The 121,896-nt window shown below is 37.6% G+C and overlaps 6 protein-coding genes across 14 annotated transcripts; 2 read left to right on the top strand and 4 right to left on the bottom strand.

Annotated features, from left to right (window-relative positions):
• Positions 1–1,716: 1,716 nt before the first annotated feature.
• Positions 1,717–43,383, bottom strand: LOC114159087 (low density lipoprotein receptor adapter protein 1). Of its 3 annotated transcripts, XM_028041170.1 has the most exons (10): positions 43,037–43,382; positions 22,309–22,451; positions 19,474–19,586; positions 11,285–11,399; positions 10,454–10,526; positions 10,185–10,271; positions 9,231–9,388; positions 8,370–8,404; positions 7,249–7,277; positions 1,717–5,834 (listed from the first exon to the last, which is right to left on the bottom strand). In XM_028041170.1, exons 1-10 carry the CDS (start codon positions 43,119–43,121, stop codon positions 5,788–5,790), a joined length of 885 nt encoding a protein of 294 aa, XP_027896971.1. In that variant the 5' UTR covers positions 43,122–43,382; the 3' UTR covers positions 1,717–5,787. The 3 variants fall into 3 exon arrangements, with proteins under 3 accessions (XP_027896971.1, XP_027896970.1, XP_027896972.1); XM_028041169.1 differs by lacking the exon at positions 7,249–7,277 and having other exon boundaries at positions 43,037–43,383; XM_028041171.1 differs by lacking the exons at positions 1,717–5,834; positions 7,249–7,277 and adding an exon at positions 7,285–8,297 and having other exon boundaries at positions 43,037–43,383.
• Positions 43,384–44,787: 1,404 nt separating this feature from the next.
• LOC114158571 (E3 ubiquitin-protein ligase RNF19A) lies at positions 44,788–62,989 on the bottom strand. Of its 3 annotated transcripts, XM_028040198.1 has the most exons (11): positions 62,727–62,987; positions 60,645–60,672; positions 56,696–57,249; positions 55,604–56,094; positions 52,885–53,090; positions 51,772–51,919; positions 49,070–49,232; positions 48,711–48,825; positions 46,821–46,952; positions 46,379–46,649; positions 44,788–46,298 (listed from the first exon to the last, which is right to left on the bottom strand). In XM_028040198.1, the coding sequence occupies exons 3-11, from the start codon at positions 56,846–56,848 to the stop codon at positions 46,028–46,030; spliced, it is 1,950 nt and encodes a 649-aa protein (XP_027895999.1). In that variant the 5' UTR covers positions 56,849–57,249; positions 60,645–60,672; positions 62,727–62,987; the 3' UTR covers positions 44,788–46,027. The 3 variants fall into 3 exon arrangements, with proteins under 3 accessions (XP_027895999.1, XP_027896000.1, XP_027895998.1); XM_028040199.1 differs by lacking the exon at positions 60,645–60,672 and having other exon boundaries at positions 46,379–46,628; positions 62,727–62,989; XM_028040197.1 differs by lacking the exon at positions 60,645–60,672.
• Positions 62,990–65,491: 2,502 nt separating this feature from the next.
• znf513a (zinc finger protein 513a) lies at positions 65,492–79,117 on the top strand. 3 transcript variants are annotated; one of them, XM_028040195.1, is made up of 5 exons: positions 65,572–65,709; positions 68,640–68,749; positions 70,312–70,443; positions 73,902–74,699; positions 75,441–76,820. In XM_028040195.1, the coding sequence occupies exons 2-5, from the start codon at positions 68,710–68,712 to the stop codon at positions 76,388–76,390; spliced, it is 1,920 nt and encodes a 639-aa protein (XP_027895996.1). In that variant the 5' UTR covers positions 65,572–65,709; positions 68,640–68,709; the 3' UTR covers positions 76,391–76,820. The 3 variants fall into 3 exon arrangements, with proteins under 3 accessions (XP_027895995.1, XP_027895997.1, XP_027895996.1); XM_028040194.1 differs by lacking the exon at positions 68,640–68,749 and having other exon boundaries at positions 65,492–65,709; positions 75,441–79,117; XM_028040196.1 differs by lacking the exons at positions 68,640–68,749; positions 70,312–70,443 and having other exon boundaries at positions 65,492–65,709; positions 75,441–79,117.
• Positions 79,118–80,958: 1,841 nt separating this feature from the next.
• Positions 80,959–102,425, bottom strand: snx17 (sorting nexin 17). The gene is made up of 16 exons (XM_028039783.1): positions 102,095–102,425; positions 101,632–101,883; positions 96,937–97,011; positions 95,361–95,478; positions 93,208–93,272; positions 91,261–91,371; positions 90,329–90,419; positions 89,687–89,774; positions 86,879–86,948; positions 85,629–85,721; positions 85,222–85,425; positions 82,677–82,805; positions 82,230–82,307; positions 81,885–81,959; positions 81,752–81,793; positions 80,959–81,627 (listed from the first exon to the last, which is right to left on the bottom strand). Exons 2-16 carry the CDS (start codon positions 101,689–101,691, stop codon positions 81,508–81,510), a joined length of 1,419 nt encoding a protein of 472 aa, XP_027895584.1. The 5' UTR covers positions 101,692–101,883; positions 102,095–102,425; the 3' UTR covers positions 80,959–81,507.
• A 1,277-nt stretch (positions 102,426–103,702) lies between these two features.
• atraid (all-trans retinoic acid-induced differentiation factor) lies at positions 103,703–107,318 on the top strand. Its single transcript, XM_028039784.1, has 7 exons — positions 103,703–103,824; positions 103,976–104,109; positions 104,370–104,438; positions 104,818–104,889; positions 104,982–105,103; positions 105,211–105,311; positions 105,415–107,318. The coding sequence occupies exons 1-7, from the start codon at positions 103,732–103,734 to the stop codon at positions 105,517–105,519; spliced, it is 696 nt and encodes a 231-aa protein (XP_027895585.1). The 5' UTR covers positions 103,703–103,731; the 3' UTR covers positions 105,520–107,318.
• A 949-nt stretch (positions 107,319–108,267) lies between these two features.
• On the bottom strand, positions 108,268–116,452 carry eif2b4 (eukaryotic translation initiation factor 2B, subunit 4 delta). 3 transcript variants are annotated; one of them, XM_028039779.1, is made up of 15 exons: positions 116,115–116,452; positions 112,779–112,861; positions 112,305–112,342; positions 112,036–112,216; positions 111,729–111,938; positions 111,514–111,596; positions 111,124–111,150; positions 110,714–110,805; positions 110,482–110,596; positions 110,015–110,091; positions 109,791–109,893; positions 109,287–109,414; positions 108,912–109,089; positions 108,635–108,815; positions 108,268–108,554 (listed from the first exon to the last, which is right to left on the bottom strand). In XM_028039779.1, the coding sequence occupies exons 2-15, from the start codon at positions 112,798–112,800 to the stop codon at positions 108,355–108,357; spliced, it is 1,635 nt and encodes a 544-aa protein (XP_027895580.1). In that variant the 5' UTR covers positions 112,801–112,861; positions 116,115–116,452; the 3' UTR covers positions 108,268–108,354. The 3 variants fall into 3 exon arrangements, with proteins under 3 accessions (XP_027895580.1, XP_027895582.1, XP_027895583.1); XM_028039781.1 differs by having other exon boundaries at positions 112,779–112,858; XM_028039782.1 differs by lacking the exon at positions 111,124–111,150 and having other exon boundaries at positions 116,115–116,451.
• Positions 116,453–121,896: the final 5,444 nt, after the last annotated feature.

Here is a 121,896-nt window from a genome sequence, read left to right as displayed (position 1 = left end):
CTACAGAAACATTCAGAATGAGCAAAAACAGAGAAAAAAAACATTTAACTGCTGTAAGTATGAGCTAGAATCCGAGGGGAAAGAGTTTCCGAAAAGTTTTTGGAACCCAAATTACTTGAGTTGTACTAAACAAATCAGAAACATGATGTTCATCTGGTTCTGAGTATTCCTCTCATCCTAATGTGATTAGAGTGAGACTCTAAAGAAAACATGTGCTCCAAACTGAAGGCATGTATTGCTCATTCCTGCATTTCTCTGTCTTCACAGCTGTTATTCAGTTCACTCCACCTTAAAGCTCCTGGCAGACTAGAGCCAATATTTAAAGCTCAAAATGTTCTAATGAGTATGTTTTGGCTTTTTTTTTTTTTTTTTGGCATTTCTTTCCTCAGGCAATTATGCTCATGTAGTCTGAACCCTAATTTAAATGTGATGATCAGTATGCAGCTGTTTTTCATCATCATCATCATCAGCTCTTCTGTTCATATTCTAACAGGTTTTCTTTGTTTACTGAGGGACCTTTGTGTTTGCCTCTTCTCCAGTTTCCTTGCCTCTCTGCTACTATCTGAACAGGAGAAATGTTTGTTTCCTGGTATCAGGATCTTACCTCACTCTTACCTCTTGATGATCAGTGCTGTTTGAATAGTCACAATGAATGCTGGTAAGAAATTACTGCCCAATGAAAGATAGTCTTATCTTTCATAGAACAAAGCTTGCAGTGCTGACCACATTAATTGGCACCTCTCGTAAGAAAAAAAGGTAAATTTTTGTTTAACTGCAATAATGTATTCTCACACTGACAAATTACAAAAATACAACTTGACCTGAGAGTAAATTTACCGAGAGAAGAATATCCTGTTTGCTCCAGCCTTGCTAAATGTTATCTGAAGTGATAACAAAAGAGGGCTAAAAAAATACAGTATTGGGTAAATGAGTGTCAATAATTGTGCTTTTGCTAAAAACAAATTATTCTTAATGTGCTTGAAGTGGAGTATCCACCACTGAATAAATCATCTCAAATAAAAAGGGATTTTGCTAAATATTTAAGAGGGGGATTTTATCTCAGCAATATAGTTTTGCAAGGCTGAAGTGCCACTTTATGCTGCTGGCACTATAAATAGCCATCACTGAATGGAATCTATGGCAGCAAAGATAAACTCGTATTACAGTAATAAAAAAGTACAAATATAAAGATATTCTCTTTATATGAGACCATAGCCAGTGGGAGTATTTTTTTTATTTTTTTGCTGACCAAAATAGATTCTCTGTAAACCAATGCATGCACCTGCTATGTGTTATCTAATATTTGATTAGATAACACCTAGCTCTCTGCTGCTTTTCATTCAGCAGAGAGCTGAATGAAATGTCTTATCGATTTGACTTTCAGTCGGAAAGCCAATCAGCAGCACCTGCTTGCTTTTGATTGCCCACACAGAGCTGTAAAAAATATTTGAGAGCAAAACAGCATGGGCTGAAGTGCAGGTCTGAATTGACATTTTTGCCCAGGCTATTAGGAGGAAAAAAAATAAACATTTACTGTTAAACATTTGATATTGACTTGTTTGTCTGCACATTCAGCAGCTCAGGGCTAAAAATTAGTCTATTTCTTTTTTATGACTACCAGACATACAGTACTGAAGGATAAAGCATAAACATGTCTTTGGCCTTTTTGTAATATATCTATTTTTTCTTGTTTTAATAAAGTACGAAACAAAAGAATATTTGTACAAAGTTCTTTACTGTGAATAAATATGTAGCAAAGCATAGGTTTCCAAATTCTGTACACGTTTTACACAGATTACACAATATTTTTGCAATCTATACACAAACTGCTTTTATTGTAACATCACAACATTTAAAACAACTCTAGTTGCATAGATTGAAAATGGGTAAGCACCTTTTTTTGATTTGTTTTTATTTTAAATAAAACAATCCTGTAAACTTATTCGGGGAAATAAAATCTTAGCTCAAACGAAAGAAAACGGGTTTCATTATTACAACCTTCAAATGTCTCCTAGACTCAAATCCTCATGGGCTGATTTGTATTCAGGGCACTCCTGATTCAGTTTGGAGTATTATATACCTCAAAGTCCCCCAGACTCCCCACCTCCTCCTACACATGAAACAGAGCTGTGCCAAAGGACCGTTTGCATTCACGCTATGCTGCAAGAGTGCCTATATTGATGTGTTGTATGAACTTCACTGGCAATGTGAAATTCACTTTATTAGATTAGTACAGATCCATAATCCATTCAATAGCTTCTTTGTTTCTAAATGTCCCTGCAAAATTATCTAATGTTGGTTGTGTTACAAAATTTGGTTATATCAGAATGTTATTTTCCTCTCAAACCCAGTTAAAAAGGGACTGAGTGGTTGAAAATGAGTCCGTTATGGACTCATTTTCAACCACTCAATTTCAACACAGAACAAGAACATTCTGTGTTCTTATATGTTGCATAAGAACACAGAATGCGTTGCGTTACTTTGCTGGATCTTAGTTCTGACTCACTGACAAAACTTGTCATATTTTGCTCTCAAAAGTTATCACACCACTGTTAAAATACCAGAGTTTTGTATTGTAGAAAAAAAATGTGCCCATGAAATGTTTTACTTTGTTATGACACATATCATGTGCAATTTAGCTCCAAAACATCCAAATTAAAGGTGGAAATACATAAATAACTTGCATATGTTTGCATATCCTTAAAAGTAAAACTAACCCTAAACTTTGCCTAGACATACCATAATATACCAAAGGATCCCATAGCATGATGCTGCTACCACCATGTTTCACCGAAGTGTGTTGTGTTTATTTGTATTGCGTTTATTTGAAAGATTTTGGAATTGTGGAATTGTGGCTTCATTTTATCAGGCACATTCACCCAACGTATTTATGAAATGTTTACCTCTCAATGGACGTTCCATGATGAAGAAGCTTCCTTTATCTTCCTTTATCATACATGCAACAATTACAGCTGACCATTGTCACTTATAGATACCCAACCTGTACTAACCCAGAAGTCCTGAAGGTGCTTCAGTGTTGCTTTTGTCTTTTTTTTGCGTTTTGACTTTTCATAAACTTTGAAGAAATGATCAATTTCTGTAATGTCATGGTTGCCCAATCCATCCATTGTCCATCCAACTTGCCCTTCTCAATTTTTGTTAAGTTTAATAAGATTCAATACAATCAAGGTAGGATGATGTCCTATGAAGACTAAATGTTGAAACTGTATATAAATTCGATCAAATTAAAATTGTGTTCTTATGCAATCAAGTGGTTACATCTATATTGCTACTATTTTTTCATCAGACATATTTTCTTTCAGTTGTGTATTTGGTGTTTAAATTGTCCATCTTAATTTCATATTTTGCATCACAAAACTATGGATTTTAAACTGGGTGTGTACACTTTTGAGATCAACTGGTCTTTTGATATCAATAAATTCTTGCACACTAAGACATCAGTCCAGTGACTAACCAATAGTGACCAAATGCAGTAAACACTGGCAGGTGTCTGAGCAAGAAATAAATACATAAAATTGTACATTTTGACATTGCGTGTCCTTGAACTTCACAGTTGAAAAATCATCTACCGACACTCAGGATGCCATCCTCGATATCTGAAATACACAGTTTTCTTTCGAGAGGCAGTCAAGCTTGTATTTCTGTCAGTCAGGAATATAACAATGCAATTAAGCTCCATGGCGTAACCTGATAAGCCATCCAATTATTCTGCAGCGGGTGTCATGACAACAACACAAGAAAACCCCCCTTGCGTCACAATTATTCTCAGCCAGGGTGCCATGAATACAGAGAGAAGAGACCTCTTCAGTCACACTCGAGGACAAAATAATGCCCTTCTTACAATGAGCGTCATCTAAGAAATGAATAAAAATAAAGTGCTCAGTCTAAATCTGTAATGAGATTTCGGGCAAATCGTTTCCACTCACGAGGACAGATCCTTGGGACAAACTGTGTTTTCTAGAGTTACAGAAGAAGGTTTGAAAAGGCATACATCAGTTTAACCTGTGACTACTGACGTGCATGTGACCGAGTAAAAGTTGTTTCCTGCAGCTGTAAAAGTATCACACATTAAAATCTGTACAAACTACACATTTACATCTCAGGAATAATAAATAGCTTAAAAAAAATTTGCATAAAGGCCTGATTCTACATCATTTACAGTAATACAATATGCTCACCACAATGAAAAATACAACATTAGGAAATAGGAAATACTCAGACATAGGAGGTGGAATTACAGTTATCATACTCCAGCATGATCACTTTTCTTTAACACCGACACCATCTTTATGTACAGTAACGGCTGAATAAATGAGATTATGATAAATGTGAGGGATTGAAAACACACCAGTGAAACAGCTGAAAGTAATGCTTCTGTAATGCCAACCTGTTCCTGCCAGTGAGGAGCTACTGCTGGGTTTAATAATGAATCCAGCAGTCAGTCTCTCTTAATATAATATATTAAGGTCTCTCTTAACATAAAAAGAAACAAGTTGGACACCATAAGACATCATAAAAAAAGTAAAAATAAATAAATAAATGTCAGTAGATTGCTTTAATGTTTTAATAAGCCTGATTTTGTGATTACTTTTAAGACACAATTTCACACACCAATTTTGGTAAATTATATTTGTATGTTTTTTTTTTTATTCAATGCGTTTGTGGTTTTGCTCAAATGCTATCAAGGCAAGATGGAACCACGCTTCATAATGTTACACCAAATTCTAACCCTACCATCTGAACATCACATCTCAAATCAAGACTCTCATCTCATTTCGGTGAGCCTTTACTAAAGCTACAACTCACAGCAGGAGTGAACTCCTGGTTTTCCATCTTGTGTCCCACCTGCTCTGGGACACATCTGAATCCATGTTGTGGATTCAGAGATTGTATTCCACACACTTTGGTTATAACAATTAAGCTACTTTTCCCCTTTCTATTACCTCACACCAGTCCGCCAATTCTCCTCTGACCTCAGACATCAGGAATATCTTTTTTTGTCCACTCAGCCAAATATTTTCTCTTTCTGGACTGTTGTTGGCTCTGCAAGAAAGTCCCAAGTTGTCTTCAAGACATAGTTGCCTAAATATTTGACTTGCTCCCAGCTTTCTGGTTGCTTTGCCATTTACTTAAATTTCCATTTAAGACTTAATGCAATTTGTTGATATAGTCAGAACAGTAACAATGGATGGTTTGAATCTGGCATGGTGAGAAACAAACATGATCTAGGTGGCACTTGTACAGTGTAATTTATTCAGTATTAGGCCCGTATCTAATGATTCAAGCATTGGATTCCTTTCAGAGAAGTTGGCAGCCAAAAAAAAATTAAAGGGCTTTCCCATTTCCACAAGCCAATTAAACACATTTCTGGACTGTGATAAATAGACTTTTTAGGCAGCTTTTACTGTGATAAGAATTTCATGGTGTAGATATTTTGTTCTTTCTTAACTTACATTTCTTTACTGTTCACTGAGTGAGTCATATTTCACTAGGTAGTTTGTAAGAATCTCAATGTATGCTTATAGCAAGCAGACTGCAAGATGGAGATCCTTTATAATGTCAGCTTATTTTGGCTTCGCTGCACAAAAATATCACTGCGTCCCTGACTGGGACTATGTAGAATATGTTGTTTGTTTTCTGTCTGTCCTGGGCACCAGTGTGTGCTTTCTGTTAAGTTTCTATGACAGGCAGCCATTGCCAGCTGGTGCTATTGAAAATAATTGTTGCCGAACAGCAACAAATTCTCTGCGGAGACCTCCCAGGGACTCAGAGCTGCATTGTCAGAGACGGGTTCGGAGTGGGGCTCGGCCAGTCTGTCAGAGAGAAGACGGGAAAGAAAGAAGACAAAACGTTGCTGTAGAGGTCAGAAACATAAAACTTTAATTCAGAAAAGAAGATCAGAGGATTCTCAAAGGATAACAATCTGAGAGCAGTAGGAAGATAAAATGTAGAAAGGCCGTACAGAAGATGTCCATTTGAATGATTGAAATGACAGTAAATGGGCAGAGTTCAATGTGAGAGGCTTCTCTGACAGACAGGCAGAAAATATTAAATTTCTCTCACATTGTCCATTGTCATAATGGGAAAGTTTTCAACTGATTAAACCTATATACTTCTTTCCCATCCATAGTGACCACTCACAATGCTTTTCACTGCAGACACATTCACCCCTTGCCACTCAAACTCACACATTTAAACACCAATATGCAGATCGGTAGGCCACTTGCGGTTAAGTGCCTTGCCCAGGGGCACATCAACATGTGATAGGAGGAAGCTGTAATCAAAACTACAACTCCCGGTTGTAAAACGTTTCCTCTTTTCTTTCAACTTTAAAGTTTACTCTCATAGTATTCTCTTTTTTTTAGAAGGCCAACAAATAAAGGCGATGAGGACATTTCTCTTGCTGAAAACTAGCATTAATTACGAAACAATTTTGGGGTTTTTGATGATGCACGCCATTAAATGCATCATTTGATATAGTAATGATTTGAGATTTTATGAATCTCTCTTTTAAAAGTCCAATTTATCTAACATCCGTTTTATCTGTTTTCTAAAACTGTAATTTATTAAGCTATTTTAAATACATTCATATCTAAAAACCAAACTCTTACATTTTACTTTAGACCAGGTGTCTTCAACTCCAGTCCCTGAGGACTGACATCCTGCAACTTTTAGATGTCTCTCTGCATAAACACAACTGAGTCAAATAATCAGGGCATTAGCAGAACTCGACTGATTCGATGTGTAGATATTTATAACGTTGGGTATATTTGGAATCTACATTGTAGACTGCAATACACAATTCATATGCCTGATGAGTCAATTGGGAGTAGGATTTAATAAGCAATGACGCCTTCCAACTCCCTTTTCAACTGAATATAAATATGTTTTATTTTTTTGTTTAATTAATATTCCTATTTTTTATTATTTATTTTTTCTCCATGACATTTGTTTCTTTATAAATGGAATAAAGATTCCATTTCACATTATATCTTTATGCCCATAATTTACATACTATGTGCATATACTGTATGTTTTAGCTGTCTTTTTCCAGTTTTTTTTTCTTTCTATTCTTAGCCAAACCTTGAAAATACTTCCATAATGTAGGAATCATTTTTGTTAGCTATTGTGCTCACTGATGCACAGAGAGAATAATTACAAAGACATAGTCAATATACACACAAAGTATCCAGTACAGGATAACACCAGTAATACATCATTCCTTACCAGTGTCTGCTTCTTCTACCTCCATGTTGCTGCATGCCAAAATAGAGACAAAACAAACCATAGCAATCTGAGCCAAAGGTAACTGATCACTAAGGTGATCAAAAGTGATTTTATAAAAAAGAGGAAAAGATAATACTCAGTAAACATGCACATGTGTTGCTTTTATTCCACCGTGGAATGCATTCAAGACTCAGAAGAAGCATAAATTACTGTATCTAAAAGATAACTCATAACATTTCAATAAGTTTTAATTATAGGAGTAAATCTCTGCTGAGCCAGCAGCTATATGAGGTCAACATTCATTTAAAAACTCCCAAACCCAAACTGAATTGTTTAATTAAACCTACAAGCACAGAATCCAAAGTCATTAATTGTGGGATCCATTTGCCTCAGCTATAAGCACAGAGGCTCCACCTGAATGACTTTCAGAATATTATGCCAAGAAGTATTTTACACAGGACTGACTCTCGATCTGTGTGGATACTGTTAATTAAAATAACTTTTGAGCATAATCAGATGCAGCAGAAGCTAGAAACTACAAAACGTTAGGAAACTCTAAGTGTTTGTGCTGCTGCTTTCATGCAATTAATATTTTACCACTGTCAAAGTAAAATGATATGTTCAGACTCTTTAACCTGTGGTGAGCACTAGCAAGTCTAACAGGTGATAAGATCCAAATTTTACCAACCTAAACTAGATTAATCAAGAATTACTTCATATAAAAACATTTGCCCAGTGTAGTTTGTCCCATATTAATAATATCATTCTTGGCTTTAAAATACATTTTCATATTACTTAATTATGTTTATTAAACCTTTCTATGTGTCTTATAGGCAAACTCGTTAATCTTATCAAATGTGGAACATGCAACATTAAACAGATATAAATTGACATCTCAATGTGATTCAAGTTTTTAGTCTTTCAGAAGAGATGTTTGATCCATGTTGAGGATTTTTGCTTTAACTCTTCAGTGTTCTTTGATGCTTTCCCATAAATGACAGATTTAGGTGTTGGACGTTTTGTTGGAATGTCTAAATATCTTGTTCATCCTAAAAATTCAAATCCTTTGTTCAGGTTGGTGAATATTCTCACAAAATCTGCAGTCCTAAAGGAAATGTTACCTTGAGAAAACATCATCGAATCCATCCTCCACATCCTGTTGAGGCACAACAATGTAGATCAATACAAACATAAAGTCCTGCAAGTCATAATCCAGCAAAAAGCTGAAATGCTTTTTTATCAGACTATTTGTTGTTCAAAAGACACATCTATTTATTTGTAAGCAAAGGTTGCAGAAATCAAACTCCAGAATTGGTTATTCCTTTAGTTTCATATATTTAGGCACCATTTCTGTACCCAAATCAATATTCACACACATCAATTTAAAAATACAATAAGGGGCGGATGTGGAAGAAGGGTAAACATACAAAAGTAACATAAATAATAAACTAACATTTATCCACACTAGGTAAAAATGTTCCAAGAGGAAGCGTAGATATTTTAAGAATCACAGTGACATCTAGTGTTAAACATCTGCAACTGAATGAAGAAATTAAATCCCCTTTACGTCCTAAGGCCAAGATTGCTGTTTTCTCTACTTTAATCTCCACTTTTACTGATTTCCTGCATACGTTCCCTACAGTAAAATATACAGCCGTGCTTAGGATAATTGAAATTTTGGCTCAGTTAAACCAATCAGCAGTTCTCTCAAGTCAGAAACTTGAATACAAAAAAGATGACATCTAAATGCCAATGCCAAGCCCAAACCTATATTTGCTTCAGAGGGTATGATTTTGCTATGCAGACTCAAAAATCCTATTCAAATTGTTAGACATGTAAACAAAAGTTTTGGATAAGTAACTACTTTTGTCTTTGGGATTTAATCATGACAGTAAAACATGTTCCCTTATGTTCTGACAGTGAAAAAAAGTTTCAGGCATCGCTTGTTGCTCCCCTTTAGGGGAGTTAAGGTGGTTACCTACCCATGAGTCATGTTTAATCGGACGTCTCCGGGTGGGGTTGCTGCGAGGCGATGGCGAGCTAAGAGAAGCAGAGAAGAAGGGCCTCCGGGGCTTTTCCTCCATCACAGTGGGCTTATGCACTGACGAATGTGATGGGGACTGCAGGTGTGAATGGGAGGCTGACGGAGATACAGAGAGGACAGTTAGAATCAGACGAGGGAATAAATGGACAGAAAACAGGGGCTCACACGGCCCTGTGTGGTAGCAGTCCATATGTTCACCAAGCCTGTACATATACTTACTTTAAGGCTTTAAACCCCTACGTTTTTAAGAGGAAAATATTTAATTTAACATTTGTCTATTTCAGGCTTGAGCTAAAAAATTAACAATTAAGTGGTAAGGATGTTTTGACCCTCTGAGGAGCCAAGAACATTTTGACCTATAAATGTCAAGGCCAGTACAAACTCAGAGATTGCTGCTAGCCTTTAAGACTAACATTATTCATAATTAGGGTGATTTGTTTTTCTGAATGTGAGGAGTGACAGTTAAATTTGTGTAGGTCGACAACTACATATTAACAGGCCTCATTAGAATAGCCGCATTATAACCTGTAAAGGTCAGTGAAGGAAGTATAACTCATTGCAAAGAAGCAAGAAATCTTCCAATATGTGAAAATGCATGGATCTGTTTTTACTACAACATCCTTCGGCTCAAATGGAAAGAGAGTAGGAAGATGCCTGTGCAAACTAGTTACTTGTTATCCAAATGTGCAGTGGGATAAAGAATTGCTTACCCAAGTTAAAGTTCCAATAAAAGTTTATTAAATGATAAGAAGTAATGTGTCCTTGCAACAGTAATCTCCTAAGCCTTCTGCCGTGTCTTGCTGATAGTATCTTGTCTCTGACTGTTACTGCAGAGCCCAATTTGTTGTGCAGGAATACATGGAAGGGGACATATAGAAAAAAATTATCTCACCTGCCGGAACACACTGCATCTCTGTCGTTACCATCTGTCCATCATTGGCTGCACAAGAGCAGCAGCTCCTTGCCTTCTTGTTTTTGTCTACACAAAGAAAGGTTATTCTCAGAATCCTAAAACGGAAAGCTACAATTTTATCAGAATTTTATTTGAAATGCCCCAAAGACCAACCAGGGTAGTTGGTTTTTTTTGGTTGTTATTTAAATAATGTTTAACCATAAAAATTAGGATGCATTTATTGTATTTCCAGATTGACACTGACTTACCTTCCTGAGCAATTTCCCAAAGATCTAATGCCACTTTAAATGCCTGAGCTACTGTTAAGGTCACAGCCTGAGCCTGGAGGAGAGAAAGAAAGGCAGTAAAGCAATGAAAAACGGTGGGTGTTCCTTTTCTTTGACATTAGTAGAAAACAATATTTGGCTATTGAAAAGAAACAGATGCATTTGTTGTGGTTTTAAAGAATATAACAGCAGCCATAGGACAAGAATCCTAGTATGTTAAGTTATGACATATTTCTGTAACAGATGCTACTACAAATACATTTGACAACCAGATGGAACTGTCCAATTGGAAGATAATTTGGCAGCAGAGGCAAATGATTTGGAAGAAGCTGGCATCAAAGTCTGGAGTTATCAGGCATATGAAAGTCAGTTTAAGTGGTGAGGAGGCACAGAAGATGTCCCATAGATGTATTAGGCAGCATATTTTTAACTTGATAAAGTTTGAAAGAGGTCATAATTTGGGTTTGTATAAGGCTGGGTAGTAGAGCATAAAAATGCAAAAAAATAAAATAAATAAATAAAACGATCTATAACACAATAGTGACATTTTTATTGCAAAGGAAAAAAAAGTAACATAACAGATGCTTTGAATGAGTCAATATTGACTATAAAAGCTCATCAAAATTCAAAATGGCATTAATGGGACTGCCACAAGATGGCACCACACAACAACCAGGGTCTTGTTTCTTAGTTCTTGAGGGTCTTCATCATCATCAGAACTAAATCTCAAGATTAATATCCAGTAGCCTGCTGGTGAAAACCATCTACATTACTGTTGGTATATACAGGTGGTTGGGGGATTTGCACACTTACAATTTTTCTTTTTTGGCAGAGGAATGCATGACACTCAAGAGTCTCATTGAACTGGCTTTGGGAAACATAAGCGAAGACCTTGTCCTGAGTTTTATCTGCGGTGCAGTATGAGATTCTGGAAGACAGGACAGGAAAATGAAAGAGGAAAAATATGTTACTGCAATCTAGAAATACTATATGTACAGTATTATAACAGAAATGATTTGCTAGTCCAGAGAGGAATCTTTCCATCTAATAACAGAGTATTCAGGGTTTTACATGTAAACATTGCAAACAAACTTTCATAAATCAGTTTAAGTGACACTCTTAAAATTAAACTTAAACTTTGTCATGGTGCTCAAGCTTTTTGCAGATCCATCCCAGAATGAGACTAATGTTTACAACTATTTTGTTGATAAGGACCAACAGTTGGTAGTGGTGCAGGAGAACACAAAGAAAGCAGTGAAGGGATTCTTTATATTTCAGATTACAGGAAAAATTGATTATTAAAGCAAGTTCTCTGTTGCACCTAATTTTTCTTATAATACCATACCAACTTTATTTATAAAGCACTTTAAAACAACCACAGCTGATACAAAGTGCTGTACATCAAAATACAACATAACAATAAAAAAGCATAAAATAAAAACTTACAGTTTAAAAACAAAAACATACAATTTAAAACTAGATCCCGCTAGAGTTGAAAGCCAAATAAAATAGATGGGTTTTAAGACGAGCTTTAAAATATTGAAAGTACGTTTTTAATCAGTTGGGTGAGAGCTTAAATATTATCTTTACAAGGTGTGAGAAATTGAAATGACATCCATCTCATCATGTCTTTCCTCTAAAGTTTAAAATGTCTTACATTTCTGACCAGACTGAGTATTATCCTATTACATTTAGCTTGTTTACAAATCTGCTGTGCATCTACTATAGAGGCAGAGAAGAGACCAAGTCTTACGTTAGTATCAATATTTTGCACATAAAGTCTTGAGTCAAGTCCAAAGTCAAGAATCCAGAGACGATTCAAGAATCCATGGCCTAACCTTTACATTTTCTGTCTTTCACAAATAATTAGCCCAAATATATACATCAATCACAGATTAAGACAAGAATGAGCAAACTGATCCGTAATAAAAAGGGGTTTCTATACAAAAGGAACTCTTCAGTCAATGTTAACCAACAACAGCAATACACATGTGCTTTTAAAATTATTTTATGAGTAATGTCAGGACATTTAAATAGCCAACTGAATAATTAACTGTGCAAAAGTGGAGTTACTGAAAATCATATTATTATTTGTCTTTAATATTTGAAATTTGTTCCCACCAAGAAATTGCAGTTTAAATTAGTTTGAATTATATAAATACTTTTTATGCAAGTTACATTTCTATCCCAGCTACTGAATACCCATTTCTACTGGGTTGGATAAAAACGGCAGTTTCTCTGTCAGATGTCATATAAAAATGCTTATGACATGCTTTTTGAACACAGATTATTGAATAAAATAAAATAAAAATAGTAAAGATAGAATGAGGTTGTAGTGTGAGAAAATTAATGCATTAAAACTTAGCATGACAAACAATATAGTCCAACCTATATTATTAATCTTATTAACCACAAAATAAGTTTCTCAAATGAAGAATATAAACTTTGGTTTAACTGTCCCTAAATTTCAGTGCCAAACAAAAATGGTCTCTGGTGTCACTGACTCCACACTGGAAAAAACAAATATGTTAACCTGTTTTACTTTATTTGGAATCTAACATAGTCTTTACATTTAAGTTGATTGTCACAAATTATTGGAAAGGAATCAAAATAAATTTCATTCAACTGCTTTAACCTCATACTGAAGCATCTGTGGTTTCACTTAGACAAATGACCGCCAAATTTGCTGTGTCAGATTTTAATTAGAAGCAGCATTGATCTTGAGTCACCAAATGTTTCTATGCAAGAGTAATTTCAGGACATGCAGCATGCTTCAAGCTTTCTCCTTTAAACAGCTGTGAAAATGAGCCACAGCTAGTGATGCTCCTTATATGCCATCATTATAGTAACTTGTAAACTATGTGCAAGATGAATATCTGGATGGCTGACACTTATTTGCAGTCAAACTTCAAATAGGAGAGGGAGGGCAGAAAAAAACGAAGTAATTTTAAGATCAAATAATGAGCATGAAATCAGCAGTGCTCGCATCACTCCCTCTTATTTTGTTTGCCGGCTTGCAACACTGCTGCATGACCCACATTGCAATGCCCAGGACACACGGCTCTCCCCACGCTCTAACTTATATTTGGGCTGTAATTGCGTAAAAAATGCATAGAGAAAATACTGAGAGGTTTGACCTATTTAAGGCTGAAAAATAAGCATGATAGTAGTAACTGCTCAACAGAAATGTAACTATTATAATAGTTAAACATTAACCTGTGTTCAGTTAAATTGCTCTTAGGTTAGGAGTTTGTATTATTTTGGTTCGCCCAATCGGGGAATGCAGCCAAGGGGCAAACAAGGCAACATGTGCAACATTTTATTATAAGTTTATTGTTCTATGAACAGTTAAAACAGAATGATGTAATAATCCAGCCTTAATACTAAGAGAAGCCAAAAATGTACATGTTGGTTAAAATTTAGTTTTTGTTTGGAAGAAATTACTTGCTAAAAATGATTAACAATCAAATTATTAAGAATACTGTATCCAATATGAGTACTTGTGAACTGTCAGTAGTATTGTTTATGGTAGGATGTTGTTTTAGCTTTCAAGCCGTCATAAAATAAATACACTGAGTCTATTTTTTAGCTCATTTGATCTTGGCTTTCATTCCCTGCCCGGGGTCTTTCTGCAGTTTGCATGTTCTCCCTGTGCATGCGTGGGTTCTCTCTGGGTACTCCGGCTTCCTCCCACAGTCCAAAAACATGACTGTCAGGTTAATTGGTCTCTCTAAATTCTCCCTAGGTTTGAGCATGCATGGTTGTTTGTCCTGTCTGTCTCTGTGTTTCCCTGCGACAGACTGGCGACCTGTCCAGGGTGAACCCCACCTCTCGCCCGAAACATTCGCTGGGACACCCTTAGAGACAAGGATGTACAGAAAATAGATGGATGATGGATGGAAGTTATTTTAAGAATATTTTTTTGACCTATTTTAGCATATAATTACCCCAACCATGTCATACTCATTTATAAATATATATAAATGTATGTAATTTTACATCTTGCCACTGCCTGTTTGAAACTATTAAAATTAGCTTCTATCTGTTTATACATTTTCAGATTTATAAGTAAGATGACAGGTGGTGTGTCAAGCCAGGCAAATTGTATCAGACCGGAATAAATCATGTTGATAAATTTTATTGCTAATTCAATAATACACTAACAAAAAACAAGTATGTTCAACTAATTGGCATGCAATAAGGGAATGCTTTACACCTTAAAGATGTGTCTACAATAAAATTAAACTTTTTTTATTGAAATCTTTAGTTTTTTATAGGGACATATAAACTATATAACATAAGGAAAATAACGTGTCGTAGTAGAAGGTGGTAGAAATAGGAAGAAGGTTACATGTTTTCTTAATATGCTGCTTTACCAGAATGATGTTCAAACACAAAAATATGTTCTAATTTAGTCATGGTTTAGAAAAATAACTTACAATGATACAGAAAGCACTTTTTCATACTTCTATTATAATGTGAGCACAAACCTTGTGCCTATTTTGGTAGAGTTGGCAGGCATTTTCTATTCCTCTGTGGATATTATCAACAGGCTTGAACAGGTTGATACTGTAAACAGCGCACATACATGCCTGTCAGGCTAACTGCTCTGAGCTCAGATCAAAAAGTATTTGAGTGGTTGCTGCAGATTTTTCCTTTTAAAAACACAACAATTTAGAAGGGAAGCACTTGTACTGGAGTGCAGGCGACAAAACATATTTACTGTTCCTGTGCCTTGATTTCTTAAGCTGCTGTCGCATGGCTTCTTATCCTACCATGCATGTTGGTGCATCTAAAATAGTATTTTACCTGGATCTAAGCATGAAGAAAAAATGGTGATTTTGTCAAACATTATGCTATTCCATTTCCAGCAGTGGGATGCATGGCAAAACAAATGCAGCCTGTTCAAATGCACTTTTCCAAAACAGTTTTTAACAGTCAGCTGTCTATTCTGATCATCCAAATGTATTCTTGAGATGGAGGTGGAGCTTGACTCTAAATATTTTGTCAAACAATTCAAAATCAGTATATTTCATAGTGTTGTCCGAGCTTAGTCACTCAACCTTCTCTTAAGTATCTGACTATCATGGTCAATTTAGAATGTAAATAATATTTGCTTAAACTTGCATATTTGTATGCCCCTGAAAAGCAAGACAGAGACATAATTTTGTCTTTCCATAAAAACTTAAGCATCTTGGATACAAGTTCAAAGCTGTAAGCACAGTCACTCAAAGATCACAAGTTGTCAAACAATAGTTATCTGCTATATTCACAGAACAGGCAAGACTGCCCATCAGACAGCTACATCAAGCAGTCGGTATGCTGACATGAGTCTCATAATTTTCTGCATTATGTAAGTTGGATGTAAATAACATTATTATTAGGCCAGTGGTATGAAAGCTTAGAAGGTGTAACACAGATTTCATTGTGTGTGGCAAGCATCATAAGTTTAATAACTTGTGAATATGCAAAATATTCATCCTTAACGGAACATCTAGTCCTATCTAGCAGACAAATCAATCATCAAAAACAGCTTAAATAAATATAAATTTAGGATCTTTTCATAAGGTTGAAAAAAATCATAAATAACTGACAACATAAAAGGCATCAGTGTCCTTCAGGTTGAAATAGCAATCTAAAAACATTATTGACAGCATCACACTGGGTCTGAACAACAGAAGCTGAGCTGTCAGTCTGCATCATATCTCCGACAGGCTCCTCTGGACTGCAAGCCTTTGATCTTTTCTCAGGGTAGAGCACCGGTGTGTGTGAGGCAGAAAGTGAATAACATTGAAAATATTAAAATATTTACAGAACAAAGCCTCAATAGAAAATCAGACATCAAAGCCAAAAACATCCACCCAAAACACCTGCTGTGAATGCAGAAATTAACTACTTCTCTTTTAGTTTCAAGTCAGTGTGGAAACCTTTTTAGAAAATTGTAAAAGACAACAGTCTACGAAACAAAAGCAAAGAAGAAAATTCTTTCTGAGAATGTTCCTAAGCGCTGTCATATTCTGTAGCTCCAGTGCAAATATCTGACAGACAGTGAGTCAGAGCAATGTGCATCATTAAAAGGTGGGCTGTCAGTCAGCATTTCAGCTGGGTTGCGTTTTAGTTTTTTTTTTCCTGAGACCCGCCTGTTTCACTGATTGATATGCTGGTTGGTCACTGAGAGCTCTCATGGGAATATGAATGATTAACACACAACCAGATGGAGGCTGCAAACACCCTCACAATGTTCCTCTCACTGGGAGGATCAGTGTCAGCTTTTAGATGAAGGATGTTTTTATTTGAAGAAGGACTACTGAGAACTGTATTAGCTTTCAATATCTGGATATAGATCAGGCTTCTCACAATAAATAAAAGCCTCACAAAGTGGTCAATAGTCAGAATCAAACCAGGCAGTCTTTAGCTGATCCAGCAAGCTGCTGCATTGATCAAACTCCCACATCTCCACTTGGAAAAGGAGATCAAATTTTTGCAAGCTCTAGTAATATTTATCACTGCTTCCATTCCACAGAGCAAAATGTGTCTTTTCTTTTACACCCATTTAACTTCAAACATTAAAAAAACAGGTATTTTCATCCCAGTATGACACTTGTCACAACAATAATGATGCAGATTATTTCTTGTAATTCATATTTATCCATTTTTAAAACGTATATATCAGAACTTTACACAGCAGGTTAGCGCCAATATTTATAAAAACAACACTTGTTCACAATATAATTGTTGCTATTTTAACCAAGGTTTAATGATGCAGTTGTGCACTTGTCCTTATCCTTGCTGACGATAAGCACAATTTTATGGTTTCGTGCCCATTTCATCATATGCTTGACTGAGTAGCCGGTTACCTCTGTTACAGTCCACAGGGGTTCCCGAGGTTCCCCTGCGATCGTCAGAGCGCAGATCAGATTTTTCTGACTGAGCGGATTGTATGTGCAACACTGCATGTGCAACGATAAAACTCATTTAAAAGATAGCACCAAACAGACTAAAGATAAAGATCCACTGTGACATGAAAATATCTTTGTCCTCTACAAAGTTCTTGTGTTTCAAATCAACAAATAAAGGTTAATATCAGAGAAAGATTAGTTTTGATATAAGGCTCAACCAGGATAAAGTGTACTATTAGTATATGCTGTCAAGAGCAAATACAAAGGCTGCAACATTTAACAAATGTATTTAAGGGATACTAAGTGGGGATGTGTGCAGTGGATGGAGGTGTATTGGGTGTAGGTCTTGTTTCCAGTGCAGTGCACAACATATTGATGTCTGTTTTCTACTCTACTGCTAAGCTGCTCCCCACGGGAAACAACTCAAATTACAGGATGAGAAAATATAAAATTAACACAACAAATACAAATATACCAAATGTTTAAGTTGTATACTCACAGGTACAAATAGAACAGTACTATCTAGAAACTAAACTTGGATACACACAGCTTGTGTATCCAAGTCTTTCCTTTCGAATTGCTATGCACTATAAACAGTCTTGATTTGATCCTCTCTTATCTCTACACTCGCCCCTTTCACCCTCCACTGGCTGTCTTCCCACAAGCGGTTTATGTGCAAAAAATAACGATACAAGGCGGAGGAGTAAGGGGGGTTTCAGGGCGATGGGGGTGGGGTCTCATAAATGAGGATAAATCCATCCTCTGTAGGCCAAGGCGTTGTGTGTGGCCTGTTTCCTTGTTTCAGAGTGTGCGCAAAGACTATGTGTCATGTTCAAATTAAGCAATATGTTATCACTTTACTTGCGTTCAGAACCATTATGATATATACGAAAATCGGAAAGAGGGAGAAAAGGAGCCAAGCCATAACACCTGGACAAGGTTCTGGCACACCTGATAAGGTCAATCTGAAAAGGATTTAGAGCGGTACGCATACACACTGACTGTATCCATTTACATGCACACACATCATCTGTCTTCATCTCAAACTGGCTTTAAGATTTTAGCTGAGAATGACTTGAGGCCAAGCTAAACAGGCAGAACGCCAATCAGTGAGAATTCAGCTAAACAGAGTCCAAATATATTTTGCGTCAATCTTGTTTTAAAATGTTGCTTTGTCCAGGTCTTGGGTCAACTTAATGTTATTCTAAATACCTTTTGAAAATACTGAACTTGAATTTGAAATGATTCAAACCTTGCGAACCATTTCTGTAATGAGTCAAAAAAGCTGTTGCAGTGCCTTGCAGAAGAATCTTCAACCCATGAACCACTTTTCATTTACACACATATTACAAACGCAAAGTCAGTGGGGTTTTTTTTACATTTCAACAGAAAATAGTAGTAACTCTGAAGTAGAAGAAAATATATGTAGTTTTACAATTTTATAAAAGAAAGTCTAAAAACTGTGGCATGCGCTTGTATCTTCCACGTCTTTCTAAGTATGTTTGCCAGGTTTTGTCATCTAGAGATCAGCATTTTTCTCCATTGTTCTTTGCAAAAATAGTTCAAACTCAGTCAGCTTGGATGGAAAATGTCAGAGATCTTTAATAAGATATAGGTCAATGTTTTAACTAAATATGAATACGCTTTCACATAAATCAATCCAGCATAGCTCTGGAAGGCAAATCTCTGCGCCAGTCTCAAGTATTTCGCAACTTCTGATAGTTTTTTCTTTCTTTTAGATTTACTTTGTATTTAGTTTACCTCATTTCAACATCAATTTCCAAAGGTTTCCCTGCCCCACTTAATAAATGTATCCCCACAGAATGGTGGTGCTACCACATTGGTCCATTAAGGGTATAATACACAATGTATAGAGATTCCCATCTCAGTCAAAAAGTCACATTTCAAAAATTACATTTAATTATCTTTCCACTTCACAAAAATATGTACTTATTTTTATTGCCAAGATCCTATAAAACTTGGAGGTCTGCAGTTGAAAAATGACAGATGATGAAAACACTTAAAGTGAGAACACATTTCTAAGGTCCTTTAAATATTTGTTAGCATCTGCTTTGTCATGTTTATTTTGTGACTGAAATGTACCTGTATATAGAGACATTCTCTATTAGATCTGCAGTCTCTGTGTCTGTGATGATAATGCCCTTTGGGGACACTGTCAGGGTTACTTTCCGAAACTTCTTGGCACTGGCTCTGGCCTGTGGGTGTGACAGAGAACACAACACACACAAAGATCAGAATGGGAAACCCTGACTTCGGTTACACAAAGAACTACTCTGTCAGACTGACTGAAATCAAAAGTGATCAAAACTTGAGAATAAACACTGAAAAAACACCAAATTGCCTTTACTTCTGAGCAAAGGCGAGCGACTTGCTGTGCCCCAGAAACATGCAGTGGAATTTATAAAAGACGACAGAATGGGGGGAGGAATGGTGCAATGTGTAGCCCAGAGTGAGCTCTCCAGGTCGGGCTGGCAGCCACTGACTCCCCCTGCTGCTCTGCACCATCTGGGCTTTCAGCAAAATCAGTGGTAGTGCTGAGCTTGTAGACTCCGAGAGCGCCTGTTGACACCGACAGTGACCGACCTCTTTACCGCACAATTAAAACACAAACAAGAGCAGTTTAGAGCCTCACTTAAACAGTGACAGCTGCACAGTCACTGGAGGGACTGAGGAGGAATACAGCTATGAGAAAGCAACAAAAAAAAAGAAACAAGAAATAAAGAGGAAAATAACATCTTTAATCAACTGGTTTTACATCTATCAACCATGTGAGGGATTTGTGTAGTGGTATCTTTACTCAAGCAGAAACTAGGTCTCCTCAAGGACAATTAATAGTGTCATGGCAAGCTGAAAGGGACCAAAAATCTCTTGAGATGATACAATGAACAGCAGCTTCTGTTTAAGCCTTTATAACGTTCATTATATATATATAAAGAATTAAAATGAGGGAAGGGCTGCATTAGCTGACTGTGCTGCTGGAGCTCGCTCATGTAGAAACATGGACAATTTCTGCTGCCACGTTACAAGTGTCATGCCACCAGGCAAAAACCAATCTGTCAGCCTGAGATATGCCAAGTTCAGACTCTTTCTCTACGTTTGGTCCCACTGTCTTGTCTCATCACGTCTGAATGAAGCGTGGAGCAAATGGAAAAGTCCCAAATGTTTTCTGCTCTCCAGCTCAGGTGGACTGGTTTCCAAGGGAACGGACAAAGACAAAACTGACTTTTCCTTTTTTTTTTTGTCTTGGTGCAAAATTATCTGAATTTTAATCCTGCTATTAGGCTTGATGCAGGCTCTACTTGAGAAGCAGAGGAGGTGTGATTAGACTGCCTGAGCAGAGCTGTTCGTTCTGAAGAAAAAAAAAAAAAAACCTTTGACAAAATAGGAATTTATTCTAAGTGATATGAAATGAATATTGTGGTCGGGGTTGTGTGCATGGTCATGAAGGAATTAGCAGGTGAAAATATGAATAAAATTTAAATGCCTGTTTGCATAAAACGTGCAGGTAGCTTTAGATGTTTTGATGGGCTTAAATTCAGTAGAGTGCTAGTGATTTTGAAAGCAGTTCTTTGAAAACTGATAGCATTTTGAACTGGTAAAGGAAAGCATGGTTGGGAATCTAAAGCCATTTTCTGTTGGTAGAATCAGAAGTGCTGAATCTGATGTTCCTTCCATTCTTTATTTCAGAGGTCTGTTCATTTCTGAAGCATTCAAAAGAATTATTATTTTTTATTCACATTTGAGGCCAACTAGTACAAACGCAGGGTACCACAATATTAGGCATTGTTTGCATGTTATTTCTGGGCATACTCTACAGTAGACACGGACATCATATGGCTTGAAGGCCAGAAGCAATGCATGGACCATCTGTATCCAACCCTCTGGACCTCAAATAAAAGAATTTAAATTAATCCTGAGAAAAACTGAATTCTATTCATGAATCTCGTGATGGCAAATAAAATATTGTGAATGTTAAAACTTCCAGCAAAATAACTCTTCTGCAATACACCAACACCGGGTAGCACATAATTATGCATGGTTCCCTATTGATAGGATCCATATATTTTATTTGGCTTGTTTAAACAAATAGAATTCATCAACTAAGATAATACTTATGATTTATTTTATACCCATGACAAATGAATACCTAAGTAGCCTTAAAACAGGGACAAAATACCACTGGCGCAGCATTTGTTACGGATTGCGCTGTAATTATATCTTGAACTCAACTGAATAGTTGGAATTTCTCAATTTTCATATGAAGCCTATATCAATAGTGGTTCAAGTTAAATCTCACTGATGTGCTACAGCACTCAAAAGAAGATTGGAGAGTGCTGTGGGCATAGCCACCATGGCTGTGAGCTAATCTTTCATGGTAGTGTGATTATGTTCATGCACTGAGATTTTGCATTTTATTTAACTTTTACATCTGCTTTTTATCATGTGTTGTTGCCCCACAGATGCTAGAATTAAGCCCGTAGCATAAAATTATACAGTGATATTATTCCCTTTTCACTCTTTATCAAACTACAGTGATAAGAAATTGCCTTTGAGCATCCCAATGAACAGCACACATTTTAAATTTAAACATTACCTTTATTTTCTTTTAAGTCCATTATAATCCTCATGTACTGCCCTACCTTTATTATTAAAGTACTGCATTTGTGTGACTTTTAATATTCAAATTAGGTTACACAGAAGTCCCTTTGGTTCTTGTAAATTCCTGCGATACCAAACTGCTAAAGCCACCATCTGCTTTGCCTGATTTGACTAGTGTCCCAGTTCTATGGCTTAATCCAGAGTCCCAGGTCCAAAACCTTCCTACTTTAAAATTCATTGAAATTTGAGTTACACACAAAAAAAAAGCAATGCAGTCATTAGTTTTAATCTTTGAAATTCAAACAGCCGGAAACTCACCGTTGCAACAATTCTTCGAATAGCAGCTGAAGCCATTTCCTCTCCTTTAGGTTGTCCCACCAGAGTCATACCAAGGTACTTCACATTGAACACCATCCCTTCCAGCAGGGTCTCCTTTGTGTCCGTCCAGTTTTCTGGCAACTCTGATTGGACAAAATGACAGATTGCCCGGAAATTAATTAGTCTTCTTACAGAGCTTCATAAGGGTTTTGGTTGTAACTAAATAATGAAAGATGATTAACAAAATGTTGTCATCCATCTACAGTCAAAGACATGTATTTATATCTTACAATACACTGCATTTTTAAAACACAGAAAAGTCCAGCAAAAATTAAACAAAGGAGATAATTCAGCAGAAAGTAGTTATTTATCAAGTGCACAAGATAATCAAACTACTCTTAATAATTTATAAATTATTAATAATTATGCTATTAATTGCGAGGTTAAATTTTATGAATCATTAATAATAAGCAATTAGACAGACATTTGTCAGATGTACTTGTCTAATATACTAGACCATTTTTTAACAATTCCTTTCAATTTAAGGGACTCTTTCAATCCCTTGAATTGAAACAATTTATCTCTTACCTCATAAAGCACTCCAATTTCTATTATTGGTTTAGTAAGTGTGTCCGGCTGCATTTTAAACTAGTTTAGGAACTATTTATTACTTGCTTACAAAGTTAGTCTTTTTAATCAAAGTCCTGGACAAAGGAATAGTATTATGACAACATGGTCAATCAACAGACCACTTCCAGACAGGAGACAGACCAAGCTATGTAGCATGTAACTGTTTAAAATACAAGTCGAGGCTTTCAATTAAGAACTTTTTTTTGTCTTTCAATATCTATGAATTCCTTTTCATAGCACCTCAACCAATGACTAGGAAAAAAAAGAGGAAAAAGTGGCCTCACCACTATAATGCTGGACACAGTGTCCAACGTTATAGAGGAGGATGCTGACACCGAATTCTCCATGCGGTTTGAGCCATCTGTCACTGGCAGACCCCATGCAGCTGTGAAGGCGACTAAAGTCCTCGCTGTGCTCCTTCCAAATTCACTGAATTATTAACCATTCTTCAATCACACTGTGGAGGCTGGTTCAGAAGCAGGGGGCACATTTGGTGGTAATAAATGCAAATGCTTTGGGTACATAGTGGACGGCATAAGCACCACAGATCATTTGGCTGTAGTGGGTGATAGGATAACAATAGCTTCCAGTGTAGTACATGTTCCATTGTAGCTCTTGGGGTGAATTTTTTTGATACCTAATTAACCCACAGGGGAGAAACTGTCTCATCTCAGTAGGTAATAGGTCACACACAGCAGCTAGAAAAACAAAAAAGTGGAAGCAATTTCCAGTGAAGATGTCAGCTGATGAAGGCAAACAGTAATCCATGTTCTACAAACACACAGGGTTGCCATTGCTTGGATTGCTTTTATTTCTGAATTGTTCGTCTTGAATTTACAGGGTTTGTGCATTTTATATGAACAATATGAGAACATAATTTAATCTAAAGTTTGCTGTGAGAATTAATACATTTATTAAAATTTTAGCAACATTAAATAAGATCACATTTGTTTCTAAAAAAAAAAAAAAACAAGAGTTTGTTTTTACTTTAACCAATTGCACTTCTCTCTAGAGCTTTGGTCAACCTGGAAAATTACAATGTGAAAACCATCAAACAACTACCAAGGTCCAGATTACCAGTTTCAAAATAGATTTTTTTTTACTCAGTATCCATTAACTATATATATATATATATATATATATATATATATATATATATATATAAAAACCCGTCAATTTCAAACAGTCAAACTTTAATTTTCCATTAAAACTTTCAGACCTTTGGATACATCCAAGCATCCACACCAGGTCAAAACATTTACGGCAATGCAAGTTTTATCAAAACATCACAGCCCTACAGGCATAAGTGCTACAGTTCATGTTGTCTCTTCACTAGAAAATACCCATGAATTATTTAAGAGCTTTATGTTGATGCTGCAGGGTTTCCAATATATCACAAACACCCCCTCATCACTCACACCCAAAAGAGAGCGCTTAAATTTTTAATACATTCAGTGCAAGTGGGACTGGGAGTGATAAGAGTGACAGAAAAAAGGGTGGCTAATTGGATTTTTACATGTTGAAGAGAATCCTAAAGGAGAAATATATTTGTGCTATGTGAACTGTTAGAGGGAAAGTCATGCGTTGACTTGACCTGAGTGCAAGCCTGTGTAAGCTTGTGCCCATCAAGATGATTCAATTTAGAGATTATTGAAGAGTCGATGCCTTAGTGGAGCACTCATGACATTTCTGAGTTTAATAAAGTGGAGCCTGGAAATAATTTAATAGTCAGCATATGGCAGCTAAGGCACTGACTCCTTTATGTGTATGTACACACACACAAAAAAAACAACACTTTATTGTTATGACACACTGCATAAATCAATGCGCAGCAACAGAGCAGGGCAAACTGATGACATTTTACCGCATGGAAACCTCAAGCGCAATCACGCAAAACTTACAAATCCACTTGTCTGTGAAAAGACGTTGTGCTGAATGAACCGAGGCGTGCAGTGCAGCATTGGGGAACTGTTGCTCCATAATAAGGGGCCATGTGCTCTGCACGCCTTCAGCTACATGCAGCTGTTTCATTGAGTGCCACGCTCGTAATTTAATTTGCTCTGAGAAGTCAAAATTGTACCCGGGTGAATTCTCCTTTGGCTCGACACCTACGCTGCTGGTTAATTAATAACGCAAACAGAAGCACACAGACAAATGCGCACAGGAATAACAACGCCAGAGAAAAAGCATCTGTGCAGGCAAGCAAAGTCCTCAAGTGACGAGCTTAAAATTTGTTAGAGTGCTCTAGGGTCAAAATAATAACACCGTCCCTCTTTTTCTATTTCCCCACAGGTCATTAAGGAGGACAGTATTTAATAGGAGAAATGAACATGACTCTACAGTATTAGTGAAGAAGAAGTCGGCTGACTTTGAGAACCCCAGTGACATCCGCATTCTCTTCATCCTCCTCCTTGATGCAATCTCTGCCTCACTGTTTTACTCATCTGCTGGAAGTTTGAATCTGGGACGCCACCTTGACAGGGAAAATAGGCCGCACATTCAGGGAAGGTGGTGGGCTGGGATGGCACGGGTGTCTGGGAGGGGCGCGTTGGGGGTTTGTGGATGAAACTGGTTTCCTGAGTTTGCCTTGAGGGAACAGCCATGTAAAGTGATTCTGTTCAAGCTCTTACTCTTTTCACTGCTTGCTTGAATCCGTCCCCTATATTACCTTTTACCTTTTGGATCCTTGCTTCCTCTGACTTTCACAGCAAACAAAGTATGAAAGAAAATCCCATGCTTTCATGTAGTTTCTGAGAGAATAGCTAACTAGAACCACTCCAGGGTGCTGGTTGCCTCTCAGCCAATCCAGAATCACTCAAGAGCGAGTGAATTTTCATGTATATGTACACACACAAGTATTCGGTTTTATCATCATTTGTTACTCTCGTTCAATAGAACACCAAAATCCCTGTCATTTATTCAAAGCCTCTTAAGATTTCAGCATCCTGATCATTTCTGGGATGCCTTTTTTTTTTTTTTTTTTTTAGAATATTTGATAAACAAGATCTCCTAAATTATTACCAGAAATAAGCTTAGTAAATCAAAATTTCCTTTTCCTTCCTTTTCCTTTCCTTTCCTTGAACATTTTGAAGACCCTCTAAGTCTCGAAAAGGTAAGATGTCAACATAACTTGTTTTCATTTACAGGATAGTCGCCACGAGCTTTGTCAGAATGAGATGTTGCTCTAATTGACACAGTCATCCAAAAGCCACCTTTTTATTAATTTAATTTAAAAAACCACTAATATAAGGATTCCATCAGATTTTATGGGTTAATTTTGACTGTTCACATGAGCAGGTTGTATATTTTTTATCTATGAATTCCTTGACATAACCCGGATCAATTGGTTTTCAAACTGCACAGGTATTCAATTTGTTTTGAATTGGTGCTAATTTAATAAACTGAATAAATATTACACAGAAAATGCCTAGGATGATGCAACCTGTGTAAATAAAGTCAGAGAAACAGATTATGTTGCCAGGCAACCCAGGCTCTATTGCTGAGAGGCCAGCAGTAACTAGGAGGTGGAACCTGCAAACTGCCTGACTGAACAACTTGGCTCGGCTTCAAGAGAAGAGTACAAACCACAGAAAGCTGGAGCAGTGTCCTACAATCCAAAACATTTACTGAAACAACAGCAAACCTTTTTTGTTGTGGTAATTAATCACCATCACTCTAATTTTTGGGGGCAGCACAAGAAGTTTATACACCAATAATACCAGACAAGCAGTTTATGCTGGTTTTTGTAGAGGACATTTAGCTTGAAATATTTCATTCTTTTTTTTATTTTCATGATAACAGCCCAATTTGAAATCATCCTAGCTTTATTTGCGCCATGGACTCGTCGATCTTCTGTAGATTATATTGTTGATTGTATAGAAATGTGTTCAATAGCACAAAATAACCTTTGGTATTGTCACTGTTGTAGTATCTGGATGATAAATTTACAATCTTTGAGACCTACTTTGTAAAACCAGGACACTTTCTTCAAGCCATTGACATAAAATGATTTTTGTACCTATAAAATCAGTTTTTGACTGAAAAGTCAATATTGATAAAGGTCCAGTTTTAATTGATGTCATAAAATTTTAAAATGGCCCCAGAACACAATTTAATTTACTAATATTGTGACATCTTGCAAGTAGTTCAAGATGGTAAATATCTGACTACAAATTCTGAGGGAAAAGAAAAATGAATACATGAGAAATGGGTGAAATACTTTTCACTTCCGAGACACTACAATGTAAAAACACACAAATAAGCAATACGATTAAAACTACAAAGCAAAGAAGAAATACTGTTTTTTTCTTCTCAACATCCATTTTTAATTCAACATCATTCATTAAATTTCTATACAGAAAGCAATTTTATTTTCAGTGACAGCGATCAAAAGGCTTAAGGAGCAACATAATTCGATCAGAAATTCCCTCGAGCTCCTCGAATAAATGAGAACACATATGTCTCATACAACATAATTTCATTTTCAGCATAACTCTCATTGAAGGCTTTCACTTCCATGTCCATATCCATTGCTCATCTTAAGGATCCTGGGAATTCTTTTGAATGAGCAAATTGGGCCAATGCAAATTAGGATCTTTTAAAGACTGGCATTAAATATAAAAGAGGCAGAGGAAAGTGATATGCTTGGGTTTTGTATTAAGTCAGACAAGTTAGGGAAAAGCAGCAGATAACAGTAAATTCAGCTTTTAATGTTTCACTATTTCAACTGTTTTAGCCTCAAAATCTAGCGTGCCATCCGTTCTTAGACTAGCACTTACAATATTTCCTTTAATTCAAATGTGCACTTTCATGAAGACATTTTTTTAAGACAGAAGAGACTGTTTTTTTAAACCAAAAGGTATTCTTGTACTTTTCCCAAACTATATCTTGAATATAAATTACATTCCTCTGCATCTATTATGCAAAACAGAACCCTCAACTCTCAAACCGTCCTCTGAAGCCTCTGTGAATCATTAATTGGAAACTGATGTTTACACATCCAGCAGTAAAGGAGCTTTATTTTCCCCACTTCAGGTTGGAGAAGAGTCCAGAGTGGAATTGGATTAGAACGGCAGGTTATTTTACTGCCTGGCGTTATTATGGGCATCAAATTAAAAGCCAACACAGACATGCAGGGTCTGGTCCTGGATAATTTCCTGCATTCTATATATAGCTGGTATCCCAGTGTGAAAATTGGGCTAATATTTACTCTGCTGACGCTAACAGTTGGTGTGTGGCTAGCATTGGAAGGTGGAGGATACTGAGACAGATAAGCAGACAGTGATTTTATCTTATGTTTGCTTTTAATCCAATCCACAGAGCTCTGATTCCCAGATACAGGATTGTTCATGACAATTACAGTATCCCCACTCTCCACTGTTACCCCCAGGGTGTTCATATCTGTCAGTTCAATTTTCTGTTTTAAGCAATGGAGCTTGTGCATTGCAAACAGAACTGAGTGAAAAAAAAAATATCTAAGCATTAACCAGAAATTACAAAGCTATTAAAACGTACGTACTTAACAACAAAGAAATTTTACTGTAAAGCTGGGGATGATAGAAACAAATGAGTAAGGGTCCACATGTTCTCAACTACAGGGCCTAAGGTGGAGCAACAGCCCCATTATTACTTCAAGCAAATGTAGGGGAGCAAATGTAAATTTTTAGTTCCCCACTTTTTGGCCCAAAGAAGTTTGATCATTCGCTGCAGTGAGACAAATTTGTTAGCAAAGTTAGCAATTACTTTTTATTATGATAAACTAATAGAAATAATTGCTAAAGTTTAATCTTACTCTCCCTCCGGTCTGAGTTAGTTTGATTCAGCATGTACTGAGTGCCACAATCGGATTTGGAAATGAATGAGTTATAATCTTTGGGAATCTAGCTTTGTATTTGACCTTATTTGTGGCATTTATCTGATGCTCTCTTGTTGCTTCTGTGTTTTCTGTCAACCATTCCTCCCATTTCCAGTTCATCAACTTTACTCGTCTTCCCTCACAGCTGCTCCCAGTTTCGAATCAACCACCTGATACTTGTTCAGTAATCAACACTTAAATGTCTCAGTTTGTCAGATCTACTGTTGTCTTCTAACGTGAAAGACTTGGAGCGCATCACACAGCATAAATTCTTATAATAGTAGTAGAAACATAAAGGCTGGTCAACAATTATAAGAACGACTTGATTACTGAAGTAACAAAAATTTGTTTTCCAGTGATTTTTAAGAATGGTTTACAAGCCAATGTTTTAATAAGGTATATAAACAGACTTTTTTCCTCTTATTGATATTGATATTCATTTTTTATTGTTTTACCTTTTGCAGCATATATCTCTCATTTTCTACCAGAATCAAATTTCTTGTTTAAATAAAAATAAACCAAAATCTACCAGGGTTATGACTATTTTGGCAGTAAGCCAAAAATAAATAAGAATTTACTAGTAATTTTCCAAGTGTTTATTGTGCAATTCATATATTTTTGATGTTACAATCCTTATGGAGTAAAACTGATAATGTCTGATTAATTAGTTGGGGTGTCTAAATCGGGTAGTCAGGCAACACCTTACCTTATGGTCCCTTTAAGAATAATGTATTAGACTGCCTGCATTAATCTCTGGGTGATTGCTTTAATTTCAGACATCAGAACTGCCAAACTGAAGAGTAAAAATAAATCCAATGTTGTAATGTGGCACAACCCTGAAAAGTAATTTATAAACTGGAAAGACATCATTAATAAAAACATAATGTGATACGGTGCTCAGCTCCAAGGACTAATGTTGTTTGTTAAATGCAGGTGTTATTTAAAAAGACAGAGTAACCCCATTAAGATGGTGGCTATTATCTGCTTTTATATGAACAAATAAATCAAAAACATCACGGTAAAGAGGAGAGAGCAAGAAAAGTGTTTGTCACACGGGATGTTTACAGCCTTCACACAGCAGAGGTCAATAAATACAGCAGCGATTTGCCCTGTAACTGTCCTTTAAAAGTATCTTAAATCAATTTTATAGATCTACGCTCTAATGGTAGGTGGCAAAACTTCGACTTGAATGAACACAGCAACATAAGATCATACGGTAAAGCATTTTTAAGTTGTTTCAGTCTTTATTAAAAGTCAGCACTGACATGGTATTACAAAGCTAAAGTATGATGGGATGACATCTATGTTATTTGGGGCCTGACAGTTCACTAGGGAAAGAATCTCCAGACTTAAAGTAAACAATTAGGCCATTGTTCAAAGTTGGTCATTCATAAACCAAGTATTCAAACAGGGCGGTAGTCTTTCTGCTGACAAATGTTTTTCTCAGCAGTCTCCAACAACATTTTCATCAACTATGAACAGCTCTCTAAAGAGACATCTGTTCATGCAACAATAATTGACATTTATGATTTTGTTTTTTCCCCATTCAAATAAAAGCTTATAAAACAATTTCTGGAAAATAAGGAATTACTTTGGGAATTAGGAACTTCCCCATCCATTATTAAAGAAAAAGAAAAAGTCACCTTTGAGAGCTGCAAATTGCAGTTGAGACCAAATATCTCTGCAACACTTTAATATGTGAGGCTATCCCAGAGGAACCCTTCCTAATGTGATAAAGCACTTCTGACCCATCCAGCTGTGTGATGGATGGTTGTGGTACACAGCCAGATAACTCAACTTCTCGGGTGTCCTGTCTCTGGAGTACGAAGGTAACGGGATAATCAATGTAAGTGCTTCAGCTATCGATTAGGAAATTTAAAAAATGACTTTAAAAAAAGAAAGCAGGTCATATACTGGATCAGCCAAATTCAAACGTAAAAATAAAAGCTGATATTAACACAAAAATAAGAAACAGCTGACCTCATCCAAGCTTCCTGGGTTAGACACACTAACATGTTACTCAGAAGAAAAAAGACTTGGTCTGGTTAGTTGTAGCACTTGAAGTGACCAAAAGAAAATCTGACATCTTTTTATTTTTTATTGTCTTTTGGACCATAGAAACAGCTCCCTGTAAATTTATCAGCTTACCTGCTAAAGATGTGCAAAGCTCTTCAATAAAATTTCACACCAATTATTTTTTTGAGTACAGCATCTAGTTTGGAAACATTTATTTAACATGGAGGGAATAGATTCCCACTTTATAAGAAACTGATGTTTTTATTAAAGCAATTACTTTGCTGGCACCCCTATGACTCCTATTTCAGCCTTCTATTAAAACTCATACATTAGTTGATAAGAGTTTTTGTTATACATATGATGTGGCATGATGGCCGTTTTATTTAAGTGTTGTCCTTCAAAGTGGGAAAGACAAAAGTACATTCCATTCAAATACGGGCATCTTCATGCCTCCCAGCCTGTTCTGTCTCTTATAGCACAGAAGAACTTTTTTCTAAGGGAAAACAGGTATGGATCAAGAACTGGTGATAAGGTAATGCTGTTAAAGTAACAAAACATTTAGTGAGGAGATATCCTGGACAAGAGAGGCTTTGGCTCATCTTCAATAAAACTGCTCAGTTTTCAATGATACCTAAAGTTTGGCTGGTAATTTCCGAAAAGCTGGAAGAAATTTTATAAGCTCAGGAGGATGAATCACAGCAGAAAGATCATTTGAGACTTCAAGCAGTCATACCAAGCATGTCACCGCAGTGCAACTGGCAAAGGTTTACAAAGATCTTATATACGGAGTAAAAGTTGAATGGTGAACTTTATTACTACTGCCTTCCTCAAGAAGTAATTAATTTGCTCAGCCATGTAAAACAGGTTTTATTCAGATGCTTTACTGTTTTTAAGCCAATTTTAAAGTTTATGTAGTATTATTATGCAATGCATCTTACCCATTACGGTTTATTTAATGGGTAAGATTCCCCTTAAATTGAACACAATTTCTATTTATCCTGAAAAGCCGAATACTCACTGAACAGAATTTGGCAGATCATAATTTTATATTCTGGTCACAATTTAGCATCTGTAAAGTCTGTGTATTGGTAAGATGGATTTTGTGTTTTCCTAATATCATTAGTCATATCATACATTTGCCAGTCTGTTATCAAAATAAGCTGCCAAATTGCAGCTAAACTCTTGTTTTGGTACTGAACTGGTAAAATATCTCTTCTACTATTGGTTCATGTGAAAAGACTGCTACAGATTGAGGTGCTTTGGTTCTGTTGTTGGAAAGAGTGTCTAAGTCTGAGTCACTGTTCACTTGCTGAACTTTCTCCTCTCTACCCTCATTGATGTGCATATGCAAGAGCAACTGGAACTGTGACAAACAAGGCTGGATGAGGATCCATGTTTATCTTGCCACCATGCACAGTAAAGCGGATAGCAGATTAAATTGAAAAAAAAAAAATCTTCAAAGTTCACTGTTGGAGACCTGCAGCAATTTTTCAGTTTAAGATTATGCTACTGTCATGAAAGATTCATTTATTTTTAAAAGTTTTGACACATCTTTCACCACGGGTGTCAGTAATTGTAGATGTTGCTGCAAATAAAACATTCAGAAGGAGAGAGAGAATAATTCATCCTCAACATCATTCATTTATTAAACCATTTCTCCTTTTCATTGAAGACTGTGAATACACTCAAATGACTGGCAATTGAAAGAAATACACACTGTCAGCTATCACTGGTGTAAAAACAAAACATTTTCTAACATCTTGCTAATGTGAGGGACATTAATTAATTAATTAATTTATTTATTTCAAACAGACAAAAAGTAAAAACAAGAAAAAATTTAAATTCAAACAAATTATCATGCCCAATATAAAATTCCTGGGACAGTTTCCTGAAGATCTGGAATTGAAGCCCAGGGATTCTTTTTGTTGTATTAGCATTAAAGATGTTCTTTAATGCATGCAATTTTATATCATCTGTTTGAAAAGGAGCAGGAAGAAGATATAATAGCTTATGATTTCTTGCCCCTTTAATACTCATCAACCTACAAACATTTAAATCTCCAAACACCAGAAAAACTTAAATTATTTCCACATTGTATGACACTTAAATCTCACATTCTCATCCTTAAATGTGCAATTATCTATACATGTTTAATATCATCAATAGCATTTTTGGTCGTTGAGACAATCATCCTGTCTCAAAGACCCACAAGCCATAAGAAAGTGTTATTTCTGAATAAGCTCCTTTTTAAAGAGTTTTTTAAGCTAGTTTATATTTGTACTTTTTTTAAACTCACCATTCAATCCATTCCATAAATCTACTCCACACACTGATAAACAAAACCTCCCACAAGATGCCGCCCTGGGTGGTTGTCCATGTCACCCATATCATAAGCTGCCACTGAGGAACTGCATCATGTTGTCATAGAGTGCAGCAAGATTAATGCAAAAAAATAAATAAATAAGCATGAAAATCAATAAATATTAAGATCTTCAGCTTGTTTCATTATAAAGAAATCAGTGAAAAGATAATTAATTTAACTCAGCTAAGTTCACATCCAGCAGCTTTTACTAAAGCACAAAACATTTCTCGGCAGCACCGAGCTACACTGGTGCTCCACCGTCAGCTTGATGGGATGAGGCTATTTTTAGGAGTAGGTGTATTTGCTCTAAGTGCTGATCTCAGAAAAGGGACATCATGTCTTTGGAAAGGTGTGGGGAGTTGAATTTTTTAAAAGCACAAAAATAGAAATGGGATTTGTCTCTGTAGGACAGGAGGGCTGAGCTGATATGCAAACACTTGCCTGCACACGCCAACAAAACATATTTGCAGTGTTTAATATTTCTCTCCCACACACAAGACACCCACAGTGCAGCAAAACAAAATCCTCAGTAAGGCTCTCGCACCAAAGTGATGCTTTGGTGATGCCCTAACCTGAGCCACAGTTGCCCTGGACTTTAAGCAGACAGAGCGTTCATCTGTAGGGGATTCAGTGCATGGACACACAGGAAGCTGGGCTGTGTTTGTGTTGCTGCAGTTGACTGAACCTGCACCCCTCCTACGATAGGATCTCTGTTTCTCTCCATTACATAATTCACTTCACTTCAGGCCAGGGAAACAGTTGGTGCTAAAAACAGTCCAGGGAGAGACTGCGGAAAACCGCGCAATGATGACGTTTGTGGAACCCAGCGGCGATTACTTAAAGTTTAATTATGCTTGCGGATGGGTTACAGACAGGAGGATGTATTTTTACCCTTGAAGGTTTTAGAGAGATTTTGCAGATGCTTTTAACCAGGATCCACAAGAAAGTGTCATACACCATCCATAACACAATTCTCAACAGCCAGAGAATGAAAATCAATATGAAATATGATATGGAGCGTGGTTTAATAATATGAAGCCATGCTTTTAAAAATCAATACTTCTACAGCAGGACAGTGAGAATAAACGCGCCCACAAGATCTGATGCAGACACAGGACGATGCACGGAAATAAAATGAAACAGCAATTTGAAACTGAAAGCATGCTTTAATGACAATATTAAGTGGACCTTGAAATAAGTTTATAGCTCACTGATTATTTTAAGCTCGTGCATTTTGTAGCCCAGACGACTTTGCAAAAGTTTTAAAAGGTTTCTGATGAACAGATCTTTTTCTAATCTTTTAAAAAGAGTGCATGCTCAAAAGCTGCCCACATTTTTAGACTCTCTTTGAACACTGCCTGCTCTTTAAATCAATTTCTGATCAATAAGCTCAACTAATTCTGACTGAAGAATAAGGGAAGAAAAAGGCCTCTAAATTATTACATAGATTTTCAGCAAATACTTTTGTATTTCTTTGAATCTACACAAATACTAAAGATGACTCAGGTGGAAGGCAGAGATACTTTCCCATTTCTTTAAGATATTCCTATCAGATATTATTCATCTAATAAAGATGGTATAACAGACTTTACACAAACCTAGACTGCAACTGATCAAGACTACTTTCAAAGATTACAAGAATGAATGCCTGCTTGGAAGGAAATATAAAAAAAATACAGTTGCTGACACTGACCAATCATGACAACGTGGATGTTATTTCACCTTGATTAAGGAGCCATTTTAATCCTTCTAAGGATCAGCTTTGGTTCAAAATTTCCTTTAAATGCTTTTTGGGAACTCTCAAATCTTTGCAGAATGTCTTAGATTTTGAAAAGAATTATTTCATAACACTGCTAATATTTTTGTGCTTCTGTTTTCAGTGTGAAATGATTCAATCTAGTTTTGATCAGTCTAAGTATTTTAGATTTCTTAGACTGCTTTCTTAAGAGAAATAAAATTGAGTTTATGACTTCAGTTTGGAAGATAATTGATGTCACTAAGGTGAAAACCAAAGACATCATTAAACAAATCTTGGATCATGAGAGCATTTAGTAGTTCTGAGAGGCAAAACATCTTAGCATTTTGTATTATACAGCAGGAAAATTAACTTGAATATTAAAATATTGTCTTATTTTATTAGAACAAAAAAAAGCACAAAAATATCTAAGTCCCAAAAAGGTAACCCATGACACAGCCTCACCTTATGTGCTGATATTCATCCTCTACCCAATTTAAACATTGCCTAGTTAAGTTTTTAGGAAACATTTGTTCTAACCATCTTTGCAAAATGGTAACATTCACACATTTAGAAATAAAAATAGAACAGTTTTCAGATATCTTGTAATCCTCTGTGTCTTAAAATTAACAATGTTCTTTTGACAAACCAAAACGTTCAGAGCATCCTAAGCCACAATATCTAACATTTTCCGGAACCTAAGAGAGAGAATTAGTTATTCTTGGGAACAGATCGGATTTTAAAACAACAGACAAGAGTGACTAATGTTGAACTTGACTGAAGTGAGCTTTGACTGAACTCTGAAGGAAAAAGGGAAGAAGACACTTCAAAATAACTCCAGAAACAAAGGAATGAAAACATAGTGCTTTCCATTTAAAGCACCTTCTCCTGAAGCACTTTTGCATCTGATGCAAAGAAGATTGTATAAAACCAAAGCCTTTAGTATTTCTCTCTCAGAAGAGAAAGAGCTGTAAAAGAATAAACAGAGTGAGGCAGCAGAAATGCCTAAACTCTGGATATTGATCAGTTGCTGAACACAACAAATCTGGCACTTTAAAACAGAACAGACTCTCCCGCTTTGTCCCTCATCTTATAAAAGAGGCACGCAGAGCTGGTCTCAGTGAACTGTATGTCACGACTCCTGCATGGTAACCACTTTGTTTTTCTCAATTTGAAGCATATTGTTCGAAACAGGTGGCACAACTATTGCTTCTGTGAGCATACATCAGTTTAGTTTACTAGCAGATACAGTATTTGTAATAACATTAGTTTTTGACATGTGCGTTTTGATCTTAATCTTCTATTAACATAAGTAAAGAAAGATTTACCGGAATAAATGTCAACGGCAAAAAAAAATAAATAAATAAAAAAATTGCTTTGTGAAAAGTTCCAAAATTGAATGTAGTTTTGCTTTTTCACATTATGCAAAAAAGAAGTTTAAATAATCCGTGTCATTTGCTATCACACAGATGCAAATGTGCAGATTGCCAGACCAATGAACTGATGCATGCATTCACTGGAAAATGCAACCTAGAAATGCACATTTACATCTGGCATCAAAAAAGATAGAAAACAAAAACTTATTTAAAAAACAACAAGACACAGACATTAGCTTTGAAATATATACAGACATTAATGCTGACCTTTATCCTGAAAGCAAATAAGCAAAGGTTTGGTACAATACCGCAGCAACAATAGTTATGGAGGTAGAAGCATCTTTAAGTCCAGACGTTTCTATGTTGCAAGTTTGTCTCCAAAACGTCAGGACAACTAAGCCCCCGTACTTTGCATACCTAACTGTTTTAAACTGTTAATTCTGCCATTCTAGCACCTCTCTAATTTTGAGAAAATATTAAAAACATATTCATGTCAAAAGGTCTGCTCAATAAACAAAGCTTGCTCCACAGTCAACACTAAAATAAACTTGAGTGAAATTTTCACCTGCACACCAGCTCTGGTTCAAAATTTGTTAAGTTTTTTTGTGTGAACTGTTTCTTCTAAATGCTTTGTAAAGAAACATTTTAATGGTCAGACCAGAAATGAGCTATTTGACCACAATGACAAGAAGTCTCTATGGAGAAGTCATCAAACGTAGACTACAACTGTATCTATCAACTAACAAGACTGGAAAAGCAATTACCTTAATTATATTAATTGCAATTAGATATTCTGCAAGAAGCTTATTGATACTTGCAAAAAGCATGAAGTTTTGCAATGATCCTCTAGTAACACACTATACTGTTTTTAGCGGTGTGCTGTCATCTCTCTGCATGGGTACATTTGAGCCATTAAGACATATATTTGGTCTACAACATGCATCAAGATCAAGTGAAGCAAAAATTCCAAAAGTTGGATCATTGCGACACTCTGCCCTCCAGTTGTTCTCTCAGTGGTTTCTGTGATCCATAATGTTTGAGCACCAAGTCGTAGGGCAGTTCATGCAGGAAATGTTTGGATATCAAAAGAAGAGTGCAAATGGATGAACAAACAGTGACACTCCTACAGCTTCACTACACTTAAGAGGACATTAGTCTCACACATGACTGATTGGTTGTTGAAGCTTCAACAAAAAGGAAAAAAAAGGCTTTAGAAACTGTCAAGTTTCATATCGAACCCAAGTGGAAGAATAAGTCTTGCAAAAATGAGACAAAAAGAAAAGCTATGCAGAGCTGTCAGCAGAGAGATTTTGCTTTTGACGATAATCTAACTAATAAGATTGTTGGGGGGAGATTTGTTTCATGGGTAACAGAGCTCCTCCGAAGTGGAAAAAGTTAAAAGGTCAAAGTCCACAAAACTGTGTGCCACAAAACTGTATTATTGTCCATTAAGCAGGAAAAATGTTCATTGTTTTTTTTTATTTTATTTTAAGTTTAAAAATACACTGGTTGGTTAGTGTAACAAGCTAAAGATATGAATCAAATAGAGGAGCCAAAAGAGCTTTCTAAATTATCCTTAAGAAAGCTGATATGCAAGGCCTTCTAATGACTTTAATTTATCAGGTCAAAGCAAGTCATTAATACGAGACAATACTGATAACGTCTGATCACTGCAATAGGGAAGACAAGTTTCATTCTTTAAAGCCTCCTACTTGAAAACTCATTAGCAACTCTTGATCATCTAATATGGCGACAGAATATTACTAGAGATACTGATAAGCATGTCAACATGAATGATGTAGACAAGAGAGAAAAATCTACAGAATTAAATCAGTATGGGCCATGCCAAAGAATGTCAGGAAAAGTAAATGAATAAGATTTATGAAATGATCTGATAGAGACAACATAATGTGTCATGTAGCATCCGAAATCATAAACAAACAACGAAAGCTTAGAAGTTGATATGAAAGCAAGAGTCACCTCAGACTGATCTGTTGTGCTTTAGAGTATGATGTTCAAATTTCCCGGGACATAATTTGCATTGATATTATGCTGGAAAAAGGGAGTACTAAGAACAAATGTCATTTATTTTCTTACGCATACAAAAATGGCTAAGGAATACAAGGTAGCCCTAGCCATATTAAAGGGAAAGTTTGAATATTCTAAGAGAGGTTCCTTACCTGGAGTACCATTGCTTTGAATTTATAAACAGCTAGTAAGACCACATTTTAGTTCATATTTATCTCATGAAATGCTGTGAAAATTAACATTAGTGAATATAAACTCCAGTCTTTAAGAGCTGGTGCTTGAGGTCCAGCATGAAGCGTTTCCCAGGTTTAAACCAGCTGATTCAAATTAATCAAGACCTGCAGAGGCCTGCTAAGTAACTATTCATTTGATTCAGGTCAAAAGGTACAGAAAAGCAGCTATTGAGGAATGAAGTTGAAAATCCCTGTTCTACACTTCTCTGGTGGCTGTTGCTAAGTTTGTGCCTGTTTAACTTAGCCAAACTATGCACATCTGTCCTCAGCAGTCCTAAGTCTGACAAAAGTGTATGAAAGTTTGGGATTGTGCATTTGGGTGTCATTCGTGTAATGGTAAAGGTGGTATGTTCCAATACATTTTCACCTCCCACTTAACAGATTGGGAGATTTCTATCAAATACCAATGTCTTCAGCATTATAGACAACATTTTAGTTACATTTTGCAACTTCAGTAAGCAAGCTGAGGCTATGTGTGTAAAAAGCAACAAGTGGTAAAGTTTGGGTGTCGTTAATAGGTATTCCTCTTTTAATTTAAATATTTTAGCCACAAACTGATCTGGCTTCAATTTAAGGACTGAGGCAATGTAGCATTTTGGGTCTCACTAGAAAACTGGACATCGTACAGCTAGTCACAGTTAACAATGATCATAAAATCTGTGCTCTTGGATAATAAACATTTTGTTGTATTATGGACTGGTGTTAGAATAATTTCCCTGAGCTAACAGGCATAATTTGTAAAAAAAAAAAAAAGTGTTTCACTAGGTCAGAGTTCACATTTTTCCCCTAATCTAGGGGTACTCAAAGTCGGTCCTCGAGGGCCGGCATCCTGGACATTTTAGTCCTCTCCCTGGTGGTAGTAACAACCTTTTCAGCATGTCAATGTTCTTCTTAGGCCATCTAACGAGCCATCATTGGTTTCAGGTGCGTTAAACCAGGGAGAGAACTAAAACCTGCAGGATGCCGGCCCTCGAGGACCGACTTTGTGCACGACTGCAATCCAACCACACTCAGTCAGCACTTAGCAGATTTTGCCCAATATTACTGATGATGCCTTTTACGTTCTCTCAGTTTTCTGTGAAATAATTTCCAATGCACATTTGTCTTAGCATTTTTTTGACAGCTGTTTTTGCTCTATAATTACTTCCTATGCCACAGTTAGAGGAACCATGAAGATTCCAGTGCACACATCATGTCACAATGACATGAGCCCCGCTGACTCAGTGGTTCTTCAGACTTAATGAGCTATTGAGAGATAATTGCTCCTTCAGGACAGCCGTAGCTGACACCAGTGACTCCAGCATGTCATTCAGTCAAACCACTGACGGTTTCAGTCCCACTGCAGGCTCTATTTAATGTCAGAGATCACAAACAGTTGAATATAATCCCTGGTCGATCCACTTACTTTAACTCGTTCTTTTTTCTAAGCTACAAAACAGCAAAAAAAAAAAGGCATACTCTTGAGTTTTTATACATATGTTATGGGTCAGACTGAACAAAACATAATACACGTTGACAACTACAAGACTATTTACAAGAAAACAACACTAAACCTGAAGGACAAAGTCTTATTGGATTAAACCCAAAAGCGAGAGCATTTTGGATTGATGTTGACAGCACTGGGACACGCTTTTGTTGCCGAGGGCATCTGATGTCTGAGACTCGGAAAAGGCCCTCAATGCTGTAGCATGAAGTGATCCAAGGGATGGTCGGACTCCAAGTACAAGCTGTGTCCTTGTCCACCCTGACTTGGGTTTTGACCTCAGCAGAAAACAGACAGCAGCAAAGGGCCACGATGACACAGTCGTGCACCAAGCGTTACGAGTTTTTCTGAAGAAAATAAGCCAGGCATTTGAAAGTCGTCTGAAATTGTTGGTAAGGAAGAAGAAAAAGTATTTTCTTTTTGTGTGTTTGTGCACACAAATTTGTTTTATTATTATTATCCGTTTAATCATTCTGCTCCTGGAAACGAATGTTTCATATTCATGATTAAAAGTAAAAACAAATATGAGTACATATAACTTCCGATGAGAGTTGTTTTGGGGGGGGGGGGTTCTTGGTAAATTGCAGGACATAAATATTTGACTGATTTCTAAACTTTCATCCACCTACTGGATGGGACTGACAGATGCACCTTTACCTTATTTGCATTCTGACAGCTTTGACACATCGCTGCAAGCTGGCACACAAACACCTGTCCTCTCAGTAAATTGCCTGCTAAGTAGCTTCGGGACATCAGCAGTCACCCATGTTGTCTGTGAACAAAGTGTTCATGTTTTTCCAGCCTGGTTCCTCCAGTGGTTCACAGACACAAACTGCCTCTGCTATCAGGTGATGAAATCCAGCTGGCTTTTGCTCTGACCCTGTCAATCTATATATATATTTTTTTAACTTCAATGTTTCTGGCAAAAACAACAAGAGAACAAAAGCACAATTCAGATCGCTGTGCTGACAATGTCACACACTGGCTTTTTCGTGATGGGAAGTTGATGCCTTGTATGTGAGCTTTTGTCATCACATAGTGAACATTGTTTTCCTACCACTTTGGAAGTGGGGCAGAGGGGTGCATCAGTTCAAAATGCATCCAGAATTTTCAGATGACTCAGTACAAACCGTAAATAAATGAGAAAACTTTTTGCTTTGTTCAGTATTTAATAATTCATGTAGTAATTCTTTTACAAAGCCAAAAGATGCCAAGAACGTCTTTGTGGATTTGAAATTAATTAGTTGCGTTTAATGACAGCTCACACGGTCAGCGGATTAGTCATAAAGCAGCATGCTAGCATTTAGAGGCTTACAGGCAGTGCGGCTGCAGGAAGGAAGCTTTAGAGATCACATTTGACACAGTGGTGAGACAGCAGGACTGCAGGCGGTGAAACAATCTGTCAGGAAAGGTGGGATGAGGTTTGTTTCAAGGACTCTTCACTCGGGCACTCACTATTTCCTTTTATTTGTCAGCTAACAGGAATCCACCTGAGATGTAGAATGTTTTGTTTTTTTCATCCCGCTTCCAGCAGTCAGAGGCTTTTTTTTTACCTCACTATGAGCATAAAGCAAATGCAGGTGCATGATAATTAGCATTTCTACCCGGAAGGCTGCAAAAAACGGTCTCCTCTCAAATGTACCTCCCATGTTCATTAGATAACATTGACATGGACTTTGCTACCCACTTCTACTTTAAAATCAACTCAAAAGTAGGAATTCTAAGATATTTTTATCACTCCTTTCCTTCTCCTGCGCTTATGTCAATTTTTCCAAACACTTTCTAAGACCTATAGCATCTGGGTCACTCCTGTTTAAGTCATTTAGGGGAATCTACTGCAATGAAGCTGAAAATATTACTGGCATGCAAAATGTAAATTCCCGATACTTTCTAATATGTCAGCCAGCAACTGTTGTATTTCCTTTGAGCTATTAATATTTTTCACCCTGATATTGTCATGAAAATATTTTTGCCATATTTGGGTTAAAATCCTCCAAAAGCATCATTACTTTGTGCAAAATAATGATTTTGCTTATTAAAAGTTGGGAAGCTAACCATTTCCTATTGCTATATGCCACAAATAAGCAAATGAAACCATTTAGATTTCTACACATGCTAATGACTGGCTGTTTCTTTTTGTTCACTATAATGGTATCATAAAACAAACATTCAAACAGAAGTTTGAATTCACACTAATAACTTAAGATTCTTTATTGGACAGGATTCAATGTATTAATTTGCATTTATAACAATAGAAAAAAAAAAACAAGGAACTTTGTGAAGATCTAAGAAAAATAATTGTAGATCCACATAAGGTGGAAAAGTATTTGGAGTCACAGAAAGCCCCAGCCCCAGAACAGAGACCTTTAAGCCTAATTGAAACTGGCAGCATGCCCACCTGCCAGTTACACCTGAACAAGACCAAATGGCTTCTGAAGAAAAGTGACAGCCACAGTGACAAAAAGAATATTTGAAGGAGTCATGGTATTGCTTTATTAGCTGTCAAGCACGGTGATGGTAGCATCATGATGTGTGACTGTCCACTTGACACAGATAATTAATCTGAGCAGCTGGATGATTGTACTTGGTCACAGCTGGATGTTTCAGTACAGTAATAATCCCAAACTGGTTTTGGAGGATAAAACATACTAACATTAAACCCTGGTCTAAGTGGTTTCCATGATAAACCGCTAAATAATTTTAAAGGAACTTTAAAATTAAATAAAAACAAATACTGATCACTTTACTTAACACACTCTGTGGCCAGTTTTATTGGTCAGGTGTGTCACTGTAATCTTATCTCATTCTAGTTAATGTGGTCGCTTTTCTGTAGGAATCAAGAAATTAATTGCCATATTAAATAAAACAACACAATAACGCAAACACATCTTAACAATAATAAAGGACAGCAGTCCACGTCCTCGTGTTTTTTTTTTTTCTCTCTCTCTGTGTGACAAATATTTCCTTCATTATATATTTGCAATATGTCCAAACACATTAGTCTCACTCACTTTCATGCTTTGAAGCTCCCCAGGTGTGTCGCGGGACGCCGGGGCTCTTACTGATCGCTCTGCCGGCAGATTTCAGGGCATCCATCCCGAGGTGTGTCCGCTCTCCGGCAGGTGGATTTCCCTCTGTCTCCGCACCACAGGGAGCTAAACGCGGCAGGCTGCGCTCCACTCGACGGCTAACCTCACCACAGAGGAAAAGAACAAGGAAAGGGAGAAAAGGGCTTCAGGACTCTCTGCTTCTGTGCTCTCTTCCCGGTGAAATGTGCAGCTGAGGGGAAAGAAACCCACGAATCCACTGCACCGTTTCCAAACTTGAGGGCGTGTCCTCAACCTTCAGGAGCTCTGTGGCTCCTGAAGGTTCCTCATTAGATGGATTGGCTTCCATCTAATGAGGAATGAGGACATGATTACCTTTGAAATGTTTTCATAACTTTATGGTTGAAAATAAGTTTTGCACCATGGGATTTTTTGTTGTTGTTTTTAGTTTGGTATTTATTTTTTGATGTGTGTGCACAGGGTTGAGAATTGTTTCATGTATTGACTGGTTTTAGACATTTGAAACGGTATTTCTTTGTTTTTTCAGATCAGTGAATATCAATGTACACATTATACTAAACGTAAAGTTTGTTCTTTTTTTGTGACTAATCCGTTCAATGTTTCTAGTTGTTTTGTTTTTGCGCCATCTAGTGACGGTAAGGTTTTTCTGCATTATGAAACAAAATATGTTCTATTAGACTTTTTAGGTTTTATTATTTTTAAATTATTTCCATGCAAAATCTAGAAATAAACTTTAAGTTTCGGTAAACTGCATTAACCATTTGCAAAGATAAAATGTCCACCTTACTCACAAGCATTGATGAATCAGAAACTATCCAGCAAACTAACCTACAAGAAATTACATTTATTCTTACTTTACAGTTTTTAACGTTTTGGGAAAATTAAAATACTGTTTATGTTTGGAAATAAAAAGCTAAAAGAACTCTTCATTTTTTCTTTGATGCTATTTTTATGAAATGGCTTAGAAATGTTGCCACCACAGAAAATGTTGTTTTTTTTCCTAAGAAGTATTTAAAAGCAAAAAAACAGACAGAAATAAGGATGCGATCATTAAGATAGTTGCACCTATTGTTTTAATGACTGGATTCTTGCTCAACCAGCTCAGATTATTTATTGACAGGTAAATCCTTTTATCTACATTTACATCCCACATAAACCGGTTCGCTCAGGTGTGATAGTCAGATAGGCTTCCTGAGTTTGTTCAATGGCATTTCTGCGTTGGTGCTTTTCTAATGTGTTTTAATATTTAAAAATGAAAGTGAGAAAATTGTGCAACATTTCTCCCTGAACAGGTCTCCACTATATTTTATGGAAACTCAAACGTACATCTTAAAGTGACCTGTTTCCCCCAACACACGTTTTAAGTGGGAGAATGAGAGCGGGATGCCTGGAAAAGTCACATTTGTGTGGGAAAAACAAACAAACTCCACACATAAAGATGCTGACAGGAATTCGAACCCAAGACCTTCTTTCTATATGAGGTCAAAATGCTAACAACTGCACCACCGTGCTGTTCTCATTTCAGCCACATCATGCCAAATTCCCACTATGTTTTAAATAAAAGTTAACCAGGATTGCCAGCCATCAAAACCTGCCACCTGTTTGGTCTATAAAAGACCTAATAAGGAAACACAAAGCAGCCCAACTCCACCAAAGAAACATAAAATCTTTGTATGAAACACACACATACTGCATTTATCCTTCAAGGTGAGATCTTTATTCAGTTTCTGTCGACAACCCAGAAGAGGCTTTCATGTCAAGACCACGTTCAGAATTATTTCACACCCTGGAAGTTAAGCAGTGCATGTGAGTCAGGTAGTCCTCACAAATCATCTGGAGGGGATGGTTCCAGTTTCGACATGCTGCTGTTGTAATTCTGGTGACCTCAGAGGGTGACTGGAGTATATTGTTTTCGGTAGCGCACTACTGCAGCTATGCTAACTGGTGCCATCAGAGAATCTGTGTAGGTTATTGTGGAAATGCTGCCGCTTCTACAGCCACAAAACTGCAAAAGGTTAAGACTGTGGTGTTTCTTCTGTGTGGCTTTGCAATAAAGTGAGCATTTTTAAAGACTACAAACACATCTCTCTCTCTCTGTCTTCTAAAGCTTGAACTTCTCAAAGGCTTACCGCGGCACTGAAAGAATGCAAAATGTCGATGTGCTCTGCTGCTTCTCTGGAAGACGGTGGATATGTGTTAGAGTTGTGAGTTCTGGTTTTTATGACATCCTGTGTTCTGCATTATCACCACAGAACATGTCTGATTCCAATAATGAACTGTAAGCACAAAGAGTGTATCAATAATTGCAGCATGCATCTGTTACAGGCCGTCCATTTCATCTGTGAGCCGAGTCTTAACTGCAACTGAGGACTTAATCAGATAGAAAAAAGTTCTTCTTTTCTTGCAACATGGCTTGTCAAACATATAAATTTGATTTCTGAGACGATAGCTGTTGGATTCTCCCCTCTCACAAAATAAATCATGCCATTTGTGGTATAATTAGTCATAAAGGGTGAGGAAATAGTGAGGTAAGGTCTAAAAGTGAACAGCCAAATAAAGTGAGGACTTTAAGAAAAGATTTTAAAATAGTGAATGAAAGGTAGTTTGTTGCAGTAAGGATAAAAAAGAAAAACAGTCTGAACTCTGAACTAGTCAGCTGTCATGCGTTCCTTGTCTTCTTTATAGCTCGTAGCACTACTTTCTATGTCACAGTCTCATGCTTATATAAACTTGAACACATTCATCTTTTAAATTTGCTCTGTTTAAACCCGCAAATTCCTCAGGGGGTGGAGCGTGAAGGCATCTGGTGGGAGGGACGGCTTTAAAAAAGCAGGAGATGACCCTGGCTGTGGATTCTTAGTTCATCCAAACATAGTTCAGTTCACAGATTTGTCAATTTTCATTAAACCTTCTTAAATCGCCATGTGAGGGACCTCATACGTCAACTGCTTCAATAACTTGGAAGGATGTCTCTTCGATTCCTCGTGCTTTCCTTCCAAGTTTTTCTCGTCTGTGAAGGTCCTCTCCAAGTCCTGCTGCTTCCCGTCTTTCGTCCAGTCCTGAGGCACAAGGATAATCTTGGGAGTGTCCCACAGACTCAGCCGACAGGCTTCGGCTTGACAGCATGCTACTTAAGCTGGACTGTCGGCCTCCTCTTGGATGGGTTTCAATTTCTACGCACACTTCAATATTTGTTCCTTCCCTGCTGTAAATCCATATAAAAAAAAATAGTTTGCCGATGCATTGAAAAATACTACCGGTAATCAGAAAATGCTCAATACTTACCTAAAAGTAGGCAATTGTGTTTCATATAGTCTGCTGTCAGGCACACTTGCAACCTCACAGTCAGACTGGCTGTCCTGCTGGGTGTATCCATGGCGTTTTGTGGCTTCATCCACCCCCACATATCTATCTAAGTCTGGGGGTACAGTGCTCGTACTTGGTAGGACGCCCACTTCCTGTACACTGACTCTGACTTCCTGGACACTGGTGTCACTGAGGGCTGGGTTGTTCTGGCCCGTCCAGTGATCAGTGACTACATGAGAGAATAGAAGATCTATAAGAGAAGTTGAAACTAAATGAGACAGGGCAGGAATTAGGAATTATATGCTACTTTGTGTTGGTCTTCCACATAAAATTCAAGCAGAATTTACTTAAGTTTCCTTGTTAGAATGTTACTAAACATTTACAATTCGTGAATATACTATACGAAACACCATCCACTCACAGCTTGCTAAGTCTTCCAGCTGTATCTTGTTAGTTTCAGGAGGGTCACTCTGGGGTCGACACCAGCCGTTTCTAAAGAGCGACATGGGAACAACCCCGTAGACGTACGTCAGCATTAGCGGCACTCCCATACCTGAAAGACAACAAAATATGCAATATTAAATTTGTGAAGCATTATCAAAATAGGTTTATCAATCAAGTCAGAAAATCTGAACATCATACAACACATTGGATGTGAACTATGGTTTTTCCATTTAAATTCCCACACCTTTCCATAATGGATAACTTGTTTATGATTTTGCATGTTTTCTCCAGTGTTTTCCAAATAATTCTAATAAAAAGTAAGTAAACATTCTTAAAACATTAATTTTGTGGATTACTCATACTAAAAGCAGGTCTCTGCATATCTTACAATGATTTTACAGAAGAGACAGTTCTGTCTTGCTCGTGTCATTGAGGCTAATCTGTATAAATAAAAGGTGAAATTAAGTAAAGTTTTTATTTACAGAACCAAAATTTTACAAAGTGTAGAAGTGTAACACAGGTTTATTGTTTTATTCTAGAGCAATCTAGCTTCCATCAAGGACAATGCGAAAATGTAAAGAAAGATTAATTGAAAGTTAACATTCTCCAGGATAAATTGATTTTAGGTATGATAATAAACCTTGACTTGATAAACATTAATAAACATTGCTTAGTGTAAGATGCAAAACCAAAAACAAAAAAGTAATACATTTTTTGTATCATTTTTAACAATTAAAACAGCTACACAAAACTAACACAAGAGGGAGCCATTCCTTTCTAATCCTAAACTGGAAGCTGAAAGGAGTTTTTTTTTCTTCATCTTTTATGTAGTTTTATGAAACTGCAGCTAATAGATTAGCAGAAAAAACTAACACAGCTTTGAAACAGCAATAAAAGACGGGCAGACTGCCAGGCAAACATGCACAGTGCAAATTAATCACACCGTAAATGTCAAATTACTTTTTACGTTTGATTTGTGCCCACTTGTTTTCAGAACCTTCAACAAAGTGCTTTCAAGGCCCCCCCAATGCGATGATCAGCAACTTCGCCATGCTGCGTGATTATGCAACTCAGTCCCGTGTGTGAAAGGAATTTGGGAACACAAAGCCGAGCTCCAAATAAACAAAGGGACATCATTAACGCAGCCAGGACACTGGGTCGCTATTGACTCAGCAAGAGTATGAGAGCAGGGTAGGAGAACAAACGAGCCAACCAAACAATTCAGAGAGAGAGAGAAAGAAGTGAACGTGCTGGATTTTAAGTGCGTCTCAGTCACAAAGCAAAAACAACACCACATTTTGTGCTGGAAATATGGTGAACAAAATAAAAGTTGATTAGCAGCAACAGCACAAAATGCATGAGGTGTTAATGGAAAAACATAAGGAATCGGAAGCTGGGATGCAGACACAGGATCAGAAGTAGGGATAAAAAGCTGGTGCAGCTTAATTTGTTAAAGTATTTGTTCCAGTGGAAGATCACTCATCATAATGCAAAGACTATTATGAAGATATGAAAAAAATAAATTCAGCTTGTGAGAATTTATACAGCTAACATAGTCATAGTCATGTGATTTATTTGTGATTGCAAATAAATCCAGGTATGAATAGGGCTACTGTGAACCACATTATTAAGCTGTTGTTTTTGAAGTTGGGGTATGGATTAAAAATGATTTAGTATACATCGACTACATTCTGATAATAACTATTGTTTAGTTCAAAGTTGATGTGGAAAAAACAAACAAATAAAAAATAGTGCTTTGTTTAGACTTATCAGATTTAGGGTTTAATATTTTTTTCCAGTATATACAACTATCCCATTTCAATCACACCATAAAATTTAATACTTATCTTTAAGCATATTTACTTACCCACTGCAACAGCTGCTATGACCGGCGACACAAACACAGACATCATCACCCCACTTGCCACAGTTAAGTAGTGCTTACTTCCTGAGATATTGTTTTTCTTGCAACGACCATGGACCTGGAAGGTAATAAATTAGAAACAAATTGCCTCATGGAAATTTAATTTGTTCCTTGTTGTTCCCCATCTGTGCAACCACTTATCCGCATCCACTAACAAACTCTAGCAAAATACAAAAGAGGACAAACTGAAAAAGCAGTCTGAGCTTTTCTTCAACTACCACTGTTATGTAGTAAGTGTATGATAAGTTGTTGAACAACTGCTTGAATTCTTATTTTCTCGACCTTGTCAACAAATAGCTTACCTTTCGGCCCATGTAGATTGGTATACCCACTATGATGACTGGGATGGCAATGCCTGCTATAAGGGAGATGACCACAGGTGCTCCGAGCAACATGCCCACCTGCCACAGTACTTTTCGAGTTTGAGACCATGGCTTCTTCCCCCAAAATGTACATCCTGAGGGACTGAAACACACAAGACACACACACAATTCAGCTCAATTCAAACATATTCTATTAATCCCAAAAGGAAATGAAATGTTGTTGTAACTCAAGCCATCTAAGATTCTTTAGATGGCTTGACAGTACCTCCCATAGTTGTTTTTTTCTTTTATCCTGCAGACCCTACAAAGATCAATAAAATCCCTAGACTGTTTTTGCTGTTGTTTTTTCCAATATATTAGTCTTGTTCAACAGTAAATGAAAAACAAAAACATACATTTACAAAACCATGTTGATTAGTAAATTTTCCATAAAATAGGCAACCAGGATGTGCACAATCATACTGACATATCAATTTCTTCATCTCCCTTACTGGAAATATCACAAACACAGCATGCCATATTAAAGTTTTAGTCTTACGGAAACAAGTGCAATAAATCACAGCAAATAACAAAATAATAATATTGGAGATGACATCTCTCATTACTCATTCACTGTGCTTACATAGCCATTAACCATTTTTATATTTATTTGTCTCCCAGAATTATCTCAACATGAGATGTTACTTTTGGTTAAGTGTTTTTATTACAGAAAAGACCAGGTTATTAAATCTTACTAATGCCTAAAATCCAGCTTTGGTTTTATGTTGTAATCATACGTGAAGAAATTGTTAACCGACTAATGCTTTTCTGCGTAATTAAAGCAATAATTGGCTTGCAGGTTCAGGGGTGGCAACATAAAGGGCACAAACTGCACCCCAGGGCTATTTCTTGCAGTATCTAATTGTTACTCAACAGCAAAAGTCACTTTGGGGAATTATAGTGAGCTATTATTATTGTTCTCTGTTGCACTGACCTAGCAGATTCACTGTGCGGTCCTTAAGACTGCACCCTTCAGCATAACATTTACCGTACTGTAATTGCAATATAAGAGACAAACAAGTTAGAGGGAGAAGGAGAAGGGCAGGGGGATCTTTGGAAGTGTTTCTTGTTTAAAAGAATTGACACCCTAAGTCAAAGAATTGTACACTGATGAAAAGATTACACAGCACCCACACATGTTTTCTCAGTAACGCTAAAATCGACCCCACCACAACGCAAATATGTTGATGCATTAAGCAGGATGAATGATGGGAAGCTAGCAGCAGCTTCTTTCCAGGACTGAAAAATCAATTGCAAATTCAGTTTAAACCAATACAGTTTCTTTTTTTTTTCTTGCAATGATGTTGAGAGGCTTAATTTTTCATCACAAACTGGGTGTTTCCAAACACATCTTTTTGTTATGATGATGATGATGATGGTCTACATAAATTATTCTTCAAGAAAAGAATATAATCACATCATGTTCTGCTAGAGTTTGAGTTGCACTTAAGTGAAAAAGAGAGATACTATAATTACTAGAAGTGATGTTTTTGATGAATAAGTGAACTACAATAAGAAACAAATTCGATAGCTTCATTTTAAAATATGTAAATAATGTTACTGTGATAGAAACTGTGAGGTATTTATTGTAATTACTCTTCCCAGTATAGTAGAGTACCTTACAATGGCAAATTGATAGAGTCTAAAATCCCTCTCCCTATAACGCATACTTCGTAGCACTGAAGAGCTTAATTTAATGCAACAAAAGCCGGCACTTGTTGTAAATCAGAGGATTTGTGCAAGCCTATGATGTGAAACATTGTAACAGAGCGGAAGCTATATTTCAGTTATGAACTTCACTGAGCTCTCTCCGTGCATTAGATCATCTTAAACAGATTCAAATATAGTGTAAATTAGTCAGATAATAATTGTTTCGGCTGGCTTGGGAGAAAATCAGGAAATAAATAAAACATAACGTTGGATTATATCTGTCAAAAAAAAAGTATATGCAGCATTGCCCATTGTATAAAGACTCGCAAATGTGTGAAGCTACCATCAAAGCCAAGGCGCATAATAAAATGTAGTAGTGATAAAAGCAACCATCGGGCTGGTGTATTTTCCTGGGACATTTCCATTAAATTGATTCTACCTGGTATACTTTGCAAAAGAACTCAGACCCCTTGAACTTGTATACGTTTTTGTTGCGCTACAACCACAAATCTTAATGCATTTTATTTATTTGGATTTTATGTGATAGACCGACAGAAAGTAGTGTATAACTAAGAAAGATAAATCCAGTACACGTATTGTACAAAGACCTTAGTGCAGTCAACTGGCACCAGATGTCCTCTAAAAAACATAGTGAGTCAATATAGAGTTCATCTGAACACCAGAGCAAATGAGGTCTTCTATCCACTCGGGGGTGGGGGGAGTTTTTAACATTTCAACTGATACAATATTCTGTATACGTACAGTAAATTATGGACAGGTAACAAAAATTCTTACATCTGCTTCTTGGACTGCAACTGTCAAGCTCTGGTAGGAATTGTATGATGTAAATATTCTCACCAGAGGGGGATTTCAGTGTTTAAAGACTCACTGAAATCAGCTGTGCACGTGATAATTTGTTGTGCTAGACTTACGATACGCTGCAAGTGGTTCCCCATATTGAGACAACACGGTAAGACTGCGAGCAGGAATACCTGAGGTAGTGCACATCAGTGATCTCCTGCATACACAGCCAGCAGAACTGACAGGCACACACAGTGCAGTTCATGCGGTTACAGCTGCCATCATTAGTCTTCATGATGTAGGCGCCACAGCGAGGACATGCCTTTATCTCCTCTGCGTCTGGAACAGAATAAATACGGACAACAAGAACTTGATACAGCTACTTTCTGACCACAAACAGATTCACTTTGTATCTTTTTCTACTGATAAAGCAAATAGCAAATTTAAGAAAAAGCCATTTATGTAATTGCCTATGCTATAGTGCATATTTATTTTGTAGTGGAAACAAGTCTGTTAATTACAGTGGCCTTCAACTTTATGACACTACAGGTGTATAACATTTAGAAATAAATTATATTTTACAAGTTGTTTGTTATCTATTTATATCAGGCAGCTTCAAAACATGTGCTCCCTTTTTAATATAAGTACTCAGCCTGGGACTATTTTGTCTCGTTTGGTTTTCCAGAGACATTTCCAATCACCCCACAGTACTGGAATTGGTTTTTATTTATTTACTTTAAGGTTTTTTGAATAGTGACGCATCAAAAACTTCTGTCTTGGTTTTACTGAATTTTGGAGCTGAGTTAAACAAAGCTGATTATGGTGTCCTGATTGATCAATTGGAAAACTGGGTGGGGTGAACTGGTTCTGGTCTTACATGGCAAGCTGGGACTATTTTGTCTCATTTGGTTTTCCCCAAGGCACCATTCTGATGGTCCTTTCTTTCAACATTTAAATGATCCCATTAGCTCAGAATGGATTATCTTATGATCTTCTACGACGCATATGAAGATGATGTACGACTTTATACTGTGACACCTGAACATAATCTACAACAGTAGTTACCAAATAAGTGTGTCTAAAATGTCCATGAGTCCATGGGTCTGATGTTGTTTTCAATCTACAGTCAGAAAACATAGAAATGTGGAAAAAGAACCACAATTAAATTTGTTTGGTCAACATTTGAAGCTTTTCCCTCATCATTGCCAGAGCAACCGATAATTGAAGAGGGCACATCCTAACTTTAAATTCTTGCCACCCTTTCTAAACCAAGGACTCAACAGTAAATTTGTTTCCAAGCTTACCTCCTCCAGTTTCTTCGTTGAAGACATACATTGCAGAGGCATCATTTCCACCTGAAGCGTGGCGGGCACGCTGACGCCGCGCCTGGTCGCACGTCTGGTTGGGGTGCCACAGCTGTCGACAGTGGTAGCAGAACTCCGTGTCGCATCCCTCACGGCCGCAGCTCAGCTTGGGACACTCTGCACAGCCGTAAGCTATGACCGCATAACTATAATTCAGAAAGGGACGCAATTTAATGCCGACTCTACATGCCTCATTTTGTTGCCCTAACGTGTTGATGTTAAGTTGAAAGACTCAAAGAAGTTGTGGAGGAATTTGCTGTTTTATGAGAAGACAAATAAAAGAGTATGTGATCATGTATCAAATGCTGGGGGATGAGAGCAATTTGAAAGCCAGACGTTTTTTTTTATCCTGCTGGCATTTTCAGCTCTGTGATGTTTTCCAGTTTGACTGAATCAAACAAGTTGGAGGCCACACACTCCTGCAATGATCCTACTTTGGTATCAAACTCAATCTGAATCTTAGCTGCATGCATAAAATATATCCAGATATCACAGTCTTCAAACAAACCAGCAGTTTTGGGATTACCTGAATCTAAGAGCAATCTTTTATGCGATGCCATGCAAGGATGTTGAATGAAGTGAAAATCAATCAACCAGCTCATCAGTGTGTTTAAGAAAACACAGAATCCATCTAAATTAAGCATAACACATCTGTAATAGCAGTTGTACCTTACATGCCATGGCAGCAATAAATTAAGAAATCCATCTGAGAATATCAATCAATCAATTTATTATTTTATTTATTTATTTTATCTTGTCATATTTTCAATATGTAGAGCATTGGATGTCTGAAAAACACAGATTCAGGTGGAGATAGTTTCATAGCAACTCAAGGGACAGATGGAGTTAATTTCCAGGGGAGTACATGAAACATGATCTTGATCAGTAACAACAATAATTGCATATTGTCTCAAGCCAAAAAGAAACTGTTTGAACAAAGCTGATGGTGAACAGCTGTATAAGAGTGAGTGAGGTAGTTGAGGATTTGCACATCTTAAAAGATGCAAAAAGTTTTTAAAAATGAAGGTTTAGTTCATAGGAAAAATATATGTATAGATATGTATGTCAATGTTTTGATAAATTCGTGATTTCTGTGAGGTGGTAATCACAAAACCAACTAAAGCAGAATCAGGCTTTCAACAAAAAAATCTGCACAAACAAAAATAAATTGCTAAAACATGGATCGTAGGTCATAAAATCTACTTAAAACTGAACTATAAATCACTATTCTTTATATTTATATCATCCTTAATATTCAGTGAGTTGGGCAGATTTTTCTTTTTCTGATTATTTCTGCCATCATGGTTTCTTCTGGTATTTAAAAATGTTCTGTATGTACTGTATATCTATATTTTTCCTAGATGTGTACTTATACAGATAAATAATGAAATAATGCTCTTTTCGTTCTTACTAAATGTCTATTATTCTGTCAAACAATGTGAATATGTTCACTTTATGCAATACCGAAATTGCCTGTTTCACTTTTTCTTTAGGCATTCTTTAAATAGCAGCCTGTCAATGTGACATATTTTCCTGTAGCACGGGCTGCCTCAAGCTGTCATTATGTGTGGAAACCCCACTGTGTAGATCCATTGTTTGTGACTGAAAGATTTATAGAGCTTCAGGCGGATTAACCTGAAAAATGATGAAGCATATACAGTGGTATGAATATAATCCAAAAGATTTTTAATGTTCAGTGGGAAACATTGGAGGACCTGGAAAATGCTGGGAACCTAATTTGTAAAAGTACTTCATAATAAAATTGGGGTGCTAAAGAGCAAAACATAAAATATAAATACATTGTGAGACGCTAATAAACAGTGATATATTGTAACCAGTGTTTTTGTATAAAAATACTTTTTTCTGTTGTGTTTTATATGTGGTTTATAATGGCATCACATGCTTTAGGCTCATTGATTATTTTTCTCCATTCATTCATCAGGCACTGAGGCCTGTGGTAGTCCTGAGCCCAAGTGCTTCTGTGCATCTGACCACAAATGTCTACTGTACACAGGAGCAGAGCATGCAACATACTCCTGAGTAGGGACATATCTTGGTACCCATCTATTCTTATTAAGGCTGCACAGCAATAGATCAGTGTCAGTGATTCCTTCAAACAAAAGATAAGAGTTAAATCAGATCGACTAGTGATGCGCTCTGTTAACTATGTCCTCACTGAGGTAAGAAATATCCAAACAACAATTCCTCTCTGCCTGAAGTTTTCGGTGAGCTTCATGCCTCCTATGGGAGCCAAGGTAGAATATTTATAGAACTTTGATCAGAGTTGTTAATGGAGTGGTGTCAAAATAATTCTAGCAGTTTTTGTTTTAGGTTCCCCACATGGACTATTTTGAGCTTTATGGCTATATCAGGACAAGAAAATTATAACAAATCACATTCACAAACAAACTTCTACTTCTTTGCCATTTCCGAATTCTACATACAGAAATATAAGAAAAAAACTGATTGCTGAGTTTCAGCTGTTTAGTTAATGAATCACGACAAAACAGAATTATGTGGTTGGCTTCCAGTCCAGGTGTGGTTAAGGTCAATGCCATTTTTTGTTTTTGTTTTTCTCGTGGTGTGCACTTGGTTGTTTTTCACAGAGTTATGCATTGTGGAATTATTGATGTGATGATCGTCAGGCCTCTGCTCTCACCTGCAGTCAGGTGCCGGGCACCAGCGTGTATCTGGGTCAGCGGCCAAAAAACGCCTCAACTGGAACTCCTCAAATCTCTCCAGCAGTGCCCGGTCATCCAGGATGGCGCGGACATCCAGCGGTGCCAGCGCTTCAGGGCACTGCGGGCACGCGATGCTCACCCTGCTCTCTGATATCTCGATACGCAGGTACTGGCGAAGGCAGTCGGAGCACGCCCGATGCGAACAGGAGCTGAGGCGCGGGAAGTTGAAGCGCGGCTGGCTGAGCAGGCACAGCGGACACTCCTCCAGGTGTTCATCCAGCAGCTGCTCCTGGCTGGACGAGGACAGGGAAAGGACGCCAGTGGAGCCGCTGCTGGCCCCACCCTCACAAGCTTCTGTGGCGGTGCTGGTCTTTCCCACCTCTGCTGCAGTTGGCAAACTTGATTCTTCTGCTCCCTCTGCTCCAGAAGCTCCTGATTTTCCAGCATCTACTGCTGTGAGGCTGATGTCCTGAGAAAAGGATAAAGAGTATTACCTACAAATCTTACCATGCGTTCCAAAGACAGTATACTTATTGTTTGTGCTGCTACTGAGTGCATGTTCAGTTTATTGTTGCTTGGCAACATAATTTCTAGAAATGACCAACTAATTACTAGTATAGGGATCTGTTTTGGCAGTTGCCCTTGGACACTATCCATGGTCAGCACCAGAAAATGGATGAGGTCACTGATGGACCAGTAAACAAAACAAACATCCTAATTGGTTTGAGAATTACCTGGATGAGAATGAAATAAACCTCATGATAAATCCAAAGATTCGATCTCTACAGTAGACTTTAAACATCTTCCTTACAGTGATTTGCAGAATTACTCTTATACTTAGCACTTTTTCAAATGTTGTCAATATAACTTGGACATTTTATATGTCAGATGAACACATAGGATAGCATAACTGTGAAATGGAAGGACATTTTTTACAACTAAAGACCTAAATTAGAAGATATTTTAAAAAATATGAAGAAGATGCATTTGAACAAAAAGCAAAAATGTGTTCCCGGCTTAAATAGATATCTATTAATGCCACAAACATTTTTCACATGCTTCAGCCTCACCTGCTCTGGATGCGTGCTCGGAGTCAGAGTTATAGGCACCTCTTCTCTCGGCCGGGGCTCCACAGACCTCTCAGGCTTCGGCTCCGATTTGGGCTTGCGGCTGAAAAAGTTGAGGAAGCTCAAAGGCCTAGTCTGTTGCTTGGGCCTCTTCATGTTTCGGGCCTTGAGCGGGAGCGGGAGCAGCAGCGGCCGAGGATGGCAGACCTACAACCATGAGCAGGATGCGGGATGTGAAAGCGGCAGCGGGATGTTTAATCTGCGTGTGGGCGGATGAGCAGTGAGAGCCCTCACGGATCAGAGTCTTGGAGCTGGACAGCTATTTTGCTATTTGAGCGAAGAGGAGTGGGAGAGATGGAGAACGAGACGCTGAAGAGGAGGCAATCCCTGCCTGAGGGGGACATCGCTAATTTGGTGCTGTTTCAGAGGGCTGATCATGTGGTTTATGTTTCCTCCTCTGCTTCCTCCTGAACTGAAATTCACATGGTTAAAATTAGCCCTCAACTGTCCACCACCTCGAGCTGAGGTCTTCTTTGGAGCATCAACAGTCCTTTTCCCTGCAGAAAGAAAAAATAAAACTAGCATGAAAACTAATCTCAAGTGAGAGCATCATCTGCACAACATATCACATTTTAGTATCACTGAGTTAATTTAGAATTAAAAAACATCACAAACTGTCACATTTCTTAAGTTTAAGCAATTTTATACTCATTCTATATTGCTCAAGTCCTTTTTTAAGACTTTCACAGTCTGTACTGCAAGTTGTTTATGTATATTGATTTATACTATTGAAACTAATGGGCAACGGTAGTGCAAACCACCATCACATTCTAAAACATTTAGAACTGATATTGATCTAAACCACAATATGAAACAAAAGTCATCCAAAAGAACGCCTAAGAAACACAAAGGCAAACGATGCAAAGCCAGGTGGCTTGTCAGCCAAAACATCAACTGCACATTGTGAAGCTGGACTAAACTAGTCATTACTGACCAGAACAAATCCGAAGGCTGTAAATCAGAAGAGCTTTCAACAAAGATGTTACATCTACTCTGCAGAAGGATAGGCTGAAAGTGAATCCAAGGGACTCTCAATACGATGTGTTTGCTTCACAAAACCATCCCAGAAGGTCTCCATGGAAAAAAATGTGACCACAGTGATATTTTTATTCTCACCAAAACTCTAAAGCTCTTGGCCTCGGTGACTGATTATAAAGAACATAGCAAGGTCACAGTTTCCAATTTTCTGTCACATCAATTCTGCTCTTTAAAAGACACTTTGACGAGATGCCAAAGAAACTGCAGGAATAATCAGAATTTTCCTCTGCTACATGGAGAACAGATTGCCATAGAGCTCCACTTGTTGCTGTGGGCTGTTGGTCAACAAAATCAAGGAAGGATACAACCCTTTTTCTTTAAAGCTGCAGACTGATAAATATCTGAATATAAGTCATAGCAGGTAGTATAATTAATTACCCAGCTAATGTATGGAATGCTCATCAGAGATACAGCACACTTTGGGTGTCGGAAAGTGCATTTATTGCCTTTAGTAGTCAAGTTGAGGCCTAACTAGTCAACAAATAGCCCGTGGGATAGCAATAGAGAAAAATACCAGAAAAGTCTGCAATTCAAGCTGAAGTACTTGTTTTTGGGATCACCACACTATGATCTTCCCATCATTATGTCTCAAGACTTGCGAAATAAGGTCACAGCCAATGAGACACACAGAGCAGACGGACAAGAGCTGTGACCGGCTGACAGAGAGCACTGAGAGACGACAAAGCAGAGACAAGGCAGCAGAGCTGGCCAAGAAAACTCACTCTCTCCATCAGGCAGCAGTGGGCTTTTATAATCAGGCTCAAAGAGCAAAGAGAGAATGATGTAATTCACAAAACTCTGGACCAATTAAAATGGCTGTCGCCATGGCACCGCGCTGAACCGGACAATGGAATAAGCCATGAAATCTGAGATAATTAAAGGTTATCATCTATTTCAAGGTCTATTATGTCATGTTGTGTGAATCTGTAATTGCGGTAAAGTACAAATCTTGTATCTTCAACGGAAAAAAGTTTTACATCAAAACTTTTCGGAACGCTGTTGCTTTATATGCGTTCCAATGTTTAACTGTGATACTGAATGCGACTGAGATTAGATATGTATTTCTGTAGCAGTGCTGTGGATAAGCTAAAAATCACCATGAACAGCAGGCTCTTCCTGGATATATATATATATATATATATATATATATATATATATATATATATATATATATATATATATATATATATATAATTTTGAGTTGAAGACTATGCTCCCTTAAAGTTGGCCCCATGAACAGATGGTTAGTGCCGATATTTTAGATGCATGTTTTTCCGGCGTCTGGAAATACTATCTGACCAGTCGCCACACATCAACAACAAATGATGAACCAGGAAGAGCACCAGAGCGCAGTTCTGTTAACCCATTGTGAATATGTTTCTGGGTTTATATTATTAATATTACTATAATTTTAATCTTATAAATATTTGATCAGCAATGTTTTCTGTTGTATCTATGCGCCCTTCTCGGCAAAGTTGTGTCAGACGCATTTTGCACATGCAAAAAGCAAGTGAGTAATTACTTAATGGTATGTAAACAAGCAAATTTGAACCATAGTCATTTGAGAAATGTCTGATGCTGAATACAAAATGTGTCAACATGCACTGGAAGTCAGATCTTTTCAAATACTTAATCAATTTTAACTTTTACTAAGAACTGTAAGTGCATGTTGTAAATGATATTCATCATCTCTCAAGATCAAATCACTATATTCAGAAAATATTATTATCTATTTTTTTGCATTTTAGGATCAGGTTTTAACTCTAGCCAGGTCACTGCTGCCATGATCATTTTCCAGGTATCGATGCAATTTCTCAAAGTGTTATTAAGAAGATGACGGGGTAGAACGAGCAAGCAGATATAAGATTTATCTATTTATTTCGAACAGACAATAAAAAGTAAAAAACAAAATAAAAAATCTCTGCTTTCTGTGAGCCATTCCTCAGACAGCTGAGGGAAGCAGAAACAGGGGAGCAGAGCCGAACTGCGGATAAATGGTTTTCCTTTACCTTGAATGGTTAGGAACTCTTCCTACATCTGTTTAGATAATCACACATAGTGCTCTGCAAGCAAGTCTCTGCACTTCAGTGCAAATATATTCCAGGTTTTAGAATCTAGAATGTTTCCTAAGGTTTTGTTTGGGGAGGGCACTCACCACATTCCTTCATCTCTTATTCTCAGAACATCTGTGGCACAAAAACTTTTCTAATTAATGTTTTCCGAAACATAATAGTATGTTAGCTGTGCCTAAACCTATAATATTTTGAACATAAATCAAACATGTTGGGGCCCAGAATCATGTTGAGTTACTCTCGTAGAGGGAGACACAGACATAATGGGTTTTCCTGCTCCAGATGTTCTTTTAGCCCCAATACTTTTAGAAGTTTTTCTGTTTCTCTCATTAATGTTACTCTCAGCAAGAATTGCAGTATTACTTGGGGGCGGCGGTTGGATAAAAAGAAGAAGAAAAGCAAAACAAAAAATTAAAAAAACATTGATTGCCACGCTTACTATATAATTGCAATCTGTTGCTCCACATTTCTCTCAGCAGTCGTGACTGGGAGTGTTACAGAGACAATAAGGACCACAAACGTCAACGCCAAAACTCTTTATGCTTTTCCATGTTTACTATGTTTCCATCGTATGCTGAAAAATATGTTTTAAAAGTGCCAAAGGCTTTTCTTTAAATTAGCAAGTACATGAAATTTACTCGCTTTTAAAGTAAATTATCAGCAAATAATTTACTTTACTTACTGATATTCAGTTTTGAGATTCATTTGGACATACTTTAAAAAGTCATTCTGGGCCAATTTTCTGGGGTAGAATTCTCCTTTAATGGAAACATTTTCTTTACCTGTTCCTGATGTTGCTTGGATTGAAGGCTTTGTTATCCAACGTTAGAGACATATGAAGAGAAAAGAGGAAAAAGAAAGAAAGATAACTCCTGGTAAATACACTGATTAAGATTCAAATAAATCTAAGCTCATAATGCATTCACAGATCAAGATTTCTGCAGGTTTTGACTGCATTGTAATGACCAATTCAGTTTGTAAGTCGGTTGATTTAGTGGATTCTACTAACCTCTTTTTTCTGCCTTCTCTAGTTGATTTCTGTCGAACAAACCTGACTCAGAGGTGCCTAATCATCGACAGTTTATGTTTTGTGCTACCTTTGCTTGTTTCAGCAGCTAAATTCATAGTTTACTTACTTTTCATTAAAACAGGCTAAATTCATAACTGCCACAATGTAACTTATATTTTACTTCCTGCGTGTTGAAGCAGTTTGTAATTTTTATTTTTAAAGGTGCTCTACAAAGAAACGTTTTACTTATTCACATCATTACACAACATAAAAGAGCAGTTTGGATTCTTACTGTATTTTTGGATATGACTCAGTATGTCGATTCAGAACAGGCAGCACAGAATTGGAGATGATTCATCAGAAAACATTACAGGCAAAAATAAATAAATAAATAAATAAAAACAACTTTCTTTTAACACAAGAGAGACAATGCCTTTGGGGAAGTGGAACCAGCCATCGGTGGTGGAAGAACTGAACGTTCCATTAAAATCACCTGATTGACATCTAATGCAGCTGCAAGTCACTCGCTAAGGAAAGACTAAAGGCTCAAAAAAGACAGAAGGAGTAAAAGTGAAGCATTATTTAAAAAGAACTCCACTGTTTTATTTATTTTTTTCCTCAAATCTGTTCTAATCGTAAAGCTTCTCATGCCTTTACTACTTTTAAGAATTGGATTGGATTGAATTGATTCAAAGCAAAAGAACACAGACTACGGTAATTTAAAACAATATATTGAAGAAATGCAAGAGCGTGAAACACCTGCATCTGTGTAAGCAGAATGCCATTGTAGGTCATGCATAATGTAACATGCTTACAGCAAAATTCTCATAGGGGTTTGTGGAAATAATGTCTTTAAATTGCACAACTCTGAATACTAAATGCACAGAACATATGTCATTGCAAGTGTTGTAAAAGGACAATGACATAAGGGATTGTTACACAATCTGAATTCTGCCCCAAAGCTATTTAGAAATCCCTGCCACCCTCTCAAAGGGGGAAGAAACTGTTTTCTGGCTTTTTTCTTGACCTCCTCTCTTTACAGCAGTTTTTTTTCTTTTCTTTCCTCCTCTTTGACACCTGTTAATGATGAAGTTGCGTTTGAATCTAAGGGCCACGTTTGCAGCCTCAGAAGAGGGAAACCCGTTGGCATTTAAAAATATCTGTGTGCTGGACAGATGCCCACAGCAGCAATGCGGGTTTTAGAAGCATGAGAATGACCTCAGCCTACACACACCCGCACACGCACGCCGCACACACACCTACACACACTGATGCTTTCAGAGGAATTCCTGACCAAAACACACAGCTCCACTCTGAAAGCCTGTAGTTATATGTTGCCTTACAAGCTATTAAGTAACCACTTTATGAAATTATGTTTAAATACTGCCTATTATTAAAAGGTGTTTTGAATTATGAAAATGTACAAAAAGGGCGTCAGTCCTTCCAAACTTTTTGATATATTTACAATTTATGTCCAAAATTCTCTTTAATCAGGCCTATGTGAGCAAAAGGCTATACAAGACGTGCAGCTTTAGATACAATGAGTTATAGTAGCACACCGACAAAAAAATCAGCCCTTCAGAGCCTCCTCGCGTATTTCAAAGTTATTGTCATGTTTTATAAACATTTTTTGAATGATTTACGAAGGGGTTTGTCCAGCGCATCAGCGTGCTGTTGCAGGGAGTGGCATGTTTAACAGGCGATGCACAGTCGCATTCACCTCTACCTCCATTGCATCCCACATGGACTCGGCTGAAAACAACAACAAACCCACCTGATTGCGCATCCTAACGCTATCCTCCGCAGCGGGTCAAACCTAAATCATTTCCATTGCGTAAAAATTGCGTTTTCTTACCCTTTTTTTCCCCCCTCTATGCAGCGCCTCTTTCTCTTATGCAGCGTACACGATCCACAACTGGCTCCTCCCCATCCAGGAGCGAACAGTAGCACAGATACCGTCTCCTCCTCCTTACTGCCGCACAAAGAGCGGATCATGGGATGGACAAAGCTGCAGAGCCGAGGGGGCAAAAGGGGGCGGGTACGGTGGTCAGCCCGAGAAGGAGAGGGGTCTTCGAGCCAATCTAAGCGGTGGCAACCCGGTGGCTTTTGCACACTGCAGTGACAGCAGCCTGAAAAGTGACGCAGAATCCTAGGATCCCCTATTTATAATTCCCACACCAGCTCCATAACAAAACACTCTGAACCCCACAGTGTGCCTGCTATTCCAAAAATAGCATCCGCATTGCTGAAGTTTCAACACCCCTTGAACCTTTTCACATTTTGTTTCATTACTGCCAACTTTTCAAATTGTATCTTAGAGAGGCTAACACAGAGTACTGCACAGCACAGTTGTGAGGTGAAAGGAAAAAATATGGTTTTATTAAAATAAATATATAAATAAAAATTTAAAAACAAAGCCATACTCGATGTGGCATTTATCCAACTGAGGCAAAAAAAACATGCCTACACTTAGTCAGAAGCATAAGCAAAGTGAGCTGCTGCTTCTGGCCCACAGGCTAGCAGAGGGACCTCAAGATAACTTCTCATTTTACAGAATGTATATCTCCAAGACCTCTCACTCTTCCTCCATGTTTCACACATCAAAATAGCATTATATAGGCTCTTATAAGCTGGTTTATGTGGTTATGCCTGTCATTTAAGTTCCTCTTACTGGTAGGTTACCAGTAAGGGGATGTTAATGACACTGAGAATTTGAAGAAACAGCCTCGTTACAAATTCTGATAAACCTTCACTTTGTTATCCTTGAGTTGTTCAAACCAGACCAGATTTAGTCAGCATTTGATCATTTTGCAGTTGAAGATGTGTTTAAAGTTCTTGCAGTGTTCTACTTTCACCCCACTTCAAGTCTCGTTGATAAGCTGTTGTTCAGTTTTATCTGCAGTATTTGTCTCTGACCTATCACAGATAACAGTGTAATGCTATCTATAGTAAGAGTGCTTTAGTACCAACAGCAAAGTAGTAATGTTACAAATGAACTCCAAGTCATTAGCCATGGTATGTTTGTATTAAATTATTTTGTATTGTTGAACAGTTTTCAAAGAAGTTAAAAATAAAAAAGGCCTACTGCCTTGTTCTTCAGATAGTTTGTTAATTAATATAATTACCAGACTAATTTCAAAGTGATTTAATCCAGACCTAATTTAATTTGAGAATGTATTTGCTTATTTTGAAAATTATAAACGAACAATTTCAAAAGTGACTTTACAGATCTATTTTCACAGTAATTATTTCCACGACTAAAGGCATCTTTGCAAGACCTTTTTAACATTAATTGCATAACTTAAGTCATTGATATGCTGCTCTTTAATAGGTTTAAATATAATTAAATCCATAATGTGTTTATATTTTTAAGATTTCCATACCCGATGTGTGCTATATATTATATCATTCACATAATCCCCTAACCTCATTTGACCAAAATATTAACATTAGTTAACAGATGTTGAGAGAAAGCCGTCGGAAATGTTTTTAGAATCGGAAAGAAAATGTTGATGCACAATAGTCAAGATTCATCCCGCCAGGAAAATCAAAACATCCGGTTTGAATCACAAACCTTCAAAATAAAAGACGTAACCATAGTGAACAGAGCAAATGTGAGAACGAATCTCTTGCCAGGTAAGATCAAAATCAAACTTTTTGAGCTACAAGCTATATGTGTTAAAGAGAAAGTAAGATATGGACGAGAAAAGTGAAAATTAATGAGAAAATGGGTGGAGTTGCATATTGTATAGTTACCAGTATACCAGACTATAGTTATTCTATTGGCCATTCTATTTGGCTATAGCCAAATGACTGAGGTAAAAGCATAATCATGTTAGAATGACCTAGTCAAAGTGCAGACTAAGGTACAATTAGACTAATTAGTTCAATGTTTCTATACAACCTGGTCCTTGTTTTACAAATAAAGTGTACAAATATTAGATTCCAATTGTGTAAAGTTGGTAGGGATCTTTCAAGACAAGAACATTGAGTGCTGTAATTGCAGTTAAAGGTAGTTTTCTAAAGGTTTTGACTCAGGGAGGATAAATACCATGTTCTACAAATGTTCAGTAGTAGAATATTTTAAAAATCACATATTTTACACATATTCTACATTAAACACATCACCCCCAAAGTGAAACATTGTGGTGGCTGCATCATGCCGTAAAGGAACACATGCAAATATTATTAATATTGCTAATTGTAATGAGAAAATATAAAAAGGTTTGAGGCAAATGAATGCACATAAAATGCACTCTAAATTTGAAGATGGGTGATTTGGATTAAGGGTGTTAAATGTATGTAAGTAGAATTATGAAATTTTTGTCTGTAACTAATGACTTACACTAATAGATTTACCCTCTTATTTTTTTACGTTAGTAGAAGGTACAAAAATTACTATTTTAGGTTAAGGACAGAAGGATAAACAAAAAATATATATATCAAAGGTAAATGTTGGGCAAATTAGAATAATAGTTTTCTACCATTTCCCCCAAATATACCGAGGAAAATCACCACCAAAGCAATTAAACAGCATCTAAAATACAAAGTACCACAAAGTTTGAGTGTTGAGTAAAAGAAAGCCGACTTGTTTTTACTCTGAAAGGCAAAACCCGGAAGTACTGTATTAGTTGTTGTTACCGTTGGCTTACAGGCGAGTCAGAAAATCAATTAAGTTATGAAAAATACCATTAATTGCCTTTCTTTGTCACCGCAGCCCATGAAAAAATGGCGGATCTACAGATGTCGGGTGTTTGAGGAAATATTCTTCTCGTCTAATGAACAATTTACCGCAGATAAAAACCTTTCCCCTCGACTGGAATATTTACCGTATCTAGGTAAGTTAGCTTGATGGCTAACCAGTGAAGTTGACATTGGCTATTCGGCTAACTATGTTTTTCTGCTGCTGAAATATTCACTAAAGATGGTTCTTGTTACTCATTACTGCACAATAACGAGGACACTTTTAATTTTAGCTTCTCATTGGACTGCTTAACAGCGGACAGTGGAACGTTGCTGACATTTCTTTTCATGTTTACATTGTGCAATTGTGTCCTGCAGTAAATAAAGGCATTTCAGCTTTGTTTTACCGCCTGGCACATGATTTTTCATGCTGTGTTACAATTCCAGAGCGAATCTGTTAGCCATTTTTGCTGTAGCATCTTAATGGCTTTTGTTTACGCTCTGCACATGCTCCACATGGAAATGAGAATGCGCCCTGCAGTGGTTTATACCCTTTTTTCATCTGTTATGTTTCAGCTTTGTTCATTGTAACGTGGTAACATAAACTACGGGGGGGGGGGGACTACTCTGACATTAAATTGCCTTCCCAAATCAAGACTATGTGATCACTAAATTGCACTAATCGTAGACTCTTGAGACCAGGCAAGAAAGACCATGATGTTTATTGTTCTCGACATACACTTGTATATATTGATATATCTTTAAGTCAAAATTGTTCCGGTGAGGTCATTCTTATGCCTAGAAATATCACTGTGTTTACGTTTTGTAAACAGAACTAGAATGTCAATTTTATTTAGTGAAGTTTATAAATTACTGGTCCTAAGATAAAAAAAAAAAATCTTTTTTTTCTCAGGTTCCAATGTAAATGAAAATCTATCCCTCCATTAAAGGGCAATTTGGAATTACCAATTACTGTTACAGATTACAGATTATAGAGGCAACTGTTGTACTGGGTGTAGTGTGAGCAAAATGGACTTAAAAGTATCTTGTGGTTTTTTTAAAGCATTTATTATAAATAAGAATAAAAAAAGTAGTTCTTCGCAATAGCTTGTATGGCTGGGACAAGAACAAAAATCAACAATCAGGTACATCAGGACACCAAATAAATTTAGTAGTGCAGTTTATTTGTTCACCACATATAACACTGTAGACTGTATTTAATTATAGTTTTAAATATATAGTTTTATTCCTGCTCCCATTGAGTGAAGAGTGTAATATATATAATATTGTGTATATAATTTTTTTTTTCAGTAGCTTTTTCTATTAGGTCAGGAAACCTTACAGACTTTATTGTTGTTCCCTTAAATATCATGATGAACTGTGTGATAGTTCCTCATTCCTGCCTGGTGGAAGCTAATCGTCTTCCCTGATCTGAAGTATTACGCAGGTTTTATTCCAGACTCACAGTGTGTTCAATTCCATATATCTTCAAATCAGCTTTGCTCCCCTCCATCCCCCAAACCTCAACTCCCACTGAAGATATTTATGTCCACAGCATGATGTTGCTCCCACCGTATCTCACAGTGAGGGATGTTGTGCTCATGGTTGTATGCAGTGTGAGTTTTCTTCAGCACATAGTGCTTTGCATGCTGGCCACATCAGCAAGGAGGTTTTCTGACCAGAAAACGTCCTTCTAGATTGTTGCAAAATTTAACCAGGACCTCATATGTCTTACTTCAAACAATGACTTTCATCTTCATACTTTTCCACAAAAGGGTGGAAAAGTGGCCAGATTTGTGGAGTGCATGAAAGTCCTGCAGACAGCTCCTCTCTGACTTGAGCTGAAGATCTCTGCAGCTCCTCCAGAGACACCATGGGCCTCTTGTCAGATTAATGCTCTCCTTCACCCCAGTTTGATTAGACTGCTATGTCTTGGTAGATTTGCAGTTGTGCCATTTTTTTTTTCATTTTAGAATAATGGATTGAACTCTGTGAGATGTTAAATGTTTTGTATATCGCTGTATACATTGACCCTGCTTTAAACTTCTCCACTACTTTCTGCTTGACCTGTCTGGTGTGTGTCTTGGTCTTCATGACGCTGCTTGTTCACTAAAATTATCAAGCAAACATTGGAGGCCTTCAAAAAATAGTTTATACTAAGAATAAATTATACATAGTTGGACTTAGTTGGAAGTAATTAAGTGACTTCTAAAGGCATTTTTATTTGTACAGAAAAAAAAAAACTGTGAAAGTTGTTAAGTTATGCACCATTACGTGTTGGTCTATCCCTTTTGAATAAACCATAGTTTGTCGTAGCAAGACAACATATGAAAAGGTTAGGGGGTACGGATACTTATTCAAAGCACTGTACGTACAGTACAGCCCATTCAGTTTTGAGACATGAGATGGCTTTTGTTTGTGTAGCTCTGGGTAATAATGTGTGCGGTGTGCAGCCATTATGATCTGTTTTTTGGGGAGAGGGGGGTTACATTGAACTCACCACATTGGAAGAATCTGGCTCGTTTTGGAGGATTTAAAAAAAGTTGTTTGGAAATTTTTAAGTTCTGGACACAGTTTTTTTCACATTTCACTCAAATTGTTACTCCCTAAAGGAGAACTCCCTACTGTAACGAGGGTAGTTCACTCGTTTATCAGGATAATGTGCCCACTAGGGCTACACAGTATGTCACAAACTTATTGTTATTGCAGTGTTAATGTACATCTCCGGCATATTGCGAAGAATCGTCTGGACTGTAATAATCATTAGCTAATTATGTAAGTACCATGCCTTCCTGCTCGCCATGACTGTAGCATAATTGAGAGCATTTGATCATGCAGAATAAAAAGTCCAAGTTTACTTGTGAGTGGCTTGACCTTCAAAGCCTATTTAAGACATTGACTAGGCCTTTAAATTGTTAAGATTTCAGTCCAGTTAAGCATCTGTCATTTATAGAAGCTGCTGCAAATGTGTGGGTGCCTGATAGGACCGCAGACCTTAAGAGAGGAGCTCGGATGTTAGGTGCATGCGCACAATGATATGGCTGATTGGGGAATTAGATACTTTCAAAATATTTTATCCGAACAGATGACAATGAGCTGATGGTTGTGGAAGTCTGGAAGAAGACGCTGGACAGAAGAGAGAGGCTGACCGGAAGATGCCAAGAAAAAAACAGCAGAATCCACAGCCAGTCAAGTGTAGGTGCTCTATGGATCTTCTTAAAGTTGACTGTTATTGTTGTTTTTACATAAGTCATAAACAACAGAACCATCATTTGAAACAGTTTCTATTCTCGATCCATGTCTTCACATCAAATTGACTCGAAGATCAGCTGTTCAGTTATAACTGGGCTGTTCTCAAACTTATTTAAAAACGACTTCAGAAAGGATTTTAGAAGATGTAAGGTTTTGCTCTTTTTGTTTTGTGTTTTATCATTTTTGTAGTTTGATGTGAAATTAAAATATGACTACATTATTGATCTGTATTTTGAAGATGTACCCGATGTATTTGATGCATTCTTCATAAACTCAATATGCCCCTGACATATTGAGGTTTTTTTTTTTAGATTAAGGACTTTTGTGTATTGTTCATACTCTTTGCACTGCGTTTTTAGTATTAGGAGAGGACTTGGTATTTCCATACGTGATTTAGTAAAGTAAAAACAATATAATCCAAACTCCCTGGTCGCCTCTTGTGCTCTCTTTTCTTCAGTTCACCCAAAAGTTTGACGTCGGATTTAGTTCAGGGAACTTACTTTTTATGTCCGGTGAACAGTTTGTGTTTAGTTTGGGGAGTTTTCTGGATCATTATCTTGGTGAAAGGTCCATTGAAAACTGGTTTTTGATTTCCTGGCAGAGACAAACGCACGCCAACGCTCTCAGGACCTTTCGAAAAGAAATCGGCCTAGAAGGGAAAGTATATTCTTTTAGCCCCACCTATGGATCTGTTTTACCCTTCAAACTGTTGCCCTTGGAAATTTGATATGTTTACCTGGCTTTAGTTGTTTTGATAAATCTCATAGTCTGTAATCCCTCAACAGGTTTAGTTACGTTTTTCAGTTGCAAAAGTCTGTTAGTGTGAAGTCAGTCTTTCCAAAATCTGTAAAGTCTGAAAGTCATGTAGTGTGTCCCAGGCTTTAGTCTCATCTAAGTCTCAGTAGCATTTAGCAAATTACAAATATTTACATTTCGGATGGTAAAAATATGCTTTTTCTCCAAGAAGAGATGAGCAAGCTACTTGTAATTTCATGAAGCCATTTCCTGTCGTAAGAAGATTTAACACTCATCTGCCTTTCTTGAAAGCATCGTCTCTTCTCTTTCCTATTTTGAAGAGTGGCAAACAGAATTCAATGTATTATGTCACATTTAGACCCTTTGGGGGGGAAAGAAAGTCACAGATTACATTTCTCATCAACCTAAAAAAGTAAAAAGGGAACATTTCTTCAAAACTTTGCAATATTTACTAGTATTTTACAATATGTAGGTGCCAGTAATTTTGTTGACTTAAATTAGAGGTGTCGTTTTTATGGAAGAGTCGGTGTTGGATTATGAAACTGTAATAAAATCTTATAAAATTAAATTTTAAGATGTCATCTGGTGTAGTTACAATAAAAAAACAACATTCGGCCGCTGTTAACAGTTTTTGTTTACCTTAGTGTCTTTGGAGAAAACACCAAAGACTTTATGTGGACTATTTCAAATATATCGAATCATTAAATGTATGATTTATTTATTTATTTATCTATCGTTTCTGACCACAGTGGATGGTGAAGATGGTGTAGCTGCTGACGCTCCTGGAAACCTTCCCCTAGATACAGACTTCCTTCTAGAACAAGACCTTGTGTTTGGTGATGCAGATCACGACAGAATTCTAGGCTTGGAAAAGTTTGCAGGTTTGTGGGACTTTTATTTGTTTATTTATTTTCTTAGAAACTCAGTTTGTGTCTTTGTTTTTAAATTCACAAACTGGTGTAAAAAACAGTAAATCTGAGTCTGGTTTTATGTTGAATTTAAACATAAGTCCAGGGTTTCTATACTGTCTGGAATATGGTGAGTTTGAATTTATTATTTTTACGGTGTGGATAAGTATGAAAAAAAAAAACTACAGACAAATATTTGTATTTCCAGAATTCATCTTCTAATATTAAAACTCAATGTATCTCTTGTCTAGAGGAAATCTGGTTTAGCTTAACACTTTCCATTGCAGTCATTTGGTGTTGAAGAAGTCTCCACCTCTTGTAAGTTTTTAGGTTGCTGCATTTTAGATTCCCAGTTACAAAAAATAATATTCAATGCTAGATAAGTCATAACAAACTTGAACGCGAGGTATGAAAATGATGAGCTAGGCTACAGCCTGCTAATGATGCTGAAGATGACTTCTGATTTAAAGCTAGTTTTTAAAATTATAACGGTCAAAATTAAACTGGATGCATTATATTTAGGGATAAAAGTTATTGATGAATGATGAGTTCATCTAAAGTTGACTGATAAACGGTTGACTAATGATCAATTGATAAGCTGCCATTTCTTTAAAAGTTTTCTTGTGTATGAAAACTGTCCTCCCATAATAGAAAGGGCTAAATTTTTCATATTGTGCTAAAAGGTGAAAAAAAATAATGTTTTAATGTCATTTGGACATCTAATTAATTGCTATGTAATTAGAAGTTCCAGTAAAGGAGTATTTCAACGTTTACCGACATTTAGTAAGGAGATTAATACATCATATAATTTATTAATGTCAGGGGGAAAGATATTGTCATATGAAGTGTTACTGTCATCTTTTGTGGTTTGAAACCCAGTTGTAAGAACAAAAGACAGCAGTTCACAGATTTCTTTCAAAGTCTTTCCACTTTTTGTCCTCTTGAACTCTGGATTCTATTTTGTCTCATCTCACAAGCTGAAAGGATTGACACACGACCAGAGTGTCTTTATTAATTTGTTAGTCACTTTGTTTTTTCTATTTGTTATGCTTTCCACCTACATCGTTGCAGTTTTTGGCGATGGTGTGTAACAGGCAGCACACATTTTGCTGCATGGTTGTTTGTCAGACTGAGTGAACTGAAAAACAAGAAAGCGAAAGAAGGAGCTGAGACACGAACATTATATAAGGGCCATAAAGACGGAACCATTACCATCAAGGACATCGTCATAAGAAGGCATTTATTCATCATCATGTGCTGCCTCTGCTCCCGCTTCTCTACCTCCATTATGGTTTCCCCATCATCATCATCATCATCATCTTCTGCCCTCATCATCATCATCATCTTCTGCCCTCATCATCATCATCATCTTCTGCCCTCATCATCATCATCATCATCATCTGCCCTCATCATCATCATCATCATCATCTGCCCTCATCATCATCATCATTATCATCATCATCAGAAGCAGCAGCCTCGCCATTGCAGTCATCATCATTATCATTAGGCCTGGTAATCATCCATGAGGGGTTTTCATGGGCCGGGATAAAAGGCCAGCTCCAGATCTCCCCTTCCTCACTTTGTGCTTCAGCATCTGGAGAGGAAGGTGGTCTCAGTCCTGCTCGTTCGGCCCTCGGGAGCTCGGCATGTCAAGGCATTGAATATTTTTTTACTCCACCATCTAGGAAAAATAGATTTTCTACCTTTCGGCTTTGTCTGTGAGTATCATTTCATTCACTAAAAGGATTTTACTGTGAAGTGAGGCTTTGTCTACCTGAAAGCTTTGTTCTTTTTTCTTTGCTACAAGTTATCACTTAAGGGACAATAAGGAAGGGAGTTTTTATGTTACAAAAATGTGATTACATTTACTTTTCCACCTCTTCTCTTTAATCTGTTTTTTAAAATCTGTTTTCTAAACTCAACATTGTCTGTGTAGCTGTGTGTGGCACAGCGCCACCCCTGTCCTGAATGCCTCCGCTGTGCACTGAAGTTTGAAATGAATTCTGTGGTCAGGTTTTAATTTGAGAAACAGCTGAGCTTGTTTGAACAGGTACATAGGAATTATCATAGCTAAGTCTTAACATAGTTAAAATGACCTGAACATATTGAAAGCTCACCGTAATGTAGTGAAAAGGAAGAGCTGGCTCATTTCACTCTATGCATCCACAGTGTTTGGTTAATATATGCACCGTCTGATTACTAAGAGTATTCCTATTCATTAGATTTTTCCTAATTTTGTCATGTTAGAACTATAAATGCATGTATGTAATATACTGGGGTTTAAATAATAGACCAACAAAAATAGTGTATAATTGTGAAGTGGAGAGAAAAAGAACACTTTTCAAAATAATGTAAAATTAAAAATCCGAAAAGTTTGGTTTGCATTGTGTTTGCCCCCTTCACTCTGCTAGCCCTGTAGAAATTCAGCTCAAACAATTAATAAACAAGTAATCTATTTTTGGTATTAATGGAGCTTTTCAATTTAGACAAATTCAAATCCAAAGACATTTCATCCCAAAGGGAAATTAAATCTCATAACACATATCATCCAAGTTTGCTTAAAGAGTTGTTGTAGTAGAACTGCACACCCAGCTTTAGTAGAAGCAGCCGAAAAAAATTGGGATGTCACTGTTAATAATAGTTGTTGTTGAAAGAACAACTATTAACTTCCATTTACATTCCAGAGACATGGCCTTTATGGAAGAGAAGTAAGAAGTCAGCAGAGGTTGTAAGAAATTAAGACGTAATCATGTTTATAGTTTTCCACTAGCCATAAAGTAAAGTGGCAGAAAGTGTTCTTAGAAAAAAATTAAACTTTTATCATGCACACAAAAGACCTTATGACTGGAAAATTGCCGTTTAGTGATGCTTTTCATTCAGTCTGATCAAGCCTGAGATGCATCCACAAGTGCAAAGCTGATAGGTGCATAACCAATAATTGTTTTAGTATTACCCATGGGAAAAGGAATTTTATTTTTAGTGTATCAAAGCAAATTGATTAAAAACCATAAAAGATAAATATTTGTTGGTGAAAAATTGAAAACCCTTTTAGAATGTCGTGCTACCTTGTGTTGATCGATCACAGAAAATCTCAGTAAAAAAACAACAGAAGTTTATGGCTCAGTAGGAGAAATTCAAGGTGTATAAGCACTACTTTATGATACCGTAGCTAGAATCATAACAAATGTGGTTTTGTACTGTCTGTTGAACTGGGAGCCACTTTTATGGAGCACTTATGCAAACAGCAGTGTTCCATAGAAAATACCTTCTTAATAAGGAATGTAAACTGAATCTAAAAGACTTTAACTGCATTGTGTTTGTTCTTCAAAATTCATCTCATAATCATGTTTTTTTTAAGCTGTGCACATTTGTGAGAGTTATATTCACTATGTGGGCTTTTAGAATGAAATACGTTTGTTTTTGTTTTACAGAAGTAGCTGCTGAGATCGGTTTCTCCGTTTGTCCTCTGGGTGATGAGGAGAGCTCTTCCTACAGCCAGCTCAGTATGGAAAGTGAAACGGACAACTCGCGCAGCACAGGTGACAACAGGAGGGAAAGCCAGAGCCGAGGGACTCAATCCGAGCCAACTTTTCCTCCCTACCTGTCCTGTAGGGGCTGCGGACAGCTCCGCGACGAACCTCTCGGCCCGGGCATGGACCTGGTTGGGCCTTACTGCCTTAGGTGTTGCAAAGCCTCCAGGGAGGCGAAAAGCTCAGACTTCTGCTCTCCTTTCGGGAGCGGCGGCGGGATTCGCTGTGGTTTGCAGATTCGTGCGGATTCCCAGCCTGATTGTGAGGGCTTGGGGAACGGGGTGGGTGACAAGGAAGAACTGTCCGCTGAGGACAGACTGCTCAAGCAGCACTCGTGCCACCTCTGTGGCTTCTCCTCTCGCTATGCCAACCACGTGAAGCGTCACATGAAGACGCACAATGGGGAGAAGCCCTTCAACTGCCCTCTGTGCACTTACGCCTCAGCCCAGCTGGTGAACCTGCAGAGACACTTGCGCATCCACACTGGGGAGAAACCCTACAAATGTGACACGTGCGCTTTTGCCTGCAGTTCCCTCGGAAACCTCAAGAGGCACCAGCGCATGCATGTGCCTAATTTGCCCCAGATGCATTCTGCAGTGGTGGGACAGGACGCCCCACCTCAACCTGTGTGTGGCCACAACAGCCTGAAGAGACCTGGGAGTGAGCAAAGACCCAATGAGGAAGTGTCTGGTGCTTCAGGTAAGACTTCCTGTAATTTTAACTACTGGACAACACAAAAAAATCAACTTAATTGAAGTTGGTTGTAACATGACTAATTAACTCTCTGTTTTTTGCAAGTTTGTTAAAACTGCTACCATATCATGTCAGCTTAACATAAACTATGAAAAAATCAAACTCCTATGGCTTCAACAAGTGGTCCTACTGCCATATGTAGCAATACACCACTTGGTCAGAAGCAATCAATTGGAGCCAGAATGAAGGGTCTTAAGGCTGTCAATCAACCATGTGTACACGCTGCTTAATGTCCTGAAGGCACAGAAACAACTTAATGTTACAGGATGTTAAAGATTAATGTTTACTCGCTGTCATCAGCGGCATTCTCGCTAGCCTGAGCGTTAACAGCAGGCTCTGACGTGGGGGAGGATCTGTAGATCTCCTGGCTCTGATTGGCTGTTTCTAATTGGAACCGGTATATTTCTGTAAATGGACCACTGGGAGGAGCCAGAGAAGCTTGATTTAAAAATATATATATATTTATATATATATTTCATAGATTACCTTTCTCATGTTATTCTCTCAGTTTTAAAAATGTAGAAAGCTTTTTTTTTTTTAAATAAAAGTTAAATAATGCAACTTTAAAGGGATGTAAATGTTTTACAAGGCACTTTAAATCATATCTATAACTGTCTTGAAATATATTTCCTATGACATAATAACTCACTTTGTAATTATTTATTTATTTATTTTTTTCCCCATAAGTCTCTGAGGTTGCGAGGCCAACCTCTAATCTGAGTTTGGGGGCCCAGAACAGTGACTACCTGTCGGTCTTTGACAACTTGAAGGGAGCATCTCCACCCCCTATCCCTGCCTCCAACCCAGCTCCTGGCCACCAGCCTCCCTCTCTGCTGGAGATGACCGCCAGCGGTAGCAGCAGGACTACTCGAGGGGCCGTGGCAGAAGGCCCGTCGCTCCCGACTCCACTTTTCCCTTTTACCTGCCGGCTATGCGGGGTCGTCTTGGAGGACGAGGACGGCTCTTCGGCCCAGATTTGTGCCAAGTGTACCCTTGAAATGCTGACCAAGGACTCCTCATCGTCTCCGAACAGCCCCGGTGAGCGCAGTGACAAAGTCTACACTTGCGCCGCCTGCCCCTTCCTCACCCACTACCCCAACCACTTGGCGCGCCACATGAAGACTCACAGCGGCGAGAAGCCGTACAAGTGCCCCCAGTGCGACTACGCCTCAGCGCACTTTGACAACCTCAAACGCCACCACAGGGTGCACACGGGAGAAAAGCCCTACAAGTGCCATCTGTGCGACTACGCCTGCGGAAACCTGGCCAACCTCAAGCGGCACCAGCGCGTCCACTCGGGCGCCAAGCCCTTCCAGTGCCCCGTGTGCAGCTACAGCTGCAACCAGAGCATGAACCTGAAGCGGCACATGCTGCGGCACACCGGCGAGAAGCCGTACAAGTGTCAGGAGTGCGGCTACACCACCGGCCACTGGGACAACTACAAAAGACACCAGAAAAAACATGGCGTGGCCACTGACGGCTGGGTGAAAGTTCCCATGATCGGCACCGACGTAGAGGAGGACAGGAGGAAAGTGATGGGAGGCGGCATTCAGACTCACAGAAAAGAAGTTGGAGCTGATATGCAGTACATGCCACGGGAGCCGGGAGCTGGCTGTACACTCAAGCTGCAAACTTAAGGTTGCATAAATTCTAACACAGCAAAACTAAGCTACCAGCAACTTGTTTTGATTGTTTTCACTGAGCCTTTTTATGGTTTTAACGTGCGTCTATCTCTCCGTGTCGCGTCAGATCTCTTCTATGGCTGCTAATTGTTCAGTAAGTGGAATCTGGCAGAGTTAGGAATTCATTTTTTAAATTTTTTTGATGCCTTTTTGGGTTGAGTGTTTATTTTCTACAGTTTTTTTTTTCATGTCAAGATAAAAAAAAGGGAACTCTGCGGAAGTCCTCTGTCTCACTGTGTAATCAGATACTTATATTTTACCCTCACGCTACATGCATGTTGTCATTTGAACGATGACACGACCAAATATTGCCATCCTTGAGGAACTCCTTCCCTTATCTGCTCGAGCTGCCCTGACAAGTCATTATAACATTTTTAATGCACAAGTTAGTTGTTTTGGTTCATTTTAAACACAAATCAAATCAAATTGGTACCGAGTCTGGTTCTTTTCTTCTAAATTAAATTTTTACTCTTAAATGTGACAATTTTGTACCGACCCAGAACCGGACAATTCAGCTTTTAAGCAGATGGGTTTTGGAGACGTCTTTACTGTGCTTTTTGTTTGCTTTATTTCTGATTTTACTCAAGTTCAATCTCCGTTAGTGATATGCCTTCAGATTGCCGTGTGTAATGCTATCAAAGTGCTATTTAATAGTACAGAAATTGTGTTTGTCTTTATGAATGTGCCAGTAATTTAAATGCTGCCCTCACTCAAATAGTCTACTTTTATTTACTTCATATTTTTTTCTTTTTGCCAAAATCTTTGTCTGTAAAAGGAAAGAAATGTGTTGATTAAGACTTAATTTAGCACCATAAATGCATGTTGAGCATGTTGATGGGCCGTCTTCTGCTTCATTGGTCTAGGTCAGGGGTGCCCAAAGTCGGTACTCAAAGGCCGGCATCCTGCATGCTTTAGTTCTCTCCCTGGTTTAAAGCACCTGGATCAAATAATGGCTCATTAGAAGGTCTAAGAACACTGACATGCTGAAAAGGTTGTTGGTGCTACCAGGGAGAGAACTAAAACGTGCAGGATGCCGGCCCTCGAGGACCGACTTTGGGCACCTCTGGTCTAGATTGATTGATTGATTGATAGATCTACTACAAGCAGTTTTTACACCGTGCTTATTGAAGCTCAATAATTCTGACATCTATAAAGCTCCGTGTTCCTCTGAGTATAACTAGATTAGCTCTTGACAAAATAAAGTTAAACTTGCTGTTCTGTTACTTTAGGTGCATATTTCAGATTCCAGCCTTTAGATTGTTGTAGCAGGGCATTTCCTCGTATAGCAAAACGAATTGCTCAGTGTCGTTTATATCGATTTTTTTCGTTACTGCTGATCAAAAAGTGCCAACTTGAAACAAAAGCAATAAATTAAAGACTTAAAATGCGTATAGCTAATTGTGGAATTGATCAGCATTTGTTCACACAATACTCAGCGTACGTCTTGCATTCAATTCAGACGCTTTCCGTTTTTGCTTTAAATTGTCCACATGCTGCTTTCTGCTCTTCCTTTTGTGCTCACTTGCTGTCACTTTAGATGGTAGTTTCAGCGCTCCGCATCGTTTAGATGTACTCATTGTTTGCAGAGCTCATTGGTGAAACCGGGTCATTAGCATCGACAGAGAGCCAATAAACAGAAAAAAACTACAGTTGTGCTGCAGGCAACAATTGATCTCACATCCAGATTGATATGTTCTTATTTTATCCAATGGTTTCCCTGTGAAATAGTTCGATATATACCAGGAGCCATCCACCTACTATTTTCGAGAAAGCATGCTGACCAGATCACCAAGCCGCCTCAACCGGATCCTCTTGATGTAGAGGAGCCAACCATAAAAGTAAAATAAAAGAAAAGAAAAGAAAATCCAGAGAAGGGGAGACAACCACTAGCATATATAAAACTGAGAAAAAGCACAGCATATTGCCAGGTGAAGCATTGATTTAAATACTTTACATGCAGCCTAGAGATTAGTTTTATTTGCAATGTTTCAGGTTCATTTCTTCTCCTAACATATCAGTAACTTTTACAGCTTAGCAACATATGTCATTGATGACAGTCTTTCAGCGGAAGACCTCTGCTTTAATTTAGTTTGCTATTTACTGTGAGATTTTTTTTCTTTTAACCTGAAAAGAGATTAATCAAATAGAAAGCATGTGAACAAGTGATAGTTTTATTTCTCTAATGTGGCTGTAATGCACATTAAAGTGCATTTTTCTTTGACTGTGCCGTGTCATTTAGCTGCCATGTTTGGAAAATAAGAACTGTGATTTAATGTTAAGTGTTTGTGAATTACTATTTTATGCAAGGGAGACATTTCCAGGTTGCAAACTCGACATGTCACAATGAGCCCATGGATTTATATTTCCCGCAAGTGGGCGTTTCTGTTTTTACGACGTCGTTAATGCCTTAAATGAGGAGTTTGAAATAAATACCTGGAATACGCATCGTTGGATGTAAAACATCGAGCTAATTGTCTGTTTTTCTGTCTTTGTTTTGCATGAAGCGCAGCATTTGGTCACACAATCAAATTTGTCTGTTTTTTTTCCATCACAACTATAACTTGTTTCAGCTTTTATGGGCTAAATAATCTCAATAATACAATCCGCATGTCTGAACAGATGCATATTAGGCAAGATACATATTTTTTTTTCAAAATAAAAATTCTAACGTTGAAAACTCTACTCTCCATGTGAGTGGTTAAATGGTGGTTAATTGCCACAGTTTGTCACTTTTATAAACAATGTGTATATATTATTTACATATTTATTAAAACTGTCATCATGTTGCGATAGCGAAAAGTGACAAAAAAACTGAAAAAAAGTCTAGTTCATCAGCCAATGCACCGTTCCCAGTCAGAATAACCTGTCAGAGCCACACTAATGTATAGCAGTGTGTACATTAGAGTGTGCAATAATGCTCATGTACACGCTGCTGAATGTGCTAATGGCAGAGAAACAACTTACCATTACAGAAAAACTATTTACCCGCCGTTATCGGTGGCTGTGCTAATTAGCTGGCGCAATCCCTGCTGACTTGTGGGAACCTTGTGTGTGGGAACCTAGATTAAGGCTAGCAGGGAGCAATGGGGAGGGTGATTGACAGCACAAAACCTGTCTTTGATTGGTTGTTTCTAACAGAACAGTATATGTCTGCAGATAGTAGTAGGGTCACAGGGAATAGGCAGAGGAGCTTGATTTTTTTCAGATTATCTTTCTCATATTATTTTAACATAGTGAGTTTTAATATGTTAAAAAAAACGTTTATTAAAGCTACATACCGCAGTTTTAAGTATGAACCACAAGGGTAAAATCTAAAATAAATTGTTCAAAGAACTGGTTTCTTTCCACTAGTTTTGGCATGACTGCTAAGTAAGAATGATGTAAAACAAGTCACACGGTCAGCAAATCTTTTGATTTTATTTTAGCATCTGATGATTATTCATGAATTTTGACATTTATGTTGAAATTACGCTGATGACAAAAAGAAAACACTTTTAAGATTTGGCACGTACACATTTACCAACAATCAGGATCTTGCAGCGCTGTGAACTCTGAAGTGACGGGAAAAGAAGAAAATAAAAAAAATGACCTTTGTTGATATTGACCTATCTATAAAAAAACAGAGGGAGTAAAAAGAATGAAAGCAGCCAAAGGATGAAAACATTTGCATCATTTGTCATTCCAGTTACCAGTAAGAGTAAAGCTGTTGATCCGTTGGCACTGATTTACATTTAATGGCCTCATAACTCACCGAGACAACAGCGGCGACATGATACTTTGTTGTTTTGTTTTTTTTAAACAGTGAGATATGTTCAATCTGTTGCCTACTCTGTAGAAACTTTGTTCATTACAGCAACTCTGATTACATTAGCCACTTCGAAGCACCATTCTTTTTAATTAAAACATTCAACATGATTGAAACAACCAACAAATCACAATAATTCAGAGAACATTCCCCTCAGGATCATTTGTCAGAACAGAACAAGACAGAAAAATCACGATAAATTTGTAAACACTTGATTTAAACCAAAACGTCCCCCAAACATCATGTAAACATGATCAATGTTGGTCCATGTAGGCTTTGTTTCATACAGCTTAGATTATATTTAAGCTATTTGATTACAATAAGCAATGATACAGATATTAGTACATATTCAGAATGCTTACTTGCAAGTACAGAATATAAAAAGTGACATTATCATAATTTGTTTTTTTATTTTTGTGCAAAATGCTTTAGTAAACTATAATTTGGCATTAATGAGAAACCTTAAAAACCCTTTAAAAAAAAGAAAATGGATTTTCATGTTTTTACTGTCACGCTCGAGCCTCAGCTCAAAAATTCAGCTCAACTATTTTTAATACTATGCAAAATGATGGGCTTGGCAAATGCAAGCAGCTCCACCAATTCGAATGACCTTCCATCAAGTTTCTTCTTGTTTGAAATGTTTGCTCTCAATCTACGGTCAGTGACAAGTTAAGGCATCGGACTGCTTCTGAAAGCAGGAGAAGTGACACCTCTTCTAACTGGACTTATTTTTTTTTCTAACTTGGAACAAGAGTAGCAGGAAACGTTTTAGAAGCATGGTTTGAAAAGCCAAACACTGATCTATATGGCGAACCAGCTGGTCTAGATTTTCTGTAGTTGTGAGATATATTTTAACACATTTGCTGGATCACTGCAAGCACTATATTTCCCCCCCCCCCTGTTCTGGGATATAATCACTAGTGGCAGGTCTGCACATTACACGAACAAACAAACATTTGGCTCTGGTTGGAGATGGAACATGCAGCCACTTGAAAGGTTTTCCTCATGTAAAAATCAATATGACTTAAAAAGTCTTAATGGAATGATTATAACAAAACTAATCGGGGCGAGCCTTTTAGAGTCTAAAAGAGCAAATGGTGGTGAAAGAGTAAATGGGAGCTTTAAGGCAGCAAGTTCTCTTGGAAGAAGCTACAATCTTGCAGACGTGGATGCCTTGTGTGGATCGCTCGGCTCAGTTCAGCTCGTGATCTTTGTTGCTTTAGTCGTTATTGGTGAAGTGAAGAATGGAAGCAGGGCAATTTGCGCGTTACAGGTCATCATCGCCAATTCCCTCGAAAGCGTAGTTGCCGTGAAAGTCGTCGCCGCTGATATCATTTGCAGAGTTGGATGCGCTGATCGCTCTGAGAGACACCGAATTCAGCTTGGTCTAAAAAAATAAAAAATAAAAATGAGTGGTTGAAACTTTAAGGGATAAAAAAAAATAAATAAATAAATCAAACATTCTTTAGTTTGATGTCAAGAGACCAGAAAGAGGACAGAGTAATACTCACTGACAGCTTGACAATTTGTTCTCGGCTCGGATCAGGGGAGTCCTGTGACAGCAAAAAAATAAGTCAAAGTGAAAAATTATTACACCCGGCATCTCGATCATCAAAACAATCAGCCTGCTATTCCATTACTCACCAGTAGAGGGGGAGATTTCACAGCTTGCTGACTGTCAGACCGATGGATGGAGCCATTGTGTCGCCTTCTCAGCATCTGGAAAGAGAAAAGAGAGAAAAAAATACTCAAAATTATAGGAAAATGTATTTAATGTTGGAAAATTATTTACTAATTCAAATGCTTGATGCTTAAATAATCATACAAAATAATTTACAGTCATCAATTGAAAAAACATGATTTAAGTAAATAATTTAATGCTAAATAATTAACCCAATAGTAAATGCAGTTTAATGAAAATAAATCCAAATTAATTTTACACAACAGAGAGGACGTGAAATGTATTTATGCATTTTTATTAACGCAAACCTTCTTTATACTGCCACCTGACTTCTTCACCATCAACTCATCCACCATAGACTGAAGGCAAGTGCTCATCATGATTGCCTGGAATCACAAGTACAAAGCCAATTTTATTAACAGAATAAATATAAAAAGGTACAGCAGTGGGTGTCATGACTCAGTCTAATATATCTAATTACAGGAACTCAAGGCTAACATGCCAAAGTAATAGCTTTTGTGCATTGAACAAATCGTTCAGCTTCTCACACAGGCTTCGCCTTTTGAGCAATTTCTTTATGCGAGAGCCGAGAACACAAAAGTTCCTACAAGAGATCTTTCCTGTCAACAGTCATCACCATCTACAATAACTCTTTGAAGAATCTGAATTATTATGAGTTACAACAACATTTAATTTCCCTTTGGGATCAACAAAATATTTTTTAATTTGAATTGAGCTGACTAGGCTTCACCTACCTGCTGGCTGGTGATGGTGACCCACTGGAGGCGATCCTTGCTCATTAGATACTCAAAGGCGAGCTCCAGCTTCACCTCACATTTTGTCGAGTTGCAGGGATTAGTCGTACCATTTGATACAGGGACTTGCTGCAGTTAAAATAAAGAAGAACAGAACACCTGGTCTTATTTTGAGTTTATTTGTTAAAAATACAATCCAGAACACAAGCACAAGCTGGAATGCAAGAGTTACTCTTGAGACACCTTGTCTACATGTTTTCATCTACAATGTCGTTTTTCAAATGAAATCAAAACTGTCTTTTTCTAAAGATCCCTGAAATCAACACTTCAAGAAGCTGAGCTCCTCACTAAGAGCATTTCCTCTGAGGAATGCTAATCAGACTCACAAAAACACAACAACCAGAAGGAAAAACAAATGCACCAACACGCACGGCGTTGACATGTAACCTGACATTCAGCTATTAAAAGTGGCTGCAGTGATGCACGAAATGAGATGCTTGAGATATTTTGTTGGACAGGAAAGGGCTCATTAAAATGACTTTGACCTCGGGACTCTCCGTCTGTAATCAACCAGGCCAAGAGGCTTTTTAATTTTATGTGCTGCCATGTGTCGAGATCCGTGAGCAAATTTGTTACAAAATCTAAATACCATTTCTGATACGCAACTGCTTGCATATTAATGCAATACAAAAGTGAACCATCCCCATTTGAATACAGTGCTGCATCTGCAAATGTTGACTGAATTAACAGTGGCAATTTTTGTCAGCGCAATAGAAAGGTAGAAATTTTGACAATTTTATTTGCGCAGTATTTGTCATCAAAGAATATTTTTTACTACAGCTATAACTGAAACCCCTGAAAAGGAGCAGTGACCAGAATTGGTTGATTTTCAGTGAGAAGCTCAGATATCAGATCGCTTTTTTTGGTCACAAAAAGCATAATATCAAGGCGCTAACAAGTAGCAACTACAACAACAACAACACTCTTTGGTGTGGAGGTTATTACTGAGTGAAGACTCAAAGTCTAAAGCCATTTTCAGTACCAGTGAGGTGAATATAAATGAGGTAAGAGGAAGCATGCAGATCTAAGAAGCTATTTAAAAATTAAATGGTGAATCGTTTCCACAGAGGAGGACTGTCTGCTGATCACTCAGCCTGTTACTTCAGTTAGTCTGATGCTTTACAGCATAGCTGCTCTATTTTTTAGCTTTTAACCCCTATCGAAGAAATGCTGGCCACCTTTTGGAAATCAAGTTCAAAGTAAGAATGTACATCCTCTAAAAGTCCTCAAGTTCTATTAAGGTCAGTGTCTAAAAACAATTATTTCCCCATGTTTTCCATTTTAAATAATCTCAACAATCAAAGCCCCTGCTGTCAGCCTGTCCTCAACACCTGTTGAGTTGGTTATTGACTCAGAACCATCCAGTTGGTTATTGCCAATTAACTGGTGGATCTGTCAAATTGGGTCCTTTGATATTTTTACGTGCTCCAATTTTAGGTGACTGTTGGTACAACGCCTCAAAAACAAACAAAAAAAAGTATTTTATTCTTTGCTAGTTCCGGTTCCATCTGAATAAAAACATTCAGCTGGTCCTCCGTTCTTCTCTTTGTAGAGACAGTCAGGCAGTGTTTCGTCTGTAATCTGCAGTGTTTGTGTCACGCTCATTCATCTCTACTTCTGTGCACAGAAAAAACGTCAGAAAACTGTACAAGACCCCTATTTAGATCCAGATTCTGTCTGCAGCCCACCATTTGAGGAGTTCTGCTACAGGGAACACACACAAACCACTGTTCCCAGTTAGTACTACTAATTAATTGTGCCTACTGCTAAATAAGATACAGAGAACAGTTTAGGATGTCTGTAATCAGTGAGTCTGTGTTTAACGAGTAAAAATCCTCTTTTAAAGCGACTGCTCTCTTTTAAACACAGGGTGTGATGTTGCCTCTGCGTCTAATGTCAATACTGAAGGCTCAAAGAAGGGAGCCAAGAAAGATATTTTCCATACCAAATCTAGAAATATCGATCTGTTTATCTAGAGATATTTAGACCATAAAGGATTCCTCAAATGTCTAGACATAACAAAATCAGGTGGTTTGGGGAATAAACTAACCACTTCATAACTCTTCATGAATGAGAAATTGCTTCCATGGAGAAGTTTGACTGCGCAGAAAGTCAATATTTAACAGGATGCAGGTGTGCACATGTTTTTCTTCAAAGATGAAGAAAAGATTTCATGACTAGGGAGGATTTATCTGCAGACTCAAACCCCTGGTGGGCCTCAAAACCAGAAAGGTCAGGTTGCATTTTGGGGAAAAAAGGAAAGAAGAACAAGAAGGAAGAAAAAAACAGGAGACTGAGGTTTAAAAAATAGTTACGATTTGGCTGTGCTTGCCTAAATTGCAAAATTTCAATATAAAAAAAGTAAAAATAAACAAATTAATCATGAAACTTGGCACTTCAAAGAAGCAGCAGCTGCTAAATGTAAAATAAAGAAGAAAAAAAACAGAAATTCTCAGTGGATTTCACAAACACAGGTTTCACTTACAGACGACGTGACTCGCCAGCACCTCATGCGCGTGACCTTGAAACTTCCCTCCTTCATCTGCTCATTGGGCAGCTTAACATGGAAATTGAGCTCATTGTTGCCGGCGCTGACAATGACTTGGCAGCCCTTCTCGGGAAAGTCTGTGATGCATGGGTCAAACTTTAAGTAGCCGTAATATTTCAGGGTCTGGCCAAGATGGATGAACTTAAGGAAAAACAAACAAACAAAAAAAAATTGAAACAATTAAATAGGCAAAATAACTAAATAATGGGAAAACCTGGGTGAAATGCAAACCAGCATCAGAGGCAGTTTTGTCCTCAACAGATTTACAGTTGGACAACGTTTTTGAGTGTCAGCTGGACTCAGGTGACATTTCAGTGAAAAATAATTTAAACAGAAGTCCTTACTTCCTTCTTGGAGCCTTTCTCTTGCAGTGATTTTAGCTGCCTGTGCTGGTCTTTGTTGACGAGAATCCAGCCTCGCTCGATGTCAGACAATGTCTGGGGAAGCAAGAGGAGGAAGATAAAGTCCACTGAACAGAATAAATCAGACTGACCTTACTATCGCACTGGAAGAATTGTAAACTGAACTGTTCAGGCGGGAAAATCTCCACAAAATATGAACAAATTCTTACATACAAAAGAAACCTTTGTCAACTTGACTTCTTTCTTAAAATTGTAAATCAGCACAAGAGTTTATTACAATACATAAAGGTATTCTGGACTAAACAGGTTAAAACAAAAACACAAGGATTTCAAGGTGCTACACAGAAGCACCTTCTGCAGCACGTCAAGCTGATGTCAAGCTTGGCAAATGAAGGGACACAGCAGATGAAGAAAAGCAGTTTTCCACCCAAGGACAAAACTGTTTAATCGTTTTTTTCCCCTCCATTTGGTTCTGGGAGCTGGCAGGCATGCAGTAGATTAAAAAGCAACAGATGCTACTGTAGATGGAAACACAATCAGGTCTTATCTAGGTTTGTTTTCTGTGTGCTAAAATAAGAACATTTGCATGATAAAGTTTCGTACTTTTCCAGACTGAACTTTCCTGAATTATTGATGTTTTTTCTCCAAGAAACCTCTACCAATGTTGATTACTGCAGAACATGCGAAAACCAACAGACTGCAGGGAAGTAGCTAAACAGACTGACAGACTGTGTAGATAGATGAAATCATCATTTTAAGAAAACACTTTACGTCTTATACGAGTTTGTGGCTTAGAGCTCACAAGGTTTTCGCTTTTTTCTATGAGCCAAGATCTATTCACAAAACTTTAAGGTGTTTGAGTAACAGCGCATCTGCCCCACTTAGCCATTAAAACAAAAGCACCTTTGAGTAAAGAGATAAACTCAAGCTATAAAGTGATTGATGAAGGAAACAAATATAGACATCATGGTAACTATGTGCGGTTTTATTTTTTATACAACACCAACAAAGAAGAACACTTATTTTAGGAAAGATACATTTTGTCATCCAGGCAGCAGGAAATGAGTAAAGTCTGGAAAGAAATCATTTTTTTTCCCTATGACATTATGCTCTTTTTTTTATATTTATCCAGACATCGTTCCAGGCACTGGTGGAGCCCTGTGTTTTGCAAACAAAGCTTGGAGCTGGGCAGAAAATAATAGCGTATTCAGAAAACTTATGAAGGTTCTCACCTGGGCGTAAAGCAAATTCAATCCAACTCTGTTGTCCATTACATCACCATCATACGCCATATCCCAGTAGCTGATGAAAGACATTTTTAAAAGAATAACAGTTTACCATACAGAGCAACTTAAACCATCACCAACAATTACAGCTCATATTTTTTATTTCAAAGGATTTATTGGCTCTTGTGGCCTTTATTTGATAGTGAATTGACAGGAAAGAAGGTAATGAGAGAAGGGAAAGACATGCAGCAAAGGTCGCCATGCTCGGAATCGAACCTGCGACGGTCAGGTCGAGGACTAAGGCCTCCATTTGTGGGTTGTGCTTATCCCCTGCGCCACCACAGCACCCCCACAGCTCATATTTTTAAGGGAAAAAAAAAATTACCCAAAGAGAAGATAAATGGTTCAATTTGGACACTGATGTGCTTCAAAGAGGTTTAAGCAGATTGAGATACTTACAAATTAATACTTGTAAGAAAAAGACACAAACAAACTCTGTTTAAAGACAGATCAAATGTTGATGCAAATAGATATGATATACAATAATAAAAAATTAACCGATTATGGATTTGATGTTTTCCTCTGAAAACATCAAAATCACTTCTGGAATGGCTTTTCTGTGACAGATAAACGTCATGCGCTTGATTATTAGATACTTTTGTAGCCTGCCTTCCTTCTGACATTTACTGGCAATCATAGAAAAAAATAATAATTAAAAGGGGTCTGGAGGGAAAAAAAAAAAACGATAAAAAAAAAATCATACTTAAGTTGATCATATGAAAGAAGCAAAGACGTTTGAGCCAAGATGTGATAGCATCAGAAATTTGAGAGAAAAAAAAGAAGAGCAGAACAGAGTGAAAAAGAGGAGAGCAGTAAAGGACTGCTGTAGTTTTAGTTGCTATTAAGTCTTTATTTTTATAACCATAAACATAAAAACAGTGTTTTGTAGACAAATCCTTTTCATTTTTATTATTTAGTGAAGAGAACTTTCTGATCCGTTTTAACCTCAGCCTATCTTGTAATCTCATATAGAGGGGTCTGTTTATCCTCCTCCTCAACTTGTTAGTTCTACATTCATTCTTCCCTCGCTGAAACTAGGTCAGCAGGACTGAGACTTTACTTCAGGGGAAAAGAAGGTAAACATCCTGTGTACCTCCAGAGTCCACAGGAGGCCTGGTAACCACAGAATAAATTCCCAAGGGAGTTAAAATAATATGTTGTGTTGACAAAGGGAGAAGTCAGACTTCGGACTGTACAGAGAAATGTGGATTTGTTCCTACCCAGGGATGTTTGCTCATGTTTTTGTACTTTTATAATATGCAGCATAAGGCATAGCGACTAAATATATTCAGACCGGTTGAGGAGTTTCCAGTATGCTAAAGAAAACATGGAGAACCTCTTGTTAAATGCAGTTGGGTTAACACCACACAGCGCTTTTAATTCTTAGCTATTTCTGTCGCTATTTCTGTCTCCCTCAGACTTTATTTTGTTAATTTTTAAATAATTTTTTTAAGCCTTTTGTGGTAGATTTATTGCTTTAATTAGTTGAAGGAATCCATTTTGATCAATTTTACCTGCTTGTCTACAGCTCTTAGTTAGAATACGGCTAATGGGCCATCTAGAATACTTCAGTATGCAGGAGACATTACAATTTTAAGTTGCCCAATTAATCCTGTAGTTATCAAATGAGTCAATGCCAAGCACTTTGTATGTTTTTTTTTAAAATTTATTTTATTTTTACATCTGTACGCCGTCCCCGATTTTCATCAAATAGTGCTGTACAATTCTGGTAAAAGTTTGTTGTTTAGTCTGTCCAAAATAAACTGTTCCAGAAGAGTTTTTTTTAATTGTACCTTTGGAAACCTAATCATGTTGAATTTAAACAGAGAGTCTTTCTACTGGCTACCCTTCCTATGAACTATACTGTTTATTCTTCATATTGTCATGAATTTGAACTCTGGTTGTGTTAGAGATAAAGGTCAACTCATTACATTTTGGAGCATGTAGGAAACAGTCTAACTTCATGGTAAAATATACTTGCACTTTCATTTTTAAGTAATAATTCACATGGTTGAAAAATGAACATCACCTAACCTCCACTCACAAGATGAAGAACAGCAGAAGTTCTTTCCTGGTTTTATAGATGACATGTTTCCTCTTTTGCTGTGAGACTCTCGGCCAGACCAAGTGTCTAAATTTCCATTATTGTAATAATTTTAAATAGAATTATTAAATGATTCCAAGTGCAATTCATAGTGAACATATAAAGGGTGGCATGCGTCTCTAGATATCACTACCTCCCATTCTCTGTGCAGAAGAATGTGAATGTTTTTTATGCACATTTAAGCCTAATTTGTGATTTAAAAAAAAGTGTCAATTCAACAGGAAAGAGTTACGCAATTAGATCAAGCGGCCAAGACAGACTTTGTTGGAGTAACTGCATACTGAACAGAAAGAGGAAGCCTGCAACTCGGAACAAAAGGTCATTTCATGTCACTGTGTTATCTTTACTTCTTTTAGGTCTACCATGAAAACCACTCTCTTTCCACCATTTATAAATATTGCCCAGTACAGAAAACAAGTCTCTCTTCAAATTATCTGTCGCTTTGAGAACGACTATAATGACAGATTTGCAGCTTGAACTCTCTGGTTCAACACGGATATGAGTTTACCAATAACAATTTAAAATAGCACTTCGATAACACCAAGAAAGAAACAATATCCTACTTAATTACAGGATTAGACAATAAACTTGGAGCACAGAGTTTTTCTGAATGACATGATGAAACTCATAAGGGGAACAGGTGCTTTTACCTCTTCCGTAAGATTATGTGATAATCGGAGCTCTGCAGGCTGGTAATCGATACATAAGGCAACTCAAAGTCCTGAAGCTTCCGGACAACTAAGAGAGACACAGGAAAAAAGAAACAATGAGGAACGAAGGCATTTTAAGTCTCAAGGACAAAAATAATGATGGCACCCATAACAACCAGGGGTGGTGGGACACCATCTGAACAGTTCCCAGCTGGGGAAAACCTGCAAGAATTCAAATGTGTGTCCATTCTGCTGTTTTAATGCTGCGTTTATCCCCACAGGAAGGTGGGGCAGATCCATTTCTCCCTGTTCCACTAGTTTCACTACTTAATAATAAAATCCCCAACGTTTCAAATCAGATTTTAGTTTAGGATGTTAGGTCAATTAGCGCGTTTTTAAGGAAGATGCGTACAGAAACTAATCCTGGTTTATACTGATGATGGGGAATGAAAAACAAAAAAAAAACAACAAAGATATATTTCTTAAATATTTATAGCCAAAACCAAGCAGATAAAATTAGCACCAGAAATATTTCATTTTAAACACAAGGTAGATTTATACAGATTTCCAGGAATTTCACTATCTTTTAACCTAGGATAAGGCAAAATAAAGCATAAATGGGATAATTGAAATGTAACTCACATGTTAAGTTTCCATCTGCCCCTTCTCGTACCAAGAAGAGACTAAAATATCCCACGAGGTCATCTGGAAGGTCGAGCTTTACAGCAGCAGCCTGATGAAACATTAAGCAGGTGAAACTTTGTTTAAAACTAAAAATTTTGATTATAAACAATTTCATATCGTTCGTAAGTGAAATTTTAAAAAGCCACCATTTCTAAACCATGATGTGAGTATTTTGCCTGATATGCAATACAGATGTACAAAGTTATTCTAATGTGTTATTGTTTTAAAACTGTAGAAACATTCAATTCATGCTTAGTTTTGGTACAACATGCACAACTTTGTTCTATGAGTCATACTCATGTAAGCAGAGGTTAACTGTGGTTAAGCTTTTATAAAAATAATAATAATAATCAGAGGGCAAAATCCACAAACTCCCCAAAGGTGAAACAGAAATGACTTATTGGAACATTTATGTGCTAATGTGTGTTTTAAAGCTCTGAGTTGAAGAAGATTTAATAAAGAAAGGATAATAAGAATATCATGATGTGCCGTAGACTTCAGGGAGGACGATTAATACAAAACGGATGTAAGGATGAGGTGTGTCTGTATTATTTGTCATGGTTTGCTTGCTGAATTGAGTTTCTGGTTCATCTATGAATTTTAGTGATTTTGGCTCAGGCACATTGATTGATTGATTGATTCATGCTTAGAGCGCACTGGGAGTCTACAGCATTTTTCTCTGAAAAATGGCCAAATACATGTAAAAGATCTGACATGAAGAGATCAAATTCTTACAGACGAGGACACAAGAATAGAGGTAAAGCAGAATAAAACTGTTATCATCCCCAGATGACGCTTCGTTCATCAAGACGCCTGCCCCGTTCCTTTAAATTCATTCCAGACACAGATGTAGCATAAGAAGAGTGCATTAAATTACGTTCTCCACTTACATCGAGAACGTCCTCTGTCTGATCCGAAGTCAGGATGTTGACCGTAACCTTCTGACTGTTAGACAGGCAGATGTCTAGAGCCGCATCTTCTGTGGGAATCTGCTGCGTCTCCTGTGGGAGCAACACCAAACAATCCAGGCGTTAATTCAGCTCCATGGGTTGGCTGTGTGTTTACATTCCAGTCTTTCACAAGTAAAACCACACTGAGCCAAATACATGAAACACACTGCAGGCTGATAAACAGCCATTAGTGTTGGAAAGTAAGAACTTTCACTTCCCGGGTAACTACAATTCTCCACATCTACTACAGTTGATTTCTGTGTTTATTAGGAACAAGAAGTTAAAAAGCTCTGGGACATAAAAAATATTCTACATCCTTCAGCAGCACTTATTAAAAAACTTAGGTCAATGTATGCTGTATATATCTGAGTCTGTATGTGAACTATTAAAAACTCACAACAACCCTGAAGTTGTGTACATATTGATATCATTTTAAAATGTCATCTAGGGTTAAAACGATTAATTGGATTAATTGTGATTAATCAATTGTTGAAATAACTGTCAACTAATTTAGTAATCAATTAATCATTAACTGGAGTATTCAGACTCCAAAAAGCCACTTGCTGTAATAACAACATACTCAGTAGTAATTAAGCCAAAAAAAAACAAAAAACCTTTAATATGTTCTACACAGAACTCCTCAAATGACAGAGTTTTAGCTTCACCTGGGTCAAATTCTGAAGAAATAAAATCTCATATTAGGCACCTTTTGCTATACATTTATTAAATTGGGTAATCAAAAAATAAATTAAATAAATAAATTAATTAATTAACAGATCAAACCTACACTGGGTTGATGTTCAGAAAACCAAAAAAGGCTGAGCTTTTTACATGTTGATATTAGAAGCATATTCTTAAGCTGCAGATACATCATTTGCTACAAATAATCAAGCATTAACTAAAGGAATGCTGTTATTGCATTTTAGGCAAGAAATATATATATTTTTTTTATCCAATTAATCAATTGTCAATATAAATCAAAATAATAATCAATTACTTAAATAATCACTGCTATCAGTGCTGAAATCATCACAGTGCGGAGCTGAAGATGGGCTATGTCTTGGAGAAATCAATAAAACATTAACACACATGACAGGACTATGTGAGCTTCTAACTGTCCCTGAAGTAGATATTAAAGACGACAGCTCCTGCTTCTTCAGTCCTCAGGCGGTCTCTCATCACCTCCTCTCGATTATCTCTCATCTTGCCTTATCCCTCTGCGGGGAATCTCAGCCCCCCCACCAAAACTGCAGATGAAACGCCTACAGTGGGAGGTCAATCATTTCGTAATCTGCACCTAGAGCCCTCTGTCTGACTGACGATGTGCTCAAACACTTACTACTATGGTTATATAAGAGAAGAGGAGGGCAGACTGGGTGTACGTGGCTTTGGACGAATTAATTTACCCAAGAAGGTGAATCACAGTCTTGCAAATACGCGTCACCCTGAGTGTGCAGCCGTATAACCTTTCATTTGAAATCTGTTTATGCTCTTACGCTCTCAATTCCTTCAGCTCATTTTCAGGAGCTGCACAAAGAGTTTTTTGGCTGATGTCATCGAGGATGAATCATCAGATTCACCCTTTTCTATTTGGCTATGACATACTAGTCCAAAAGGATCCATCTCCCCCACATTAAACAACTATGGTGACATATTTGCCAAAAGGCAGCTCTCGCTACGATTTCCATGCAAGTCACACGTCATCTGACACATCTTACCCACCGGTTACATTTGAGAAGGTACAGCGACAACAACAGAACAAGACATAATAGTTTCTGCTACTTGAGACGAAAACAAAGGAAAAAAAATATCCATTACTGTTGAGGCAAAATGATGTGGCGTGGCAGAAACAGGATGAGTGTAGTGACAAAAAAAGAAAACACCAACCTGCTGTGCTTTCCTCAAGAAGCTGTTAAAAAGCTCACTGGCTCCCAGCAAAGGATGTTGTCGAACTGCAAAAAGACGACAGAAGACAAAACTCTGATTGCAATTAATGACTAAACTCTTTATTCAGCTTGAGTGATTTCTGTCAGCAACAGAGAAACATGTTTGATTATTCAAGTAATTTGTCAAGTGTGTTTTCAGAATGCTGTCAAAACATGTTTAGGTGGGGCAACTTCCTTTTTTCTTCTTACATCATGATTACCCTGATTGTACCATGTAACTTTGTGCTTCTGCTAGATCTCTGTCAATCATTATTGGACATCGGAAAGAAAAGAATAAAATATTTTTTTATGCTCCATTCCTAAAATAAAAGATTTTAGTAGCAAAAACACTCAAGTATTTACTTGCCAAGCTTCTACAATAGTGAGTGTGAGCGTGACGGCCCATTAGCCATTATCCTTCAACAAATTAGTCGAAACATTTGGCAAAATGTGAAAGTTTGGAGCCCTCTGAGTCAGTCAGAAGAGGTTGTGTTTACTGCAGCCAAGTTTCCATAACTATGTAAAAAGCCATGATGTAACCAAGTGGACTTGTGGCCAAGAACACCCTGCGTGTGTGTGTGTGCGTGTATGCTCCCAGACTATGAGCAAACACACACTGGAACAACGCTTCGTTGTTCTGCTGTAACTGCCGGTGCTTGAGGATTAAAGTCGCTGCTTTGCTCTGCTGCCAGTTCTGCATCTGTATATGAAGCAAGTTCACCTCAGCACTGTTTAAAGAATCTGGATAATATGCCTGGAATCACACAAATATTTAATTTGGGCTTTGAAGAGAGTCCTTAAACATATCATAGGGAATGTCTATAGAAACAAAATAAACTTGTTGTAAAATACTATGAACATTTGAAATATTTTTAATGACAATCAGATGGATAAAGATAAATAAAGGTAGTTTTAGATCGAAATTAACCTGAAACTTTTTTAAATCCATCCATCCATTTTCTGTTCACCCTTGTCCCTAATGGGGTCGGGAGGGTTGCCGGTGCCTATCTCCAGCTACGTTCCGGGCGGGAGGCGGGGTTCACCCTGGACAGGTCGCCAGTCTGTCGCAGGGCACTTTTTTAAATCTTCATAATAAATGAGGGCCTCCATTTTTTTTTTTTTTTTTTAACTCTGACCACATGTGGCGTAGTTTGTTTGTCCAAGCATTTCAAATTACTTGGTACTGAGATCAGTTTGTTCATAACTGAACTCTCAACAGTAAAACCAGCTCTTATAGTAAAATATGAATTTTCACAATAACAAGAAGAATAATTTAAGTTGTGTTGTGTGAACGGTTGGAAAAAAAAAACATTTACACCACATTTCATCAGCACTACACTTTCAATGATATTTATGGTGCTGTACTTTCCATTTTTATTGGCTGCAACAGATATTTTGTAAAAATAAGAGTTTTAGCAGACCAGTTTTAATGGGATACTTCAAAGCTTGTTAACTAGGATACAAAGTTACTATTGTGTTCTGACAAGTCACCTAAAATAAGCTCTAGAATGGTTTACTAAATATATCTGATTAAACACATTTCAGTGTGCCGAAATGACTTACAGAAAATGCTCTTCTGCATTTTAAATTTAGCTGCAAAACGTCAAAGACTTCTTTGACTTGTGTTTTAGCTGCTTTTTGCAGTTTATCCTCGACGCGGTCCAGGGATTTCTGAGTTAGTGCACAGAAGCTCACATGACAAAGACAGAGGAAGCTGGAGCAACTAGTACAGACTCTCCTTTAAAAATGTTCTTGTACAAGATGGAAAGAAAATATTTAAGAAATGTACACAAAATAGGTTCAGATTCTTAAAAATGGACTGATCAACACTTAGTCTCATGGTCTGCTTCAGATTAAGCAAAAGTTACCATCAAACTGGTATCAGGGGTCGACTGATACCAGTTTGATGGTATCAGTCAGAGATCAATCACTTAAAAATCCAATAATCAGTGACTCAATCCCATACATGATTGGATCATAACATTCACAGCAGAGAAACGGAGGTTGCAGTGCAACCAAAATCCAAACAGTAGTGCATTTTTTTCAGTTTCCACCTTTATATCTTATCTAAAATTAAACTTCTTTTCAGTCAGAAATTCTGACAGAATAACTTACCAGCCTGCATATATTTCTCTAGCTGCTCTCGCCTCTGCTCCACCTCAGCAGGGGTCAGAGTGAAGATCTTCTTTGGGGGGAAGGTAGGTACCACATTGCTGCCATATTCCTTTTTTATCTGGGGGTGCAAATCAGAAGTGGTTCAGCTCAGACAGGTCTTAGAAACTGCACTACATAAATGGGCTTTTTATGAATAAACAAGACTAGTTACGGAAATTCTGTCTGAATCTTAGGGAAGTCAGGCGGTGACAGAGGCAAACTCGTCAGTTAAAATGATTCAAATTCATTGCTATAAAAAGATCGATTGAGGCAATTTGAGATGAATCACAGGTTTATTTTAAGATATATTTTTTCAATAAATAGCTGTGAGTTTCCGTGCATACCACGCAAACTCACATCTGGATTCCCGAACGTCTGGCGATTACAAGTTTACTTGGCCTTCCAGCGTCTTGCCTCATTTTCCATTTTCTATCATCTGAAAGCTGTTTCTTTAAAGAGTTCCAAGTCCTAAACTAAAACCTCACAAATGCAGAATCTCACACCAGATGCGGTCTAATTCCAGCCTGTACGTTTCCTCAGGCAAAAGCTGTACATCCCAATTATCCTTTGGACTTAAGTGACATGTTTTAAGACTATAAAAGCACCCAGGTCTTGACTCCCACACATACTGCAGCATGGTGACAGAGTGCAAAAGGAAGGATGGAAATTTATACCTTAATATCGCCTTGTGCTATTTTCAGCTTGACAGAGGAAGCACAGGTTGAACGTACAGTTAAGCTCTGATATCTGCAGAGAAAAATCTCATGAACACCCACCGAAAAAATTTGACCTGCATGAATACAAGCTCATTTAGGATTTATGAAGCTGAACTTGACTGGTTTTCACTGGTTTCCATCTAAATATTTGCACTAAATATTTAGACAGAGAGAAAATCAGTCAGCCAATAAATATTCAGAATTGCTCAACAGTGACGGTAAAGTATGCAGCCTGTATTAGCTTCAGTGTTTTCGGGGTCATGCATTCAACATTAGAAGCCCTTTGGGGTTGATGCTCAGGGAAAATTTGCGCCTGTCTCTTCCACACCCTGTTACCAGGCAACAGCAACTCTCAAACCGGAGGACACAGATTGGAGGATAAAGATTGTAAAGTTTAGGCTTCTTGTTGATTCATTAAATGTTTAGAAATACAAGACTAGGGTACACATGAGTTGATTTTAACAACCAGACTAATTTCTTCCAATTTGCAGCCAGAAAGACGTTTTCCTGCATAATAATTTTTAACTAATCCATTCAGAGAAAAAAAAAAACACGTCCCCCCCCCAGATTAGGTTCCTTTTCTCAGCAGGTGACATATAACTAAGGCCAAGTACATTCCTTCCACATCCCCTACGTAATTCTGACATTGAACAGGCAACAGCTTTCAAGGAGGGAGGAGGGGAAAAAAGCACAAAGCTTCAAACCAGATTTAGAACAAGAATACAGCATAAAGAAGCAGGAAAGGTCACAGAGTGTGATGGTATTTACGCTGCCAATGTGCCACCTAGGAGGAGGGTGCATTGTGACAGCAGGAGCCTCACCTGTTCATGGAGGCCGAGGAGTTGGCTGTAGCGTACCCGACAGTGCAGCACGCCGTTGACGTGGATGTTGTAGGCCTGCAGGTGGAAGCGCAGATCCAAATCAAAAGAAAGAGATTAAAACGGAAGAAAGGTTGTGTAAATAATCTCCTAAAAAGCTTTCTAAAAAAGATGAAATTGTAAGCGAAGCATAAAGAGGTTTTTAAAATGTACAATTTCAAAACCGTTCAAATCTTCCATCATAAAGCTAAAATGTTTCTTTAAATGAGATGCCAGAGATAATGTCCTTCTCCGCATTCATGGAGCTCAGGCAATTATTCACTCAAGGTTATCTTACTGAAAAAATCTCATACAGGTCTGCGTCTACTGCATGACTTTTTTTTTTTTTTGGCAAAGCGCTGACAAATGTTTCTGCCAAGGAAAACAACATGGTAATTAAGTCACAACTAGCAAGAATGTGTTCAGGAACTAGATGACATCCTACACCTTAATTTCACCTCTGTCTAACATCTGACTGTGTATATTTACAGAAATGCACATTACAAAGTTCCAAAAAAAAACAAAAACTTTTGTTTTCATTGTTTTTATACATTGATATTTAAAATGTCAATGTATACCATTGTATACCAAGTGGTTACACTTTGACAGCAAAGTGTAACCAAAGTTAAATTTCTTTTATTTAAATTTCTGTTTTTATTGGACCAGCAAGTCAAGTTAAGCATAAAACGATTTCAAGATGTTAAACAAGAAAGACGCACATTTCTTTCTGTGCTCCAATAAGCAGGTGTAGCAACGGAAATGCCAAATTATGTGCTTTGGCAGAAGTCCTCACTGAAACCCCTTCCATAAATAAAACACCTGGAAAAGATGATCACTCTCAAAAAGCAAAACAATTCTTAGAAATATCAGCCGCACCCACAGAGGTTACACCAACTCTAAATACAAACTGAGGATTTATCCTCTTCGGATGTGAAGAGACTAACTCTTTCCTTTCCAATTTTGTCTTAATATTAACAGCAGATCACTGCAGCATTGACGGCTTCTTAATGAGCTGGTGCAGGTAAATTTGCATCCAATTATTTTTGATTTTACTTTAAAACATTGAATCCACTGAAAGCCAAGGATACAAACCAATACTTGCTTCTAACTACAAACCTAGCTCCTTAGGAATTTGAAGGGGTTTTAAAAAAACAACAACAAATGGACACAGTATCAAGGCAGGAAGGAAGAATGACCCTGCATTTTTTGAGTACAATAAGCACTTTGGGTAGATTCAAAGGAAGGGCTGCATGTTTTTCCTTGCACAGATAACCCAATTTTGTATTTTAACTCCAATCCTAAAATTATCTGCCAGCTTGACTTTCTAACTTTAGGCCTGGAGATCTTCACCTTATAATCATCCTCCTTTGATTTATTATCCCCTGCTGAGGCTTCAGAAATAAATGCTTTGAAAAACCTGGAAAATTAAAAAAATAAATAAATAAATAAATGATAATAAAAATATATATATAGCTTGAGCAACTTAAAATAGTTGTAAAAGATTTAAATTAAATAATTAAAAATTTCATTGAGTAAAGATGATACCTATATAAACTTTCTCCCCATTATTTGGATTTCTCTGCTACTGAAAAACTGTTTTTTGCTAATCCAAACCTGAACCTTTAGCGTTTCTTTGAACGACTACAAAGCTGTGAATCCTCTGTGACTCATTTTGCCTGTGGCAGCTTTAAATGAACAATGCTGTCAACACACCATACAGTAGCACTTAAGTTTACTTTTTACACATCCTCAGACTTTTTAGGATGCTAACTGTAAAAGCCACATGAACAAAGAAAACAAAGGGCACCAGAAAAAAACAGGAAGTGTGAACAAGTGGTCAGTACTTACAGAGAAGCAGCCATAAAAAAAAGGGTGCCTTCTTAGTCTACAAAGCTTAGTGCAAGGTCTGCATATTTTGTGCCCAACTAGTTCCAATGTGCACAGCTCATCTTTTAATATTATAATCAAGCAAAGTCCTTTCCTGAAGGCTGGTCACAAGAAGGTCACAATGGCAGTTGCAGGACTGTCAGCTGAAGCTGAACTGCAAATTTCTCCACTGCTGGGCAAGCAGAAATTGTACTGAGTAAGGTCAATACAATACAGGAATGACAACACAAAAGGTTCAAAGTGGAAATTTTCAACAGTTTCTATTTGGAAAACAAAATCCATGGAGAAATGCTTGATATTAGATTGAATCCTTTAAAAAAAAATGCATAAATTACTTCCAGTCTTCAGGAACCAAAGGCAGTGATTGTCAATATGAATAAGCACACTCCAAAAGTCATAAGCTGCAGGTGTTTGACACTGGAACCAGCCAGCATAAGGCCATGTGAACAGCAGTCAAATGCTGCAGCTGACATTTTTAAACCACCTGGAAAGCATAAATACATCTGAGAAACCACGCATCATGAAAACTATTCAGCCTTATAACACTGAATACTTTGAAAGGTTTCTGAATGAATACTGCAAAGCCTCAAAGAGTTCTTGCTTCAACTGTGTTTGAACGGAACTTCCTTTTTTCCTACCAAAGCAGACTCCAGAGCTATCTCAACACTGCTCCTACTTGAACACTACTACAGTAGTCGACGTAGAGCTTTATTTCTCTCAGTGTTTTTGTTAAAAGCACAAGAAAACGCCAATCAAGATGTTTATTCGGAGAATCAGAAGTTACACTTTGAAAAGGCCCAGAAACTGCCTTCCATTAGCAGGACTGTTCACTTAGGAAAATGTTGGACCCATGCAGTGGGAGCAGATTCAGAAGTCAGCGTCAAAACAATACGACTCCCTGCATTGCTCAACCACAATGGACTTTTACAGTGCTTCTTTCAAATTGTTTTAGAAAAATAACCACATAGATCTTTTCTTTTAAAAAAAGAAACACACTGTTTCTGTTGCGTTATTGAGACTCCTTTGGCTTGGCAAATCTATCAGGAGACTAAATTAAAGCAATGCTGGCTGTGTTTTCTACTAAATAAGGATTTTGACACTATGGTGGCAATCCCAAAATCTTCTCAAAGTGCTTAAAGTGTAAGATGACATTTTTGAAAGAACTGATGCTCTGTTGTGGGTAATGAAAAAAAACCAGAGGCAGCAAAACTAAACTATTTTTAGGTTGTTTAATGGGCTGAAATCATGTTACTTATAGCTGGTGTTACCACCAGCGAGTCTGCAGTTGCCACATTCCTCCCCCCCTCAAATTATTGGATTTGTGAGACCATAACTGTCTTATCAAAAGCAGCTTTTATTTGCTAATGCAGGTTGGAGTTAGCGTAAAAAAAACCTTGATCGTTATTGGGCTTAATTCTAGTTAGAACTTGTTTGGCACAACAGAACCTTGTTTAAATTACCCAAATACAAGGTTGTTTTTTTTAACTTGTCAGTTAATATCTTCAAGTACTTATATGGCAAAAATCCATTAACTGGCTTTGGGGTTGGCATTTATCGTATCATTTATCATTTATCGTGATAAATTTCATGTCATGATAAGAATTTTGATTTGATTTATCATTGTTATGATCATTTCAAATTAATGTTTTGAAGAAAAAAAACTGTCCATATTATCAGGATTGTGATTTTACAATTTTCTCCACTGCTTGTTCAGTGAGTGTATTAATTAATACGAGAATATTAAACACAGTTACTGTGTACTATTAGGACACCATAACATTAATTCCATCCATAAAATATGGCCAAAATTACACATAGGCAAACATCATTAGGAGCACATGATAATGGGCATCTGTAAACGTCCTTTGAAAATGTTGTGTCTCATTTAAATCACATACATTTAATCTGGGTGCTCCTGAAGTAAGAGGGAAGAGAGATTTCTGATGCCTTCAAAAAGCAAATTTTACCAGTTTATTGGATTACTAATAGGTTTTTTAAAAAGTATTAAAGATGTTTTAAAATCAGCCACCCCCTTGTACAAAAAAAAAGAATCTACAGATGAAGGAAATCCAAAACACCAGCCAAGCAAAATTAGGTAGAGCAGACTGTAACATGCTACCAAAAGTCTCCAAAACCCCCTAAATGTCAATAACGGAGCAACTACACTCTTGCTACTGTTGATATCAAGATCCCTTCCTTAGAGAAGAAATGGAAAGAGTTGAATTTTGCTGAAATGTTGAGGGATGGTGACTGTAAATGGGCTGCAAGTACAAGAAATCCCTAAAATCCCCCACATCTTAAAGTGGAGAATCTGGTAAATGGCAACAAGAAAAGTCTCACTAAAATAATTTCAACCAAAGAGGGAAAGATTAGCTGCAAACGTCAGTGTTAACGTTTGGACACCATATGTCCAAACGTTATGGTTAGATAGAAAACATTTTTTATATATATATTTCTTGATTTACCATCATTTTCTTGATGAGTAAATTGTTACAATTAAGTCACTTTCTCTGCCAGAGATAAAATAACAATAATCAGTGATGGATTTATAAACATTCAATAGAGGGTGTTCTAATTTCTTTTTGAAGACTCTCTCTCTATATAATGTCTATAGTATGTTGAAGGCAACAAAGAAATTCAAGACAGAAGAAAAATAAACATATGTTCCGTAAATGTTAAAACGTTTGGTGCTCTAACGTTAGCCCGACCTTTAGCCAGCTGAAGTAAGCAATAACAGCGTAGTTGGCAAAGCAGGAAAAGTTAAATACTCACCACGTAGCTTGAACCATTCTCACCCGAACGAACCTCCGTTTCGGGTATGGAAAAATGCATTTTAGCTCCAAACACACCCTGCAGTCAGTAGATAAGTCCTTAGACGCCTCCACTGGAGGCTGGGGTGGAAAGCAAGGCACCACAGCTTCCCAACAAAGTCCACTGCGGTGACTCTCTGAAGCCTACGAAGGAGGAGGCGGCTCCAACACAGTCCGTTCGCCGGTTCGGAGGTCCAGAGACGGCGGTACCAAACTAGGGACGAAAGCCTAGCATTTTACTGAGCGGACAGCTGCACATGAATGCTCTAAACTTCTCCCACGTCAGTGTTAAACTTTTCTGTCTGCTGTTCACACAGCAGCCATGTTTGCAAGTGTTGGGTAATTACACCTTTACTGTGCGCATAAAAATGTCTTTTTCATCGCTACACGTTATTGGTTAAAAAAATAAAAATAAAACCACCCACTTTTAAAAACGGAGCTTGAAGGCATTCGGGTATTTCGGCTCATTGGCAGAAGCAAATGAAGTTTCTGGAGAAAAGGTGCAGTTGGTTCCTGCAGTCCCTCAAGCGTCGCACACACAGCGGATGGTGAACCTTCCCAAATGTGCGACAGTCCCGCTGATTTTGACTCTGGTGGCTTTCAGAGCTTCTCCGTTTGCTAAATAAAATCTACAATGTTAATGTACCGGAGAAATGTAGCAACAGCCGCTGAAAACGCAGTTGTGATGCCTCTACAACCTAGCCACTCCGTCCACAGTCAAGGTATCCACTGCTGGCCCATCAAGAAGCATTGCAACAATCTTTCTGGGCTAAACCATCTCATCCTGGTTTATAGGGGGGTTTCACGAGCGTCAAGATAGTACGTTAAAGTCGCCGCCATATTGTGAGTGACAGTTCTGTTCCACGTACAAAAAAGCTTGCTATGACTGTACTGCCTGTCTTGTCGCTGTCCAAGATATTCTTTTCCATATTAGATACTATCTAAATAACTGAAAAAAGGAAATACATCACAAGTGATGATAGTACATTAGTTGTTCTGACAACTCATCTTCTGGACATGCATCTCAGAGGTTCTTCCTGGAATCTGCTTTAGCCACTCTGCAAGTTTAGTGGCCACTTACTACGTGCCACCACGGCGTAGATTTTTGCTAATGATGTACTATTAGTGAATTATCGTCAGCCTTCAACACTTTTGAATGTTTTAACACATTTTAACAAAAATGTGCTAATATGGACAGACCCTGATTAATTTGCACAAAATGAAATTGTCCTATAGCTGTACCTACACATCATCAAAGAGAACGTTGGCAGCCTTGGGGCTATACATATTTCTAACACACTGTTATATGTTTGCACTCTTATGATTTGCAGATATAGTTAATATTTATTTTTCAATAACAGCCAATGAGTAGTACTAAAATTAACTTATATTTTTGTGTATAAAATTATTGATTAACTTTTTATTGAATGTTAATTTTAGTACTGCTTTATTATAGAAAGCCCTATGGGGGACTGCATTGGTTCCCGAGGAGAACTTGACACTCACAATATGGCAGCCGCATTGACCTGCCTTTTTTTTTACAGGGACAATGAAGTCAATGACCTAAATGTCGAAATAAGGCTTATATTTTCCTAAATTATTCCCTATGCATACAAAAGAAAATATGATGTACATAACAGTTAGTTGTGCACTTAAAAATTAAATTTCCACATGCCACATTTGTGAGACTTTCTCCCTGATTTTTAGTACAATCCAAAGTGACAGCAAAAACCTGTCTAAACGAGTTACTTTTAAAAAGGTTGCAGTTTTACTCAAATAAACCATAGATCATTAAATATTTATGATATATTAATATTTTCCTGTTTGAGTATAAACAATCACAAAATGTCTATGTAAAATGTTTTGCCTTAAAACATAAAAAATAAATCTCTGATAAATCTTACAGAATTACATAGCCATGCGGACCTTATTTTTTGTTCTATAAACGCCATAAACAAAAGATTAACTTCCATGAAATCGTCCTTATCCGCATGCGTAATTGCGACGCAAAATTACCAGCTTCCCGTCACGTGACCACGTCATGTGACTTCAGTCAATAAAAATGAAAGTACTAGTCAGCTGGTGTGAAGCTGTAGCTCTTATTTTTATTCTTAAGTTGTACTTTAACGCGAGTTATCAGCTGACTGGGCTGCAGGTAAGACTAGAGTGCTCCCCACTGGAGTAATGTCGCAACAAATTCTGATAAACCAGCTTGTTTTGGTGGGTGTATAGACCTCGTAGGGGATGTCAGTGTCAGTTTGTTGTTTACTACTTTTTTTGTGTGGTAATGTAATTTCAAATCACAGGTATGTTCGCTCTGTGGTGGTACTGTCCAAAACAACACCTACGTGGGTGACTTCTGCACTTTGTCCGCTGGACGGACTGACAAGAGGTGCTGTTTAGCAAATGATAACTCAAGCGACCCTGAACGCATCATCGGGTATGACAGAAATATCAATACTGCGCTCAAAGTGAATGTTGCAAGGCTATTTTGTTCTTCTTCTTTGGCCTTAAACATAGCCAAACTAGTACAAAAAATACAAATTAAAAATAAAGGGGTAAAGAAGACAAATAATTTGTTATGTAGAATTTCATAATTCACCTCACATTGTCAATGCGTCTGTAGGGAAAACGTAGAATTTTAGAATGAAGTTTTATTTTTAGTAAGTTGTATGTTCATATTTGGTTTTGATTTATCAGGTTGGATTTATCCAGTTGTTCACTGACTCAAATGGAAGACCTTTCAGGAGCATCCACAGTGGTGGTGATGTAAGTACTCTACTATATGAAGAAAAAACATTCATACCCCTTGAAATGTTTTCACATTGTGGACACATTTCAACATGTAACTTCTAAGTGTTCTATTGGGATATATATATATATATATATATGTGTGTGTGTGTGTATTTCTTTTCCTTCTTACAAGTCAACATTTTGGGTCACTTTATGTTGTTCTGCTAAATAAAACAAGTGTAAAGTTGTTCTGCACCATTTCTTGCAAATAATTATACAGTGCTGAGCAGAAATAAACATATTTGTTGACATTTTGCACATTTAATGTAAATATGTCACACTTAATCTTGGGTATAACCAATATCCATAACATTTCTTTCTTTGTTCTTGATAAGATTTTTTTTTTTTTTTGCAGAGATCTCTCACTGAATCCCATTACCAACATCAGTGACAAAGTCTTCCAAGGATTTCTTGACCTAAAATTCTTGTAGGTGTCTTTGAAATGATCATTTTATCTGTTTAAATTGGTACTGGTAATTTAAAAATCTTTTTCTTCAACAAATATCAATGTGTCTTCAGGATTTTACCAGAGCACATAGCTTGCCCAGGTGGGAATGCTTCATGGCAACAGATGGAAGTAAAACAAGGGAAGCAGCTTTGTAAGGACCAGAAAAACATGTGCAACCAGACAGGACAGATGTGTAGGTTACCGTTCAGCAGATATTTGTTACACAACATGTCTGAGATATCTAAAAATTACTTGTTTTGCAATGTGTGGCCTTTGTTGACATTTATTGGGAATCCATAGCTATGAATTGTCCAGAAAACTCCCTTTGCGGCCCCTACGGTCCCGGCTTCTTTGAGTGTCACTGTGCTGAAAATTACCATGGATACAAGTGTCTTCGGCAGGTGGGTACTTAGAGACATTTTTTGGTTGTTGTTCTTGTATTATTACTAAATTAACATAAGCACAAAGACTTTTTAAACAACACATTTTTAAACCTGCTTACAGGCGGAATTCCCAGCTCTGAAGGTTTTCGGGCCTCTTGCAGCATCCACAGTTGTCATCTCCTTCCTGTTGTGGATTACCCAGAGACGCAAAGCCAAATCACTCTGAGTCTGAGCTGCTTTTAATCTGACAAGAAACAGACTCCTGAAAGAGATAATGATGCTGACAAAGCCCACGGTGGCACCACACTCTGGTGTGAATATTTTACAAATGTTACTGTATTCATTTTCAGGGGCAGCTGTATTTTATTTTGGGGAGAGAAAAAAAAAGGCATTTTTATTATAATTAATGTGATATAAGTTTTAGGTAAAAAGATACATTTTAAAATATGACCTAATTTTTTGACAAATATTACCACTGGTGTTGCTTTTTTAAGTAGACTTGCAGATAACAGTGAACACTGAATTATTCTGTCAAACAAGTGCTAACTGTGTGCGAGTTTACACCAGAAATAATGTTTTGCATGTTTAGAAAAAGTTGACCAACAACTCATTGCATGCTGACTCTGTGTTTTAATATTTTTTTGCGGGGTGACAGTGCTGCCAAGAAGGGGCTGGTAAGAGGAGGATGCAGCGGGTTAGCTGTGTTAAATTTAAACCAAAACTGCAAGTTTAGTTGCACTTTAATGATGATTTTATCCTCTTCAGTTCAAAGGTGTTATTGTTTAAATGTGTTCAGGATGGAAAAAAATTATGTTATAGTGTTTGAGTCCTGCTATAGCAGCTTAGACAAATGGGTTGGTGGGTCTGGCTGCTCAGCAGTGTCATAGCAGATTTGTTATACAAACTTTGGAGATTTAATCTTCCTGCTGTTGTATAATTGCCTTTAGTTGTTTTTTTTTATTTGGCTAACTGACAACTATTCAAAGGTCCAGCATGGTCAGACTGAAGTCGAACTGTCGATGTGCGGTCACAAGGTTGCAGGACGTTTGTTTTTGTAAACACTGTTCAAAGTCCTCAAGACTTTGAATGGAGCTCTTGTGAAACCCTTCCTGCTGCAGAAAAGGTCATGGTGTTTTGTCATATGTGTGGCTTACAACACTAAAGTAAACTCAGAGGTCATAGCAAAGAGGAACGACTATTACGATTTCAGAGGTGGAGAAAAGAATGATTGACTAGCTGCAATGTCGCATTTTATTTTAGTTATTGGAAGCCAAAAAAAAGAACAAAAGGCCTCAGTGGGACATTTGCCAGCTGCAATGGACCAGAACCAAACAGGGGCAGTTTAGTGTTGTGTCCAAAAGTATGTACTTCCTCACAGCCTGGGATAATTCCTCTTTAAAGCTATCCATTCTGCTCTCTGGGTAAAAAAAGCTTTTGAAAGTTGATTAGTTGGGGATTGTCACAAGCAAACGCACCCACACCCAATTCAGACTTCACACACAATAGTTTTGCATATAGAGAGGGGTGAAAAGTTCACCAGAGAGGTTGTGACGAGAAGGGATGGACAACATAAGGCTAAGAACAAAATGACTGCGACAATGAGAACCGATTTCGGCACTTCGACTCAACCATGAAGGGCCAGAACTCTCTCTTTCATGAGTTTCAGAGTCTTGTCCTGAAATACAGTCCACAATCTGGATGTGGTTTTTCTGTTGTATCTCTCTATTTATCTTGTTTAAAGTTCAGGGTTTTAATAAAGATTTTACAATAGCATATTATTTTCCTCTTTTTATGAGATATTTTACTGCTTCAGTGTTAGATCTTGTGTCAGACGTTTCCACTTTGTACTGCTGTACAAAATGAAATATTACCCAGGTTTTCAAGATTTTTCTGGAAAATGATAATGAAATGAAGTTTCTGCAAAGAATCAAAAGTTTATTGATAGAGTCAAGATCTTTAAAGCCTCCTCACTTTTCCTTTGCAAAATGGTGCTACATTGTGCTGAAAATAAACAGATTTTGCTCTTAATCAATGTGTTGACACTATTTTTTATAAATGGCAGAAGTAGTGGGCTAACTTATGGGTTGAAGAATGGCAAGTTAAAAGTCTATGGATGAGTCACTTGGCCTGGCATAAGACTCATTGTAGCATTTACCTATTTAGAAGAGTCCTTTTATAGGTATCCCAACCAATGAATTTTTTTTTTTTTTTAAGAAAATAAAAGTGCTCTGTTGTAAAATTCTGCAACATTTTGTAGGATGTCTGTCTTTGTTTTTCTTGAAACAACTTATTTACCTTCTATATAGATTATTACTCTTGCATACTCTTCTTTGAACTGTTACTTTTCCTTTGAGTTGAAGTAATGTACTGTAACTCCTTGAGTACAATTTTTTTTTACCCACAACTGTGCATGCTTCACTCTTAAACAAGATCTGCACTGTTGGCAAGTTAATATCTTAGTTGGTTCTCTTTGGGTGACAGTACCCAGTATATGCTGGACTTTTTCTAGAAACCTAAATATTTCTTTGCATCAATGATCTCCCCTCCCAAGTTCTTGATTTGATAACTGTATGATTTCTAAGCACCAATCTATCTGCCCACTGGATATAAAGTAATGATGACACAAAGTGATCATTGTCGGTTAAAGAGCAATTGAAAGCACCACTCCTTTGCAATCAGGAATCATGACCACCATGTAGGAATAATGTGCTTCTTCCAAGAGCCTGAGGATCATGTGTTGACTGTCAGGTTAAAGTACCTTTGTGCTCGTTTAAAAGACCAGATCTTTAAAATAAACCACATTTATGGAGCAATAACATTCCTTTCAGAGGCCAAAGTTTCAGTTTCAATTACAATACCTTTAATGGTTAGCTTATCATCGTCACACCCATAGATGACCTCCTTAGCGTGATTAATAAATATCTAACAACTCTCCTTTTCAAAAGACCCACAAATAAAACACAAATGAAACTCATTTAAAAGTGTATGCCATTTCCGATATACATTTATTGCATGCTAAAAGCACGACCTTGCGCATCACATAAGCCGATATGGAGGGCGCTCACTGATCGACGTTTTTGACCCGCAGCACCACGGGGACCGAAGTGCACGGGATCATTCCCAGTTCTGTGATGACCAGATCCACAAAGTCAGGAGGCGTCACATCATAGACGAGGTTCAGCAGACCCAGAGAGGGCTCCTGCTGCCAGTTCTCCAGCTGGGTCTGCCCATTACGCGTCACGATGAGGTCATCGGGGTCATCTGGAAAGAACCAATAAAGATCAGCCGACAAACATCTAGATGCACATGGATGGAGTTAGGAACAGAATGTGTTTACATACCCAGTTCATTGGATACAAATGAGTCCGTCTGTACCCTCTCACAGAACTTGTAGGTCTCACAACAAACCAGCACAGGCACGTTAAAGGCTTTGGCCACCAGAGCTATTTGTGAAGTTCCCACTCGAGACATGACATAACCATTAGCCAAGAGGGCGTGAGCTCCGAGGAACACCTTCGATACCTAAAACAAAAAACAAACAAAAAAAAAAGAGTAATTGCTTATAGTTAAACTTTTTAGCAACTCTCTGATCAACAAATGACACCAATTTCTGATTACCTCTGGAAGAATGTAGGACACAGCTGAGATAAGGACATATGTGCAACTGATGCCTCTCTGTACCAGACGCCTCAGAGCCTCCCGGCCTTCAAGCCGAGGCCTGCTGTCTACAACTATAACGCGAAACTTCCTGTTTTTCTCCAATGCCTCACAGAGGATGTGGTTGACCAGAGAAGAGCTGACAGAAGCAGATATAAGAATTTTGACTTTGTGATGTTAGAGTTAAATATGGAAGGAAAAAGGAAGAAAACGTGTCTAAAAAAAAAAATAAATCCATTATTATTCTTTTTTTAATACAACAAATCACTGCTTAGTAACAAGAAATATCCAATGTAGAGTTAATAGAAAGAACTTGCCCAGATTTCTGAGCCTTACCATCCATAAATGAGGATGACGTCTCCATCACTGATCTTTTCTATGGAGGACTCTGCTATAGCTTTAGCAGCAAGAATGATCTTTTCTTTGATGTACCACTCGATGCAGGTGAGCAGTTTGCTTTTTGCCTAAAATAGAAAAGAATGCTTCATTGCAAGTCAAAATTACATTTGTTAGTCGGACCTAACAGCTTTCCATTCACTTTATCTTAGCTGGAGCAATTATTGTGACAGATTCATTGGCTACAGCTTTAGTAGTGAAAATCACATCTTTAATTTTTGCAACCAGAGTCTCTGTCCGCGGTTAAAGAAGCTCTAATGTGGACATAACAGCCTTGTATTAAGCCTAAAGAAAAAATACAAAAATAGAAAGGAAACAGTGGGTTTAATAGTGATGTGACTGTGATATGCAAAATTTTGAAAAGCTTCAATATGCTTGCAAGAACTTAATTAAAGCTAAGTTGAGGGGCCTTTTAAAAACAAACAAAAAACTCAAAACACAAACCTCTTCTTCCTTGCATTGACTGGGAATATTGGAGATTTCTTTTTTGACATATTTGATGGCGTTGCCCATGCTGGCTGACAGAGGGCGACACTGGTTCAAAAAACTGGAAGAAAAAAAAAGGCAAATGCTACATTTTAAACAACAAAAAATATATATATACGGATGTATTCATAGTTCGGGTTGGACAAAAGGTTACAAAGATACTCAATACTAATTTTCAATACCTAATATAAGGTTTCAGCCTGTTGACCAAGTCTCTAGACAGCTCCTCATTTGGAGGTGTAGTGTAGTCCCTTATTACCTGCAGAAGTAAAAAAAAACCAAAAAAAACAGGTTCAAAATCAAGCTTATTTTAAATTTGTTCACAGCAAATTATAGAAATTTCCATACAATTTTGAGATCATGGAATGGCATGACTCTACTACTCTGCTTCAGTTATACACCCCACAATTCTGTGCAACATCCCTGTGACTGTCACATGCCCAAGCAAATACCACATGGCAAAACCAATCCCAAAACACAAACTGCATCAAGATGGAAATATACATTGGTTGTTAACATAATCAGTCAGCCTAGTTTTATTTAAGCGACCGATACGTTAACTAGAAAGACTAACATCAGCCAATACCAATGTTAAGGAGGATGTACTGTGCATCTCTAGGTAGAAGTCTAACAGTTTTTGGATCAGCACCTGTTTGAAGGCATGCAGCAGGGCAATGGAGCGAGCATTGGATCCAGCCACAATGCCCTGGGAGTACTGGAGGCCCAGTCGCACAATAGCAGGATGAATCACCGTTGAAGGAATGCTACAAACAGTAAAAACACAAATGCTGAAGGTGATTGGAGCAGATCAGGAACAATTTTTGAAAGCAAAATAAACAAACTCTTTATGGCGAAGATAAATAAGCAACTACTGAGCTCACCTGAGTTGCTGTGTTAGCGGAGCTTTGCGACTGTATTGGTGCAGATGAGAAAACAAGCTGACTTTGTAGCCATAGTCTAAGCGTAGTGGGATCTGAAATCAGGAGATAAAAAAAATAAAATAAAAAAAATTTATGCCTAAAATTACACTTACAGACACTAAAAAAGCCAAAAGAAACACATGATTTTTCTATTACTCTCCAAACACAATTGCACATGCCAAACTGATTTTGCAGGAGTGTGTTGGGTTATAATGAAAGTCCTGAAAAGCAAGAAACTCAGAGCTTTAAGCGAACAGCAACACAGCAAAACAAAAGAAATATAAATCTAAATAGCCACAAAGACTACAAAAATATATATGTTAATTTTCAGCGGCAAACATTTTAAAGAGTCTAAACTCGACGGCTTATACCTTTTTAGCAGAATTTTGCCCTGGTGTCTGGAAAACAATGTTAAAACCATGACATGCAGTTCTAACTTTCAGTGACTGTTTTAGACCTACTCTGAAAAAATTAAAAACAATCAGTAACAGTAAAGCTAACATTCAAGCATGTAACTGAAGATACAGTCACATGCATTTGTTACTCGCTGTGTGGAACTGATAACTGCACCAAATATCTCTTTTACAGTTTTTTTACATTTTGTCTGGTGATAGCCACAATTTGCAATGCATTTTATCCAGACACGATTTTGTGTTTCGTGGTTGAAACATAATTGAGAAAATCTCAAGGGGTATGAATACTTTCACAAGGAGCTGCTCTTCAATCTTTACACACGTTCATAACATGTAAATCAATCTTACCTGTTGCCTTTCCAGCTTCTTGGCCAATTTCTTTAACACGTCTGGATTATCCACTTGAATATGTTCTGGCAGCCTTTTTACCACTGAAAACACAGAGAGATCTTTTTTACTCGCGTTGCCATTTAAAGTGATTCTTCAGTTAAAGTTGTTTTATCACTTTGACTGAAGTGATAAATAGTGATAATACTTTCGAGTCAGTGGCTATGAAATGCTACCTGGCTGCAGCTCATTCGTGGGTGCTTTCGATTTGCTCACAGCACCTTGCGGTCCAGGATCTCCTTTCTTGCCCTGTTTGCTGGCCCTCTCGGCCTCTTGCCGAGCTCTCCGTTCAGCTTTCAGTTCAGCTTTACTCTTAGGAGGCTTATCTGCTGGGGTGGGAGCTTCTGGGGCAGGCACGGAAACTGGAGCAGGCACTGCTGAAGGAGCTTTAATAAGCAGAAACACATTGTAGAATAAAAGATTAATTACAGCGACCACTTAGGGCGTATGGTTCACAGACAAACATCCCAGAAGTCATTTTACCTTTCTGAGCTGTGGATTGCGTTGAAGGCTGTGGTGCTGAAGCAGCTGAACTGTCACCCTTAGTTTCTTTACCACTCTCCTGTATAGCCTTGTCATCCTTTTTCTCTTTGCTTTTCTTCTGTTGTTTCTTCTCCTTCCTCAGCCGCTGCTTCTCCTCTTTGGTCAGCTCTTTGCCTTCGCTCTGAACATTTAAAGATGATCATGTCACGACTGCTACTTACTCACGCCAGACTGTAGGAACAGGTTTTAAGTGACCAAAATAAACTGACCTTTGCACGTTCAATGTCACCTTTCTTCTCATTTCCATCTGCAAGAAGAGTGAAGATTGTAACATCATGGTGTTCGTGACGCTAGAATGAGCCTCTTTCAAGCCATATGATGCACTTATAATAGTTTGATTTCATAACTTTACAGTGAGCTAACATCAGCTCCAAAAGAGATTCTCGTACATAATATCGACACCGTATCGACAGCTAAAAATTTAAAAAACATAGTAATGATAACCAAGAAGATACAACTCCAAAAATGATGCAACATCGCTACGTCTGCTGTTAAACTACACTGCCATGCTAACGTTAGCAAGACTCACATCTGAAATAATAAACCTGTTGGAACAGAGGAAACTTGACCTCCTCGAAACCAGAACAATAGCTACGTTTTTACTCACGTAACAAATGGTTTAAAAAAAGAAAAACAGCTGCAAAGTGAAAAAAAGCGCAGCTGTTACACATTCCCAAACTCACCTGTCACTCCACTGTCAGCCATCTTTACGATACGGCTTCACTTCCTCTGCTGCTGCAGCAACATCTGCCCACAGCGCCATCTTCTGGAGGCAAAAGTGTTCGACTGTATTTTCAAAGTAATGTCTTATTTGCTTATTTTCATCAATTGCATCACATTACTTCACAAATTTTCTCTGCAGTTCCATTAAAACTAAGCCTCGGTCACAAATTTCATGACAAAACCAAAAGTAAAGACATTTTCCATATAAAAGACACAAAGAAACATAAACCAATTTTAATAAGTAAGAAAAATAAAAAATAAATGAGAAGCAAGAAAAGCAAGAAAAAAAGAGCGAAAAAAAATACTTTGCTATTTTCCATCAGTCTCACAGCTACATCAAGCATTCACCCAAATCCCTGCTAAAGCTGCTTTAATGTCCCTCAATTTCCTGGATTAAAACCTAAAAAAAAAACAAGTGTCTGTTGATGCTTGTACAGTTCCATGTTGAAATTACACATCGGAATCAACTTTATTACTCATGATTGTGTTCATAAATAAGGAACGTGATTTCAGTTTTCAAGCACTCGCATAACATAAATATATGAACTTTATAGAAAACAAAATAAGGCTAAATGAAGACATATGTGCAGGTAATTTTGACTTTATAAGAAAGAAAAAGCAAAGGATTATTGTGCATTTTGCTAAAAGTAGAATTTTACAGTTTTGGTTTTAATGAGCCCTAGCATCGTTTTCTCAAATTGGCTCATAGAAAATCTTACTCAAAAATAACCAGCAGATGTATTTTTTTAATGAAATGATTTTATTTGGGAAGAGTTTGTTTGATAAATACATGCCATGAATGATGGCTACTAAATGATGCTGCAGTTATTAGTGCTGTTGCCGTGCAGCAAGGACGTCCTGAATTCAATTCTCACTCTGCATGAAGGTGTTTTTTTTTTTCTTGGTTGTTTTTTTTTTCTTTAAAGTAAAATATTGTACACCTGCAGGAATTCTCAGAGTGCTTCTTGATTCTGTTGAATATAAATCTTTGTCAATGTCAACTTAAATATTTGATGTAATGTAGTATTCACTCCATGGGGCATCATGCACATAGTTACATTAATAATAAATTAACAAAACAATCAAAATGTAAAAAAAAAAAATTAAATGCGATGATTGAGTTTAATTGAATTTATTTGAATTTATTGGCAGAATGTTACAACTTATGGACATTTTATTTCAACGACAAAGTTGGATTGGCTTGATGCACATAATAAGCACAAATCATACGTGCTCTCTGTGATAGAGTTGTATCCTATTCTGTTATTTTTTAAGTGTAATCATTTATGTAGCTTCAATGTGTAAGGGATTAACTGTAAGTGATTAAAGATTTCCTGTTATAGCAACATAAGGATATGTACAGCAGATAACGGGAAATTGGTTTTAAGGGACATTTTCTATTTAGAGAGGTGTGATTAGATCAGGAAAATCCCATATTTGCTTATTTTAAGACAAGAATAAAGAAAAAGTGTAGACATCAGAAATGTATATTTTTAGTGATCCTTTATTTGATTTGTAAGCACAAACTCCTATACTTAGACAACTAAAATGAAGCGGCAAAAATACACCTGAATAGCCTGTAATACATAAACTTCACATTTATTCAAACTACCACGTCCACAATGAGCTGTGACAGTGTCTCTGATTCCCTGCCGACAGAATTCACGACGCAGTAGCTGGTTGAAGGGGACCAAACCTCACTGAAACACCTGACTTGGTTCCGTTTGACCAGCCACAGCAAGGCGTGTTGCTTCGACTGCAAGAGGCAGAGGAAGAGAGAGGCAGAAAAACAGTCAAACACAGAGAAAGAGAGAGGAAAAGAAGGAAAGAGAAAGAGAAAGAGAGCAGGAGGTCCTCTTCAGGGTTACCTGATGAAACACAGAGCAAAATAAGGTTATTAACAATTCAAGCGAGTTACAACATGGAGCGTCACTGTGTTACCGAGCAGATAGTTCCTATTTTGAGGTTTGGGAACCCTGACAGCTGGTGACATCTCCTTTCCTACCTCCAAACCCAGCCCTGCTGGGGCGAACTTTCAACCTCAGTGACAGCTCCACATCTCTGCCCTTCCTCCCTCCCTCCAATCGTCCTTTTATAACTTCTGTGGTTGCTATAACGGGTGACAGCTGCGGCTGGTCAATCCTCCTCGACTGTCAGCAGTTGGGGCAGGGCAGGAATTTTTTCAAGTTGTGTCCCTGAGACCCCCTATCAGCGGGCAAGGGAGTAATGCAAGCCATACACGTGCCTGGGCTGAAGGAGAGGGTAGCAGGCCTTTCACCTGTTGCCCTCCCCACACGCATGCAGGCTCTTAAGCGGTGATGAGAGAAATCCGAACTACAAATCAAAACGATGTTCAGTAGGAAGAAAATCAGAGATTCTTCTGCTTTCCGATGCTCAGGTCCCCCTTGAAACCACACACTTCCTTACATTCCATAAGTGGTGTATTAATATGGGGATATAAGGAAGCATGTCCTCACAAGGGGAAACAACTGGATTCAACGCTCCTCGGGAGACAAAGACACCCTTTCATACAAGCAGAGGAAGAGCAGAGGCAACAACTGGCTAAATAATGGTTAACTGTGGCAGAGGGAGAGGAATGGCAGCACAGGAATATTTGAAAAGCAAAGATCATCTCTGGAGAAGGGAAAATTTCATCCTGAGAGAGATTGTAAAGTCTCCAAAGAAAATTGAGAAAACATGTATGGTTTTAAGACAATGTCACATACAAATAGGTTTGCATTAGAAATTGATTATAGCATCAGACTATGTTGCAACACAGTAAATGTAAAAAAAAAAATAAAACAAAAAAATAGTTTGAATATATTTTAAAAAGTTATCTGTTTTGCCTCAGCTTTCTGGTTTCCACTGTCGATTAAGTTGACCCGAGAAAGTGGCCAAACACACCAACTCTCCTTCAGAATAACCTGGTGGCCTAAATCTAACCCCACGTTGTTTACTGTCTTCTTGAACTAAGGAAAGGTAACTTCCGTAATTAGAGTTTGAATGTTGCTCTGAGACACATGTCAAGGTACCAACTTTTTCTGACTCCTTCCTGTGTCCCCCCCAGCTGCCTGTCGGAGGTGACAAGCTCTGCCGTGGTGTGTTGCTGCCTTAATGAAGCTGAGAGAAAACATCTAACAGCTGGTTTCACACCTGATTTTTGTCACGTTTTTCTTTTAAAAAAAAACAAGTATTACCCCAAAAACAATCAAAACTACTACTTGATCAATTTCAGATTACTTTGACAAAAACAGTACAACTTTTATTAAACTAAAACATTTTAAACTGTGACCAACCTTAGGTCAGGTCCCTGAAGCCTCCATTTGACTTCTATCCACTCAAGTCATCTGTCCGCTTCTGCTCTCTTTGCGATCATCCGCTCTCCTCAGTATCTGGCCCGGTGGATTGTGCCCACAGCAGGCCATGCAGACCGGCCTTTTCTATCCCTACCAGGAGCGGCCCCCCTCCAATGCGACTTCCCACCTGTTGGTGTCCTTTAGGGACCCCGGGGCCTCTCCTGCGCCTCCTGTCTGGCCCAATCAGGGCCCTGACAGGGAGGGGAGCAAGCTCTGTGAAGTCACACCTTTCAGCTGTTCACACTGGGCCTGAGACACCCAACACCCCTCTGCCGTTCCTCTGTTCTGCCACCCCCCCACAGTCCCTCCAGCTCACAGCCTGCCTTACCCTGCCTTTATTTTACAGAGGATGTCAATGAGTCCTTTTTTAAAAAAAAAAAAAAAAGAGGGCGGAGAAACAAGGAAGCAACTGCAAGAGGGGCGGGTTTCAGTGGGTTTCTGAGGGTACTTACAGAGTCACGGCTGAAGATAACGTTGTAGTTTCATCTGGGTTCCAGTAAGGCAGAAAAAAGAGCCACGTGTCTTGTCGTAAGAGGTATGGAAGAGGCTTTATGTGAGGAGGCAATTATCGTTTTGGGTTAGTGATGCTACAAGATACACACATCATATACAGTAATATGTAAGATTTTAAAGTTTGGTTGTTCTTGTGGCACCAAATAAAATCAATAAATGCTTCTGAGGCCCAGCAACGACAACCTGCTGGGCACAACGCCTATAGGACCTTGCAAACACATTCACAAATCTAGAAGTTTAGTTGCATTACAATCACAAATATTAATGTGTTTTTGTGTTTTGGGCGATTTTATGAAAATGAACCCAAATTCAATTTGTAAAGAGAAGCTTGCTGAACACCAATTTACCATCTTGGCACAGATTCTCAATTGATTTTAGGCATTTTGAATAGAATAGAATAGAATAGAATAGAATAGAATAGAAATATCCTTTATTGCTCCTCAGTGGAGAAATTTAGGTGTTATTTGTGTGTGAACCTATTACAGGTCTGTGAACGTAGATTGTGGTATAGGTTCACAAAGATCAAAAGTGTTAAACATATATTAAAACAATACATAAATCTTCAAGATTAATTACTATACATTTAGGACACGATTACAACATAAAAATGCCTTGAAATGATCATAAATCCAAGGGATATGCAGCTGTCTGGAATATTTTGTTTGGTAAGTACATAAGCTGCATATGTGTTTGCTTATTAAAAGAAAACTAGAACAATAGACTGTTTGCAATATAAAAACTGTGCAGAAAAACAGATGTGTAACACCAAAAAAATTTACCACTGCATTTCGTCACTCTGATGAAGACGCTCTGATCCAAACTATTCCATTGTAGCTCTGGTGGGTATTTAGGATTGTTGTTCTGCTGAAATGTCAACACGTTCGCCCCAGCCTCCAACAAGTTTTGTTCCAGGATCGCTCTTAGCTCCATTCATCTTCCAGACAATTCTGACTAGCTTCCCCGCCGAATAAAATGATGTCCACAGCATCCTGCTGCCATATCAGTGCTTCATTTTAGTGGTGGTGTTTTCAGGTGATGTGTAAAATATTCCACTGAATGCATAGCTTTGCTATGTAGATCAGAAAATTTAATTCAACACCTTCTGTTTTGCCTCCCTGACATGTCATTAGGCAAAACTTAAATGTGATTTCTTATAGCTTTACAGAATCAATGGCATTCTCCTTGCAACTGCACAATTATCTTCCTGATATCTTAGCTGATTTCCTTTGAAAGCAGATATACAGTATATATATATATATATATATATATATATATATATATATATATAGAGAGAGAGAGAGAGAGAGAGAGAGAGAGAGAGAGAGAGAGAGATAGATAGATAGATAGATAGATAGATAGATAGATAGATAGATAGATAGATATCAGTAGAAAACCAGAAATTACAAAAGAATTATGAGAAAAGTGAAAATATCATTCTTGTGCATCAGCTTAGAAGCATCTGCACGATCATACGTTGATAACCAAGCCTGTAGAGGCAAACGGGCTGAGTGTAAGGGTTCATTTTCCTCTGCAGCAAGCACAAGCCACTCCACTAAGGTCAACACCTGTGTTCTAAAATCAGCAGCAGGGTTGGGTGCGACAGGAACCCGGACCTCATTCACAGAAAGCTCGGGCTCAGCGAGGGGGGCTTATATTGAAACCCAACGCTCTTGCTATTTTCAAGGCACTCGCTGTCCACAAATAGAAGCTTCACCTCATCTTTGTAGCTCCCTGTTATTTTCTTTTTATGCCACAGGATGTTGTCTAATTCTGACAGTTGTTCGATATTTCCGTGGCACAGGGCCAGGGAAACATCCACCAATGCAACATATCCACCAATGCCAACTATGTGCAGAGTCCTCACTGCTTTTATTATCTGGGTGCTAGGAATATCAGATGGCTTCTGTTGTTGAGTGGTATCGGCAAAGACAGTCCTCTTGTTGATCTTATTGGGGACAGCTGATTGGTTTTAATATGGGCTCACTGGCCTTGTATTTAAGCATCTGTTTCCCCTCATCATGTGTTATCCATCATGCTAAAGAGCTCACCTTAAACTATCACACTATTCTTTTTTCCATATATACTCCCAGATGTATTATTTATTGAACTCTAGTGATCATTTCCCAGTGAAACAATTAAACCAACTTGGGACACAGACATCACAGCCCTTCTTTCTCACTTCAAATTGGGCAAAGGGGTTATTTTTAACCTATGCTCACATACCGGGGCCCCCATTTGCTAATCACTTTGTTCTCCTTCTGTCATGCCCGTCTGCCCCTCTGCCAACGTCCCATCGCTTCTGGGGAGGTCACAATAAACTCTTCTTGGCATGAGGAAATAATGTCCCAGAGGACGGCAGGTAGGAGTGAAACTCATTGGTAATGGAGCGGTTTGTTCATTTACACTGGTATAAATAAACTGGCAGCTGACACCATGCATCCTTGGGATTAATCCTGTTTTCTAACAGGAAACTCCACATGCAGGAGAAAGGAATCACTTTAAATAAGAGAATAACTTGGCATGAATGGAGTGTGTCTAGAAGTAAGAAGAAAACAAGGGTTTAATAGAGTTTCACTGGATAAAAACACGTCAGGGTGCAATAAAGAACCAAAAGTAAAAGTGAGATGGCCGATCCTGATGAAGATAAAACAGCAATTGTTGCTGACTCATTATGTGGTTTGCCATTAATGCCACTCTCTTGTCCTTCCCTTGGCGCACCAGTTGCCCGGCTTGAGGTTGACACAGCTGTCGAAGGCAGAGCAGTCCCGCGTGGCGAGGCAGAAAGGTCAAAGGTCAGCAGCATTTATGCGGCTAGAAAGAACAGGTGACGGAGAGGTGAAGAACGTTTACATCACAAGACTCATGCAGGGGGACAAAGAGAAATTGTTGTAACGTTTTATGCAAGAGATACAGGGCTGAACATAGACAGACCACTGAATGGGGAGGTAAACTATACTGAAGTAAAAGTAGCTTTACTTTAATATATTTTTACCCAAGTGGTAGAATAACGTAAGCAGTCTCCAAACAATTCTTAAGTAAGAGCATAGCAATATTTTGTAAAAATGCTACTGAAGTACTGAGTAATGATTTGATCATAATATCTGATTTACTTTGCGAAAACAATGTTACCAGACAGACATGTATAATGTTTTGTGCCAATTTTGGTATTTTAAAGAATAAAATAGAAAATAGTTCAAGTCAATGTTGTCAGTATAAAATAACAAGTTAAGGCATAAGAAACAAATGTCCAATTACATGGGACTAAGAGATGTTTTCAATGAGGTAGCCTGACCAAGATTTAGTCAGTCACTAAAACCTCTGAAAGTGTTAAAACAGGAAACACATTCCTGACTTTTCTCACTGACTAAACAGTTAAAAAGGCTTCAAAGGCCTCTGACTGTCACACCAAGGTCCATGACGTCCTTAATGACTCTGCTGTAAAGGTCACGGGGTGGCAGGTGAGCTGCAGCGGTGTACAATACCGTTTACAGGTCACACTAGAACAAAAGTCATCTTTAAAGAGATAAATGAACTCTGACTCAACTGTGCTGTTCTTAAAGTTGGCATGCTGACATTTTTTCATCATAATCAGTATCAGTACATTGCACAACATAGCACATTTAAAACTTATAAAGCAAAATATTTTTGCAGCATAACTTCATTTTATTTATGTGTTTGTCATTTCAGGGTCCATTACCTTATTGTAACACAAGTGTACACTCATTTTTATTAGATACGTTGGTTTAATTGTTGTTAATGCAAATAATAGCACACGTAGCACAAATTCAATACAATTAGGGATCTAAATGTCAAAATTTATGAAGTTCAACATCAAAAATGGTCAGAGAGGGATTGTAAATGGTTTAAAGTCTGGGATCTTTATGCAAAACCATCTCCTAGATTTGCACCTGATGGTCCAAAAAAGAGAAAATATGCAGCAGGCACCAGTTATGAAGCAAAAAATAATTCCTTGTTGATGTCAAAGGTCAGAGGGGAATGGGTACACAAACTGGTAAAATAATTATATCTGAAAATTAGCTGACTACATGTTTTATTTTACCTTTCCACACTTTATGAGCAATGTTTTTACATTCCCATTTTCTGTGGATCTTGTTGAAAGAATGAACAAAACGTTAACATCCAAGTGCTGGTGGGGGTTGTGACTCAGGCAGTTGCCCCAACGCCCATTAAACAGGAACGACAACTGCAAGAGCCAGGAGCAGCAGCAGCAGCAGTGACACAGAGGTAAAACAGAGATGAGCTTTATTGTGGTCAAACAGATGAGTTGAATCAACGGATGATGTGTGAAGCACGAGTCAGCTGGAATCACCAGTGGACTCGCTTTTCATATGAGCTGCTGTCCCAACAAGAAAGTAGCTTTTCATTAATAGTATCTTGTTAGTTTAGTTAAAATGTCTATCTTTCATTTATGTTTTTAGACACCTGTTACCTTTCTTTGTTTGAAATTGTTCTTCTTTAACATATGCAAAAAAGTAAATAAGAAAAGTTTTAAAATGTAGATTAGGGCCATAGCACAAATAACACAAATAGAACCACATGTAAAAGCTTTAGGTCAGTTGTGTCTATGCTGCCCCTAACTGTCAAGTTGAAAGAATAAGTAATAGCATCCATCAATCCATCCATGGTCCATACCTGCTTATCCATGCAGAGTCGCAGTGGAGGGCTGGTGCCTATCTCCAGCAGCCATTTGATGAGAAAATATATGCTTTGTTTAGTAATAAAAAATGCAAAGTTGGCTTTATTGCGCAACAATAAAATTACTAACAATAAATATTAGTAAAAAGATTTTTAAAAATTGTAGAATTGGGATCTGGAAATCATATATCTGAAACATAAGGCCTTGCATGTTGCATGCCTCATTTAAACAAAGATGCTGTTAAATCTGTTCTTTTTTTCCCCTTTATTTAATTTTTTTATTTTTTCTTTTAAATTTAGGATCAAGAAAAGGATATGGGCATTTTCTTTCTTCAGAAATTCTAAATGTGTTTCACCAAAAGGCTACACTACATTTTTGTCTTTGAGTTGCTGGATTTTTGTGATGGCCATATTTTCTATCCAATCTGTTTTTTTCTTCTACAGTTCTTACCATACTATGCTCATAAAGAACAATGGTCATCATTGGTATTCATTGAATCATATTCATCATTGTTACTCTCGGTATTCTTTAAAAAAAACTAAGATTGACATA

This window comes from Xiphophorus couchianus, chromosome 15 (genome assembly GCF_001444195.1).
Source record: "Xiphophorus couchianus chromosome 15, X_couchianus-1.0, whole genome shotgun sequence".
NCBI lineage: Eukaryota > Metazoa > Chordata > Actinopteri > Cyprinodontiformes > Poeciliidae > Xiphophorus > Xiphophorus couchianus.
The sequence above is the reverse complement of the archived record's forward strand: the minus strand, read 5'-3'. Positions and strand labels throughout refer to the sequence as shown.

Coding starts and splice junctions, on each gene's coding strand:
- LOC114159087 (XM_028041169.1), bottom strand. CDS start 43,121: ATGGATGCCCTGAAATCTGCCGGCAGAGCGATCAGTAAGAGCCCCGGC. Junction 22,452..43,036: donor GGGAGCTTCAAAGCATGAAA/GTGAGTGAGACT, acceptor TTGTCCAATCAG/AGTTGCCAGAAAACTGGACG. Junction 11,400..19,473: donor GAGAATGTCTCTATATACAG/GTACATTTCAGT, acceptor CCTGTCTTCCAG/AATCTCATACTGCACCGCAG.
- LOC114158571 (XM_028040198.1), bottom strand. CDS start 56,848: ATGAAGAGGCCCAAGCAACAGACTAGGCCTTTGAGCTTCCTCAACTTT. Junction 56,095..56,695: donor CGAGCACGCATCCAGAGCAG/GTGAGGCTGAAG, acceptor TCCTTTTCTCAG/GACATCAGCCTCACAGCAGT. Junction 49,233..51,771: donor ACTGATGTGCACTACCTCAG/GTATTCCTGCTC, acceptor TGTGTGTTTCAG/TCCCTCAGGATGTACATTTT.
- znf513a (XM_028040194.1), top strand. CDS start 65,550: ATGAAAAATACCATTAATTGCCTTTCTTTGTCACCGCAGCCCATGAAA. Junction 65,710..70,311: donor GGAATATTTACCGTATCTAG/GTAAGTTAGCTT, acceptor TTCTGACCACAG/TGGATGGTGAAGATGGTGTA. Junction 70,444..73,901: donor AGGCTTGGAAAAGTTTGCAG/GTTTGTGGGACT, acceptor TTTGTTTTACAG/AAGTAGCTGCTGAGATCGGT.
- snx17 (XM_028039783.1), bottom strand. CDS start 101,691: ATGCATTTTTCCATACCCGAAACGGAGGTTCGTTCGGGTGAGAATGGT. Junction 95,479..96,936: donor TCCTCGGCCTCCATGAACAG/GTGAGGCTCCTG, acceptor TTGCACCCCCAG/ATAAAAAAGGAATATGGCAG. Junction 86,949..89,686: donor CACATAATCTTACGGAAGAG/GTAAAAGCACCT, acceptor GTCTTTCATCAG/CTACTGGGATATGGCGTATG.
- atraid (XM_028039784.1), top strand. CDS start 103,732: ATGAAAGTACTAGTCAGCTGGTGTGAAGCTGTAGCTCTTATTTTTATT. Junction 104,890..104,981: donor TTTCTTGACCTAAAATTCTT/GTAGGTGTCTTT, acceptor ATGTGTCTTCAG/GATTTTACCAGAGCACATAG. Junction 105,312..105,414: donor GATACAAGTGTCTTCGGCAG/GTGGGTACTTAG, acceptor ACCTGCTTACAG/GCGGAATTCCCAGCTCTGAA.
- eif2b4 (XM_028039779.1), bottom strand. CDS start 112,800: ATGGCTGACAGTGGAGTGACAG. Junction 111,151..111,513: donor AGAAGCTGGAAAGGCAACAG/GTAAGATTGATT, acceptor ATTGTTTTCCAG/ACACCAGGGCAAAATTCTGC. Junction 110,806..111,123: donor GGCAAAATTCTGCTAAAAAG/GTATAAGCCGTC, acceptor TCCTGATTTCAG/ATCCCACTACGCTTAGACTA.